The sequence below is a fragment of the Melanostigma gelatinosum genome (assembly GCF_949748355.1).
Source record: "Melanostigma gelatinosum genome assembly, chromosome: 8".
NCBI lineage: Eukaryota > Metazoa > Chordata > Actinopteri > Perciformes > Zoarcidae > Melanostigma > Melanostigma gelatinosum.
In genome coordinates, this window is record NC_136641.1 from 12,683,370 (window position 1) to 12,827,548 (window position 144,179).

The 144,179-nt window shown below is 42.6% G+C and overlaps 6 protein-coding genes across 8 annotated transcripts; 5 read left to right on the top strand and 1 right to left on the bottom strand.

The window, feature by feature from the left end:
- Window positions 1–10,360: 10,360 nt before the first annotated feature.
- On the top strand, window positions 10,361–36,642 carry cntn3a.2 (contactin 3a, tandem duplicate 2; the record flags this gene model as incomplete). The annotated part of the gene is made up of 22 exons (XM_079274471.1): window positions 10,361–10,415; window positions 11,037–11,172; window positions 14,896–15,071; window positions 16,521–16,616; window positions 16,739–16,942; window positions 17,779–17,881; window positions 18,196–18,380; window positions 19,195–19,331; window positions 20,939–21,068; window positions 21,578–21,728; window positions 22,018–22,145; window positions 23,388–23,557; window positions 24,879–24,996; window positions 29,378–29,536; window positions 31,477–31,626; window positions 31,792–31,862; window positions 32,504–32,738; window positions 33,148–33,257; window positions 34,698–34,884; window positions 35,106–35,218; window positions 35,366–35,534; window positions 36,545–36,642. The coding sequence occupies 22 exons, from the start codon at window positions 10,361–10,363 to the stop codon at window positions 36,640–36,642; spliced, it is 3,081 nt and encodes a 1,026-aa protein (XP_079130597.1).
- A 5,223-nt stretch (window positions 36,643–41,865) lies between these two features.
- Window positions 41,866–60,482, top strand: srm (spermidine synthase). The gene is made up of 33 exons (XM_079273107.1): window positions 41,866–42,028; window positions 42,823–42,959; window positions 43,483–43,606; window positions 43,694–43,798; window positions 43,962–44,112; window positions 44,191–44,299; window positions 44,380–44,455; window positions 44,536–44,646; window positions 44,870–45,013; window positions 45,955–46,145; window positions 46,341–46,497; window positions 47,681–47,829; window positions 48,010–48,060; window positions 48,188–48,299; window positions 48,395–48,442; window positions 48,552–48,624; window positions 48,719–48,828; window positions 48,913–49,005; window positions 49,094–49,162; window positions 49,431–49,548; window positions 49,636–49,709; window positions 54,232–54,412; window positions 54,518–54,582; window positions 54,667–54,743; window positions 56,974–57,034; window positions 57,230–57,369; window positions 57,883–58,003; window positions 58,102–58,194; window positions 58,300–58,453; window positions 58,529–58,612; window positions 58,873–59,018; window positions 59,212–59,334; window positions 59,438–60,482. Exons 1-33 carry the CDS (start codon window positions 41,879–41,881, stop codon window positions 59,453–59,455), a joined length of 3,615 nt encoding a protein of 1,204 aa, XP_079129233.1. The 5' UTR covers window positions 41,866–41,878; the 3' UTR covers window positions 59,456–60,482.
- Window positions 60,483–63,508: 3,026 nt separating this feature from the next.
- On the top strand, window positions 63,509–64,342 carry sst6.1 (somatostatin family member 6.1; the record flags this gene model as incomplete). Its single annotated transcript, XM_079272786.1, has 2 exons — window positions 63,509–63,613; window positions 64,115–64,342. 2 exons carry the CDS (start codon window positions 63,509–63,511, stop codon window positions 64,340–64,342), a joined length of 333 nt encoding a protein of 110 aa, XP_079128912.1.
- Window positions 64,343–77,365: 13,023 nt separating this feature from the next.
- On the top strand, window positions 77,366–80,166 carry masp2 (MBL associated serine protease 2; the record flags this gene model as incomplete). Its single annotated transcript, XM_079273108.1, has 6 exons — window positions 77,366–77,373; window positions 77,497–77,671; window positions 77,760–77,937; window positions 78,420–78,551; window positions 79,630–79,826; window positions 80,005–80,166. 6 exons carry the CDS (start codon window positions 77,366–77,368, stop codon window positions 80,164–80,166), a joined length of 852 nt encoding a protein of 283 aa, XP_079129234.1.
- Window positions 80,167–87,219: 7,053 nt separating this feature from the next.
- dffa (DNA fragmentation factor, alpha polypeptide) lies at window positions 87,220–93,468 on the bottom strand. The gene is made up of 6 exons (XM_079272847.1): window positions 93,279–93,468; window positions 91,698–91,856; window positions 91,423–91,607; window positions 89,602–89,794; window positions 88,891–89,015; window positions 87,220–88,554 (listed from the first exon to the last, which is right to left on the bottom strand). The coding sequence occupies exons 1-6, from the start codon at window positions 93,370–93,372 to the stop codon at window positions 88,390–88,392; spliced, it is 921 nt and encodes a 306-aa protein (XP_079128973.1). The 5' UTR covers window positions 93,373–93,468; the 3' UTR covers window positions 87,220–88,389.
- Window positions 93,469–95,107: 1,639 nt separating this feature from the next.
- On the top strand, window positions 95,108–138,896 carry pex14 (peroxisomal biogenesis factor 14). Of its 3 annotated transcripts, XM_079274323.1 has the most exons (10): window positions 95,108–95,174; window positions 96,684–96,734; window positions 114,116–114,200; window positions 120,344–120,469; window positions 122,880–122,965; window positions 124,508–124,610; window positions 128,255–128,352; window positions 133,958–134,049; window positions 136,623–136,989; window positions 138,508–138,896. In XM_079274323.1, the coding sequence occupies exons 1-10, from the start codon at window positions 95,139–95,141 to the stop codon at window positions 138,529–138,531; spliced, it is 1,068 nt and encodes a 355-aa protein (XP_079130449.1). In that variant the 5' UTR covers window positions 95,108–95,138; the 3' UTR covers window positions 138,532–138,896. The 3 variants fall into 3 exon arrangements, with proteins under 3 accessions (XP_079130449.1, XP_079130448.1, XP_079130450.1); XM_079274322.1 differs by lacking the exon at window positions 138,508–138,896 and having other exon boundaries at window positions 136,623–137,256; XM_079274324.1 differs by lacking the exons at window positions 124,508–124,610; window positions 138,508–138,896 and having other exon boundaries at window positions 136,623–137,256.
- The last annotated feature ends 5,283 nt before the right edge of the window (window positions 138,897–144,179 follow it).

The following is a 144,179-nucleotide window of genomic DNA, read 5'->3' on the forward strand; positions in this document are numbered from 1 at the left end:
AATAGTTAGTAATTGAAAAAAAAGTAACATCTCACTTCTATGTCAAAATAAAGCTGAATTTAAAATCCAGCAAATCTTTTTGGCATTTTTGCAACAAAATGAGACGCACAAGTACTGTTTGAATGACCACTGTTTTTTTCAATTGCGAAGATACAAAAACTGGATTTTTTTAGGAATGCTTAACCCTCATTGTCTGTTTGAAGTTTGAAATCTTAAAACACACTTTTGCAAATAACTACACACATCTACATTAGACACATCATTCCGCACGAAACGCCTGAGTGTGTTGTTTGTTTAACGCTGCCATTGAAATACAACACTCAATTATCAAAACATCTGCACCCAGAATGCACCTGAGAAAACACCTGTGACCAATTAGATCACTTAGAAATCAGAGCTTGAAGGGTAAAAATGCAATTCAGTTTTGCTCTGTGATGTGCACAACAATAAAGGGCAATTTTGGAGAGAGAGTACTGTAATTCTAATATACTGCATTTTGTTTACAGTGCAATACAGTGACTAGTACTTTTTGTGATTGCTTGCACACTAAAGCTAAGAGTGAATGGAAGCACTATAAAAAGTCCAATGGAAGCCGACACGTATTAGTAATTGAAAAACATTGTAATTCATGTTTTCTCTGACAATATCTCTGAAAACTCAAACCCAGACGAAATCATTAAAAACGAAGAGCTGTTAAAAGTGTTTTAGATCACACTGAGCACAGCAGTGTCAAACAGGTTCAAAGAGAATCAGATCATATGAACCGTGTGTGGCATTCAGTGACAAGATTGGGTTTTTCATAAATGATTGTAGAGTGAATAAGATCTGAGGTGTTCAGCCACTGGTGTGTGTGTGGTTGTGTGAATTGTGTGTAGTGCTTTGACAAAATCAGCCTTGTTTTCACAATCGTGCTTTAAGGAATTGTAAAAAAAACTATAATGCATTTGTTTTTGTTGCTTTCTTTCAAATAAGCTAAATAAATACAAACAATTGTATCCATCTTTCCTGCCCATATCTGTTCTCCAGCAAGAGAAGAAAATGTGATGCTGCAGCCAACCAAAGACGATTCATGCAGCTTCATATGAGAAAAACAATTGCCAATCTCATGAGAAGTGGGCTGACCTTGTAGGTTCAATAGCTTTATTGATTGCAGATGTCAGACAACCTAATATTGGGCAGCAACATTGTACAAACAACGTACTCACATCTACACACAGGCACACACACACACACACACACACACACATGATGAGTCAATGGAAAGCTGGTGAAATGAGAACTAAAATATTTATAGGTAATGAATATTCAGCTGAGAGTACTTTTGTATCATCCCCCACAACAGTTTTACAGTTAAAACAGTTATGGCTGCTTAAATAAATGGAGCAACCGCACAACCTAAACATTGTGGATGTCTCGGTGAGAGTAAACACGCGATACGTGGCTTGTCGGTATGGATCCAAAGAGTTTTAGTTATCTGAAAGCATGATGTAAATGTGTACGTCTCCTTCATGCTGTCAAATCCCTAAATATGAGAGCGCAGGGAAGACTTCCTGTCTGAGAATTCATAACACACGTTCCATTAAACAATCCCCTCTTCCCACCCTTAACCACACTTAACGCCTCCCCTCCGCCCGTCCTGAGTGAAACGAAAGCATTAAAGCAATTTCGATTCGCTTATGTGTTGCCATTGGCAGAATTTATAACCAAATGAGCTGCGTTGAAAATGTCTGTTCAGATTGACATGAGGACGTGGGCAGTAATGTGTGCCGCCACCTGCTCCGTTCCCAATGTTTTCTGCTCAGCGGTGCAAGGCCACAGGCAGTGAGTCTAATTCTGTCTGCACTGCCAGTTCAAGATTTAGGGATCTCTTACCAGGGCAGTGAAGGCAACAGGAGATGACGGCGTCAGTGCAATTTCATCTTCAAACTTCAAGGTTCACAGCAGTAGAGATACTGACAATCAACAAGCTACTGTGGGAGACTCTGTTGGGTTGATTCCTGGCACTGGATGAGAAGCGCAGGACATTACACTTTTCACACTACTGCCAGGTGGCTGCTGTTACAGACTACAAACACTGCTTACGAGCCCTTGAGTAAGACACTGAAGCCCAAATTACTGTGAGAGTGATACAACTGCTAAGAGTAAGAGACTGTTTGGCCACTTGTGCCTCTTTCAGCTGCTCTCAATGCTGGCTCGAAAACCAACTGTAACAACTGTGATTTTCATATCTCTGGTAAGAAATACGTTGTCTGGCACATACTGCGGGTTGATATTCAACTTCTCAATGACTCACTTGTGTGAAGCTGCCTTTTTGTTTCAACGGTGGTCTCTGCATCACAAACACTGCAGGATTATATAATTCAAAGGGGGCCTTCTCAATAAACATATTCCACACACAGGAAAAGTGCTCTAGCAAAGACAAGCAGCGGTCACAAGTAGACCCTCACTAACGCTGACTAAAAGACACTTAACAGGACATTTGCTTTGTAACACTACAAGCCACAGCCTCTGAATGGCCATTGAGTTGAATCAACACCTTAAGCACAACTGACCATCACGAGTTTCACCAAATTTCGTATTTCGTTATTTTGCCCATTGCATGTACATGGATTCATTCAGTGTCGCGACTGTACAGCTCGTCTGCCATTTCAATCTATTCATCATTGCGTGGCATTTTTAAAGCAATCAAAATAAGTCGTTCTTGCAATAAATTACTTGATATTATTAATGAAAGTGTGCTCGAGATAATTATAGCCTCGGTTGCGCAGCAGAGGTATTGTAAGTGCTGGAAAATGATGATCCAGTTTAGGTTATGACCACATTTACAATAAACCATATTGCTTCCTGTTGCGAAGGAGATGGCCACTGTTGACTCCCCCGGGCATTACCCTGGATTAGTTTGTTAGAGTGAGCTGAAGCTGATAATGGCTGGAGTAGGTCTTTCATCAGTCTTTCACTCACACCACCATCTGTTGTTGCATGAAACCCTCAGATGTATGAATACTGTCCTGTCCATCCTTTCTGCCATAAACCAACCTCTTTGTGTCATAAATGTAACATAGAATCCCTACAATACAATGTGAATCCAGTGAAATGCATGGAGACGTTCCCAATTCCTTTTTTTGTTTTGTTCAGGTATCGCATGTAAGCAATGTTTCAACATATCTTACAGGGTTTTTTTTGTTACGCACTGAGGAGCTACAATGTGTTGTTTTATGCTGAACTCCCGCAGGTTTTTTTTATATTCATCAGGGTTTTTTTTGGCATGGATGCCATTTTGGGACACATTTACTGTTCACTGTCTATGACTTGTCCCAGTAAACATTGACCTACTGTTGAGATCTGAATCTAAACAGCTCTGTGCAAAACACAACAGCATTCAGCTTGACAAAACTGGCATTCTTGTATAAGCAGTCAGTGTCAACAAAAGAGAGATATTTCCAGGGTTGACTGCTATGGTGCGAAAACATGAGCAGAAAGAAGCATGAAACAGTTGTGATAATTGCACTTACAGTTTAGAGAATGTAAAAAACAATCAGATGAAATAATTCAGAAAAACAGAATCTAATACGTGACTTTACCTTTACTCTAAGTTCAACTCATCAACACATCAACCTTTTTAAAATATCACGTATGATAATTCATAGATAGATAGACGGACGGACGGACGGACCTCACCTCAGGTCAGACCTCTCAAGCTGGTTTCTTACTGCAGGTCTCTTCTGTAGCCAACCAAATGTTCCCTTATTGACCTTACAGGAGGATTTATCTCAAAGTGGATCTTTCCCATCATTAGCCTCTAGCAGAGTCTCCCTATCAGCAGTGGTAGAGAGTAAATTCTTGATCCTCCAGTAATGGACCTCCACAGCCATGGAATTGCGGTATGCACTAAAAGGTATTCTTGCCCATTAGTCTTCAATGCAAGCCTGTTGAATACAGCCTGGCTAATGAACCATGCCAGAAACTTACAAATAAACAAGGGAAAGTTACCGAGTCAATATAAGGAAGAGAAGGAGAGGACATTCGTAGAGTGTCTGATATGTTGAAGTGAACTGGAGACAACATTCAAATCGTTTTAGATTTACAACGCGGGTGAGAGATGTTGCTCAGCTGTATTATGGAATAGAGCAAATGGGTACGAAAAAAAGGGAAGAGGAGTTATGATTCTTTTGAATAAATATCACAACAAAAGTGAGATAGATGTAAGTTTACATATGTGAAGCAATAGATGTTAAATTTTTCATGAAATAATAAAGTAGGCCGCATCGTGTTTCTTCCAGTCCTGACAAATTCACAAATTGCTTTCCATTTCTGTGTGTGCCAGAGTGCATGTGTTCGTGTATGTGTGTGTGTGTGTGTGTGTGTGTGTGTGTGTCCTTTTCATAAAAGAGCCTTTTCTTCCCACTTCTTCAAATGCACGCATTTTCCCCACAAAGCCTAAGGAATTTCTGTCAGGTGTGCAGTTGAGCAACGTTCGGTGATGAAGAAACATCATAATTAACATCTTAAATCCCATTTGAAGTGTGTGCATTTGAGATTTCCCCCGCTACTTGGTTGGAAATTGCTGGGTTTCGCTGTCTGTTAACCGACCTGCAGAGTGAGCAAATTAAGCCGTGATGTTTTCCCCTGCAAAACTGGGTTAAACATGGGGGTCGCTGCATTGTGCGATAAGCACAGATCTTGCAACCATTCGCAATTTTCTTTGTGCTCTCCCCAAATTAGACAAGCTAGTAATACAAGAGAATTTACACTGAGACCTCTGAATGGTTGAGAAATAAGACCGAATGACTTTTGCAGCTTAACACAGCCATTTAAGGCACAATGCTCATTGCAATCGTACACACACACACACGCACACACAATGAAGGAAGTAATACCTTCAGGGGGTTGCTATTAAGATGGTTAATCCGTGGGCCTCGAGAGGAGCAGGATAAAATATTCCTGGAGGAAGCTTTTCACAACAAGCTCCTAGGATCAAGTGCATGAATAAATTACAGGCATAATTAAAGGAAATGTCAAATGGCTGGTGTATGGAGCGTTATTAACGATACCCTGGCCATGTTGAAGGAACCTGGTTCTGAAATGAGGATGATGAATGTAGGTTTAATGGGGCTCCTAGTAGACTGAGGGACTGAGGGACCTACAATAATACAGTTAGGCTTCACTGAGGCTCAGCACACATATAGACCTGACTTTGATGTACACAAGGAAAACATAACTGTGGTAGTAAAGAAGAGGGATTGCAGTGTTTGTGACTAAGAGAAAGAGACCTGAAGAAAGAGTGAGACAAAGAAGGCCAGTTGAGAGCGTGTGATTGAGAGAAGGAGGACGCGAGTCGGAAGAGAGAGCGTTTTTTTATTCAGTCTTGTCATGGGAGATACATCCTTTCACCATGAACCAAAGCTGTCAGCGGATGCTTATCAAACACAGGGAAACGTCAGCTTTTGCAACTCAGTAGCAACCCAATTTCTTTCAGTCGGCGAATGCAGTTTTTGAGTTTCTTGTCAAGCCCAGCGAAGTCGATTTTCTTTGCAGAGCCCAGAATCACAAATTTGTCTCTTCGCAATCTGTACAAAATACAACACCCTTTATTTATCCCTAGAAACTCCAATCAGATAAGAAAAAAGAGAAACCTCAGAAAGAACAACAGATGATGAAACCCTCTTCCAGGATCAACAGACATCTAATATCTGAAGAAAAGACAGAGCAGACAGAAGCAGCAGTTTCAGCATTACAATATAAAGAAAGAAATGGCAATTTTAGGCAAATAATACACTGAAGTAAAGTAAATAATTCAGTAAATATTAAGAATTTCTGGCCAAATGTAGAATATTTGGAATACCGTGGATCAATTATGCATAATGGCACAATCTCAGGTGAAACATCACACTCCTGTTGCAGAATAACAGTCAGGTAGTGGCATAAACAGGCTTTTTCCAAAGCAGGCTTGTCATAGCATGAAAAGCACAGGTGTTAGTAATAACATGAACGATAGCTCTGTTCCCTTCAATGGCAGCGTCCTGAAACGGAAGCAGCAAAATTGAATTCATCCGCATTCATTCTATTTTGTGCATCTATGCTTTCCCTGACACGTCAAAACATGTCAGTGAAAAAGGGCCAATTAGAAAGGGAGAAATGTCAACAACAATAACACCAACCATTTGCATTTGTGTGTTTTAACCTGCGCCATTACATTTCCGTAACAACCAGGTCTGTTGATTCTTTTTTTTGGTGCAGTGAGTGGCACAGCGGGAAACTGGTTGAGTTGTACACACAACACTTCAGTCTCCTCCAATCACAAAACTACAGTTTGAGTGATGTCACACAAGCCCACAAGCATGTCCCGCTTGCACCCAAAAGAAGAAGCCACGCTCACACATTTCTGAGTCATTTTAACACACCACTCTGCAGCTCTATGTATTCAGCCACTTGCAGCTCATTATACTGGTTGCCTGGTGCATGTGTGCTTCAGTCTCGATGGCTCTCACTGACCCCACATATTATAACGAGCAGCCACTCCTAGTTTTCTCTACCACTGTAAATTCACATATGACTTCTTTTGTTTTAAAGACATTGTGCCATGTGGTTTCAGATCTCAAAGTTGTCTCTAATAATAATTGAGTATGAGTCACTAAATCAGACTAAAGTTTTGCTGTTGGAAGAAAAAAAAGCATTCTTAGGCATCATTTCTTAAGTGTTTAACACTCGAATCTCAGCTTGTCTGGATCTTTAATGTCCGAGAGTGATTCCTTCCCCGTCTGAGTCCTGCCGATGATTCAACTCATCGAATCCATGGAAACGCTCCAACCACTAAATTAATGGGACATTTACTTCAGGAGCCCTGGATGCCTCAAATAGCTGAAGTTTTCACCTGTACTGCTGTGAGTTTGGTTTGGAGAATAGCCAGTGGTCAAATATGGCTTATTGCAGCTTTAATATTCCAAGTTCCTTTAATGTTCGAAGTTGCACTGCATGATTTGGACTAGACAGTTAAATAAAGTGCTGTTGGCCTTGGCTATAGACGTACTTGTGTTGTCTAAACCTCGGAGACACGCCATGTAAAGAAAATACAAACAAGCCCGTACTCCCCTAATAGTTGGTGAATCACGGAGGCGCACAATTTCGTTGAAATACTGTGGTCTGACGCAGGGGGGCGCAGTTCCCCGCCAGGTTGGTCTTCCTCCTCCTCCTCCTCCTCCCGCACCTTCCCATCCCAGCGCTGCTGGTTCTGGCTGCTCCGTCGCCTCTTCGCCGCCGTGCAGCCCACTTCTCCTTCGCAGGGGGAGCTGACTTGATGCGCATAATAAATCGTCCCTTTCAAGCCCATTTCCAGACCGACGCGTGTTGGATTTGAGAGCGTAAACACAGGCGAGAATCGAGCCTCTTAATTAACTGGGGATGTTTCAAATGTGATTCAACACGGCAAACAACGTGGGTGTTGTGTATGTGTGTGTGTGTTTTGCTTTTTTTTGTGTGGTGGGGAGCGGAGGAGAAGGGGGAGCGCAGCGATATGAAACGCGTGTGTTTATGCCTCCTGCGTTACCCGTTTTCTCTGACTGACCACCGGCTCAATTCTTCACCTGTGTGAACGACCTTGCGATTGTGACCGAATTTTTTCCTAAAAAAAAAAAAAAAGGTTTCCATGGAGGATCAATCTGTCGCTTTTTCTGCGAGGGCTGAATTTGGTTCCTGCTGGTCTCAAGATATTTCAAGATAAGAGGTAAGACACAACAATTATATGAGCCCATGAGCGCGCTTTGCAATTGTGGACGTGCCCAAATAGAGAAAGCTAAATTATTTACACAGTGATATTTATATGCTGAAATATTTATTGACTGTAAAGGGCTCACGCGTCGGCCTGTCTTGCCCCGTTGTCCCGAATTGGCCCATCAATTTCTTTGATAATAATTATTTAGGCTGGAGTAACGTGCCCTCCCAACTGCAGCCGATTCCTCCACACTAGGAGGGTAGTCTGGTTTTGGAAGGGGCATGCGTTCAGCCACAGGCACGTTGAAATGTTGTTTTTAAATAAGGAGCTGTCTTCTGTCTCGGCCGTGCCTTTCCTTGTCAAACTGCTGTGTAGACGCTGTTACATTACTCACATTGTAGCCTCCCACTGCTTCCTGTGGTTCCTACCTGGTGTGGTGCAGCCTGGCTGCACTTTACCTCACCCTCTGAAATGTGTTGCTACAGGCCTAAATCAACACATTGGTGTGCATATGGTGCTAGTATGCACACAAAAAAAAAACACCATACATGTGCAAGTGTTACAATGGACCCTATTCCAAATGTATCAGAGGGAGAAAAAAAAATACGTTCTTTAAGCCTTGAGAAGTGTCACAGCAATGATTGGCTGTATGCCTCCTGAGATACAGTAAGTGTAAAAGGTGCACACACACACACACACCATTTCTTCCCTGCAACATTCACCAGGTAATTGCATACGAGTACGCCACAGTGTCAGCTGGAATATCTGTGATGAATGCAGCTAAGGCCTTCAAAGTAAGTACACTCCCACTCTGCCAGCTGGGCTATTTGTTCAACCAGCGTGTTACTTGGATGCAGGCAGAGTGAGATGGAGGTGGTAGATATCGTGATTATACATTATTTAACCCAGTGGTGTCTTGGTAAAGGAAGGATCCCTCAGTGATTGAGAGTGAATCACCCTGTGAAGCTTTCTCACCTCCTCCTATCAGTGTCATCGTCAGCACCATTATCCATGAGGGCTAGCTGGGAGTGTGTGCGTGTTGGCTATGCGTGCTTGTGTGTATTGTGCATGTGTGTAAACAATCTTACACAGTATGTACATGCAACTCTCTGAGTGATCTGCTCTTTGTTGTATCGCTGGCAGAACTCCACATTTTTTTTGCGTTTGTGAATGATTTATTAAATCTGAATAAAACAAAAGAACTTATTGCATCAGCTGTTACGCGGTGGCATCCCTGACAAAAACCCATGAGAGATGCAAACCATCACATGCATAGTCGACAGTAGTGTAATACCCACTGTACCTTCTTCCACACACCAATCCTCAGTCCTGAGGTGCCAGCAGTATGCAACACTGTGGGCCTATCACTGAGGTTTGGCATGCAGGACTCGTCTTGAGAGGAAGCGTACCAATCCAATTTAGCAGACTTTGGGTGGAAGAAGAAAGGACCGAGCAAACATGAAAGGTAGGGAGGAAAATTCCGGTTGAGACCCCACGTGTCTGATTTGACATCCAGGCAGCTGACAAACAATTAGACCCTCAATAAGTAGCGCTCTGAACCAGGCTCGCCCCAGGATTAGTCCACAAATGAGCCGCACATCACTGCTTATGTCTTCTAAATGGGAAGCGAGTGTGTGTGTGTGTGTGTGTGTGTGTGGAGGCAGAGTGTTCTACGCGTTGTTCACGCGGTGAGAAAGTGAGTTTGGTGTGTAGGGGTATGTGGGCTGTGTGACATTTAGCAGATTGGTGTTATTATCTGTCTCTGCCCTTAATATATCTTGAACACCTCTTTAAGAACTGTGTGTGTGTGTGTGTGTGTGTGTGTGCAGACCGGTTTATTTGTGTGCATGCTTTTATGCAGTACAACACTATTGTACATCGATGTGCATATACTCCGCACACGTATGTGCGTATAGCTGCTCGCTTAACTGCTGTGTTATGGCTGGTTCTCTGTTGTGGGTGTGTTTGGCATTTCATAATTGCATCATTACTCGCTCGGTCTCCTGCAAGAAGTTGGTGCATCGCAATCTGCAGCGCATGTTACAAGCAGACAGACACTTGCCCTTGATTATGGACCTGGATGGAACGGCGTCCTCATCAGGCTGTCTTGATTCACCGCAGCATGTGGGGAGACACATGATGCTGTGGGTGAATCTAATTGATTGGATGGCACCCAATTCCCAGGTCCAAGTCTCCTCAGGCAGCCAGAGTGAATCCGTCCAAGTGAAGGATGAGCTTAGGCGTTGGTCGCCACCCTAATAGATTGGCACGGGCTTCTTCCCATATGCCTCTGGTATCACCCTCAGACATCTCTGACTGCAAGTTGGCCAACGCCCGGCACAAAGTGACACTTCCTGGATCTTCGATGATGGACAGAAGTAATGAGACACATCCTGCACCAAACCCCACATCCAATTTTTTTATCATAGCTCTATTTCCACTTCTAAAACGTGCACTTGCCCTGTCTTCGACTGATGGATGAACACAAGACATAATGCTGAAAGTGGGATGAAAATATTGGGGTTCGCCGAGTTGTTTGTGTTTCACAACAAAGTCCTTGTTCCAACAGGTCAAGCTCCCCTCTCTCGGAGAACACGAGTGCCATTTCAAAGCTTATTGGATGAAAGTCTCATTTGCCCTTGGCTGCCAAAGATGACGTTGCCATGGAAACAGCTTCTACTGTTATCAATCATCGACTGTCTGGCAGGTAAACCACCTTTTTATATGAGTAATGATTCTTTCCCGTTTGGACATTTACAGTTTGCGGAATGATAGCTGAAGAGGCGAAAATCATGTCACTGTCAGAGATGATAGGATGGCCCAGGTTTAAAGGGACGCTCCTCAGTATTGACCTCCAGAAACAACACAGAAACAATACTCTCAATCTTCTTCTTCACTACCCCTGGGATTGTAACCTGTTTTGTTTCTTTGTCTGTTATGTTTTCCTTGATTTAATTAACACAAACCACAGAGCAAAGAACAGGATTAAAACATTAAAAACACATGAAAAGTACAGCAATTTAGCAATGGATGGTTGATCTTTTGTCATATGGAAATGCAATTGTTTTAAATTCAAAGGAATGGCAACCTATCAATATTGTTCATCTGGTTCGCTCGGAAGAATTAGCACTTTGAGACAACTGGCGATAACATGAAACGTACGGTATTTAGTCACTTCCCGTTTTCAGCAATGCATAACCTCATATTTTGAGAGAGCCCTCCTATTAGACCTGAATATCATATTTCCACGAGAAGAAGTTGAAGAAGTTGGATCAAAACGGCACTTTTCTGGATTGTTACGCTCAAGCTGTTACTGATTCTCTGACAGATTGTCTGGACAGCGGATCGTACCATGGTCCAAGATGGAGGATGGAGCCAGGTGACTTGTTCATTCCTATGGACTCCATAGAAGAAGAAGCTACTCTGACCTGTGACGCAAAGGGAACGCCCCCTCCTCAGTACAGGTAAGACCACCATCACCATTTATTGCTTTTCTTTGTTCAAAGGGACTCCAGCACAGAATCAGCAGCACTTGCTTCTCTTTCGCTCTATTCTTCACTTCACCATCATCACTGAAAGCACTCAGTGTCTTAAGAGGGCCGTGTTTAATGTAAAATACTGTGATCAGTGCAGGAAACATAACTTCTGTCTGCGTGGGGACGTAAGACCCCACTCGCATAACCTATGACTAGATATCGTGTTAGATGTTGGATATTGTAATATGGCATCAGAGTTATTTTGCACAATTCAAACAATAAAATCTAAAATAATCAAACATAACAGAAATAAATGAATCACAGTGCAGGAAGAAACAGAAAGCCAACTTGGCTTATTTGAAGCCTCCACCTATATAATATTAACATTTTCCAAATTTCAAAGAAAAAAATAAAATATGCAGAAGACATTACAACAAAACAAAGAAAGAAAGAAAAGAAAAAAAATAATGTAATTGTGTTGAGTGTGAGTGAGCGTGTGTGTGTGCATATGTAATATAACAGCTAAAACAAGAAAGACATGAAAACTAATCCATAAACAAACTGTTACAAAACAGCAATCAGATTTTTCTTTTCGGCATCTTTTAAAACATTTTATAGAGGGACATTCTTTTCTTAGGTGGGAAAAGTCATTCCATAGTTTGGTTCCCCTAAATCTTATTAAAAATTGACCTCTGCTGGTCAGTAACTTAGGAGGATGAAGATGTGAAGATTGACGAGTTGAGTGAGAGTGAACCTGTGAATTGAATTTATAGTAGGTCTTGAAATGATCAGGAATATTCCCTTCACCTGAAAGTATCTTATAAATGAAATCAGAGTTGTCTTCTCCTGGTTCTAAAGGCCGCATTGCAGCAAAAAGATGTAATTTCTGAACTTACAAGACTGATCTAACTGTCTATTATTTGCCTTTATTCACCTAGTCATGACTGATGATTATTTATCAAAACTCTCATTGTGTCAATATTGGTCAACCAATGGTCAACCTTACAATAACGTTGCAATATTGATATTAAGGTATTTGGTCAAAAACATTGTGATATTTTCATTTCATCCGTAACGCTCAGCCCCCAAGATCTGTGAAGAATGTGGCTGAAGAAAAGGAATAGTTATTTTGATCATGCTTTGAGTGGAATGATGAAACATTCTTGAAAAGTGCTGTGAATACAAAGACGTTTCCCATGGAATAGGCAGGTGCTTGCTCTCCATTTCTTTTTCTCCAAATGAGACTGAGCTGCACGCAGACACTCTGAGCAGTGGCGTCGTTGCGGCTTCACTAACTCATATTGACGAACGCGCCGCCAGTCTGCTGATTGTCTCGCCAGATATTATCTGTAGCGACACACGTGTGGCATCTTAATGCATCTTTAAATCTCCTGTCATAAGACACTGTGAGACCAATGCAGGTTGCTAGACACCAGCAGGCATTGATTACAAGTGTCTTTGGACGTTCAACAGTGGAGTTACTGTACGGCACAGCCAGCACAGACTGATGGTGGTGGAGTATGTGCTCTCATTATTTCAGGCTTTTCACGCTCCCCGCCTGAGACCAGGTATTTCCATGTACTGATTAAATGTGACATGAGCATGTTTAACGTGGTGTCTTTTCAAGCTGGCTGTGCTGGGCTCTGCAAGTCCTCAACACCTCTCTGGCTCCTCTCTTGAAGTGTAAATAGCCCCCCCCCCCCCCCCGCCTCCTCTCTTTTCTCCCTTCTCCTTTGCTCTGCCAATCCTGTCACTCACAAAGAGATGAGACTGTCATAGTATGCACACCGCAGCGGCATTATAACTGATGGGAGAAAACCACATCTTATGGAAAAGCATCTTCTCCTCAGCGGGTCGTAAAAAATGATGCATTTTATTTTTATATAAATCTGAACAGAGGGTGACATGCCTTACCTTTACTTGACCTGAGGTTTGAAGCCTGAGGCTCTGAGCGGCAGGATGATCCAGAATACCTGAGTTTCGATGCGGTCAGATGGTCAGACAACATGTGCTCACAAAATGAGTCTCGGGCAGAGTAATTCGGTTATCGGTGTTGCTATTCAATCACCTGCCCAATGCAGGTGACTCTCGGATAAAGATAACGTGGTGACGCTTGGATAAAGGTGACGTGGTGACGCTTGGATAAAGATGATGTGGTGACTCGAGTGGAAGCAGACATGTAAACACACATGTGGATGTACCACTAGCCGAGCCAACCCTTTTAATATTCATCGTATACAGACAAGTCTGAAACTGTATAGCCTTAAGAAATAGGGTTAACCCCCCAATACGTACAGAAAAACAGCTATTAAGTATAAGTGTCTGGAGTACGCAGCAAGCACTCATCGACATTCAATGGTTTGGATATTCTTTAAGAAATTATTTTGGAGGTTAGACTCGAAAGCTTCTGGTAAGTTGGCCATTATGGCCTCCACAGCTTTCATTTCCACTAAAGTGAAGTAGAATAGCAGAAGGTGGCTGAAGGAAAGAAATTTTTATTTTGTATGCTTTGAGAGCAATGATGGAACATTCTTGAAAAGTGCTGTTTCCTTGAACCCATCATTACTCTTGAAGAGCATTTACAAAGAGTGTTGTGGTGGAAGAAAGGGTTTCTCCCTCTGAATAATAGGGCTTGTTGAAATCAATGAATTTGACTCATGTTTTTCAGAGTTCTTTTAGGTGCGTCGTCTACTTTATAACACAATCTTAACCTGCTGTGCAAAGTGTTTTTGTTTTTTTTAAATGATGGATGTGATGGAAGGTGAAAGGGAGCATAAAGGGCATCCTTTGTTACGTGAGCCCAGTGTTACCTCCTGCCAAGTGCTAATGCTTTGCCCTAATGAGAAGTCAAAGGTGGAATAATGTCACATCATGTAAATATAATGTGACAGAGAAGAGGTGATTGTGGTTAGGACTGATGATAATATCTAGGATGGCTTCTAAAACCTTTATGTCCTGCTTCCTTTAAATAGCCAAAGACAACTTTGTGTGTGATACTCTACGATTAAACTTTAATGATCCCTGTGGGGGAAATGGGATCGCTGCAGCAGCAAATAGTGGTAGAGCAAAATGAAGAAAAATGAAAAAGACACAGAAAAATACAATATAAATAAGAAATGTGCATTTTAAGGGTTATATAAACACGTAACCAATAGCACGAGAGTATGTTACAGCATTATGGATTACAGAACAACTAGATTACAGGGACAAAACAATATGCAACGACCGTGGAACATGTGCAAATTAGACAGCATGCAATCATCAAACTACCGGTACTTGCAGTTTATAAAAAATGTGAGTCGGCAACAATTTAGGACTGAAACAAAAAAGACAACAAAGACCATTGAAATGCGTATCCATGTATTTACTTTTTACAGATCTACACACACTTATTCAACTGCCTTTTTACTCTTCATGACTTTATGAATATAGAAATTACTTTTTGTTTGAAACTTTGTTCGGAAAGTTGAAGCACTGCAGGGAAATAATCAAATGTGAAAATTACAACCGCAAAGTTTAACGCTGTTCTCGCTTCAACCTGCGAATTCTTCGACACCAGCACAAATGTACAGTGTATTATTCTTGCTTCGTTCGAGTGAGTTACTTCGGTGAGTTGTGTTCTCCAGTCACCTCCTGTCAGACCACCTTGGTTGGTAGAAAGAAATGGACAGTGTGTTTTGCCAGGGACTGATGGTGTCTTTGCCCTCGCAGATGGTCATTGAATGGGACTCTCATAAATCTGGGCCTGGATCGCCGGCGGCGTCTGTCTGGGGGCAACCTCATTATAAGCAGTCTGGACCGCTACCAGGATGTAGGACTGTACCAGTGTATGGCGTTCAACACTGTAGGAGCTATCCTCAGCAGGAGAGCAAGTCTGCAGTTTGCCTGTAAGTTGAAGTCAGTGTTTGTCACTTTTTATCAAGAAACGGTATGGAAGTGTAACTGCACTGAGCAAAAGATGCAGACCGATGCCGAACTAGGTGGCCGATATTTGCAATATTTATGAGGGCTGCCACATTAAATGCTGAAGTAACATGGGGGCGGCTTAAGTGTGGTGACTGTTCTTTCCTCGTGATCGTACATGCAAACTAAGAATGACTACTCTGTCAAACATCTGTGGTGTTTTATTGGGTATGCTCGAGGGTAAAGTCGGCAACCAAATTCCTAAATGTAGTGCATGAAGAATACCTAAATAAGGGCTGAAACTACAGTTTACATTGACTGAATTATAATATGCTTCTTTCTACCGACATAAGAAAGGAGAGTAATGCAAATCACTACAAGAAATAGTGCAAACATTGCATTTTAAAACAACTGCATTGCCACAAAAATAAGTCAGATTATATAAACTGCGATTTCTCTCACATCTCATATCTCTGGTGGTGAAACCAGCAAAAATCTTCAATTAATTAAGAAATGAATACTTACTATTTATGCTCTGTCCATTAAGGCGCCTTCTATTCATCTAAATAACATTTCACACCTTCTCTTGGCGGGATTCGGCCAATGCAGATATTTTTGGTTGTATTTGACAAGCTTTCAAGATAAGCACTGCTGAGACATAATAACTTTAAAAAAAAACTCAACCACGATGAGTGTTGGCAGAAATAATTTCTCGGTTACACTGTATTATCGACACACCTCTCTGATAGAAGGTTTACCTATTTTCACCTTCAAGCGAACATTGTCCAACTGAAAACTTTGAAAGTGATTAAAGCGAAGTCTGGATGATACAGAGTAGCCGGGAGATATACCTGCATGGCTAAATACCACCAGGGGTAGGTAGGAAAATGTGTGTGCTTTTTGTGATCCTGATCCTTTCACTATAAGCATGCACTGAAAAACTGTGTTTTTTATGATGTGACCTTATATAATAATAATAATAATAAGTAATTGTTACTTTAACATACTAGTATAGCTACACAATACTACATTATACCACATTATGCTAAGCTCAAGTGGTTACTCAGCTTTCTTAGACATGTACACAACTGGAGTTATAACCCGTTCTTACCAGTCTACCTCTCATGTCATAAAAAAGGTATAATATCTAATGTCGCATTCATCCATCATTATCCTGAGCTAAAATTTTCTGCACTGTATTTTTTGTGCTTTACAAAAACCCCCTCATATGAACAGGCACTTGTCCGTCTGTCTCTGTGTCTCTCTGTGTCTCTCCTTCTCTCTCAGGCATTCGCCGAGGTGCAATTCTCATGACAATTTCCTCATGGGCTTGTGCCAGTGTCTTGCTGAAAGCTTTGGCTCAGCTCTGTTTCCACTCTGATATGTGAATATCCGGCAGTGATCTTTCTTTTCATTTTTCTTTCCCCCCTCAGACTTAGATCATTTCAAAGTCCACACCAGAAGCGCAGTGTCGGTCCGCGAGGGACAAGGAGTGGTGCTTCTCTGTGGAACGCCCACTTCCTCAGGAGGTAAACAATCACCGTAATCTCCATCTGTGCAGCTCTTTAAAGTTCCTTTTTACAATCCCATCTAATGTCACGTCGTATTCTATCCACGATCATCTCGTCCGTGTCCCTGTTTTGTCCTCCAGACCTTACGTATGCATGGGTCTTCAATGAGTACCCGTACTTCGTTCAACAAGACAACCGACGTTTCGTCTCCCAGCAGACGGGAAACCTTTACATTGCCAAGGTGGAGCCCACTGATGTGGGTAACTACACTTGCGTCGTGATGAACAGCATCACAAAGGGCAAAGTTCAGAGCTCACCCACGTCTCTGATCCTCAGGACAGATGGTAAGACACGGCCCGCAGCCATGATGTGACAAGTACGCTTCTCAGCCTTGTATCGAGGACCTTTTCCTTTCAAGGTGGCTTTAATCATCGTACTCGCATGAGTGCTCTTTGTCCTGTCGTGCCTCGCTGTGGTTGAGTCACCGAGCGCTAATGCTTGTAAGTAAATAGTTGCTCCTCAATGTAGGCCAGCAAACAAAGCACCCAAATCTCTTCTTTGCTGACTTAGCTTTCTTATGATTCGCATTCCCTTTAAAAGCTTTTCCCCGTGCTTTCACTTCTCCAGCCGGCTCTCTTTGCTCTGTTGTTCCACTCTATGTTACGCCTTCATAGAAAGAGTGAATAAAGATTGCCTCGGAATGAATTAAACATGAGCTGTACGTCACTGGACCATTACAGTGAGTGTTCTGGTGGCTCAACCAGTTAGTTTCCACTCAATGTACTGTACATGTAGCTGAATAGATTTAAATCTCATCGCATCGCTTTCTGATCCCGGCCTTGACTTGTCTTATACAGACTGATGCAAACAATAAAGCACCAGAGGTTGCCCACTCAAGCTCTGAAATAATAGATAAACAGCCAGACTAGCTGGGGGAAAAAAACAAGATTTCAAATTCCACCAAGAAGAGATTTACATTTTTCCTCGCTGGTATTTCACTGCACTCTCGCGACTGCACATTTAAGTGATGTACTACTTTGAGTTCACCCATGAGAGAATGTTTGCTCATGTGTCTTTTATTTCTCCTCTGTTAGTTTGTTTGGTTCGTAATGCAAGCCTTATTGCTTGTAAGTCATGAATAATGGAAGACTGAGCAAGTTCTTGTGCTCGCTCTTCATAGGAGTGATGGGCGAATACGAGCCGAAAATAGAAGTTAATTTCCCAGACAATGTCCCCGCCGCGAAAGGATCAACAGTTACGCTGGAGTGTTTCGCCCTCGGGAAGTAAGCTGAATTCCTTGAAGCATGTTTTCAATCTTCTGCTGTCTTTCATTCTAGGCCTCTGGATCTCTATATAGTAAAGTCACCGTGGCAATTATATCTCTTAGAATATGGCGTCAAGCCACGATTGGTCTGAAAATCATGTGAGACAGCTTTTTTTCTGCTGTCGGATCTGGGCAAAAATACAGTGAAAAGGCTTTTAAGCTCCATCAAATACTTAATTGCTGCCAGATTATTACAGACACCTGCAACCTGAGCGACAGTCTTGAAAAGAACTTGAATCTCTGCTGAGGCTTTTCTTCCTCTGTCTCTTCCAGCCCTGTCCCAGAAATCACCTGGAAGAGGGCTAACGGCGTTCCCTTCCCCAGTAAAGTCAAAATGAAGTACTCAAATGCGGTGATGGAGATCCCCAGCTTCCAGCAGGATGATACAGGAGGATACGAGTGTGTGGCTGAGAACAAGATGGGCAAGAACATAGCAACTGGTCGACTGGCATTCTATGGTGCGGTTGTTTCGGCTTTGCTAAGACAACACAAAACATGTTCCTGATATTAAGAGTTGTGTTTCATCTTTGTTATGGTCCATCCATCCTGCTGTTGCTGTTAGCATGTGACACCAAGAATTGCTTGAAGTGGTTGAGTTATTATTCGGTATTATGATAATACCGTAGTTATCATTTTAACAGCTCATTGTTACACACACACAGCCGGGAAAAAAGTCATTACTTACTTCAGCCATGGCTTACTTCAGCCCCCGTGAATCTGTGAGAGAGGGGAAATGACATCTGTGAAATTGGACTTGACGGTATATAAAGTGGCTGCGAAGTGAGCTGTGCTTATCATGAGCACAACACTCTACCCATGGAAATTCCTTAAAAGCTGTAAATATGTAAGAGGTAAGAAGCCAGGGGGTTGTGTGTGCTGGATGGGAAACAGACCGGGGTGATCTTTATTATCCACAGAATTAAGGTGACAGGTCGGGGTGAGTGGAGACGTCGGGTGCACTTCAGCCGTCATGGGAGCTTTCTGCTTTGTGGCGCAGTGCTTCGTGCTAATCTCGAGTTGCCACAGGCTGCTGACACATTTAAGTGATGAAACTGAGTGATACCCTACATTCACTCCTCTCTCCTCTTTAAAGACAAACCTCTTCTCCACAAGCTTTACGATTTCCACTTATTCGAGCTGTCAATCTACGCATTGCTTTCCTTTGAACTATTTTGGATGAGGACTATTTGGTGATATAATGCAGCTCCTTTAGAACCTGTCCCCCTGGTTTTCTGTCAGATAATTCTCAGCAGTATATTTCTGTTCCCTCAGCCAAGCCTCAGTGGATGCAGGCCATGAAGGACACAGCCCTGGCCATAGAGGAGAGCCTATACTTGGAATGCCGAGCCAACGGCAAGCCCAAACCCTCCTACACATGGCTGAAGAACGGCCAACAGCTACTCTCAGAGGTGAATTACTGCCTGTCTTCCGCCACCTACCAATGTATCATTTTAATGACTTAATCCTCAGCTTCAGCTCATCCTTTCACTCTAGAGAGCCTGGCGTCAAACGCGCTGCTGGTTTTCCAAGTGCAATTCCGAGCGAGATGAGAGGAGAGGGTAAACATCTGAGGTGTGCCAGTGATGAGGCATGGATGTAACTGTCTCTTATTCTGCTCTACCTTGGCAGATTACACAGTCTTAGTGAGTGGATCAGTGTAGTCCCTGGGAGATTGCTCCATTTCATTTGAATGGAGTCGGTGGTTGTTTTTCATTATTCATGGTGCATGTTTTAGCTCTTCCAGATTTAAGGACAATGGGTTTAATCTTCTGTGAAATACACTGTGTACCACTGCATACCTTACAAAAGACCACCAGGGAAATACACAGTGTTAAACTTGACTTGTTGTTGTTTTATTTTCTTCGTAGCATTTCATAATGCTCAGAGCAAGTCTGATTTTGTCGTTAAAATACCTTTTTGTTGGAATGCTGTTAAGCATTCCAACTATTGTTATCCTGTTTCTTTATTCCACTATTTCTTCCGTCCCCCTTTTTTTGAAACTCTTCTTCTTCATTTTTTAAGCTACAGAAACCGTTCAACTATCAAAATGTTCAGCTATTTGAGCTCATCTCTGCTTTGACTTTTTCTATTTCTAACCTTTAAACTTTTTGAATGAAGCTTTTTGCAATTTTCTTTTGAATGGGATCTCTATGGAGAAAATCTTCAAATCCTGTTATACTTCTTCAACTTTCAAAGCCTTCTTCTTCCTCATACTTTCAGCTACAGACACCATCGTTAGACATTTCAACGAGAAGGTTTTTCAGCAGTGCAGTTTAAATGCTTTCGGGCTTCAACATTTTTCAGACAGATAGTCTCCCATTTCTTAATTTTCAGCAATTTTTTCCCAATTAATTTCAGCTTTCAGCATTCCAACGCATTTTCAGCAGGAAATGCATTTTCTAGTTTTAAATGCCATTCTTTAATTTGATTTTAAGAATATAATTACAGGTGCAGGATTCAGAATGTGATAACCTTTTGTTCTCTGTTCAAAGAGCAGTATTAGTTTTACTTTAGTTTTCACTTTCAGATTTACAGTATATGGCTTATGATAAGCATACCGTTGTGTGAACGCATATTCTTTCATTCAAAGAGAGAGCTTAATCCTCACACGCAACACAGAAATAATATGAGATTGGACTGTGATTCGTTGAGCAAAAACCTTACACGTAGCACCTCAAACAGCATCTATTCTATCAATAATGTCTGACGATGCATGCACATGTAAAAATAAATTACTTTTATAACAGGACCCTTCATTTCGCCAGACATACACAAATCTTACATGCTCAGTTGTCACTCCAGGATATTATTACAAGCTGTAAAGACTGGTTTACATGATGGAGAGAACAAGCATGTTTTGGAAAAGACGTTTCAGTTGCTGCAGCAAAATCCTGATTTGATCCACGGCCAATGACAATGCCTCCAACCCATCCGATGCATATTGAGCTTTGCCAGAGCGGAAGCTCCATTTAAGTCTTAAGCAATAATTGCTTTCTTGTATCCTCTTCCTTCACAGGACAGAATCCATGTGGAGGACGGAGTCCTGTCAGTGTCGGTGCTGACACTATCCGACGCCGGCATGTACCAGTGTGTGGCTGAGAATAAACACGGCGCCATATATTTCGCTGCTGAACTAATGGTTTTAGGTGGGATGGCATTCATCTCTCCCTTAAATCCTCCAATCATTGTTGTCAAAGAATCGTAAAGGTCATTTTACTGTCATTCTTAAAGGTTATCTGGATTAGCAGATAATGGGGTCAGCAAAGAGGGTTTTGTGAGGCCAAACACATTTAAAAAATCTTTTCCCCTTCATGGTATCCTGCTTTACTTTGATGTTAAGGTGAGAATGGGGTGATTGATACATAATTCCCAGTCTAACAATAAACAGTAAAACCAATTATAAGATACAATATTTGTTCGGACAGATAGGCTGTCCTCGTGAATCCATTTTCTACATTGAAAATTGACTAATAATCACCAGCAGCGACTCGTTTTTATGTTTATTTTGTTTTCCCATCACACATCTTTCAAACGTCTGTCTCCATTATTTTACAATTTGATGATTATTTTCCAGCTCAAACTGAAGCACGCCTCAAAACCCCTTTTGAGATTTGCTGCAGCATTGTACTAAAGACGGTTTACTGTTTCCACACAGCCTCTCCTCCAGACTTCACAGGGAACGTCCTCAGAGCTTTGCTCAAAGCCAAGGCAGGAACTACAGTGACTTTAGAGTGTAAACCCCAGGCCTACCCCATCGCCAGCATTTTATGGAAGAAAGGGAACCTGCCTATCCACACCAGTGACAGGTAATGACTGAACTGAAAGTTGCTGTATGTGTTCTGAGACCACTTTTATGATGCCATCGCATTAGACCAATGGCTGTTCAAAGTATACCAATATAACCAATTCAGTATTTTTCCCCACCTGAGCCCTTTTTTGTTTTGGTCGAATTGGTGAATATTCACCGCACTTACACAAGCTGCTCAATGTCTATGACGAACCGAGAATCAGAGTTTACCTTACGATAAAAAATATTGTATTTGTTCTTGGAAGTTGTATTGCAAAGTTGCTGTCTCTGTTTGTGCACTCCTATAGGATCACACTTTCCCCGGATGGAACATTGAGGCTTGCCAACGTGAGCAAGTCTGATGCAGGCAGCTACACGTGCTTCGCTAGGAATAGATTTGGCATGTCGAGTACAACTGGAAGGCTCCTTGTTACCGGTGAGCTCGGCTGTGAAATCGCAGAATGAACGCTTGTGCATCCCACTGAGTTAGCGGAATTTGTCGCTCAGTATGGATCAATGCAAGAGAGAGCTACTGTACCATGAGAACTTGAGTCAATAACTGCTGGGTCGAAACACAAGCAAACTTCAAGTTTTGCTCTGAGGAGCTTGTCAAAACTAGGGAATTCTCTGTCCTCGAGGGACTATGCATAATTAAGTAACAGCCTTAAATGTTTTTAGATACATTTTTGAAGTGTTTATTTATTCATTTTAGGGGGGGGGGGGTAATGGTTGCCCAAACTCAAGTGCAACTTGAAAGAAGAGCTCTTGTTTTTCAGTAAAGTTCTTTTGAGCTGCTTTGTGCGGCTGCATTCTGCTGCGACTGCGATAATGCACTTGGAAGGTGTTTGAGAAAATACTCTATCATTGTTTTCCTCAAAGCATTTGAAACAACCAATTTACTGCAACAAATGAAAGTGCCCTGAGTGTAGGCAATGAAAGCGCTAGTGAGGAGGTGTTACAGATGCTGTTATTGTCGAGCGTGTGCTTCCAGTGGAGTGATAGGTGAGTGTTCTCTTGTTGGTTTTATTGATGCGCGGGACGCTATTGTCGGCCGCTGTAACTGCCAAGGCCCGTTGTTTGTTGTTTTTAAATGGCGGGCTTATTTTTCATAATGCAGTCAGCGACACATAGCCATGACCCAGACATTGATTATCACCAGCCTAAGAACTGAGGGGATATCTTTTTCATGTGATTTTCAAATCCCCTCAGCAGATTCATTATCTTGACTTTTGAAGCACGACGGACTTAGCCCAATGATTGCTATTGTAGACTTTGAAGCAGCGCCCTTCATTTTGGTCGTGGATGCACAGAGCAGCCCATTACATGAAGTTGTATCTGATCTGCAGTGTATTGTAATTGCTATCAGGATTTCAGAAGATTATTCTCGCTGTGTCAGCCAGGAGTATTAGGCCATTTTAGTAGTGGCAGGCTGTGTGTTATCACATTATTCGACTAAGGCTTTCATGAGACCTTCCTTTTATACAGATAATACTCTGCCTGTGACTCAGTGTATCACAGAGCACCTTCTCCTAAGTGTTGTCTCACTATTGAGCCTCTATTACAGAAAATCAACAATACACTGCTCATCTCAGTTTCATCTCGCAATGAAATGTCTCATGTTCTGTGTGAGATTGGCAGTCAGAAATGAATTCCTCTCATTTTTTTTATTCTGGAGCAGATCCAACCAGAATCACCCAGGGGCCAGTGGAGATGGAGATCATCGTAGGCGAGAGCATCGTGCTACCCTGTCAGGTCACCAGTGACCCCGTCCTTGACGTTTCTTTCTCCTGGGCCTTCAACGGACAACTCATCGCCAAGGGAGACGGCCACTTTGAGCTAGTGGGCGGGGTGAGTGACCCGCAAGTCATACTTCTTCAGAACGTGTGAATAGGCAGTTGGCACCTCTTCCCATCTTGCTTCACTTCATCCCTGCCATTAGTTAAAAGAGACAGCTTGTGGGTTGACATCATGAAGATTTACTGTGGCTAGTTTTGCTGCAATGGGTGTGATACCATCTTTGTTTTTGCAATTCTAAAGTGTCCATGGAGGCATATTAAGCTGTGGGAATATGGAAATATTTGGACTATTAGATCATTCGGCTGTCCCAAGCTTCCAATTGTACTTTAGTGAATGAAGACATAGCTATGCTATGTCCAAATATACACCATCATGTAGGTAAATGTATTAGTTTCTCAGGCATTGTGACAAGTTGTCATCTTTTTGCTCAAGCTCAGCCTTCTGAAATAATCTTTTTTTTAATTTTTTATCTTGATTCTTGAATTATTCTTAAATCCTACTTTAACATAGCCTGCTGCACAGCTCCTCATAACAGATACACAGATACACATCATCAGCGGTGTCTTGGCAGAGCCTCAAATGACAAAACACTTTCAGAACACCCTCACACCCGAAGAGATTAACCATTCTTCATGTGTGTGTTTTGACTGACAATGTTCCGATCTGAAAAGAGACTTCCCCAGAAATGTCCCCAGTCCAAAAAGATTATCAACTTAACTTTGCTGCTTCGAGGAAATTTCATTTCCATAATTAAACCACGTTGGCTCTTCTGCCACATTTCCCTGCCAATACCAAGAGAATGATTTCACCACTAATTTGCCATTTGCTGCTTACGGGTGTCCTCACAGATGAGAATCCAGAGGGCCTTTTTTTCCCTCTCCAGTCGAGCAAAAAACATCTGAACTCAGTAGTAACAGCTTATTTGTGTAGTTTCTCACAACATGTCTTAAAGGCCATGATGATGACCTCTCCAAAAAGCAAAGGAAATAGCAATGGCCTTGTAAGACACAAAAAGGCCATTTGCTGCATCACATTTTGGCCTTGATCCCTTTCATCCCAGCTTATCTGGGAAAGAAGTATGTGACTAAAATGTTGTGTCATATTCAGGATGTTATCGTTATGTTTGCCTTCATGGCTTTGACTTCAAGAACTGTCAAGACGTGCAAAAATATCTTTGCTGGTTAAAAATCTTTTTCAAAAACAGGCTGGATTCTCCCCTGCAAAGTCCGAGCTAAATAACTGCACGATCTACTCACATTTCTTGGCACCGCTATTTACTGCACCTTATATATGCCTCACTACGTTCTTTAATAAGCTGTCAGAAGCTCTGTTATCTTTTATGCTACATAAAGCTTTCTTTCCTCCCTGGTAGAGAGCAGCAGGAGATCTGATGATCAGGAACATTCAGCTTTACCACGCCGGCAAATATATCTGTGTGGTGGACACGGACGTGGAGAGCCTGTCAGCCGTGGCTGTATTGATTGTCAAAGGTAAGGAAACCTCCTCTCCGCTCCGCGGGCACTAATTAAAACAGGGCGAACAGCCAGGATTGTAAAAAAGAGGAAAATGCAGGTAAAGTGTACTCTAAGTATGTGGATCTCTCTTCTATCAGGTCAAAAAAAAGGGGCAAATTATAAAATCTACACTTAACTATAAACGGCAGACGGTAAATGGACTGCACTTATGTAGCCTTTTTTCTACCCTAACGTACAAAACGGTTTACAATTTGCTTCTCGCTCACGTGCATACTCGCACATCGAGAGGCAGAGCCGCCATGCGAGGCGCTGGCTTGTCCTTTGGGAGCAACTTGGGGTTCAGAGTCTTGCTCAAGGACACTTAGACATGTAATAGTGATAAAGTGGGTGATAGATGTAGCCAACAACCCACCATAAAAAACCATGTCTGCACTCTGTAAGGGTTAACAATAAAGCTTTGTTGATAATATACATTTATGGTGACATTATAGGAATATACATTACTGACAATATAAAGAATGCTCGACTGTCGGGGCATGTAATGGTCACTTATGGTTTTAAAGTCAAATGCGTTTTGTCTCGGCCAGTTATTGCATTGCGACCAAAATGCCCATATCCTCGTAAAAATGATTGCGGATGTCCACAGCTTTTATGTCCTGCTTATTTCTAGTCGCAGTCACTTGATTACATCAAATAGAGGAGGCTCGCTTTTCTTTCAAAATGCATTCGGGGATGTTTGCGGAAGATGACTTGACAAAAATGTTCTGTCTCTTTTTAATGACCAATTTTCAACAATGCGGCAATGTACTTGACAGTAGAATGTTTAGATGCCTGTCTGTGCTCACTCATGCGGCATGTATAACTCCAGAGAGACACACGATTGTCAAGAGCTACATCGGTCAGAACTAAAGAGAACAACATTTGTTCTGTGTTTTGGGTTAGGGGCAGATTGATGTGCGGTGTGCAGAGTGAGAGAAGGAAGGCATCTGGCTTTGATCAATACGTCAAGTAGCCCAGCAAATTGATATTACGCAAATGTGTTAAATGTCAGATGAGGTGAGGGATGATGTTGGTGTCAGGATTTGAAATGGTTGGATCCATATCTTTATCTTGTGAGGATACCCACCAGTGATTTAGCTTGACACGTTAAAGACCTTCAAGGCAAATGCCATTAATAAGCACTGCTCTGCAGTTGGCTGAGGACTAAGTGGAAATAAGGCTGTTTCCCGAGCAGAAGCAATATCAAGGCCATGGAAATGGATTGGCCTGGTATTGACTGGGGAGGAACTTGTCTGTGATTCAGATTGTGCATTATTTACACTTCCTGCTCGCGGCAGCTGTCATGGATGTCTCATTGTTTGGATCGAACGTCTCCAAATGTTGGAGCGACTAAGCGTGAAGCTGGATAGAGAACGAGTCATGGAGGGCAAAGAATGGCGTTGCTTGATCACAACTGCAGCCCTCTAACAAACTGACAGTGGTCACGTGTCGAGTATCCTGTTTGGGAACCCCCACTCCCCATATCCCTGTGACCCATGAAGGACACATGTAACACGCTCAAATAATGTGCAACAACAATTATTGCAGTATATGAACCACCCAAGGTACAAGCTTTGCTCCCCCATCTTAAAAAGATGAAGACATGTTTTCTACCTCACCTCCGGTGTTATCCAGCCATGCAGGTACTTTTTGATTTGCCCAGGTTGTGTCACATCCAATTTTGAGAATGAAAACAGCTCAATACAATGGATAATAACCGGTGGTGGAAGAAGTAGGCCTTGTCAGATCCTTGACTTAAGTAAAAATACAACAATGTATAAATACTCCATTACAAGTAAGAGTCTTGCATAAAATGTCTTACCTAAGTAAAGACGTTTTATGTACTTAAAGTATCAAAAGTAAAAGTGCTCATGCAAAAAAAATGGCTCCTGTGACAGATATATCTTTATATATATGAATATATTATGAGATTAATATTATGTTACTAATCACAAGATAAATCTGAGGGGATATGAAATTATTGATGGGCTGGAAAAGACAAAGACATACTAGATTAAATGTTTTCATTTTTTCTTTATTTTTTCTTTCATTTTCGCTTTTCACAACATATTGGGCTCAAATTTTGGAGGAACAGCAAAACAACTCATGGACATCTGAAAAATGCAGGGATTGCGCAATGTATTGTAATTGATTTTTATATTTTTTACATTATGCCTTTAGTCTGTGAAGGAATAATAACTATCAGATAAATGCAGTCGAGGAAAAAGCACACTATTTGCCTCTTACATGTAATGGATTAGAAGTACAGTACTTAAATGCAGTACTTAAGTAAGCATACTTTTTGCCACTAACACATTTTCAGAAAAAGTATCCCTGTCCCCAATTAGAACTACTTTCTGCCAGAACATGTGCTGTGTGGATTATCCAAAGCAATTTGGACACTGAATCTGGACAGAGATGTTGCTGTCAAAGCTGCTAGCACCATTTTTAAAAATCCATTGACTCTCATTTTTTTGGGGTGGAGACAGACATCTCAGAGACAGACAGCTCAAAACCTTGACAAATTCAACTAAAACTTTCCGCATGGCTATATCCCTCAGTGGCTGCATTTACATGGGCTCCAAAAAAATACAATTTTAATGTTAAGACAACAATGTGAATAATGCAGCACTCGTTTGACTGTGATAATGAGTGTGTCAATGTGTTTGCGCTTTAAGCTAGCGCGAGTGTGATCGCAGAAACAGATATGGACTTTAATGACAATGCTGATTATTGGTGTTATTGGCAATCGATGCATTATTGCAATCGTGTAATATATCAGCCATTGAAAGCGGCTCAGTCATTCTGCAGGGTGCTATTTCCGATCCTGTCTCGCTCCACTCGTCTCGCGGCACTGAAGGTCAATGATAATCGCTCCTGACACAAAGACTCTCGAGTGATCATTTGGATGCCTGTTTTTCACAATGACAATGTGAAATGTTTTAGATACCACTCCACGAGGCCTCGCAAATACTCCACCGGGTGGTGTTGGTTACGGAGAAGGTCATGTTATACAGATACCATCATAGTCATTAGCATTCAAACCACTCGGTGAGCACTCGTGCTTGTTTGACAGTTGCATCATCATCATCGTCGCCCACCTGGAAGACAGTACAGAGGGCAACACACCAACTAAATGACATTTAGTAGTGTTTCATCACTTTTATAACATACTATTATTCAGGTTCCCATCTGGCGATTGTGACGGAGTATATTACAAATATGGGTAATATTCAATCCAGATCGAAATACTACAATACACCGTGTCTGTACGTTTTCACAATACAGCCAGATATTAATTTGCCCCGTGCCAAGTTCACAATAAAAGCCCAGACAGTCTGTCCATATTAATAACAGATTATTTGAACACCCTCAAGACACTGACAGCACCCTCTTGCCTCAGCCAATGAAATATAATTAAGAGGATAAGGAATTGATCCTTGATTGTGTGCCCCATTAATATGTATTACTGAAGCCAGTGTATTAAAGTTTTTTTATTTTTTAATCAGGAGCTGCTAATGAGTTTTACAAAGATCAATATCTCTAAAGCCAGGGCTGTAAGGCAAAATGTTTGTGGGCTGCACGTTCAAGGCTTTGGTAAACAAAAAACAAATGTAGTTCAGCAGTTACTTGTTTAGCATACGTGCATTTATAGATTTGGCAAGTACATGCTGCATAAACCATTGATTGTGTATTAAAATAATCATTTGAGGCTTTAATAATTTGAATATTTTGCTTCAGATTAGAAACCACTCCGGAGTCGGTGAGGAGTGTGAGCGGAGCTAGGGGCGATATTATTCCGCGGTCTGTCTCAAAGCTCTCTAGTGGTCTATTATTTCTGATGAGCCGACACGTTCATTAGAACAGGAAACAGAAGATGAGGCTAAAGTAAAACATCACGTCGCTTAATTGGTAGGATAATGAAAATAAATGATAAAACTCTGGTGCTTCAGGGCTATGAGGCCCTTTTTCATCTTTTACCTTTTAATTTGAGTCCCTACATCTACTCACATCTGCTGTTTCATCGATCAATTACCAGGAGGACCATGAAAGGGAAGGAATACAAGTTGGTTGAATATTGGCGGATAAATCTTGAATTAACTTTTAATTCCTTGCGAAGGGCATAAACTTCCAATCAAACTCGCGCTTGCTAATGTTGATTTCAAGATACAAAGGCATCGTAACCTCTTGAAGCGATATAGTTTCGGTGGAGGTGTTTTTAATGCAAATGTGTTTGCTGTTCATGTTTTCCTCACAGTACATGTGAGTGCACACATTTACATCCACATTCTGCAGTCTGGTCTGTGCCTCTGCGTGTGCAAGTACCTCACAGTGTCTGTTCCTGTGATTGAGCCAGGCCCCCCCAGTCCTCCAGACTCTGTGACGGTGGAGGAGGTGACGGACAGCACAGCCCAGCTGGCCTGGAGTCCCGGCAGAGACAACGGCAGCCCAATCACCAATTACCTCATCCAGACCAGGACTCCCTTCACCGTGGGCTGGCAGAGGGTTAATACAGGTGGGCAACGCTTGAAGATGAATGTTCATCTTATTCCACATGTGATGCTACTCAGATAATTCATGGATCCCCACGGAGAAATACTCTTGCTTCTCTTCCCGCATCAGCGGGGAGGTGAGAGAGTAGGGTCAGCTACAGACCGAAGGCTCAGGTAATGGTTGGGGATTCAGGGTCTTATTCAAGAGAACATAAGGTCATTATTGCTGATTTTACATGATCTCATTTAAACCACTTAAATGACCTTTACATCTGCCAAAACCAAAAGCCTTTTTCATCCGCTCAAGTCAAGTCTGTGCGGATGTCTTCTTGAGCTCTTGTTGCTATGGAAGTTTAATGCCCCCATTGCAAACATGTCTGCCAAATGAATGTAATAAAATAAAATAGATTTTATTCGTTTATTTGACAGGGACAGTGGTCATTGTTTCACGGAAAACTGTAAATGAGCCATAATTAGCCTAAATGGTTCATTTTTATTTGTTGTCCTTTGCTAAATGCTGAAAAGCCCCCCAAGAAATAGCATAAAACATCATATATATCTTTGTTTTTTTAAATGAATATACAAACCATAGACAATAGAGTGCAGTACACATCCACCAATAAGTAATACAGAATATAACACACAGTAGTTAGCTACAACCCCCGCTAAATAAGCAAATAAGAGAAAAGAAAACAAGGAAAAAGTTGAGTTAAAGTTGCTATAATACATTTTTTTTGATTTTAACAAGGGATCAAAGGACTATGGGCATTGTATAAGGGGTCACCTCAGTTTTACAAACGTTTTTACTTCACTCTCACCATCAGGGAACAATGTAGAAACTAGCGAAGTGGAGCATTTAGCACATAAAGAGCCAGAGACTTCTCTCAGGAGTTGGTAGAGACCTTCCAGTAAACATACCTTACCTTCGTCGTCTGCCTTTCACCCTTCGTTAGTATTAAGGTGCAGTTATCTGTTTATGTGTGTCAGACATTATGATTATGTCTCCTCTCCCCCCCCCCACCCAGTCCCACCCTTTCAAAATAAAAGCCCCATGGATTAACTGTATTTAAACAAGCTCAAAATTAGGCTTTTTTGTTAAAAAAATGAATGCTCTTACTAATACTGCGACAACTACTACTGATGCTGCTAATATAGTATTACTACTACTGCTACTACTACTTCTACTATAACTTTTGCTGTTGCTACTATTACTACTACTGCTACTGCTATTACTGCTACATCAATATTATTACTACCACTACTGCTATTACTACCACTACTACTATTACTTATACGACAACTGCTACTACTACTACTGCTATTCATGCTACTAAAAGTAGTAATACTACTACAGCTATTAGTACGACTGCTACTCGTACTACTACTACTGCTACATCTTCTACTGCCATTACTAGTACTACTACTACTACTACTACTGTGATATTAAATACTACGACCAATACTACAGCTATTACTATGACTACTGATACTACGTCTTCTACTACTTCTTCTAATTACTAATACTTCTACTACTAATAATACTTCTACTACAACTACAACTTCTACTACTACTACAAATATCACTACTACCACTACTAGTACTTATTCTAATGCTACTAATACTTCTACTAATAATACTTCTACTACAACTTATACTGCTACAAATATCACCACTGATGAATTTTTTTAAGCCACAGAAACTGTTCAAATATCAAAATGTTCAGCTCTTTCAGGAGAGGTGTGATATGACTTTTCATATTTGTAATCTTTAAACTTTTTGAATTATTAAGCTTTTTGCAATTTGTTTTTGAATTGGATATCTATTTTCAGCAATGTTTTTGCGATTAATTTCAGTTTTCAGCATTCCAACGCATTTTCAGCAGGAAATGCTTTTTCAAGTTCCACATGTTCAGCTATTTTAATGATTATATTTATCGAGTGCATGTTTCCTGTTTTATTCCAGTGCCAGAGCTAATCGATGGGAACACACTGACAGCCACTGTGGTGGACCTCAATGCCTGGGTGGAGTATGAGTTTCGGGTTTTGGCCAAAAACAGTGTTGGGGTTGGAGAACCCAGCCCTGTGTCAGTCAAGACCAGGACAGAGGACGCAGGTACAGTAAATGTGATTCACTTTTTTGCCCTCAAATAATTAGCTCTTATCAAATCGTACGTGATCTTCAAAAAGAAAAAAAAAAGGTTTTTAGGATTGCCGTACTCGTTTTGTTCAATTTTTGCACGCCTGAAGTGTTCCTCACATGGAGGTCTGTGTTGTGCAGTTCCTGATGCAGCACCAGGTGACGTGAGTGGAGGAGGTGGAAGCAGATCGGAACTGGTCATCACATGGGAGGTAAGCCATCAGTCTTATGCTCTAGTCTGTTACACAAAGTGCCTGCAGTTAATCTTTTTTATCCTTGAGTGAGATGCTTAATATTTCTCGCTAAATCAAACTGCTCTATTTTGGCTTGCGGGTGTCATACATTTTGGGGGCAATTGAAGTCTGGCGCTGCAGTCGTTGTAATTTCTTCGTTAAAGAGTCTGCATGTAAGGCAGCAACAATGTATACACAAGCGGAACACTTAATCTGACAGTCATTGTCATTAATGAGTCGGATCTGTGCTGAATTACTGTTCAGCCAAATCTGCAATGCTCAAATCTAGTAAACTAGTACAAAAATAATAGAATAGTGTGGAGACTAAAGAAGTCATTAGTTTGCTAAATCTGTCTCATCATTTGAGTTTTCTCATTTCATTTAATGCAGAAACAACTAGTTTTAAAAGCTGCACGGACATTTCGTAATGAGATTTTTTTTCAAATGGCATTTTGCTGCTCATTTCAATTCGTCAGGTGAGTCACAAAAGCAATTTGTGGGTCAGGCAGTTCTTCTGGCACCATGAGAGTGGGTGGTGATTGTGTCAGCCCAGAGGCGGGATGAACGTGAGTGGCTTGTATATGTTTTAATATCACTATAGTTTTGTGTTTCACTCTCAGCCTGTCCCCGAAGAACTACAGAATGGTGAGAGCTTTGGTTACATCATTGCTTTCCGCGCCTTCGGAGAAGTTAGCTGGACTCACGTGGCCACCTCTGCCCCCGGTGCATCGCGCTACGTGTACCGCAACGACAGCATCGCGCCCTTTTCTCCGTTTCACATCAAGGTTGGCACTTACAACAGCAAAGGACAGGGTCCCTTCAGCCCCGTGGTCACCATCTACTCTGCAGAGACTGGTAAGGGAATGGACGTGACTTGGGCTTTTGAAAGCGCTTGATAAATAAAGAGACTTGCTGGAAAATGAATTTGTTGAAATCTTTTTACACGTTTAAAAAAAAAAAGGACAAAAAAACGTGCAACATGTTTATTTAAGGGTAGGCAAATGGTCTCCAAATATCACCACTCTTTTGAATGGCTGTTCTGAAGTGAAAGCCGGTTGGCATTTAGATCTATGCCACCTCTGAGAGGGGAGGGTCAGGCTGTAGTGTAGTGTTGGACTTTTTACCAGCAGCACCTGTGTGTGATGAATCATTCAAGTAGAGATCAACAAGAACAGTGATGAATGTAAAAATTCAAGCGATTTGTTCTGCTTGTCTCTGTTGGAAGAAGGCGGCAATGCTCAGTCTCTTGTCGTCTGTTTTTCAGAGCCAAGCGGGATGCCAGCAGGAGTTTGGGCCAGAAGTGTCTCTGCCTCTGAGATTGAGGTGAATTGGCAGGCGCTCTCCTTCTCCCCTGAAAGGGTTCTGGGCTATGAGGTATATTTTCCTCTTTCAAATGGAAATAGAAATCACACACACACAAACACAACACAATTACAATGCTTGTCATCACCCCTGTTGTACCTCAATGCCATCACTTCCAAACTCTGCGTCGCCATGGAAATGGCTGTTTCAGTCGAGGCGACTGTTATAGCCGAAATGATACAGTTCGTTGTACCGACACGACGGGAAAAAAACATATCAGAGCATATTTATTTCAGGAGAACAAAAGGAAATTGCCCTATCCCCATGCCTTTTCAAGTGGCTATCAATTATGGGTTATGGATACCGTCATACAGAGCTCATGATAGTCTTTAAGCTGCAATATCAGACCTCGGCGCAGAATACCAAGAAATGCCCTCTCACCAAAAACTGCATCATTATACTAAGAACGGCCTTCTGTTGTTTGTTTTTACAGTTTGGGAGTGGAGTCTTTTCATTGTTCACGAAATAGAATAGGAATATTAAATTACATTTTAAACCCGAAACAGTTGCATTCTATTTCACCTTCAAAAACTGGGACAGCCTGATTGCCTCACCTGCATACTTATGACTGAATCATCAGGCTGATCAAAGGGCTTTATTATAAGATGTTGTTGTTCTTTTTTCCGTTTCACATATGAGCTACCCCAGTGATGTCAAGATCAGCTAACATTGAATAATGATGAGAGAAAGGTAGATGGGCGGGGGGGATGGAGACTATATCTTCAGTCGGATGGTTATAGATGTCACTTGTTTTATGATTGGTAACTTTAGTCGGTATATGATCTGTATTATTTTAATTTAAATGCATGTCATGATTAGTCTGATTTTTATTGTAGTAAATTCTGTAATACACGACACAGATGGATTTATTGTGTAATTGTTTCAGTGCTACAATACATCAGTCAGTCGAGTGACAAAGAAACCTTGACTGTTCATTTTGATAATTGATGAATCGTTTCAGTCACCAAGCAAAAATGCAAAACTGGTCCTACATCTCGAGCATATGATGCTTTTATATGATTGTGAATTAAATACCTTTGTGTTTTTAAGTGCTGGTTGGAGAAAATAGGAATTGTTATGGTATCACCTTGGGCTTTGGGAAATTATAATGGAATCTTTTATCGTATTTTTTGACATTTTTATGATTAAATAATTATTTACAAAAAAAAGAGAATCCGCTCCCTAGTGTCACTCTCTTAGTTGTATCTGAACATAGTGTGAGATTCAACAGTTATGAAAGTCCACGAACAAAGGCTTTCGTAATGTCGGATCAAATATCCTGCTGGAAACGTAAAAGAAAGCTGTGACCTCTCTTAAAAGGATACACCCAGAGGCAATCCTTTAACAACAACACATTTCTCCCAAGACATCAGATACTTGTCACATTTTGCTCTAATCGGAAACAATCTATCACGGTTGAATCCCAGATGACACGCTCTCTGTCTTGAACAGGTGGTATACTGGGAAGATGACACTAAACCAGAGACCATGGGGAAGGTTAGGGTGCCTTGGAACCAAACCTCAGTCACAGTGAGCGGCTTGGCAGGAAACACGCAGTATTTCCTCACAGTCAGCGCCTTCAACACAGCGGGCACCGGCCCCTTCCTCCCTGCAATCAATGTCACCACCAAAAAGCCACGTAAGTTGCAGCACCCAAGATGCCGTGCTGCTCGGGTGTTTGGTTTTCTATTCACACTGGTTATCATCCAAGTAAGATGGTAGAAACAATATATTTCTCTAATGTCATTCTTTGAAGTCGCATAATCCCAGAAGAGAAAAATGATAATTCTTGTCGAACGAAGTGACAACCGTGTGTTTTAGTGCTGCCATATAGAAAATAATTATTTCTAAATCATGCAGCACCAGCCCAACCGCCGCTGAATGTCGAATGGACACTAATTGGCTCTCAGCTGTCTCTTTACTGGGAACCTGTGGTGGCGACTGAATCAGAGTCGGAAGTTACAGGCTACCAAGTGAGTATTACTCTCTCAATATGCTCCACACTAACATGTTTATTCCTACTGTGATTATGAGCATGGACCTTACATAAGCTGTCAGACTGTAAGTACATTGCACTATGTGTCACCCATCTTGTTTCTCCCTCCCCCCCCCCCATTCAGCTGTCATACAGGAGACAGATTCACAAAGAGGTAAACACACTCACAACAGCCAATTGGACAGCAGAGCTTACCCTCCCTGAGGAAGATGACGACTACATCATCCACATTCAGACGCTGAGTGAAGGAGGGCTGGGCCCAGCCTCAGATCCCATACGAATCCACCAACTAAGTAAGCTTGTTGTTCACAGTTGCGGCGGTTAAGCATGCATTTGAAACAAAGATTCACCGGGACGTCAATCGCTCACAACATCTATATTTTATTATTTACCCGCTCTTGGAAATGAATTCACTGAGCACTTTTTAAACCTGACAGGGACATTTTGTTCTCCGTTGACTCACCATTACTCGTGTCCCCAGCCACCCCCTCCATGGGCTCTTCCAGGCTCATATTTTGCAGAAATATGCAGCGCAATCCATCTCTGTCGCAGAGGTTGACTTCCTCTTTTACTAGATGCTATTACTGTCCCGTGGGACTCCAGGGGGGGCTCCTCTTCGGCTCTAAATGCTAATTTGCATTGTTGATATTCTGTGTTGAATCCCTGAAAATAGCAGTTGAGAGAGATTGAATTCCACACTGGCTTTTCTTTTAAATTTCATTTGAAAAATAGGCTACTTTTTTTTTTTCGAGACTCTTTGGATACTGAAAAGAAAAAGATGTGGGCAAAACACATTAGTAAGCAAAACAGAGTGCTGTGTTTATAGAAACTAGTAGTTCTGAAACATCAGAAGTGGTTCAGGAGCTTTCTTATGCATAAATAATATATTTTTTTCCAGGAAAGGGTTTTATATGGATGTCATTACAGGGAAATATTCAGTGATCCACAGGAACTAATTGACTCACTTAAATCATACATGAGCAACTAGTGATTAGAGCAAACTGCATCAGGCTCCTGGACCGTTACACCCAACTCCCTTAATACATTTTTTACTTACAATCGCAGTCATGAGCCAGTACATGAATACGTTTTTACCGCATTTTAAGTTCCCCTGTGAAACATCATCATGTGTGATTCATGATTTGGAAATTTAAGTATCTTATTTTCAGTGAGAAGGCAAATCTGTTTTCAGCTGTGTCTGCAGGTAACATAGCTGAGAGCTCAAACTTAAGATAAGGAACACCGTCCGCGTCCTCCAGCAGGTTTCACATCAGTTTATCGTGTGTGTTTCTTTGTGTTCCAGGTATGAGTGCCCGCGGCTCCAGAGCCTGGAGTGCGTACATCTCCCCTCTCTCCCTGCTCGTCGCCATCGCAATATCAACATTCAGGTCAACGTCGTGACACCATGACAAACTCTGCTCGGTTTTTCAACCTTCTTGTTGGTATTTTCTTTTTTTTTTAATGAAATTTGTGAAAGTTGCTGAGTTTTTTTCTCTAATTTTCGGAGGTGACCACATACTATTTTGCAGTGATAGATTGCGGGTATGAGGCAGCACAAGAGTGGAGCGTGCTGTCAGGCACTTGATTTAACAGTAAATGCTTGCGCTTTTTCTTCACGTAGGTCTGACATTTTTGCAGGTTGGAACAATGCTCCATTTCAACTCTTTTCGTTGTTGTTTCGACTCTAGTTTGATACAGATGCCTTACTTCCATCCATGTGCCAAAGTAGTTCAGCCTTCTTGTTGTTGCTAAGACAGCTGGTTTCCTCAACATTTTATTCCTCACAGTTTCTTATTATTGAAGGTCTCAGTGTACCTTGCAGAGGGCCGTGAAGAGAAGTTGTATTTTGTATTTTTGAATATTTTCAGTTTTCCTCTCCACACCTGAATTGGCGAGTAGGAACGTGTTTATTCACCCGTGCCCGTGCCTTTGGAGATTCTTGTGACGCCGCCACTCATCGACACTAGTCAGTCAGTGTTCCAGAACGTTCCACCTTCATCTTAACCTGCTCCATTAAAGTTGTCCCAGATGAAACTCATAAAAACAGCTCACAGTGCCAGTGTTAGCCATTTACCTTTCATCATTTGATTGTGGAGAGCTGAATGTGTGCCATGAGGTTTTAATGGCTCAGACCAGCTATTGTGATGGCCCGCTGATTGATGCATAACTCTGCATTCACAAAGATTACATCTGCCTGTATACTGCAGTCGTGGGAGAGGTATGCGACTGCCAGTGTATTTCCTTCAACGCTAATGCTGAAACAATCATTCACCAGTCACAATCAAACAGTCATTCACCAGGAAATAATCAACAACAAGTCATTCTGGTCATTTATCAAGGAAAAAATGCCAAACACACCCAATAAGTGTGCGTTCGATTGCAATCCATTTGCCTTCACAGAATCCAAGTCGGCGGGTACTATCCCACTTTATACCATGGCCACATGCCAACAAACTGTTATATGTCATCAAAATAGGACTGCCATTCAGGCATTCTGTTGATTATATAACAGTTTTATATCACTATTCTGATTTTACTGTTGCAACAATATTCCCATATTGAAACAATTATTGCATTTTACCCCCTGGCTATATAACAGCTGGCTTTCTGACACTTTCGCCTTACGACTGAAACATATTTCCCAAAATTTTGAACCATTCCTTTAAAGAATACTTTCACTGATTGCACTCAAATCATAAATTATCAGAGTCAACCGTGTAATACTTTCTGAGCATTTTTGACCTCTGGAACTATAGTTTCACAAAATAATCTCAGCTCAAGGTGTACTTACTAGCTTTCTAGCTCATATCAGCATCACGTGACGGTAGTTTCTAACTTGTCAGGTGACTCTCGTTGTCAACTGAACCACCTCCAACACAACTGAGTAAACTCCATGTGCTGATGAAAACTGAGACCTGGTTGAAAGATGACTTGAGAATGCCAAATGTACCTTTAGTAAGGAGTATTTTGTCAAATAAATGTAATACTGGTGCATTCATTTATAGTAGCAAACAAACACCTGTGTCAGAAGTGTCTGGTTATACTGTCCCATTACCAGACATAAAGGGACGCCTGACAGCCAATCAGGAATCCAGAAACCTCAGCGGCCATGGTATGGTGTCTTGGGGTTTCGGACTTGGTCAGACAAAACAAGACGTACATTTGGAAACAGCACCTCGGGTTCTGGGAAATTGTGATGTGCAGTTTTCTTAATTTTCTTACATTTTGTAGACTGACTGATTGATAAATAATCATGAGTTGGAGCCCTAGTCTACATCCATCTGTACAACACACAGTAGTCGTGCCAGTGCATAACGTGCATAATCAGCCATTGCAGTCGAGACGAGGAGTTTAAAGTGCTGCCAATTGTGCCAGTCTGATAATTGAAATCTAGCCACCAAGCTTAGACATTATTTGGCAAAATGTATGGTCAGCTGTGCTTTAATACTTTGTGAATCTGTCCTTTCTTGTCAGTTGTATTGGCTTCTTTAATGTGGTATGTGTTGTCATTGTTTCGTTATATATTTCAGCCAAACCCCACTGCTCAGGTATTCAGACCTGCTTCACCCTACCTTTCAATAGCCCTGAAGTGGCAGGAGCAGATATACCAGTCATCTGTCAGCACACAACACAAGGGTCTATTTAACAGTCTGACTTGAAGAATGGAAAGCCTGATATGTGCCATGATCGAGCAGACATCAAAGCATCTTAATGAATTAGAGCAGGCCTGAGGGGCTTCTGTGGGAAAGGGCATAGGAGTAATGGTACTAATGACACCCACACAAGACTAATGTATCAGGATTTAGGGAGAACTAAATCAGGACAATCCCATCAAGATGACACTAGGAAGATTTAAGGTCTGTCTGTGTGTGTGTGTGTGTGTGTGTGTGTGTGTGTGTGTGTGTGTGTGTGTGTGTGTGTGTGTGTGTGTGTGTGTGTGTGTGTGTGTGTGTGTGTGTGTGTGTGTGTGTGTGTGCGTGTGAGTGGGGTTATTACCTTACCCTATGGTGTGTTTTCCAGAGGACCTTTCTGCTGTTTAGGGGAAGGTTTAAACTCATTTCTTGTATTTAACCGTGGTTCGGGGCTTTGGGGTAACTGAAGCATTGCAGACATTCAAATAGAGTAATACAAGGTGAATATGGAAGGTTAAAATAAAAAGATACAGTTTCACCCAGGGAGGATTTGAAATGCCTGTTTTTCTGTCAAATTACTGTGGATTGCAGGTGCAAAGAAACAAGTAGAAACAAAGCTCCAGAATCCAAGGCCATGTCAGGTACAAGTTTGTGTCACATGTGAAGAAGGCTTCCTGCCCAGGATGAGTGTTTCTGGAAGCGGTCTTTGAATCCTGTTTTGTTGTTTTGGTGGCTTTATGTGGGGTTAATCTGTATTTATTCATCACAGAATGTCATTGTTAAGAAAACAAATGTTTACACAGGAAATGCATCTTTCTGGCTGATTTATTGATTATATGAACTGAAAAAAAGGTCAACATTACGTTTTTGAACTTGTGAAGCATTGCCAACCTCTTTGTTTTTGTGGCGTATCAGTACTGTGGAGATGTTTTGAGTTTGACTTTGATTTCCTTTCTTTTTTTAATGGTTCCCTGATTGTTCATTTTCTTTTGTTTCTCACAAAAATTCTGCACAAAGGTCAAGTGTTGCTTTAAAATAAGGATTAAGAGCCGGTGCGACGAGATCTCTCTTGACTTCCGACAGTAAACTGTACTGTATGTATGTTGTTGTGATTTGAAGCAATGCTCCCAACTGGGAGACCAAACTGTGGTGTCCTACTTCCAATTGTAATTCTCTGTCAAACCCAGAATCTGAAAAATACATGAGCAGAGCGAGACATTTCTTAGCAGTTGCTGTCACACACAGCCTTTTGGTGCAGTGACACAAACACGACCTGTTACAAGGTAGTCCACCGGTGCACAGTAGATAATACCAGTAGTATTATCTACTCGTACTTTTTACACCAATACAACTTCACAATTTCCTTGCCACTCTCAAGATCGGAAAAAGGAAATCAATTATTGACCCAAAAATGTGTAATTCCATAAAGATTGATGAAGAAATACAATTAGAGCTCTGGGTGACAACGCTTGGCCTTTCTGTTGTGACTCCTCAGTATTTTGATGTCTGGGTGATCTCCGTGAGATCGTGGCCGTAACGTTTTCACATTGAAAAGACATCAGCTGATCTTGGTATGCTGAAGCTGTGCATGTACGATATTGTTTGGTGCATTTGTGTTTTCTAAATGAGGGAGTTAATAAAAACAATTCACTGAGGATTTTCTCTTGGATTTCTTTGAGTTATGTGTGGCACGGTGTCATTTTCAGCATCAGCAGTTTTAGTGTCTTTTACTGCAGGAAGAATTTGAGTGGTGCCTTGGGGCACCATCAAAGCTGTTAAAATGCATAATATTATGAAAAGGCATTTAAATGAGAGTAAATGGCAGCAGTAATGTCATATTCAGTGGATAAAGAACACATTTGAAAAGGTTTTTGCTGCATATAGTAATTGCTTTAATATATAATAAGAACTATCATCACAGAGAATCTAAGGTTTTGAATCTATCTAAAAAACAAATACACTATCTGAAAATAGTTCAGAGTAGGCTTTCTGCAGTAGCTTTTCGCAAAGAATACCGATTCATGTTTTTTTTTTTATTGGAGCATATATCTGCTAAAGTTAAGATACCTTCCACAAAAACAAGGGAATGATGTGGAAAGCTACTGTGAAATATTGATTGAGCCAGTGTTGCAGAGATGCTTTTAAGATAATAAGAGGGAGAAGACCCTGCGAAGAGATCAATAAGAAGAGGAAGTGAAGAAAAGAGAGGTTTCTCCCTACACACCACAGATCATCCATAATGAGCTGGTGTGTCAATACTTCGGCAATGGCTCTTCATATTCTATTGACCGCTGAATCCCAACACTAGGCTACTGAAAAGACACTGGAGAGAGGCCATTCATGGATGATTAGTATACCCACAGCATCACCTCTATTGCTGAAAACTGCAAAGTGCAGATATTCAGATAGGCATTAGATAGCCCTCACAGGGATATTGGCTAAGACATGATTAGTGTATGTGACTTCACCCCTGTAGCACACAAATTCAGTGCAGATGCCATAGATTGGTAGCTACATATTGTAAATGTCAATACTGCCCCCGCATGGTGCCAGCATCCTGGTGCAACACTGTGGTCAGATTGGATGGGTGAGCCAACACAAGGGAGGCAGTGAGTCTGCAGTGAAACTGCATTGAACTGGACGGGTACATGGAGGACTGGAGCCTGGCCATGCAGTGGAGTAATGACAAGATTCATGACCGATCTAGATTTGGATCTCAATCTGAATGGCAGTAATCAACAACATTAAAACAAATACAACCTAAAATGTTGCCGGTATGTGAAATAAGCTTTATAAATGTCATGATACAAACGCAAACATTTAGCATGTGATCATGCAGCAATATTTCTGTTGAATTCTCAATAAATTGTAGAAAACATAGTGCGTCGTTTCGCTGCACGTCCACTCCACGCTGCTAGGGGGCGCTGTCTCCATTTCAACTTCCTTCCTGGCAGCTCCGGAAAAAAAGAAAACATTAATGGCAGGAGCTTCTTCCTGTGGCTCACATGTACACAGCCCCAAACAACATGATGGACTCATTTAAGCCTCGTGATTCCACAAACAGTGGCCTTCAAGACTCAAACTCAAAACCCGACGACGACGAGGAAGAAGACGAGCTGTGTCCCGGTTTTAGAAACGCGGATGCTTTTGTTAAAGTAAGTGAACGAAGCAAAAGCTGGACGCGGTCTTTGAGTTTAAGCCTCGCACTCAGGTGGGCAACGTGGATGTGCTTGTTGGCTACGAGCTGCATTCACATTATAAGTTAGGTGTTGGTGGAAGACACGCACTGTTGACAAAAGATGTGATTTGATGTTTATCTTTATGTTAAAAGTAATTGGTAGTGGTCGACGACACGAGGGTGGAGCTGGTGTGTTAATTAACGTTAGCGTAAAAGATATATGCCTGTTTCAAGGTAACGATACATGTTTTCATGTGTCTTTAACGCTAAAGCTGCAATGTCATTAGCATATTCGACTAATCTCTTTATTGTGTCGATTAATGGGTTCATAAAGAAAATGTTGACTCTTGTCAGAGTGATTGTGTAAGATTACTGAGTAAGGACCAGTGAGTTCAGGGCTCTAGCCAAAGCTATTCCACTTAGCTAACGTTAGCTAAAGTGATAAGTAAGCTATTAAAAAGCAAACAAATATTCACATTTGAAAAGGTTATAATAAATGGCTGAAACAAGTCATTAACAAAAGAGTTATTAACACATTTCCAGTCATTCTAGTAAAATATAAACACTGCATTTATGTACATTTTAAATATGTAACGTTAACTGCCACGTTTCAGTGTTTAGGAATACCCTTGTTGTGAAAACCGTTATATTAGACGTTTCACAAAAGAAGCAATACTTTACAGACATTGCAGTGTTTCCCTGCCCTATATTTTTATACATACTTTATTCTATTAGTGTTGTCTAACAGCTCAGCCTGTCTCTCCTCTGCAGTATGGATTGGGTGCCGTGTTATCCGCTACCAAAGCATCCGCCGGCTTGCCTCAACCTGGAGATGAGTATGACTTCTATCGCAGCTTCCCGGGATTCCGGGAGTTCTGTGAAAGCCAAGGGGACAAGCTCTTGCACTGGTGAGTGTGAATATATGTTTTGCTTCATTCTCAGTCAGACTTGCACCCGCTCCTCTCATTCACGTCTTAAGTTAAAGCTCATGCAACTGACACAATTCAGGAATATGTGGTTTTGATGCGTCTTGCCTTCTGAAAGTGGGGGTCGTAATTGATTCGTGTGGCGTCATGTCACCCCAGTGTGTTGCACACTACCGGGCTACGTACTGGAACATCACTGTCTAGGGTTGTCCTCGACTAAAGAAAGTCTTAGCACGAACACGCGAGCGATTATGTCAACTAATCAATTAGTTGCTTTGATTGACAGATCAAGATCACACAAAGCATCACTTTAAATCTTAAGAGCTGTATCACTCTCTTAGTCAATTAACAGTGTGATTGCTCCTCTCAACATTTCCTTAATACCTTTGTCAAACCAATGACATCCCATCCTGTTTCTATGCTAACTGCGATACTGAAAGCAAGCCTGACTGAGCCTCAGACATGCAAACACAATAACTTCTCTCAACCCGTTTCCCTGTGTCAGTATGAGTCAGACAATGCAGCACCACGGCTGCAGATCTCTCCTGAGCAAGCGGAACAAGCTGACGGGGCTGGAGGAGAGGTTTGACTTGGTTGTGGACTCGAACGACGTCATCCTCGAACGAGTGGTATGGCCTCCGACTTTGGTGTTTTTGCAAATTTCTTCACGGAACAAGTCTTTTCAAACCAACTCAGCTCTCGTATCTGATTTCCAGGGGATTCTTCTAGATGAAGCGGATGGGGTGAACAGGACCCAGCAGCCTGTCCTGCCTGCCGGGTTTCAGCCTCCCAAGATTGTGGTTTCCAGCTGGAATCGCACGGTTGGCTAATTAACCTCTCAGCTCTTATACTGCAGATGCATTAATGTTTAAACGTTATGGACCAGTCCTGACATTAAATTGCTGAAACGGTTATTTGGAACACTTGATGAATATTCATACCGGCTCGATACACCTTTTGGTAATCAGTGCTTTTATTGATCAGGGTTCAAGTCGTTCCGAGACGTTCCGACTGCTCCACGCCAAGAATGTTGCGAGGCCTCAGCTGAAATTCAAGGAAAAAGTGGACAACAGCAACACGCCATTTATTCCCAAGATCTTCATCAAGCCCAATGCAATAAAGCCTCTTCCTTCTTGTGAGTTAAGGCCTCTTCCTCACATCTGTTTTATATAAACATTGGTAACATATCTGTTCTCTCGCTCTCCAATCGTAGATTTCACCAACAAACAAATCCGTAAACAGAGACCCGAGGACCTTGATGTCCCAGCTGCACTGGCCGACTTCATCCACCAACAGAGAACTCAGGAACATGTTGAAGACATGTCAGTCTTGTGTAACAATAACATTCAGTCTTTTCCTGTTCATCTTTGTCCATCTTAACTTGTGATTCTGATCCATGTAGGTTTGCACACCCATACCAATATGAACTGGATCGTTTTACAATCCCAGAAGGCCTTCTGTCTAAGGCAGAACCGCAGGTTAGTTGTAGTGCTCCTACGATCCTCTCATTCTTGGTTAGGGCTTCTACTAAATCTGTCGTTTGTGGATTCTTTTTTAGATGTTCAAGCCAATGGCTGAGACCAAGTGCTCCTTCGTTGACACACTGGAGGATCTGGTGGATCTGAATGAGAAGCTTTGCAAAGTGTCTGAATTTGCAGTGGACCTTGAGGTACGGGATTAGAAATCGTTTATAGATGTGCAGGGAGTGGGCATGTATGCTTATAAAATGTAATGTCGATCCAAGCAACAGATTGAGCCTTTGTGCGGGTTATAATGCTCGTATTTTGCGTCAGGAAGGCATCGTTTACATTCTGTGGTTTATATTGATTCCAAAGCCTGTCGGTTGTTTTGTTTAATTAAGTGTGTTATTAACACTCTGTTCCCTGTCGCAGCACCACTCCTACAGGAGTTTCCTCGGCCTCACCTGTCTGATGCAGATCTCCACCAGAGAGGAGGACTTCATCATCGACACCATTGAGCTCCGCAGCGAGTTGTACGTCCTCAACGAGGCGTTTACTGACCCGGCAATCGTCAAGGTAATGGAACCGCTCCACAAATGATATGTTCCTGCATCCTGTTCCGTGACTTGAATCGTCTAAAGGGAAGATGAGATTACATGTCTGATTCGATTTTCAAAATGGGAAACTGCACAGTGTGTGGGGCTGTTTATCGTGACCAACTGGTATTGTGTTGCACTATAATCTCGGCGTACAAGCCTAGTGCACACAGCGTTTTGACAATGTAGTGGACAGCTATAGATATATTAGATATTTCTTCTTTATACGATATTTGAGTTTTATTTCCAAAATGAGTGGTTTAGATGCTTAAACTGAGGGTACTGAAAGAACAACTGTCTGGTTGTCTGACCACTTGTAGTATTGGTCTGCGTTGTAAAGCTGTGTCCAGCTTTGCCATCGAATGCTCAAATCTCACCAATTAAGACAGCCTTTAAAATGGCCTCAAGGGAACTGGAATAGACTATGCGTCAGACTACCGTATGAACTGGTTGCATCTTCTACCCGGAGAAAAAACTCTCCAACAGTGTTGGAAAATTAAGTTTGTAAAGATTTAATCTTGAAAGTGTGTGTGTGTGTGTGTGTGTGTGTGTGTGTGTGTGTGTGTGTGTGTGTGTGTGTGTGTGTGTGTGTGTGTGTGTGTGTGTGTGTGTGTGTGTGTGTGTGTGTGTGTGTGTGTGTGTGTGTGTGTGTGTGTGTGTGTGTGTGTGTGTGTGTGTGTGTGTGTGTGTGTGTGTGTGGCCACGGACACACACTGTAGGATACCTGTGAACAAGTGTGTTGCGTGGGCTTGAACTGCAGAGAGATCTGTGAAAATAGTTCCAATGGAAAAATGTCACATGGTGTCATCGTCCCCACACACACACACACACAGTTTGTGGTTCAAATATTATCTGTATCCAAGCAGTGAATTCTTTTTTTTTTTTCTCAAAATAAGTAATGCGTTCTCTCCTGTTTCTCAGGTATTCCACGGCGCCGACTCTGACATGGAGTGGCTCCAGAGGGACTTGGGCTTGTATGTCGTCAACCTTTTCGACACGCATCAGGCCAGCCGAGCTCTGAACCTGGCCAGACATTCCCTCGACCATCTGCTCAAACACTTCTGCAACGCGAAATCGGACAAACGCTACCAGCTGGCTGACTGGAGGATTCGGTATGAAGAAGACGGGGCCACTTGATGCTTCATTTTATAATTATTGTTTAGGTTTAACTGAGGGATAGACTTCCTTTTGATCTCGTAACAGGAAAATCCATCATTTATTACTCCTTAAATAAATATATATATATATTTTTTTTATTATTTATTATTACTGACTTCTAAAACATGTCCCATCACTTGGCCTTGAAGCCCCTTGCCAGAGGAGATGATGCAGTATGCCCGGACAGACACCCACTACCTCCCTTACATCTACGACCGCGTGAGGGCGCAGCTGTTGGACTTCAACTTCGGGCAGCCGGGCCTGCTGCAGAGCGTCTGGAACAAGAGCAGAGACATTTCTCTGAAGGTGAGCACAGATCTCACTTCATACAGCATTAGGATTAAAGCACCTTCTATATATGGATGTCCTATCAGTGCTAGTGGTTAATATAGTCCATTGAAGCAATAAATCAATCAGTGCCCGCTCTATTGACAGAGAAAGCTGATTTCCGCTGTGACAGGATGCATTGCGGGCAAGCTACTGATGCCCAGCTAAAACATGGCTTACCCAAGTTGCACCTGAACTTATTCACATATTTAAACATGGATGGTCCGTAGTCGGAACCAACGTTGTCCAAGACAGCAACAACTCTTTGTCAACGTCAGTGCATTACAGCGGTACACGTCTGCTGCTGTCCACAGAACAAGGAAAGTATGTCCGAGGCTCAACGTTGAACGACTTTCATCATTACATTATTAGAACCCTGCATTCAAATTGGCATGTAAACATGTCGCAGCACTGCTTATACAACCTTCTTAAAAGTGGAGAAAATCAGGAGTACTCTACGACTGCCGAACGTAAACGCATGAACATGAAATCTCGCAAAAGGGTTCAAATCTTCAATGAGTTTCACACACGGCGGATCCTTTCTTTCCCCACACTGGCTACCCAGAGTAATCCAAGCTGAAATAGCCTGTAGTTCTTCTTTGCCCTGCCTCACTGTTGCGTCGTATGACGCTGCTGGGAGCAGCAGGATAATTCATCTTTACTCAGTTATTATAGCACACTGTGGAACTTATTGCTTCAATCAGCTCCATTTACCATCAACACTGATTTAAACATCCGTATAAAAAGTGGCAACGTTCTCTTTTAAACCTCATCTTCTATACTCTTATTCCACTATACTCTATGCAAGGGCGCTGTTGATTTGAACGGCTGCTAAAATTTGGCACCAGAGTGTTCATGATGATCTCAATTGGCATCCCTTGTCGGCTAGAGCACAGCCAACTGTTTTGTTTAATGTTCACTCATCAGGGCATAATGATTAGAGATTTCATTCCAATTTTTGTTTTCAACGTTTTTTTTTCATTTACGTTGTCGTTACAATTTAGTCGTGAAGTAAAAAAAAAAAAAAAAACATTGAGCTCTGTCTAAAAGTGGCATGGTTTCTCTATTGCTGTGATATCTTATTTATTTATTTTTCTACGCCATAATCGCCTGCACTTTCTGACATTTGTCATGATTCACGGTGTGCCTTCCCTCCGTGCAGAAATATATAAAGCCTATATACACAGAGGAGTCCTATTTGGAGCTGCAGAGGAAGCAGAAGCAGTCCTTCAACACCCAGCAGCTCACTGCCCTCAGACTGCTGTTTGCCTGGAGGGACAAGCTGGCCAGGCAGGAAGATGAAAGCACCGGGTAGGCTGTTTGGAAATGGATGAACTCGCTGATTTTGGAAATCCTCTCGAGCAGTTTTCCTATTTATAAGTTGGTGTCCATACAGATGTTGCCACCCACATGTTTGTGACAATCTCCCTGCTTTTAGAGCCACTCAGTCCTTAACATCTGTCTTAACACGGAGTTGTTTGTGTGTTGTAGATTCACCCTGCCCAATCATATGATGATCAAGATCTCTGAGGAGCTGCCCAGGTGAGTTCAATAGATTTCCCACTTACATTGAGATGCATGTGTAGTGCTGTTCCCTCACTTTAGAACAGGTGAGTTTAGTGTCATTACTCATAACCTCCAACACAGTATTTTGTCTTTGTCCACTCAGGGAGCCTCAGGGCATCATTGCCTGCTGTAACCCTGTACCCCCGCTGGTGAGGCAGCATGTCAATGAGCTCCATTCGTTAGTGCAGCAAGCCAGAGACATGCCTCTCCTTAAGGTAAGAAACGATGGGTGGCAGCAGTGTTTGTTGTGGGGGAAGTTCAGTGTACCCAAATCAATCACACGTTGCCATGTTTTCTGAACTTCACACAGGCTGAGCTTGGAGCTCAAAAGACCAAAGGACTCGCACCCTTGAAAAAGGTTGGTTGAAAACTGATAAATCCAGGTGGAATATTTCGTTTTTGCATTCGGTATTTTGAAGGAACCATGACTGGCATAAAATTCATGTGATTTTTGTATAATTTTCCAGCCAGAGGTCACGTTGTTTGGGCCTCATGATACATCCAAGGTCTCTGAGAGCGACCTCCACCACTGTTCTGATGGTACGCTCGATGCTCACACATGTTCTGCATTATATTTGTGATTTTTAATATTTTAGCCCATTCGGCCTGAAAAAACAAATGCATCTAATTTCAGAAATGCCCGTGAAACAAGGGATGCTCTTCTCAGAGGATGAGGACAGAATGGATGTTGGTGAAGAGGAAACAAGTGGTCTCGTGGCGACTGCGACAATCACACAGTTTGAGGTAGAGATCAACTTCTAGTTTGATTTATTCAGGTCAATTTACAGCTGCTATACTTAATGGGAGAGCTCTGCGTTCTTTTTGAAGGAGCTGGAAACACAGAATGACCAAGAGTCTCCTTCCGTGGCTCAAATGAAAGCCAGACGCATCGTTGAGTCTTTTGAAAACCCTTTCAGAATGGTACGATATGATTAACCCTCAGTATTGTTTGCATTGCATCTTATTTAACCAGACACACAGCATTCAACTATCTTCCTTCTAATTTCAGTACTTGCCCTCCACTGATGTGCACATCAGCAAGAATGCCAAGTTTGACCCATCTTCGAAAATATTTGAGGTACTTTTCAGCTGTGGTGGTCGCAGTGACTCAAATTGCTGACTGTCACATTTTAGAGTAGCCTTCAGACACTAATCTGAATGCTGTATTAGTGCTGGGCAAACTTGAAGGTTGTAAAACATGCTGTTATACAGGCAAACGGAGCCAAGTAAGCCCAGGCGGCCACTTTTAGGCTTGCTTTTTAAATGGTTTTATGTTGATAAAGTATTAATAACTTCGGAGGAGGCCGTACATTAAAATACAATAACCAACCATCTCACGTTTACAGATTAGTAAAAGATGGAAACTGCAGAGTATTGAACGTCAACAGAAGGATTTGGAGGCCAAGAGAGATGCCAAGACGAAAGCTAAGGAAGAAGCAAAGGAACGTATAAAGAAAGTGAAAGGTAATGAAGTCAAACTTACTCAAAATTTACCATTTTCCTGAGTAACGTCCCTCATTGTATTTCATTTTTTATTGTTGATTTCCGCAGAAAAAAGAAACGAGACTAAGCAGAGCTACCAGGAGTCTCTCCAGAACGTCGCCACTGTTCGCCAGCAAGCAGCGGTGAGTCATCGGCTCGTCCATTCCCACTATGCTACTTCAGATCGGCTTTTGCCAACTTCACCGTTGATGTCCCTGTTGGGAGGCTACATATCCATGAACAACACCGAGTGTTATATTCACCCAGGGGCCTGGCATGGCATATTAAAGAGAGTGCTGTGATCGGCAGTTTAACCCTCTGCAATGCCCCCCCCCCCCATTTTCTGAAGACGTGGCTGGTATTTCTTCGCAGCAATATGGTGACTCACAAGCACTGCTGCCAGTCTGCAGCTCAGGCATGTCAGTGGCCTTCTCTATATCTGTCACATAATGACACGACGTGCCCGGGGAAAAAGAATGCACAGCGTGGGATTGCAGCTTTAGCGACATGCCCCCCACTTATAAAACACTTTTTATTCTCTCCTTGGGGAACAGCAGCAGTTTATTTCTGTCCAAAAGCCCGCTTCCTGTTAGCTCCGTCTGTCTGGGCTATTGCTATGCCCCCTCCTGCTCGGTTACATGCTCTTGCCACCATATGGTGTTTCCTCTCCGTTTTTGAACAAAAACTTCATCTTCAGTTGTCGGTGCTGGAGAACAGAAAGAAGTGTCTCCACTCTGACCCTGGTGGTGGAACCGCTTCCCCTCTGCCTTTCACTGTGTGTGCGCTTTGAGCCATCAGTCACTAAGTGCACACGGTAATGTCATGCACCACAGCAATCCATTGTGTGACGATGGATTGAGTGAAGTGTGTTTTAGGCTGAAATGGAGGCTTCAAATAAACATGGTGGCATGCATTATACCGTACTTTCCGGACTATAGAGCGCACCGGCACATAGGCCGCGCCAGCTGATAAAAAACAATAATAAAAAAAAAGAATTTGTACATAGATAAGCCGCACTGGTCGATAAGCCGCAGGTGTCCCCGTTGAACAGCAAGATGCTTTTAACAGTAAAAGTAAAACGAAGCAGCGTGTCTTCTCATTCGAATCTAAAAGCCTTGAGAGACCTTAGTCTGTCTTAGCGAGTCGGACATCTACCTACCGGTTCATGATGTGGTGTGTTCAAGGACCCAAATGCAGACGCAGGACAGCAGTTATATTGCAAACCAAGATGATTTATTTCTCACTCAAAAACACGCACACAAGAAAACTGTTGAACAAGTTTTGTAGAACAAGTTTTGTAGAACTGGAAAAAACAGTAATAAGTCACTAGGAGGTCCAAGCCGGGAAGTGGCTTACGGTACCGGTAATCCCTCTGATCCGAGCCGGAAAGTGGCTGGATAGACACAGGATCGCTATTGATCGCTGTCACCTTCATCCTCCTGTGCACTAAAACCATTAAAGTCCTCTTCTTCAGTGTCGGAATTGAACTGCCTCAGAATTGCATCGGTCGTGCTTTCAGTCAATATTTCGTCAGTGTCACTTTGCTCCCGAGGCAAATCCGTTTTTGTGAAGGATTTCTCTCCGTCCGTCATCAAAGCCTCCCACTGAACTCGGACTGCCACCTTAAATGAACGGTTCACACTAATGTCAAGGGGCTGCAAATACTTTGATGTGCCCCCAGGAATCACAGCTAGAATAGAGTTTGTCGTCTTGATGGCTGCTTTAACAGAATCCGTTATGTGGGCTCTCATGCTGTCCAAAACTAGCAATGCCGTTTTTCTGTGAAAAAATCCCCCTGTTCGCTTCGCGTAGCATTCAGTCAGCCATTCCTTCATTACGCTTTCTATCATCCACTCTTTCTTGTTCACTTTCACGGCGATTCCTTCCGGGAATTTTTCTTTCGGCATTGTCCTCCGCTTAAAAATCACCATGGGTGGAAGCTTTTGTCCGGATGCTGTGCAGCCCAGAACACACGTGAATATATCATGTCTATATTACACTGTGGGACTGCGAGAAACGGCATTTCGAATTTTCTGTATGCATAACACATGTGGAAACTTTGACAATAAAGTGAACTTTGAACTTTGAACTTGAACTTGAAATGCGTTCTCTCATGGCCAGTTGTTTTGAGCGTGATGGAAGACTCACCCTTTCTGTTAACAGTCCTAGTGAGAGGGAGGTCAAAGGTACTTCGTCCATATTTCTGATGTCGTCTGGTCCAATGGAATTTTCGGTTATATGTCTTTGCGTGTATTCGCTGAAGTTTGTCATTTTTTCAAGATCAGGCCACCTGCTTTTCCTGCCTCTGAAGGCTTATGTCGTCTTTTTGCAGCAGCTCAGTTCTTCGGCCTGGCGTCTCCAGCGTCTCACCATCGATTCATTAACGCCGAGCAACTGTGCAGAAGCTCTATTTCCTTCTTCGACAGCCAGGCGGATCGCTTTTAACTTAAAAGCAGCATCATACGCATTTCTTCGTGTACCGGTTTTCTCCATGGCGAGCGAGGCGAGATGCGTGGACTGAATGAACCTCACAGTGGCTGGACACGCTTTTATCCGTCCGGGGTCGAATCACGAGCATGCATTCATCCGCCGTGTGCGATCGGCTCCGCCCAGTGCGACTACAGGTGTGTTATGTATTCATCCGCCATATGCTCCGTGGTGAGACGGCGGAGAGAGCGCCATACAGCGATCATAGTTTGTCTATAAATCTTCTAGATATCTTCCAGATATGATCTTAGTTCATGTATAATTGTGTTTACAATGGCTGGTATGATGATGTTGCCCGGACCTAACCGAAGGTACATGATGTGGTGTGTTCAAGGACCCAAATGCAGATGCAGGACAGCAGAGTTATATTGCAAACCAAGATGATTTATTTCTCTCACTCAAAAACACGCACACAAAAACATGCATTGCGCTGTCCTCCGCATCTCATAGTACTCCAGCCTTTCAGAACCCGTTGGTGATGGTGGATTCTTTCACACTGTTCCACGCCGTTAGGATCCACTGGCAGACTTGAGAAAAAGCTGATCTTCTCATGCAGCGCGTCTACGCTGCTCATAGCTCTGAATAGCATTTACGGCTAACTGGCTTGGCCAGTTGCTGCTAGCACAACAGCTATTCAGAGCTATGAGCAACAACAGTTATTGCCTCATTGCTTTTCATTTGGTAGCCGTGAGAGACCTTAGTCTGTAATGCAAGTATGTCTGCATGAAAAGATGTACAAAGATATATTATATATTCGCTAATGCTAATCGCCGTTAGCATTTCCCCATTGGCCGTAATGTTAAAATTAGCTTAGAAGCCAGCGAGTCGGACATGTACTGTTAAAAGCATCTTGCCGTTCAACCTTTTTTGTTAACAGTCCTAGTGAGAGGTAGGCCAAAGGTACTTCATCCATATTGTAGCGACCCTGTCAGTAACAGCTGGTAGCAGAGGGGTTGCTGGTAGCAACTGTTCTGTGTCGGGAGCTAGTAAATGTTGTGTTCGACCGGAACCGGAAGTTGCAGTTGTTGTTGTGGCGGAGAAAAGCTACGGAAAAATCCGTATATAAATCGCACCAGACTATAAGCCGAGGCCTCAGAGCGTGGGGTAAAAAGTAGCGGCTTGTAGTCCGAAAAGTACGGTAGTCAAGTGTTTGCAGCAGAACTTGAAAGTAACGCTCCTCAACCTGCCAACTGCGGGCAAATATTGGCTCAGTCGGCTATCTCCGTTTCCGCCGATACTTTGGCAGTGAAGTTTTCTTATCTAGTTTCAGTTTGAAAGAAAAGTTTCCAAACGCTTCTACTGCACTGATGTTGGGTTCTAACATCACTGGTTTTCTATTTTCCCTGAGTCATGTTCATGAACAGTTGCATCAAATTAAAATAAAATAAGGCATGTTTGACAAATGGATCAGAAATCATTCCAAGGAGAACACATGATTTGTGAAGACTCACAAGTTTGATGTCCAACTATAAAAATAAAAAAAAGACTAAACTAAACAATGGTAGATTCTAAGATGTTGGCATGAAGCTGCAACCTTATTCTAGCGAGTTGGTGCATTGCAGAGATTAGTTGCACATCTTCTATGGCTGGAGTGTTGTTGCACTGGTTAATATGTTAAATGGTTTCTGTGCCTGCATGTCCACACGGTGTCTGTTATCAGTGTGATGCTGCAGCGCATGAGGCAAAGTGAGAATGTCAACCTTTAGATGGCAACAAAAGCTGGATTTTCAACTACAGACTGTTTCATCACTGAGTCAATATAATGTTGACTTTAGTAGGTCACTGCAATACCAGTCTTTCAAGCAGAGGCCTATACAGTGATGTTTTTGTGTAAGGTACAAAAACACATGTGTGCCAAGTATGCAGCAAAAGAAAACACTTTTTGGGAAAAGGTGTCAGTTAATATCAATCTCTTTATTATTCCCTTTAAGATTCCTGTTATGTATGATATACAATTTAATGGTGCACCATAAATACCAGTAGATAAACCACAGGATATTAAAACATCAAAAATAATCAAAAAGGGAAAGTTCGTCCCGCATACTACTTGTCCTATAGCTAGGAACAGTGGTCATTATCTTGTTAGTTTAACTAAATCCATCCATTTAAGATTACATTTGTTTGAATGCATATTCTAAGTGTTGCACAGAATATAATGCTGCCGACCAATTTCGCCAGGATTCTGCAAAAGACGGCGGAAAGAAAAGAGAGCGGGTTGCCAGTGAGATTGGAGAGTCCACTCCCAAACCGAGTAAGAAGCTGATGAAATCTGAAGAGAAGCCCAAGAAGAAGGACCCGCCTCCCCAAGACGACTTCAATCCCTTTGACTACAGTCAGTCAAAACTCAAAGTCTTTGCTGGTATGCATCATGTCACTACTCTCTTTACAGTCAGTTCGGTGGTGTACACTATTGTATTGTAAAAAAAAACGAGTTCAACTCGATGCACGTGCTTTGTTATTACAGGTAACAAACCAACGGACAACACGCAGTTCGATCCGAATCGGCAAGCCCACGATTTCAAGAAAAGGGTATTTAGTTTAATAATACATTTTGTTCATTAAACAATATGTATTTTAATAGTGCGTGACCAATCTAAATCTTTTATCCAATAGAAAAATCCCAAAGGACAAAAATCCAGTTGTGGAGCTGGAAACCGAAGTATGTCATACATGGCTGGAAAGTCCGATAGGTAATTATGTACAATGTACAGTAGCTTCTTTGCCTCTGCAAATTCAAACATCTCAGTTTGTTATTGTTCACCTTTCTGTCTTTTTCTTCTCTGCAGAGGATTCCGGCAAAACTGGCCCAAAAGATAAATTCACATTCAGGCTATTTTTTGTCCCATTTTAAAGTGTTTTTTCCATCCTCCAGAAACACAAAGTTCCCATTTTTGTTCAATGAGTTAAATTCAGTGTTTCAATATTTAATGGATTTCAAAGTCTATTTTCTTTCATCTGTGGAACAGTTTACCCTGTAAATATGTGGAAGCACAGACCTCTTTATAAAGATGATTTTAGACAAAAACTTTCTTGTCTACATTTTTTTTCATTCAAACAAAAAAAACCTTTTGTTTTGGTCGGGCAGTACCACGAGGTATCATATAAAGTTTTTTTCCTTATCTTTAATCAAGAGCGTGGTCTTTCAATTTGAGAGCATGAGCTATTGATTTCACTATTCAATGCATGCGCTTTGATTTGCTCTGCTTCTCCCCAAACTATATGTTTGCACACATATTGAGCCTCATGCCAGAACCACTCCTTCAACCACGCTCACTCTTAAGTGGCTTGTACGAGTGATTTAGGAGAACTTGTATCATTCACCAATTTTCTCATAAAATTCACTAATATACTGTATAGTTCATAACAATTTTGCATCAGAAAATTCTTTATAAATTACACTTCATAGTTATGTTGACATTATCCTGTTTGACTGCAATTGGAATTATAATATTCAAAATTGTCTATTGATGCTATTGTACAAAACCTCATCAAAATGAACCTCTGAAGCTGCAAAACTACAAATTCTGCTCTAATTGAAGGTTAATTTGTCTCTGTATATGGGAAGTGTAAGCAGGCACTTCATGGCTACATAGAGCAGAGATGGATGGATGGTTCTCTACGTGCAGGTTTATGGAAATTGCTGTACAGGAGAGCGTCCTCTTTTGTAATGCCTGAGTGCAACATACCGTACATACTGCAGATATCACATACAAAGGCATTGGAACAGAATCATTTGGACACGTTTCTTTGATAATTTGTTCTGTCAAGAGTCAATTTGTCCTAATCTCGGAAGATGTCATGGTTGCAAATCAGCCTACGTATATACTGCCGTGAACACAGCAGATTTACTATCTTCCCTTGTCATAAGTAAGCAAACGGATGAGAAAGCTTGTGTGGAGATTGCGTCACACAAGGACACAGACTTTGTGGAATCAGCTGCCTAGATTACAGCGGCTAAACAAAAAAACATTAAGGTTTTTCCAACACTTATCAAATTGAAAGCACACGCTCTTGAATAAAGTTAGAAAAGAAGCTCTATATAATACCTTTCTTCAGGACTGTCATACATTTTAGTTTACTTTATCCTCTGACTGAAACTGTCCCCTGTTATATACACCTCAGCCTTTTGTAAACAAAGAAACCTAAAAATGTTCAAACTTACATCAGCTGTGGTGGTTGCAGTGACTCAAATGGCTCACCAAATAGCAAGGGGAGCCGTTTGCATATGATTTATTCCACAGTAGATCATTTGCACACAATACATGACACTGCAAAATATACACTCCATAGGTATACAGTGTTTGGGAAGTGCATATGAAAATACATAATGATATAAAAGAAAGTTGTTGTTGTGCAACTGGGAAATGTAAGTTCTTTGGTGATCTGACAGCCGTAGCTCTCACAGAGACTAGAACATTAATGACAACGTATGATGTGATATCAGACGTTCAAAATTCCAAGGAATAACATGTTAAAGTTAAACACTTATTTACAACATGGTCCTTAGGTGTGTCAAGACGAAACAATATTTAAAACAAAACTAAACAATGCATTCATGAAATACAAAATGACCCTCATCAAACAGTAGTAGTAGTGAATTCATATTTTTTGGATTTACATATTTACATGTTTTTTTTCACACATTCACGAATATTTTTTCATTTTTGCACACGATTTCATATCACATTTTACAGTAGCCTTTAAAAACTAATCTGAAAGCTGTATTTGTGCTGGGCAACAAAAGGGGAAGCTTGATGGTTGTACAATATGCTGTTATACAGTCAAACCAAGTAAGCCATGCCCCGGACGGACACTTTTAGGCTCGAAGAGTGTTTTTTTGTTCATAAAGTATTAATAACTTTGGAGGAGGCCGTACGTGAAAATACAACAAACGAATGTTCATCCTCCCTTGTTTTCTAGTACGCGCAGGCGCAGTGGCTCCGCTTCACGTGGGCTGCAGCCTATGGGCGTTGCTGGTGGTGTGAAGTCAAACTAACTTTACACGAACCGGTTCATCCCGGCACCCCATTGGCTCACACTACGGCACGTCACCGACGTCAGCAGCGCCCCATTCGCTACATTACGGAGACGTCAATTTCATTCGGGCGACGATCAAGTGTCACTTTGGTCATATTGTCACACTTTCAAACACGTTCGTGTTATTTTGTAGCCGTAGAAAACTGTCATGGAACACATAAAGGATGGATGGTTTACAGAGTCGTGCGCGCTATGGCCGGGCCAAGCGATGAGCCTCCAGGTGGAAGAGGTCCTCTACCAGAAGAAGTCCGATTTTCAAGACATTATGGTTTTCAAGAGGTGAGTACTTTCAGCTACAAAACTTGGCTAACGGTGCTAGCTGTTAGCGCCCTGAATGAGCGACCTAAAGCTCGTGGGTTTTGAGAAGTTTCTTCCGCTTAGCTTGCCTGTGAGTTGTTTCCTTTTGTCCACGAACCGGGTTTTATCTCGCAAACAAACTAGCTAGGTAGCGAGGTGGTGGGATGACTCTTCAAGTCGATGGAGAGAAACGATATACAAGAATACTGATAGGCTAGTCACGGCAGCAATCTCTGTATTTGTTTTTAAGAACTTCAGCAATCACGCGCAAGACATCTGTCATTTAATTTGGCTTTATTGGCATGAAGGTTAAAAAAAAAAAGAAATCTTCCCAAGCATCAAAATGAAAAAGTACACCATAATATGAATATCAACACATTAACATAACTATTGCTGCATCTTGCTCAAGTTATGTAAACGTTTATGAGTTGATCAGTTTCTCTTAACCTTTCTAAACGTGACTCTCATGCTTTGCTGTAATATCTCCTTTTTCAGTAAAACCTACGGGAATGTCTTGGTGCTGGATGGAGTGATCCAGTGCACAGAGAGAGACGAGTTTGCCTACCAAGAGATGATCGCAAACCTTCCACTGTGCAGCCACCCGTCCCCCAAGAAGGTATTCCTCAGATAACTTGTTGGGGAATTTAAAGTCGTTGCAGTAGGGAGTTGTCCCGTTCCTTGTTTTGAGACGTCAGCCGGTTTCCACTTTCACAGGTGCTGATTATTGGCGGCGGAGATGGTGGAGTGCTGAGGGAAGTGGTGAAGAGTCCACTGGTGGAGTCGGTGGTTCTGTGTGAGATAGATGAGGTAGGAGCAACAACACCGATTCAGGCTTCTCTCTCGAGGGCCATACATTATATTCCACCTGAGCTTCGCCTGATCACATCAGTATTGACGTCGTCTTCTGTGTAGGAAGTCATTAACGCATCCAAGAAGTTCCTCCCGGGGATGGCCAAAGGGTTTTACAGTCCCAAGCTCATCCTCCATATTGGAGACGGCTTTGAATTCATGAAGAAGAACCAGGATGCCTTCGACATCATTATAACCGATTCCTCCGACCCCGTTGGTGAGTGCCGCCACGCCTCTCTTTGACAACTGTTATAGGAGGCGGTCAATTTCTGAGTTCTGAATTTTGTTGCAGGACCCGCTGAGAGTTTGTTCAAGGAGTCTTACTATCAACTGATGAAGACGGCGTTGAGAAACAGTGGAATTCTATGTTCCCAGGGTAACTTTCATACCTGTACTTTATATTTCAGTTTTGTGTTAAAAGCTGGAGAAAGGCTGGTGAGTGATTTTAGAAAAATGCAGACTTCAGTAGAAGTCATAACTATGCTACAGCCAATGTTTTGGCTTTCATTGACTCACTGTTATGTTCCCCATTCATATAGTCTGACCTCCAACTACCTCTGGATAGAACAATGCTTAAAGAAAAGGCAGATAGGAAATGAACATGCCCTTTCTTCTGCTCTTGTGTCAATCTCACAGGAGAGTGTCAATGGCTCCATTTGGAGCTGATAAAGGAGATGCGAACCTTCTGCAAGACCCTATTCCCTGTGGTGGACTACGCCTACAGCACCATCCCAACTTATCCCAGCGGTCAAATTGGATTCATGCTCTGTAGTAAAAATCCCGTAAGTGTGTGTTGGTCATTCTCCATCTGCCATCTGCCGCTTGCTTGATTGTTGTCTGATTGCTCATGAATGCCACTGCCTTATTTATACAACCTTTCTGAAGCAAGATCAACCTGTCTGCTGTTTCTTGGTGATGGGGGGGGGGGGGTGTCCATCGAATGACCATCGAATGACCCTTCACTTTTTGAATTAGGAAACAAATTTCGTGGAGCCAATGAGAAAGCTGTCAAAAGAAGAAATGGAGAATATGAACCTTAAATATTACAACCCTGAAATTCACAAAGCATCGTTCGTCCTGCCTGAGTTTGCAAAGAAGGTAAACGTCGTTAAAATCATTTTCATATATCTGTGCAGTTTTTAAAAACTGTTCACGCGTATTTGCTTCCTTTTTCACTCGGTGTCTTCTTGACCGTTGACAGGTACTCAATGACGCATGACCAGCAACAGCAGACCGTGTTCACCCGCTACCTGACCCTCTGACCACAGATAAACAACCTTGTTCTGAGGCTTCTTCACCTCCTTGGCACAGTTCAGCACCACTGAAGAGAGTAGCCTCCTTCACATGTTATGGATGGGAGCACCTATTAATCATCAGTGGGTGGGAACTTGCTGAGTTATACAGTGAGAAGTGTTAGTTCGCTCTAATGCTTCCTTCCTTCCAGTCGTACACACTCTTGTTTTTATTTATTTTACTGATGTATTTTTATTTTTTTTTCATTTTTACTCTGTAATCGTCTTATCAGCATTTTGTGACGAGCGGTTTAATGGACTGGGCTGAGTCGGGAGAGCATTGCCGTCAAACCTGACCTCAATCTGAAACTGTGTACCGTCTGTCGGCTTCACTGAATCTACACCTTATGTAATGCATTACCTTACCACGTAGTACATTGATGTACTTTTCTTTGTAATGTTTGATATCGGTTTGTGCTCATAGGAAAACACACAGTCGCCATCTGTCGTGACTGCATATTCACAGTACTAATGTGTCCTCTACACAAAAAAACCCTATAGTGCCTGAAATTGGTCGTTTTGTTGTTGGTAGGAGAAAAAAAAGAAGACTTGCTTTGAATCTAAGTGTACCAGGCACATAGTGGCCTAGAAGAAACCTCATGTGTCAATAATTGACAAAAGTGTCCCTTTATCGCAAACATTCTACAAGATTAACATCAATTTTCTCCGCTTTGACCATCAATTATAACGGTGTTAAGAAAGCAAACTGGGTCTGGTATTGGAGTTCTGCAAAGCAAGAAATGTGACTGAGCTGTGAATTCATTCTGCCACTACAAACCTTCAGTATTGTAGAAGGCTTGTATTGTAGTAAGCCTGTATGCCGAGTCATTACATGGTCAGACACCTTCAGTTCCAGGTACAAGCATCAGTCCACATGAAATCTGCTGAGAAATATCTGAGCAATGAATCTGTGATTTATTTTTTTTAAGTACTGTAATAAATTGGTAACATAGACTGGTTGTTCTGTGTTCATTCATCCGCTGACTGGTTCACTCAGGCATTCTGCTTTATTTGCATTCCCACTAAATTCTGGTTTTCTACTTGCGATATCTTTAGAATGTGTTGCGCTTAAAAAGCAATATTTGAAAAAGGATTCTGTGCTTGTTTCACTCTGGCTTCAGGGCCGCAGAAAAATAGTTTGGAAGTAACGATCTGTTCAAGGTTTCTATCCGCTAAACCTGTGTTTGAGCTCATCTTTACCAATTGCAGCATCACTTTCCAACCAAGTCCGGGTTAATATGTGATGTGTTTGGGCTGGGCTTCACTGCTAATGGGTAACACTTTAAGTATCCTTGTAGCGCCTGTGAGGTCCAAGTGCAGTTTCAGTATTCAGGCACTAGATGGCAACCTTTAATCTTATGTATGAACTGGTTCACATTCTAGAGGCACAAAGGAATGCATTGAAATGATACTGTTCAAATGCATATTGAGAGAATACAACCTTGTATTTTGAGTCTCACTCTGAATATTAAAGGAAAGCTCCCCCTTGGCCCCATTCAATTGTTCAGATTAGTCAGTGTTTTGGGATGTGAGGCGCCACTGTTGCCTTCAGTTGCATCAACTGTAGTGATTGTGTAATACCTCAGCCCTCACTGGTTTTCTATTAAAAACTGACCAACCTGCAGCTCATTATGATCATACCTTTGTAGTGCCTTACGGTGGCTGTAGTGAAGGTGGTTCGTGTTCTCCAACTGTAATAGAAATGAAACATACAGTATATCCACTGCCTTCCATTAAGTCAATTGAGGGACTACCCATACATATTTCATTTGTTTGTTTTGATGATAATATCTGCACTGCAGTAACAGAACTTTGAAGACTGTGTCGCTTGTCTTGAAACAAACTGTACATGTTTCCAGTGCAGTAACACAGATTTTCCCACGTATCCAGATGCACCCGTTCAATAGAAAACACTCAACACATAAGCCTCAACTCTTCTTTGAGTCTGTGTTCCTTTGTGATCCCTTTCAGAGAGCCGTTGAGGTGTTGCTTGAGGCCATAAATGAAGTAGATGTAGTGAAAATGGAGGCTTCCACGCACATGAATAAGATCCGGGAGCACCCAGACCTGTCGTCATGCTGTCGTTTTTCCCAGTGTGAAGTCTCTTTCAGGTCAGACTGCAGATATTTGTATGGGGCCAATTTGTTGTCGATTCTTCAAACACACTGGATTGCCAATATAGACGTTCCAACAGTCGGCTAATATGAAGAAAATACCTCAAACACTGTGATGAAAGCACGACAAATCCATTTGAACATATCAACCAAGGCGTACTGTAATGTATATTGTGTGTTTCCTGCCGGTAGCAACATCTAAAGACGTCACAACAGTAAACCCTGTTAATTGTGCTATTTCAGCGATATATCCCGGAGAGCAGCTCCTCAAACACATGAAACAATTTTTTTTTCTCCGACAACAGAGTATGTTTTATGCTGTAATCAACTCCCCATAATCCGTTTTGGTGAGGAGTTAAGCTGGTATAGACCAGTATAATTGGGTTTTGCAGTAGTTTAGGAGTAGCTCACACAAATTGTTTCCTTGAACTACATTTAATGGTTCTATTTAGCTGCATGCAATATTTCAACATAAATGAGTCTTTATGTAAGCAGCAACTTATGTGTCAGACAAAATGCATATTCAACGTAGTTATTTGCTGCCACACTTGTATAAAGAGTAAAGACGAGCAAAAGAAGTTTTTGTGCTTCATTAACAGTTCAGCTAATTGTATATCAATCATAGTGTCCAGAGCAAAACTCTGAAGAATATTAACTTGGCTTGAATAAAAAAGGTAATTTACTCATTTTGATTATGTGCTGGTTGCTGGAAGCCGTTTCTCACTTGTTTAATCCACAGCTTAGTCTGAATTAAATTGAACTGCTGCTGCAGCCTATCATACATTCAACATGGGACATATTGTACCCTCACCGTCATACATGCAGAACAAGAGTTTTTCTATTACTAGCTGGGATATAGTTTGTATTTGGTGGTACATTGAACTCACTCATCCGTCTTTTACCAAAAACCTGCCTATCCTGACCCAAAGGCCATTGTTTTGTGTTTATTTCAGACAACAAATAAAAATCAATCACATTGTATCACCTTAACTGCTCATGTGCATGTAGACCAAGGTTAATCAACTCCATTGTACACCTACAGCACTAAATTGCAGAAGAAGAATTGCTTTTTTCTTTTAACAGCTACGTTTCCTCCACGAGATGGGCGATGAGCATTTCCTGAAGGCACCGCCTGCAGTAATCGTCAGTGTCAGAACGCTCAATTGTAATCTGCAGGTGTCAGAGAGGCACACGGGGGCACTGTGACAGCAATCAGCGAAACACTGGCATAACAACGATAAGTCAGCATTGTGGTCAGTATGTATTTCTTTCAGATCTTTTGTTTGCCGCTACAGGAAAATGTGACCACTGTGTTCTTGGCTGTTCAAGACATTTAGAGTACATGATGAGTTGTGGGATTGTCCGCCTATACCTGCCAAAGAGGTCTGGCCTGAGATTGTCTTTCACAATTGTCAATACATTAGTTACATGTTGATGTCAAAACCTGGCTTTGGCTCGGTGACGTCGTCGCCCTCTGCAGATGTTCCCAATTTATCAAAAAGGTTAAGTGTTCAACGGTTCCATTTGTTCTGTCCTGAACCCTTCATCTCCCCTCCTCCTCCACACTCACATATACACATCACCCTGTGCGTGGGTGGCGGGTGTATGACGGGGTAGAGGCGTATAAAAGAGTGAGGGACTTTGGAGGTAGAGCAGAAGGAACATCAGTGGATTCCAAATCTTGTGACCAGCTGCCACCAACTGCACTGCACTTTCTCCACCACTCTCCTCTGGATCTCTGAGCTGCTCAGACTCTTCATCTCTCTCTTTCTCAAACACACACTCACTCACACACACGCTTATCTCCGTGAGCCTGCTGCTCCTGTGGCTGTAACTCTGGTCCGTCACCTGCACTCCTGTCACAGCATGCAGCTCCTGGTGGTGTTAGCAGCTCTCATGGGGGTTCTGTTCAGCGTGAGAGCAGCCGCCTTGCTTCCCCTGGAGGATAGGAGCTCCATCCATGTGGGCAGGGTAAGGAGATTTTCATTGTTCATTTGTAGTTCATGGGGAATTTCCCCTGTAATTGCAACTGCTATTGATAGATTGGGGTACATTTTTCTTTAATAATAGCAATTATTATTATTATTATGTTATAGTAATAATTAGAACTTTAAAGAAAATGATCTTAAAATAAAGATTGCTTGCGAAATCAACAAAACTAAATCCAATTCAACTCAATTTACTTTGTTTAGCCCAAAATCACAAATCACAAATTTGCCTCAGAGGGCTTTACAATCTGTACACATACGACATATCTTGTGATATTTCTATTTTGCCGTTAAAATAATCGAATCTTTAATTCAGCCTGTTTATTTGTGCCGTCTTAAATGTGAAAAGTAAATCATGATACTTCACAACTGAGCGGTCCAGTCAGATAGACATAAGAAGTAACATTTCCCATCGTCTTTTTCACGATATGTTTAATAATAATAATAATATATATACATATATCTGTATCTGATTTGTGGTCAGGAGCTGAGCAAAGAGCGCAAGGAGCTGATCCTGAAGCTGGTGTCAGGCTTGTTGGATGGAGCTCTGGACACCAACATGCTGCTGGGGGAAGCAGCACCTGTGGAGCTTGAGGAGCCTCTGGAGTCTCGTCTGGAGGAGAGGGCGGTCTACAACAGGCTATCATTGCCTCAGCGCGACCGCAAAGCCCCCTGTAAAAACTTCTTCTGGAAAACGTTCACCTCCTGCTAACAGTGCTCTGCCCGCCTACTGTGCTCCTTCTCCCTGCCAGCTCCTCATGAACTGTAGTAGACCTCAGCTGTACATATCATATACACCTGTCAGACATCGATGGACTTCACTGACAAAATGTGTCTGTTTAAATATTAATTATATACGTATCTTTTTATGTGTACTATATGTATTTATGTATGTAGCCGTTTCTTTAAGGGTCAACAATAAAGCATGGATATATATATGATGTTTGAGATGGTGATCACAGTAAAGTTGCTTTTGTAAATTGTTCAAAAAAAGAAAAGGTCATATTTTCCACCTGCTTCAACAATATAAATGCAATGTCCAAATTCATGCAAAGTGGTGGCTGTATTTTTTATTGTGGATGAGAACCTTTACTACACTGAAATTGTGGAAATATATGAGGGATTATATTTCTATATCTGCTTAAAAAAAAAAAAAGGTTGCAGTCGTAAATGGTGTTCAGACTTCAGAGACAATTTTCCCCTTCTTCAATCTAAAACCTTGTTTTAGTGCTGCTCGTAAGAGATAACAGAGTGTGGTTCATAATATTGATACCTTACTTATTCTGCTTTGCTACTTCTTGCCGTAAAACTGTCTTCCTAGTTCATAGGCAAAGAAAATGTTATATAAACTATATAACTATAATGAAGGGGGGGGGGGGGAACGTTTAAAAAAAACATTTAAAAGATAGATCCTTAAATTAAAAGCACAGAATAGATTTCAAAATACAAATCATACAATTACTGGGGCAGGTAGAGTAGGCGACATGGTGCTACATGTTGTTCCCTCTCTCTCCCTTTTCTGTCTCTCCTCAGCAGTGTTATCTTATTAAAAAGCCAAAAACAAAAGTAATAAACATCGAAGAAGAAAATTACCGAATTAAGTAAAAATACTTTTTTATTGTTTTATAAATGCAGCTGTGTAAAAAAAACAACAACTTGGTGTTGAGGGTCTGCAATGTGAAAAGGATTGCACATGTTTTATAAGAAGCAAGACAGTGGTCAATATTAATTCCTAGTCACAACTTGAGGGAGACGCTGCCGCGACTCATCACTGGTCGTTAAATATGTTAGTAAGATGGGAAAGTAGATAAATCAGAAGCATCCCTCGCATTCACTCAATGCTGTCGGTAGCAGCAGCATTTAAGGCACACGTAGTCCAGAAGGTGGAGACCTGTTGTACAATAAAACAGTGAACAAAAATCGAACAGCAAAAGATGTGCGTCGTGTTAATAGGAATCTGACGTCACAGTTCGACAGTGAAAGCACAGACAAGGCTGCTGCTGCATGTTGAGATAATCAAGTGTTCCCCGTGTGACCCCCATCAACCCCGGTATTGGATTCTTGCTGCAAACAAGACCCTGCGTTGGCTACGGGCAGTTCGGCCCTCAATCAGTCACACTGCAATTACCACAGGCTCTCTTTGCCCTTCTGGCAAATTACGACCACCGTGATGTGTATGTCTTCTTACCTTACTAAGGTGCGGAGTGGAGTAGGTGCTGGTCGCAATCAAATATTGACTTTCAAGCCGGGCCCACAGTCGCTATTAGTGAAGTGATGGATTTAATGTGGGAAAGAACATGCAGGTGAAATATCCTGCTGTTTGAGCCAAATCAAATGAGTGCTTTCTTTTTTCTTGTTGTATAGTTGTGAATAAATGGGCAATCACAACACGCTGAGCAAAATCCAACAAACCAAACCAAAAAAACAACTCTTTGCATCAAATAGAGGACAGCTGAATAATGGCTGACAATTACAAGAGCACTTTCAGTACACGATTGAACAATAAACATATCAAAAGGAACTTATTTCTTGTACACTGACGCCTTTGTGTGCCTCTGAGAATTCAATGAAATGTGTAATTTTTGCCTCGGTGCTCCGGGTTTCGGCAAACACCGTGACAGCCGGCCCTGCCGTGTTGATCAGGACAACCTGTGTGTTGTATCAATGCAATATTCACCTCAGCTCAAAGATAATAATTTGTATTCTTTTTATTGAGCTCTATGTCCTTGAGATGTAACTGGTGTTTTTGTAAATGTCAATGAGCAGCTGCCGTTTACTTCCAGCTGTAATTGATGTCCATTGCTGTGCAGATGTTTGGCACTGAGCAACAGTCAAATGAAATACCAAATGTGAAATGTCTGAATTCGTAAATAACTTACAACAGTGTATCAGAGTCGCGACACATCCTTTACTGCAAAGCTCAGAGTAGTTTTCAGACACTTTCCTCAACTGGGTTCAGTTGAGGAGAGTCCAATTTTCCTTCTGAACAGCATGAATAAGAGATAATAGCTCATAAGTGTGCTTGTTTCACAGGTGCAAAGACATGAGTTAACCTGAGTTCACAGTACTGATTCAATTACAGGTGGAACATTAAAGGCCACCGTGATGACATTTATTTTCCTTTTTATTGACTGTTCGGGGAAAAAAGCTCTTGAATGATCCATCTGAGTTCTCGTTGAAAAAGAGCTGCATGATCCCCTGAAAGCACCATTTGATGGGGAGTTACAGTTCAACAAATTTCAAAGCGATGTAATTACATGGTTTTGGCAAACGCTGCCTTGAACGATGCTGAATAGACAAAGGCTCCTGTGGGCTCGCTTGATGACAGTTCATCGCACAGCATCCTTCATTCTTAAGTGCAGTGAAAAGCACCGTACCAAGTGAGCCATATTCAGGTTTTGCAGCTTGTGGGAGAGACACTGGACTGTGTTAGAACAAAACACACAATCATTTTAGGAATAGAGAGATGTCAAACACAAGAAAAAGATTTCCTCTCCCTAAAAAGGCAGCTTCTGATGCCAATCAGTATTTTTTTGGGGTTTGCGATGATAAACTCAAAACAATTTGATGTCAGTGGAGGTGCTGTCCACTTCTGACTTCATGGCCCTGGGCTCAAATGAGTGCGCAGAGGAGCAAGATCAAAGCCGATGCCTGCAAGCAAAGCATTTCATTGGCTTTCCTTTTGATCTGAAGGAGGAGGGAAAGGAGTGCTCAGGCCTAACTGTGTAATTCAAATATAAATGTGACTTCATGTGCCGGTGTTTAAAAATAACAAAGCCTTTGGTTTTGTTGGTACTCATACGGGGGAAAAAACAACATGAAAGGGAACCCACCGTGGTTGCATAAATGCAGAGATCAGTTTTAAACTTTATGGGATGTGATTATATATGGTGTAATATGGTGTGATTTCAGACATATATACAACCCCATATATATATATATTGTGTAATAAAAGGACTGCTGGACATCAAGTAGTAAAAAAAAAAATTACATGAATCAAAATGTTCATATCAACATTTTGTCAAATCACGAGGCGTAGCATAAAAGGGATCGGTTGTAGAGACAAAAACATATCATACCTGATGATTTTACCTGGAAGCTGCCTCACTGAATGCTACATGATCACTGTGTTTCTCTCTGCGTTTCACGGATGTGTCAGAACTCATTTTCCTCCCCCACTAGTGAGAATTTAGCAACGGTCAACATTTACCTTACCTGGCCTCGATCGGTCAAGACAGGCCAAATTAACACCCGGCGCTCGGCTAATGCTTCTGAGGAAAGGTGCTAACAGGCAGGCTGTGTGGCGGCTGTCTCCCTTTTACAACCCTAGCAACAAAGAGTTATGCTGAAAGAAATTGATTTACATAAAAGGGACTGTAATGATCTTTTCAAATGACATTGTAAACACATTCAGGTTGCTGCAGCTGACGTATTGTTAATAGCACGTGTTCTGTGCACTCAAAGCATATTGAGTCAATGTGTAGCAGAGTGAATAGGAAAAATGAAACAACATAACCGCGTTCATTTGACATCTTAGCAAAGAAAAAGAAAACCCATTCCTGAATTCCTGAAATCCATGTGTTGCATACATTATATACAGTGAGTGTACATGCTTTGTTTCAGAAACGGAGACGTAAGTTGCGTGCAGTCTGCAGACATGTACTTGTTCTTTATTAACCCAGTGACTCTGGACACAGCGCCTGCAGCAGCCTTATTCATCTCTGTCAGCCGGGCTCGATTTGTTTAGTTGTGACATTTGAGATGTTGTATCCAGAGCACAGTATGGTTGACTAACTGAGGAAAATGTGAAGTAAAATAAAGAAGTTACCAATTTAAAAAATGTTCTCGGGAAAGGACATGCTGCAGGAATAATGGACCTGTTTTGCTCTCTATGCAGCAGGTTTGCATCACTCATTAGTACCTTTTCAGGGAGTCTGTACTCGAATCAGTTGATAGTATTATAACGTCTTCCTGTTGTCGTCGCCTCCTGTTTTATTTTTGTATCAAGTTTATCGCAAGTAAGTGTTAACAGATACCTTAACAACAAGACGTCTCGGATTAAATTACGCTTTTTCAAAAGCATCATAAAGAGCTACATCATCAGGAGTAGGGAGTCTATATGGCCGCTGAATGATGCCCCACTGTGCCTGAGCACACACAACACACACGGCAAAGTATCCTCTGATGTATTCCTCCCAAAGAGTTCCCCTGTTCGGGAGCACGAGATGGGAATGGAGAGATTGTTTTCCCCAGCAGGGTCTAATGATGCCTGATGGCTTACTCAGCCGCCCAGTGCCAGTGCTAAAAGCTCATCATTATAGGGCCCTCTGCTCTTTCAGTGCTAAAGCCGTGGCTCCGAAAATGAGCTGTCACAAAGCGTGAGGAAGGCATGCAGCACGCCGGTCACTGAAGTGACCCCGTTCATTCTGAATGCCACTACTTTGGGAAGCAGGGCAGGTCTGTGGCGAGAAAGAAAAAAAAAAGACATGGTTTCAAAGATTTTGTTCACGAAGACCTTTAAGTGCTGTATGGATGCAAACCGCAGGCAAAAAGTATCAATCTTATCAGTTTAATATGAGATTTCTTAAACTAGAGCTCATTAGTGTGCCGACGATGACAACTACAGTGTAATTACTACCAGTAGACAGAATACATAAGACTAAAAACTGACAACGTTTTGACTCGATAATCCCCAATGACTATGTTGAAACAAGAGTCTACAGCGGCTTTGTGAGGCTGTACTTCTCGGCACAGCCGTGTTTTGAGCTAAATGCTAGCATCAGCATGCTATACTCCTGGAAACATGCCAATGTTTAGAAGCAGGTATAATGTGTCCCATCTTTTTTTTTAAGTACGGCTGTCATTAGTTTTGCAGGTTCTAAAAGGTATTGCAAGTGCCGTACAATATAGGCTACCAAAATAAAACAGCAACACACAAGCAGGTGGACAAGTATTCATTTATGAGACCGAATGTTTTATGTCTGTGGTACGCTATGTGCAGTTCATGACATCCTTCACTTTTGAACCTTTCCAGCCTAATGTTACACCAGTGGACTATAACCATGTTGATGGCAAATCACCTAAAATTGCTCAGTGGGTTATGTTTAGATTTCGCATGCAAGGCCAATTTTACACTTACCAGACCTACCAAAATAAAAGGGTCAGTTTATAGAACACGATATCTCTGTGGTTTTTACAATGCCAGACATAAAACGTTGTATAGAAACAGTTATTTGCATGTTTTAATAACCATTACATTTGAGTCAAGTTACGCAGCAAGACAGAAGACTATTGCATGAGTGGTGGAGCAGAGGCATTTGGTACAATGGTGCGGGGGTGGGCTTGTACTTTTGGTGGCAGCGCAAAACATGTAAAGATGAATTGTTTTGTGCTCCGTTGATCTGCTGAATGACTCTCTACACTGACAACTAATCTCATCACTTTATTTGTTCTGACTCCTGCTGTGAGAATGTGTCATCCCAGCAAATAACTGGTGTTTCAAGGTTGTGAAGACCAAACTTCAGATCCTTAACCGGGCTGTGAGCCTCGAGAAACAATATATACTGGGGTTGTTATGGCAAAAAAAAGTAACTGCCAAGGTCACTCTCTATCATTAGTTATGTCATGTCCTATAGCCTCTGTGTATCATTTTACATCACTGAGGGCTGCTGTATTGTCAGTAAAACTTCAATCAGAGTGTCCATTGGGATCTAGCGGCGGGAGTGAACTACCGTCGCAGTTCATTAGTTTGGCTTTTACCCGAAGCATTAGACTCATGACCAGGAGCCACTCATGTTGATCGTGTCATCAGAAAAATAGGACTGCAGAGAGGGAGGAGAGCGCCACAAGATGATATTGCCTGTCTTGTTTAAGCACTCCAGTGTCCTGTATGATGTGTACACCGTAGGGCTCTAATCACAAGGGTGACAATCCTGTGATTAGCCAGCAGAACAGTCCTTGTTTCGCTCAGCCTTTGCACCTGTTATAGAGCGGTTGCCACAGCAGCAGATGAGGATCTCAAGTAATGTTATTTTCCCCCAGTATGTAGCGCTGCTTAAGACAATTTTCAGGACAATTGGGCCCTTGTGGGATGGCAATACACCTGATTGCCGTCGCTCGAACAACACGACAGCCCCTGTACGTCAAATGGTCTGGCACAGAGACACACACGCGCACAGAAACACCCACAGCCTAAATGTTACCGCAGTACAACGGGTGACAGTGATGGTTTGCTTTTATTAATAGCATGTGAAGTCCTTCGCTGCTGCCGACGAGAGTCGTGCCATTACTCATGTCGGAAATCCATGTTTAATGTTCAGGCTGACCATCATTTTTCTCAAGTCTAACAGACCTGAAAGTGTTTAATCAATTATACAAGAAATAACCCACCATTAATATCCCTGCTGGAGTTATTGAATCATGGCCTGTCAGCACTATTATATAGTTTCATATCAGTAGCACGCGTGTGTTCACAATGACTCGATGTGTTATGTTATAAAAGAGATATTCACTGCTGATCACTTGCAGGCTTACCAAGAACTTAATAGAGGTGAGTCATTTCTTTTCTTGGAGGCATTTTCTAACTTGTGAAAGTTATGTTGGGTGAGCAAGTTACAAATTCTCTCCTAGCTTTAAATTGTAATTCAGTAGTTTGGTGAAAGAGAGCTGTTTGAAACGTGATTAAGGAAAAAGCACGGTGGCGCCAGGCACCCTAATGAAGGAAAGGATTCAGGGGCGAGAGCAGCACCTGTGTGCCATTTCTCATCATTGCTTGCTCCCACTAATGTCACTGAATGATATACTGCCTTATGGCAGTCCACTGAATTGCTAAAGCTGGGGCCTGTTTGAATTAGCAAGGAAATGACCGTATTTGTTATCTGTGAAAAAGAGCCGTGCAGGCCAAATCTAAAGAGTAATGGGCTTGACGTCAGGAATGGAATCCAGCACAAAAAGGCTCAACATGAATTCATCAGGAGCCATTCTTTGCCATTAGCATCTGGGGATGCTGGTTCCCGGGATGAGCAATGAATTATACACTGAACATGTGGCTCTAGCGTTTGGGACACTTTGTCGTAAATGTCACAGCGATATGCTATCATTGCATTTGTCCTTAAGTGAGACAATACAACCCTGGTTAACACATTTCAGTGGATTTTGAGGATAATTGATTTTTAAAAGCTCTCTTTTAACCTTGATGTATTTTGCATCCAATATGTAGTCATGAATCCAGGTGTATTGGGACAGTATGTCTGTAAAATAGGGGCAAACACTTCATACAATAACTTGCATAACAACAAAAGTAACCACATTCACTGAAAGGTTCACCTGTTGTTTTAACCAGAGCACGTTATTAAGATGTGCAGCATTCACCTGCCATCAGGAAACAGAACAATTCGTGTGTTCTTAGAAACCCTGAAAATAAGAATATATACTGACAGCATTGACAGGATTCGTTAAGATTTAATATTTGTTAAAGTTGACAATTTGTATTCATCTAAAACCATCCTTTTAGGCAAACTGTAAGATCATTTGGTCCATTTTCCCGCTGTGTATTCTCTTTGAACCAAGATGAGAGCACAGCACCAACAGCATTCTTTCTTTGCATTCATTTGCGAGTCCTATTTGTACTTCAATCATTTTCTCTGAAACCATGCCTAAAGAAAACTAAAGTGAGTGTTAAACAAAAATAACGTTACGATACATTTCCAGGTGTTTTTTTTTTTTTTTTTGCCATTTAATGTATTCTCTGTGCCCACGCACAATAAGCAATAACAACGGCAATGTTAATGGCAGCATGAGACTGAACATGCTGCTCCCCACAGAACAAAGAGAAATGTTAATATGTATTGAAGGCATTCAATCAATTCTGTTTCTTTGGCTCGTGAACATCTGGCCCGGAGGCAGCAACGACGCGGTGAGTCCCCGGAACGGCAAGAAGCCACAACATTCAAAACCCTTTTTCATTTGTTCTGCGAATTAAATGTGTATGTTCCTGCCAGAAACATTTTACATTTCGCCATTGAAAGTTGAGGCACTGACAATCAGTGAATAAGTATCTGATTCGAAGAGGCATCTTGGCCCGTGTTGCTTCTAAACTGCCTTTTATTTGTAGTTTATTTGTGCTGCGGAAGCCTAAATCCTACCGTGTCTACTACAGCGGAAGAGCAAATTACATACATTGTTTCTCGGCATTCAGCTAAAGTGACACATCCTCACTTATTCGAGTCCTTAATTACAGTCTACAGCATGCGGGGGGGGGGGGGGGGGGGTTGAGACTACTGTGATTGCAGCCAATAGAAAGGACGAAGAGGATGAGGATGGTAGAAGAATGTTGTAACACTCATAAAGTGTGCTACCGTGTACATATTTTTTTTCCAACTCAAAATGTTTAGAGGGATGTGGAAACTGTGCAAGATAAGAAAACAATATTTGCCTCCTTCCAGCATCTTATTCACATTGATTTGAAGCGCTCTCTCTCTTCCTGCATGACTATCGCTGCCTTTTGTTGACTCTCCAGATACTCAAACAACCAAACTGTCCTTTCTTCTTTTCAATTGATCTCAGGTGGCCTATTCTTCATGCAATGACTGACTGACTTCCTATAAGGAAGCACTTCATTAAGGTACAGCGAGCAGGTGAAAGAGCTCTGTGCGGACAGCGACTGTCTTGCGCACATGGACAGTCAAGATTCGATGATGCTGAAATCAAAACAGCCTGTGCCTTGTGTCCCTGCACATTTTGTGCGCATGCTCCGTGTGTGTGAGAAGATTAACTATGGTACATGCACAAACACACCACTGAGTTTAGTCTTGCAGATGTGTTTTGTTCATGACGCACATGTATAATACTTGCCCCAATATTCATATGCACCCTGAAGCCTTTGAGGATGGGATTCAGAGTTGCTCGAGTGAGTCACATAAAAGCGCTTCAGGTACCACAGGAGACAGCTACATGAAGCTTTTCACATTCAGATAATAAAAATATATATAAAACAAAACAAAAAAACTGCAGTCAATGCAATTCCCTGGGTGAAATCTTCTCTGGGTAACAAACTTCTTTGAAGGGAAAATCCACCACATATTATTCTACAGACTTTGGATATAAAAGCAGATATGATAAAAAAAACTTTTCCTCATCCGCCATAGCTGTGAAGCGGAGCACTGAGGGTTGAATTGATGGTGCCGTCAGGTGATGATTTCTGGAGACAGTTCTTTGAAAGTGAATTAGGGAAGGTTGTCTTCCGATGTTAAAACTGAACTGCACAATATTATTCTGAAAAATATTTTTTTATTCTTGTGTTTGATTCCTTGTATTTCGTTTTTTTCACGTTAGTCTTTTATTACTTTTTTATTTTTCCATTTTGGTATACTATCATAGCTTTAATATGCTGATTGTGGTGTTATTCCCTTCATTATCACCTGTATTGTTGAATGCCACACCTAGCGACAATAAAATGAACCTTAAGGTATGACCTAAGGGTGTGAATGGTATGACCTAAGGGTGTGAATGGTATGACCTAAGGGTGTGAATGGTATGACCTAAGGGTGTGAATGGTATGACCTAAGGGTGTGAATGGTATGACCTCAGGCTGTGAAAAGGTTGTAAAGCTGGGCAGCTAAGCATGCAATGTAAAAGTTGCTGGTTGTCAGTTGCTGTGGGCATTTGGAGGGAAAGGTTAGGTTTTCCATTTTAGAACAGACTGCAGGGCAGATAACACTCCCTTAACCCACCGAGAAATCTTTTTTTCCAGTCAATAAAGCAAACAAGTAGTACATTATGAAGGATCAGCTGCTTTGCAACTACTAATAACAACCGATTTGACATTTCAATGCAATTACTGCAATGGCATTTAGAGAGTAGACTTACACTCAGCAAAGGCAAACCTTGAAACACTGATTTCAGCAAGGGACATTCTTCTTAACAACACTTGCAGTGAGTCATTTTGTGACAAACCACATTTCATATGTCAAAAACGCTATATATACCCCCAGATTATCTTAAAGAGAGCATTTTGTCTTTACAAAGTCGGATTTTTGGCCCATTTATGATCGATGACACCTCAACAAAAAGATGCTTTTTATAACAACAAATGTTTTACATTCAAACATCTCATGTGGAAAAGGCTCCTGAATTCCCTGATATGAACATTCACTGAGCCCGTCTTAATCCCCTATCAATGACGAGCAGCTATTTGTAATTTAAAAGCCTTTCTAGAGTATTATTAGTTTTATTATCTGTTTTTTGACAGCTCACAATTCTTAGGAGGCTGCTCCTCCAAGATGAGTCATTTAATTGAAAACAGAGTCATCTGTTCGAGCATATGTAAAAATCTGCATTTATTCCATTACATTTAGTCTTTTTTTCAAATGCTGCTAGTGCTGTAGTAGGAGTTAGCGATAGATTTATAGATATATATATTTGAAAATAGTTTGAATTGTCAATTGATTTGCACTAATTGCGTTAATGTATTGTGTAGATAAGGAAATGGACTTATTATTCGGGTTTATTTACTTTAAACTGAATACGCTTGGTTTATAGCTTATCTCTTCTTCTGTATATAACCATACACCAACCAACAAGTGGAGTGTGTTGAAAGTATTACATAAATATACTCGAAAACAATTTAGTGCACAGCAGATCATCACTAGGACCCACTCTAGGCCCTTTCTGGTTGCAGTGCTTCTAAGGTAGCCATCTCCAGCAACATGAGAGGAGTGGCTATATATACGAAGAGCGAGATCAAACCTCTCAAATCAACCATCAACATCACGGTAGGTGCCCAAGTGGTGGCAGAGGAAGTACTCCTGACTGTTAGAAGATGTCAATCAAGTCGAAGAGAGATGGCCAGAAGGTTCCAACAGCATGTCATTCGATTTATAAAACACAACACATTCTTTCGTGAGGGAGAAAGAGAAGATCTCTCTTTACCAAGTAGTAAAACTGGAAGAGATATGTTGAAAGTAATTGTGCAAAATGCACTAGATGCCAAAAGGAAGGAGTTTATCAGGAGGTTTATAGTGTAATGAGGGGGGGATGCAGCTCCTTGAAGGGTAAGCTGAAAAAGCCCAGGATCATTCTCTATTCTCATTTGCAAGATCCCACTGAGTTCCATGGAAATAAAGCCTAAAAGCTCCCACTCCCAGAGGCAACGGAAATGAGATTCTGGGTCTGAATGACGCATAGAACATAAATGCCGCAATCATTATCAACTGTTTTGTTTTTGTTTTTTTTTATGATGAAGTAAGCGTTTCCAGGAATGCTTTGTTTTGTGTAAGAGGGTGTCATTTCTGCTGGAGCGTCAACACCTGAGTGGTAGCTGGATGATATCCAAGAGGAGAACATCTGCCACCAGACTCCACAGTGGCTCCACCTCCCACCAGCTCACAATCAGGCAAAAAGGAAAAGGTTACGGCACCATTTAAAAAGAGTTCCATCAGAGAGGTCATTCGCAAAGAGAGAAAAAAAACACGTTGACGCTTACGTGGATAATTATTGTAATTCACTTCAAACACTGGCCATTAGTGCTTTATCGTTGGGGAAATGGGTGTTGGTCAGTACAAGCTTATTTATTATGTTGCTGGTTGAAATGGCACCCTCACTATTGAATAACATCAATATTCATATTCCATCAAAACAGAAAGCATAATTACTCTGCAATTCCCTCGTTGTAAAGGCCTGTACAATGAAGTCCAACCATAAATTTGGCATGTAAAAAATATATATATATATTTTTTAATGCTGCAATCTGGTTTCCATCACTCTGAAACTGTTGTTGATGTACCATCGGCTGTCCCTGTTGCAGTATGGTTAATAGTGCCTTTACTTTAACAGACAAAGTAGTAGTTTTAAAGAGTTGCCCTTCAAGGTGCTGGCCTACCCATTGGGAGCAACTTAGTGCCCAAGGACACGTCCACGAGGCCTGAGGCTCTCTGCCCCCAGACCCTGTCCCGTCTCTCTCCCCAGACCTGCCATCATCCTCGTAACATCCACTGGATGCCCTCAGACTTTCTTGCCAGTCCTGGTCACCTGACACCCCCGCCTATCTACACACCTGTTCCCACTTTCCTCATCAGCCTGCCTTGTGACCATTAAATCACTCAACTCATCATGTCCATCTGCGTTTGGGTCCTTTTCTTGCTGCCTGAATTCAACCTCATGCTAAATGTTGTGGGTACAGTCAGTGCATTCATTTTCTGAAGCTTCTACCAGCAATCATGACAGCGGGTCTGTAATAATAGTAGCATGAGTCTGATCTGACCAGCATCCCTTTTTAAAAAGCTTTACAGCACACTAAAGTGTGTTACAGGTCAATCTGCGTTTTTTTGGTAACATTTCAATATGTTAAAATTTCCAATTCAAGAAAGGAGTCTTACATTGTTTGTGTGTTTTTTTTAGATTTAGTTTGCTTTAGACATCCATATCAGTGCTGTCGGTCACCTTCCTGTGTTTGGTGAACACAATTAGTTCCAAGGGAATGTGTAGTTGTGTCGTATTTATCTAAATGATCATTTGCCACGTGTAAAAACTGATAGGAGGTGATGTAAGGGTTAAACAGAATCAAATGAATATAAATTATCCTGGCATTCACCAGTTTGACAGATTTCTGCGCCAGAGGGAGGTGGGGAATGATGACAAACTGATCATGTGCTCGTCTCACTTTGTTTACCTAAATGTCGGCAGCTGGGTTCATTTACCCTCGGCTCACTGGGGGTGAACTATTCCAAAACACGCGAACATGACCAGGTGAGTGTCAGTTAGCATTTTATTTGTGCAAAAATAATCCTTGAAACTACTGCCATCACACCTAATTTTGCCCAGTGGGTGCCGTGTACTTGCCCTATTTTCCCTCCTCCATGTCTCACTGAGTGTGGAAATGACAGGGTTATATGGCAGCTTCACTTCCCCCAACTTCCCCCAGCCATACCCCGACAACCAGCTCGAAGTGTGGAACATCACTGTCCCAGATGGCCACAGGGTCAAACTCTACTTCAGCCACTTCAGCATGGAACCCTCACCCCAGTGTGAATATGACTACATCCAGGTAACATGCTGGAGAAACTCCAACTCCCATTCTCTGCACTGGAGTCCGTGGCTTACTGACTAAAATGCCTCTGACCTTGTCAAACTAGGTTTTGGCAGAGGGGAATGAAACCGTGCGGTTCTGCGGTGAGGAAGAGAAGAACTATGAAAGGAGCCCGAGGAACACCATCATCCTATCAGCCGGGAATCTCATGTCAGTGGTCTTTAGGAGTGACTACTCTAACGAGGGACGATTCACGGGCTTCCAAGCATTTTACACCGCAGAAGGTGAAGCAGAATAGTGACACGTGTTGCCAGAAGGCAGACACCGTTTTTGGTGGCTGTAATTGCACGAAGCGGTGTGTAAGGGAGTTTATAACAAAAATAGGAGCAGGATTATATCATCACAGCTAAATACAGTAATGTTTTCAAATTCATATTCAGAAAGAAATCGGTTTGTCCAAAAAACATAATTCATTTAAACATAGATTGACAGTTTATTTTTCATTTTTATGTAATTTATATCATCCAGTTACTTTTTAGATTGAAGATTTGATGCATGTTTTCATGCAATTAATACTTCAAACTTTTCTTTCAACGTCTAGCGGTTGTTTACGTAGATTGCCAATCAACATTTTTGTGTGTTAAGATAAACCAGACTCATTCGGTGTCTGCCTAATTCTGCGAATAAAGTCTGTGATTTAAAGTATGTTGGAAAATACATATCTACTGTAAAGTGCTTCATTCTCAAACCTCTCTGTCTCTAACAGACATCAACGAGTGTCTGTCCAAGATAGATGGGGAAAGAGTGTGTGATCATTTTTGCCACAATTACATCGGCAGATATTACTGCACGTGCAAACAAGGATACCTTCTCCATGACAACAAAAGATCCTGCACAGGTAAGAGCCACGCAGACTAAAGCTCAAGAGGCATGTCCATCTCAGCTCAATCAAAGTCAATCAAAAGTTGTATAGTGAGGTTCAGAGGTAAGAGCCTGCTACAAAGCCTTATTAATACGGTTTATGGTGTTTATGGTGACTTTAGTTTGATGTATTTGGCTTCAACATACTTTAATTCCACAGCTTTTGTTGACTATAATCAAAAATAGCCATTTGGCGATTAGGTGTTTGGGTGTTGAAAATACAAAATGCTGCTAATTTCAGAAGTTTTTATGAAAAGTGATACGATCAAATGGCAGATCAAATGGCAGTGTTGTAAACATGTAATTACACTTATTGGAAAGCGAGGCCATTTGCTTTTGTACTGCAGAACAAATCTTCAAATAACAATTCTAATATTTCACAGAGGGCACACAGTTGATATTGTATTAGATTGGACTTCCGTCGATCATAGCCGGCCTCTGCTAAATAATTTCAGACTGAAAAGGCGCACTGATGCATCAAGTAGTTGATCTTTTCCAGCTGGTGTGTGGCAAGGTTAATTACTGTCGATTCCTGAGGGAAAATCAACTTCAAAGTGGCATTAAAAATCGATACCTGTGAAGCATAAATAGTGTACTGACACCAGGTAATTAATCACAATTACCAGTTGATGCGCCTTCAATTATTATTCTTTGCTAGAGGAAAAAGGGGGTGACAAAACAAATCATGCAATGAATTGGCAAAAATGATTACCTGCCTAGAGATTGTACTCAGTATATGAATTACAGGAACTCGGCCTCTTTGCGATACTCATTTGTTTTTGTCCGTAACAACATCTGCACACTTGCCGGGGCAATAATGCAAACCCAAATGAATCCCATCATTTACGATGCCAGCAAATGTGTCAATTGGCAGGAAAAAATGTATTCTTCGAAACCAAAAACTTTTTTACGGCCAGTAGCTTATTGGTGCACGTAGATCATTAAACATAATCATTTAAATGAACATGCAAACCCTGAGGACTGGACAAGATATCTAAAACATGCCTCAACATGTTGATGTGGGATTCTAATGAGTGTGTGAGTCTTCCCCACAGTGCCATGCCACAGCCAGGTGTTGACCCTGCCATCGGGGGTCCTGACCAGTCCGGGCTACCCGAGCCCCTACCCGCCCATGAGTCTGTGTGACCACACCATCCGTCTGCAGGAGGGCTACAGAATAATTCTGCACTTCCTGGACCCCTTTGACATAGAGAGACACTCCGATGTCCCTTGTCCGTATGATATGTTGAAGGTTAGTCATGTGACAAGCAATGTATTCCTCCTCATGCCCGTAGAGGCAGTTTGTTACAGACCCGTCCTCCTCGGGTGATATACTATACGGCCATGCCGTTTCCTGCATCATTTTTGGCAGACGTAAATCAGTCAGGCCTTTAATGAATCGTCTCATTTGGTCTTCCCCTTTTTACAAGATTTCAACAACTGGACAAGAGTATGGACCTTTCTGTGGATCCGTGCCACCAGGTCGCATTGACACAGGAAGTTACCAAGTGCGTGTTGCGTTTAGATCCGACTCCAGTGGGAACAACAAGGGATGGAAGATCAAGTACACCAGTATCAAGGCGGAATCCTGATGGCTTGTTGACATGAGCAATGTTTGTGTACTCATACGCTGTCTGTCAATTTTACACAGTGAGTTTTACAACCTGGGAATTTAACACAACCGTGATGAAGCTTGGATATTGTGTTTGAGCATGAGGCTTGCAGAATCAATATTGTAATGATACTTTGGTATGACATTATCAAACTGGTGCTACAAAAATACTCTCATTGATTGCATCTAATTTCTAATCTAGTTGAATCCTCTTTTAACTACTTTTGTATTCGGTGTTTCACTGTTGCATAACTCAAAAGACACTTTGACTTAATAATGTACACATAAAAATAAAAAGTCCATTAAAATACTGTAAATGTTTTGTGACCACCACATAGAACCTGAAGTCGCATATTATCAGACAAGCATTTGAATGAAACAAAGAGTAGGTCTTCCTCAAAGCAGTGGAGCTCGATGCAAACCGTTCTGCTCTTTAATGCTCTGGCAGAAATAAGAAATGAATTCTCTGCCTGTCTGTCAGTCTGGTCTGAGAAGTGGTGAATGTTAGTCGTTTAACCTTCATACATTATGCAGCTTGTTCTCAGCTCTACTCCTTTCATCAAAACAGTCATTATAGGGTTCTTCGGCATGAAATTGCCTCTCATTTCACACCTTTGCATTCACTCGCTAACATTTCGTCCGCCTGTGCCCCACAAGTAGGGCAAGAGAGCACGCCTGAACGAGTGGATGTGAGAAAGAAACACACTAGTGTTGATTTCTATCCAGTGTCATATCCAGGGATCCTTTTTCTCTTCTTTTTTTCTTGGAATTAGTCCAACACTTTTTTTTAACCCTCATTGTGTCGACTATGCTGCTCCATGCTTTGCACTGTGAAGGCCAACACAACTTAGCAAGGCAAGGGGTGTGTACTGACACATGCATCACCTTGGCATTTGCAACCCCACAAAACCACAAGGCCTTAGGTGGACATGTGTTCTCTGAAAGTCATCTGAGCGTATGGAATAAGGTTTGTTTCCAGCATGAAATTCCCAGACAGTCCTCGGGGGCAACTGGGTGCTTACAGAGCAAACCGGCAGTTGTTGCCCGAGCACTGTTAACTCATAATCGAATCCACCAAAACAGTGTGACAAATGCTCAATACCCCGCTCACTTCTAACTGTTCAGCTAGTTGGAGCCAATTCCACAGGAATTACGCACAGCATGAAACCCATTAACCAACTGTTGGAAAATATGTAGCAGCAGCAGCTAGGCTTATCGCTAAAAAGCCTTCATCTTGAGCATGAATGTGTTATACTGTATGCGAGGAGAGAGCTATAAAAGGAGGCTCACTTATTTCTGACCATGGGAAGAATTCATTAATCAGTATTTTAGTGACTCCAAATGTTATTCTCACAAAGAACAGCTCCTATAGCTTTAAGCCCAACGCCATAATAATAATAAAGGTTGAGAGAACTGTCGAAAGAGAGCTGGTTGACTGAGATCTTGATGAATAACAAATACTAAAGTACAAGACAGTGGTGTCGTCTCAATCTCACGGCGACACAAACGGACGATCCCTCCGCAAATTCACCCGTCATTCATGATCACTGTTCAAGAGACCAGTGATGAGACGACAGGCATGACAAAGGCTATCTTCTACATGACCTGAGTCACACAGACCTGCACACATTGTACCCACACCATCTTACATCACACAGCCCCGACACTGATACATAACGTCTATAATAGATGGTCTTAGGCGAGCTCTCATCCAGAAATATTAGTTCTGTGCAACTCAAAGATGAAGCTGTCATTCTCACCCACAATGTGGTCAGTGAAGCGTCCCCGTATGACCTGAAATACTTCTTATCCTGTCATACCCTTTATTGTTGGAGTGATGAATCAGTCGGCGTACCCTTTTCAAATGAAGCTTTTATACAAATACATTTGGTTGACGTCCGCATTTGCATACATCTCTCAGTAATACATTTCTCTCAGTATGATCCTGTCTGCACTCCACGTCAGTCTATCGCGGTGCTGTAGAAGTTATTTTAGTAGTGTGCCTTATGTAGCGAGTTCCTGTGCTCATCATATTTGGTATTCCTACCATTCTTTGTATTCCACGTAGAGATTCTCGTAATAGTCACACGTCAGCTAATGATGACATTTCACACCACATGCATGAAGACTGGTGGTACAACATGGGAAGGATAATGCCACATTCAGGTATTGTCAGGACTGCGCCGTAGGACCCCAGGACATCCAGCAGATGGTGGCAGAGTGCGCCTTAACACCCCCAGTGGACTGATTGGACTTGGCTCACCTTAAGTGGGTTCACCTGTGTAATTGCCTCAAGTGTATTTAAGGCGTGTCTGTACCTTGCCCTTCGTTCGAGCCTCATGTTTTCTTGACACGTCTGTTCCTGTGTTTTCCCTCTGTGGGATATCTTATTAAAGTCTACCTCTTTTTGGCTCCTGAACTCGGCGTTTTGTATCTACACTCAGTACCTTCAAGTTGCACGTGACAGTAGGCTCGAACCACCAACATGAGTGTAACAGGCGCCGAAGGAGGAGACGTCAGCCTAGCCCAGGTGCTCGGCGCTGTGGAATCCCAGGGAACCTCGATCCAGCAGATCCAAGCCTGGATAACCCAGCAAATGCACCAGCCGAACCCCCCGGCTGCCAAGACGTTCCTACAGAAACCAGAGCGGTATGCCGGCACTCCAGAGACCTGTCAGGGATTTTTGACACAGTGTGACCTGTGTTTTGTCATGCAGCCTGATCAGTTCCCCTCAGAAAAAGCTAAGGTCGCTTTTATGATTTCGCTGCTAACCAGTAGAGCTCTAGTATGGGCTACTGCCCTATGGGAGGCAAATTCCCCACTTTGTGCTAATGCAGTAGAGTTCTCCAAGACACTACGCCAGGTTTTTAACCACCCAGTGAGTGGCAGAGAAGCAGCACGCCGCATCAGCTCGCTCCGCCAAGGAGCTAGACCTGTGTCTGAATATGCCATAGAATTCCGCACCTTGGCAGCTGAGTGCAAATGGAACAATGAAGCACTTTTGACCACTTTTTACAATGGCCTGTCGGAGGCGGTCAAAGATGATTTGGCTAGTCGGGAGTGGGGGGTCACTGTAGATGAGCTCATAACCACCTCTATCTGCCTCGATCAGCGCATACGCGAAAGGAGGCGTGAGCGCAGGCTTCCCAATTCGGCACCTCCCCAAGCGCATTCACCACTGGGCGCGTCGGGCCCCACTGCTCAGCCCGCTCAAGCGGAGGCAATGGAGGTAGGCAGGTACCGCATTACACCTGCAGAACGAGAGCGACGCCGCAGAGAGAGATGCTGCCTTTACTGTGGAGGAGCTGGACATTACCGGGACCAATGTCCCCAGCGGCAGGGAAACGAGGATGCTCATTAGGAGGAGGGGACAGCGTAGTGAGCAATTTTGTCCAATCTCAGTACCCCAACCCAGTTAAGCGCCTCTGCCTGAGGGCTCGACTCACCTGGACCCCAGAGAACCCGGAGAACATCCCTATCACGGTGCTGATCGATTCAGGCTCAGAGGAAAACCTGATGGACTCTGCTCTGGCCACACGCCTCGGTCTACCTACCAAGGCCCTTCCCAATCCGGTGAGAATCCAGGCGCTCGACGGACGACCCCTAGGCTCCGGTAAAATTGACTTCATGACACACCCCTTACTACTGCAGATTGGGTCACATACAGAGACTGTTTCTTTGGCTTTAGTCCAATCCCAACATGATAGAGTAGTACTAGGGTTTCCCTGGCTTCAGAAACACAATCCCCAGTTCAACTGGTCCACTGGCGAATTGTTATCATGGAGCCCAGAGTGTATCTCAGCCAAACATGTTACACCTGTGATGAAGTGTTCTGTTGCCTGTTCATCCTCTGAGCTCTCTTCAGTCCCTGCAGAGTATCATGACCTAGCTGAAGTATTTAGTAAGACTAGAGCTACAGCACTTCCTCCTCACAGACCTTTTGACTGTGCCATTGACCTGTTGCCTAACACTATTCCCCCCCGGGGACGACTATACCCTCTCTCCAGGCCCGAGACTCAGGCCATGGAGGACTACATTAGCGAGTCTCTTAAGAACGGGCTTATTACACCTTCAACTTCACCAGTGTCAGCAGGATTCTTTTTTGTACCCAAGAAAGATGGTGGTCTACGACCATGCATAGATTACCGAGCACTGAACAACATCACAGTAAAGAACAAATATCCGTTGCCACTCATGTCTTCCGCTTTTGATCTTCTTGGAGGAGCTACAGTGTTCACTAAACTAGACCTGCGGAATGCTTACCATCTGGTCCGCATCAGAGAGAATGATGAGTGGAAGACTGCTTTTAGCACCCCCAGTGGACATTATGAATACCGGGTAATGCCATTTGGTCTGACCAATGCTCCTGCTGTGTTCCAAGCCTTTGTAAATGAAGTGCTCAGGGAGTTCCTCAACCGCAGTGTGTTCGTTTACCTCGATGATGTGCTAATTTTTTCCAAGTCCCTCACAGAACATCGCCAGCACGTCCGGCAGGTCCTCCAGCGGTTGCTGGACAACCAGCTCTTCGTCAAACTGGAGAAGTGTGAGTTCCACGTTACCCGCACCTCCTTTTTGGGGTATGTCATCTCCCCCGATGGAGTAATCATGGACGAATCCAGGGTGCAGGCTGTACTGGACTGGCCGGTTCCCGCCACTCTCAAGCAGGTACAGCGTTTTGTGGGGTTTGCTAACTTTTATCGCCGTTTCATTCGAGGCTTCAGCTCCATAGTAGCACCTATCACAGCAGTGGCCCGGGGAGCCCCAACCAAACTCAGATGGACCCCGGAGGCGCAAGCGGCGTTCGAGCATCTCAAGGCTCAGTTCACGTCAGCCCCACTGCTGAGGCACCCGGACCCTGCCCTTCCGTTTGTGTTGGAGGTGGATGCGTCCAGGTCTGGTGTTGGGGCTGTGCTGTCCCAGAAATCAGGTATGGACAACAAGACGCACCCATGTGCCTTTTTCTCTCGCAAGCTTAGTGACGCTGAGAGGAACTATGACGCCGGTGACAGGGAGCTGTTGGCCATCCTAAGGGCACTTGAAGAATGGAGACACTGGCTGGAAGGAGCGCGCCACCCATTCACAGTCATCACGGATCATAAGAACCTCCAGTACATCCGTGAGGCCAAGCGCCTGAACCCCCGACAAGCCAGGTGGGCCCTGTTTTTCACCAGATTCAGGTTTATCATCACGTTTCGCCCCGGCACCAAGAATGCCAAGGCTGATGCCTTATCGCGCCAGTATGACGCCAACGTTACTGACCCTGTCCCTGAGTGCATCATTCCCCCCAGCTGCGTGGTGGGACAGGTGACGCTTGCCCTGGAGGACGCCGTCCTGCGTGCGCAAGAGGAGGATCCAGGTCCTAGTGGAGTACCCCCGGGCCGTCTGTATGTCCCGCTCAACGCCCGCTCTGAAGTTCTACAATGGGGGCATGACTCACCAGTGACGGGCCATCCTGGGGCTGCCCGCACGAGGGAGCTAGTCAGCCGCCGCTTTTGGTGGCCACGCATGAGAACTGACATTGAGGAGTATGTTCACGCATGTTCTGTTTGTGCTACACAGAAGTCAGGAAACCAAGCCCCGGCGGGCCTGCTCCACCCCCTGCCGGTTCCTTATCGGCCATGGTCCCACATCTCAATGGACTTCATCACTGGCCTACCATCTTCTGACGGTAACACAGTGATTTTTGTAATTGTGGACCGTTTTTCCAAAGCAAGCCACTTTGTCCCACTACCTAAGCTGCCGTCTGCGAAGGAAACCGCTGATTTGGTGGTCCGAGAGGTGGTGCGTCACCATGGTATCCCTAGTGACATTGTCTCCGATAGAGGGCCCCAATTCATGTCCAAGTACTGGAGTGCATTTTGGTCCTTGTTTGAAACGTCTGTCAGTCTTTCATCAGGCTACCATCCGGAGAGTAATGGACAGACGGAACGCGTGAACCAGGAGCTGGAGAAATACCTACGCTGCATGGTATCATCCAATCCGGGTGCCTGGAGTCGAAAGCTGGTGTGGGCTGAGATCGCCCACAACCAACTGAGTGGGTCCTCCACCGGTATGTCGCCTTTTGAGGTTCAGTACGGATATGTCCCGCCATTTTTTCCCTCTCAGCAGTCCGAGTCAGCGGTCCCCTCTGCGGATGCTGCGGTGGCCAGATGCCGCCAGGCCTGGAAGAAGGCCCGTGCTGCGCTTACACGCGCCACCGAAACCCATCGGATCCAGGCCAATCGCAGGAGACGGCGCGCCCCGACGTTCCGCCCTGGACAGAGAGTATGGCTCTCCACCAAGAACCTGCCTCTGCGCACGGACTCCAAATTCACTCCCCGGTTCATCGGCCCGTTTCCTGTGGAGAGGAGGATCAACCCGGTGGCTTACAAACTCAGACTTCCTAGGACTCTCCGGGTGAGACCAGTGTTTCATGTCTCTTTGCTGAAACCTCTCTTCTCCTCGCCCTTGTCCAGGCCTGCCCCACTGCCGCCGCCTCCGCGGGTCGTCGCTGGTGGCCCTGTCTACACCGTCCGGAGGCTGCTGGATTCCCGGCGGAGGGGGCGAGGCCTTCAGTACCTGATTGACTGGGAGGGCTACGGCCCAGAGGAACGCTCATGGGTGCCCTCACGGCACGTCCTGGATCCTGCCCTCATCCGTGCCTTTCACCGTGCACACCCTCTCCAGCCTGGCCCACCTGGAGGTGGCCGTCGGGTGGGGGGTACTGTCAGGACTGCGCCGTAGGACCCCAGGACATCCAGCAGATGGTGGCAGAGTGCGCCTTAACACCCCCAGTGGACTGATTGGACTTGGCTCACCTTAAGTGGGTTCACCTGTGTAATTGCCTCAAGTGTATTTAAGGCGTGTCTGTACCTTGCCCTTCGTTCGAGCCTCATGTTTTCTTGACACGTCTGTTCCTGTGTTTTCCCTCTGTGGGATATCTTATTAAAGTCTACCTCTTTTTGGCTCCTGAACTCGGCGTTTTGTATCTACACTCAGTACCTTCAAGTTGCACGTGACAGGTATACTTATTTACAAAAATAAAATGTTCATGTTCCCTGTAGGGGGGCCTGTTTATTTTCATCACAAGTTAGAAATTATTTGGGTCCAACAGTGGCCCTTAAAACTGACAAAAAAGTCAAATCAAAGGAACCAGCGGACTGAAATAACAACACCCATCCCAAAAGATCCCATATACTCAAGATATAAATGTAATTTCAGTGAAAGCACCTGCATTCTTTCAAAGGTACAAAACAATATATTCTGTCACTCACCAAATGCTGGAGACCCAGAGGGTTTCTCTCGCTAGTTCAAAGCATATTTCTTACCTATAGTGCACGGGGGGGGGGGGGGGCAGTATGTAAACAATAACACCAGGAAGTTAATTTAACAGTTTATATAAAACCTTAAAGCAATGACTCCACATATTGGGACGAACGCTTTGCTACCACTCTCATTCCTATCAGCTAAATATGAAGCTGCCGCAAGCATAGCTTAGCATACGGACACTGGGAAACAAGGGGAAACAGCTAGCCTGGACACAGCTAGCCTGGACACAGCTAGCCTGGACACAGCTAGCCTGGCTCTGAAGGTAACAAAAGCTAGCGCCCCTTAAATCGCACCAATGAAGTGCAAAAGCCACAAGTTGGGGTTTTACAGGGATAATGTGTGGGACTACTGCTTAGGTGTTAATTGCTGAGCTTACCAGGGGCTGGTGCGAGCTGGCTGTTTCCCAGTTTCCAGTCGTTATGCTAAGCTAAGCTATCGGGCTGCTGGCTGCAGCTTCATACTGAACGAGTGTTCAGAGAGCGATGGTATCGATCTTCCAAGCTAACTCGCGACAAGAAAAGCGAATTGGCATATTTCCCAAAATGTTTTGCTTTTCACATGGATATGTTTATCTGTGATTATTTTCACACAGCATGGCACTCACCAAAATAAGGAGCCAATAGAAAAGTGGATGCCAGCGGTTAACGCCAGCATGTCTTTGATAAACATGACCTGTGCAAATGACTCTGCTTCCTCTTGAGGCAAAAAGCATTCAAGTGGTTTGCACGTTCAACAGGATTATGCAAACATCAAGATCATTAACATTCATGGATTCCAGCGTTATGGACCCTATTATTAACACAAGGTAAATCCTATTCTTCTGACCCTGAGGCAGGTTGTGTGAGTTCTTATCAGTCTCTTCTGCGGTGAAGCCTCGGCCCGGGCGTTTTTTCTGCTAACTGGACTCCAGCTGTGTGTTCCTCCTGATGGACTGCAGGGCCTGAACCTGCTGGAGACGTCCGCTCAGCTCGGCTTCGCAGGCCTGCAGCAGCGCAGAAGTCCTCATTCGGTCCCAGCCCAGCACCTGCTCCATCGCTCCCACCCCTCTGCTCACAACCATCTGAGGAGACATGCAAGAGGCTTCATTTCAAACAGTGCAAATGTGAACATGTGAGCCCGTATATTACTGACTCATCATTTTAGATTGTTGTGTTTTAGACAGATGTGTGCAATCCAATCAGACAGCCTTGTAATAAGTGTTATATACGTAAGTAAATGGCCTTTGGGTTACACAACAGAGTCACTAATAAACTATGCATGTGCTGCGTTAGGACTTGCAGTTTTCTATAATTGCTTCATCATTTTCTCAGCTGCTTATTAGACTCGATGGGTTTTTGTTACAGCGCGAGCTGCAGAAGTTCTGAGGCATACTGGATCAGCGGTGTGAGGGGATTACCTGCAGATCCTCAGTGGAGAGTCTGGTCTCTGGGCTTGTTTTGCCTTTCAGGACCATCAGTGTCCTGGACATGAATCCGGATGCCGAGTCCACCTCCATTGCATCCACCTCCACGTCTCCGGCCCCTGACACATTAAAATGGATTCTCTTTCAGGATCATTTGTTGTACACGGGTGTAGTTACAATGAAATGCAACGAGAGGGGGGATTATTCAGCAGCAACAATGTTTCCACCTAGTGGCCAAAAGGCACAATCACCGCTCCTCTCTCATGAGCCATAAGTGTTGGCACTGAGAAAAATAGTTTTTAATTTCTAATTGATTAATTATCTTGTCATGACGACATGCTTTGCCACAATGCAAATACAAAAAGTGAAGGATGTGAACATGGGTGTATAAAGATATTGCTGTTGAATACTAATAGCGTGCTTAGCTCTTAAAAATACATCAAGAATTATTGTGATTGTTTCAGCCTTTCGTGTTGATTACGGGTTTGGTCAGCTTTGTCTCTTTGACTCTTGTCCACAGAACAAGCAGAGCAGCCATTACCTTCCTGCAGGCCTACACAATCAAAGGTTAATATTGATTATTTTTGCTGGACGTTGAACTCGTGATTATTGATCAGAGCTATTCATTCCAATTTTCATAGGATAGACTCAGTGTTATATACTATTTATAAGCATGAAAACCACCACACTATGACACAGCCATACCTTGGCTTTGGTCTTCCTGCTGTCCGTCCTCTTTCTCCGCCGCTTTGAGGTAGAGCTGGAGCAACTCCTTGGACTGCCTCTCCTCCTCTCGTCTGTCCAGAACCCTCTGCACTGTCTCCTGCAGGTCCTCGGCCTTCTTCTCTTGGAAGCCCAGAGCAGAGGCGAGCTCGAGGCACGGGGCATCCACTAATGTCTGGAACAGCAGGTGGCACAAAAATATCCTTTCTTTGAGAACACTACAGTATGTCTATGAGGTGCTTCGACAGCAACAACAAATACAAGGAGGGAATGAACATCAAACATCAATATAGCAGATTACACTGCGGACCTGCCTCCTGCCAAAAGGTAAACATTGCCTATTTTAGCTTTAAAGGTGAAACCAGAATAGTGAGTATATACGGGCACTGTATGCAAAATCAACTACAAATACACAACAGTGTCTATTTTACTGATGGAACATGTCACCAAGTGCCACACTGTGGCCGATGCATTTGTAACAATTCCTGAATAACAATGGAGGTCTACTGTGTGACGCCTCTCCCACTGTCTTGGAGGCTGTGCTAGCCAACCTGGGCAGTGGATTGGCTGACATGGGAGGCTTTTCAGCTGATTAGGCTCACCTGGGCCACTGCGCTATGAATGCTGGCCTCCGTGCTCACCGTCTCGCCCTTTCTGCAGGAGTTTGTTTTTGGTTGATTTTGTAAGGGAGCAGCATTTGTCCCCAGTTTGTTTGGTTTGCAAACCCATAGAGGGGATGCTAGCTTCTTGCCTTTTTGTTCTGGTGGAATCATTGCATCACAGCCACCACCAGTCGAGACTACCAGAGACCACTGTCCGAAGACTATGGTTGAGACTACTTGGCTAGTAAGTGGTATTAGTTAGACAGGGCTCTGTGGTGGCTCTTTGACTTCACCATTACACGTGTTTCAGTCCATGTATTTGTGTCTTGCGGGCTTGTGACCTTAAATACACTGTAACATGGCCAGGAGAGTAAAATGAATCTGTGCTTTGTCTGGTCTTTAACTTGCTTTGAGCCCTGCATATCTGAAGATGCTTTGGTTCATGGTATAATTTGGGTCTGTAGGGGAGGAACTAGAATATGAGCTGTGGGGAGGTTGCTGCCTTAAATGCCGGCAACTTGGCAGCTTTGGTAAGGGCTGTAGCCCACGCTGTGTTTTGGTTTTCATTTGAACTTTGTTGATTCTATATGCGTCTTGGGAGGATTTGGTTGGCTTGTTAGCCTCTGTTTTATAGGGACCTTTGGGTATGCTACTTTGGTTAGCCCGTGGTAATTCCAGGTTGCTAACCAAAGCACTGTTGTTATTGCTGGCCTCTGTGCTCACACTCTCTTCACACAGCTGGCATTCATCCAGCATAAATGTCTTTGTGGTTTTGCACCTTGAACACCTCCACAGCACACATGACAACACATCCATGCACAGCTTTCATTGCTGATCTAAATATCACTTATTTTGTGTTGACCTTTTAGTTTAATACATTTTATTAGAAATAGATATATTGCATGGACTCCCTCCTAGTCCCAGCCCCTGGGTTTGTTTGATGATGGCATACATGAATTTGCTATATGAGCCTTTAGTCACACAGATAATGAAGCTTAGTCAGAGCAATCTGTAGAGTCTGTCCATGGCGTTTGTTAACGATAAGGACACAGAATATTGCCAGCCTTATCCTTTAACAGGACAAAGCTGATGGTGACTACTGAGGAAAGTGGTTTTCAAGTACTATTACCTCGTTTTCTTCCCAGTGCATGCTGGGATAAACATGACTGCAAACACAGTCGGTGAAATGAAGGAAAGGTACCTGTAACTCTGCCTCCGACATGAGAATGATGCTGGCAAGGTCCTGCTTCAGCTGCTGAGCCAGGTCCAGCCAGGGTGCTGCAGCACTGGAGGCGTCCACACTATCAGCCTCCACAGTATCGGCCTCCACAAGATCAGCCTCCAGCAACAAAGAATCTCTGGCCATCCAGGCCGTGCCACCATCAACTACGACGAAAAGCAAATTACTACCTGAACATGCACTTCATTTTAAAATAAGAAACGGAAATGTAGACAAGTCACAGAACACCGTCTTACCCCTGCGAACGGGTGACCATGTCTCTTTTTCATGCAACAACATGAACTTTGTGTTTAAAGGTAGACACAGGAAGTAGGCTTGATCCTCTACTATTGTCCCATCATTCTCCAGGACCACTGTGACAGGATCACCTGGACTGAACCCAAGAAACTCACTTCCTGTGGGAGCAATGGAGAAATAACAGATTGTACAGATCTTTGGTGGATATCCTTTATCATGAGTGGCACACAGGACTTTGATACGCTTTAGCTATTTGTGTAAAGGCAGTAACAACTCACACACCACACGATCATTCCTGCAACGCAATCCATCAAAGCTATCGCCTCTTCTTTCATCACAGCTGTTTCTATTTGTCAACCTTACCTCAGACTTGCCTTGTTAAAGTATCTACATTCTGTGTTAATGACAAATTCATATTGTGTCTGGTGGATTTGTCCCTGGTAGTTTCAGTGGCGGTCCCCACTGAACCTTTACTGTGATATTTGAATTCACATGTAAAGCATCTTGGTGATACAAATAAAACATTTTTATGGTTTCAACTTGGTTGTTTTGATAACCGCCAACTTTAAATGAATAGCACTATGTTTAAGACTATGTTTTCACTTGTGTATCACCAACTAAGAACTGTTGTGTTTCCTTAGCTTGCAATGCGCCTTATATCTACATAGGGAGCGGATCCTCTTCACAGAGTCTACAGTAGCCCGGAGCGGACAAACCGAACACTGGCTCTAGAGAGCATTTCATATTTCTACGCTACCTGAAGACCACCGAAGTCTTCCAACACCCTTGGAAAGGGAGGGGTCTTCAGTTTTATGCAACTGTAGGACTAGATGCCACTAATCCTACACACTGCTCCTTTAATAGAGTAATACTGAGCTGCGTATTAGCTTTTTGTTTGTTTGTTACATAACTCAGTACTGCCTATAACAACACATGTGGTTTTAATGTATAACATTATATAAAAGGTCAACATTTTGAATTTGAAAATGGAAGTTTTCCAAATAACACTGGAGGTTTTGTGTCATCTGCAGTTACAGGACTTTATCGAGATCCCAATTAAATCTATTCATCCGAGATGTAGACGGTTTCAACAAACTTGATCAGAAACGTGTCCCTGTCCAGTAGCGCTTGTATGTAAATAGTGTGCATTGATACGGCCAACGCCTGCTGACTAGCATTCCTGGTATGAGCAGCACAGGCGGGAGATCTGTCCTGACTCTTCCTGTTGAGCTCCTGCGAGTTTGAACACGAAGTGTTGCATTACTCAGCTCGTGCATGACAGATAAGCAAGTTTAAACTGTGCGGTAAAAAAACCATCAATGGCGGAAATGATGGTAGCTGACAACAGTGATGAAGATCATTGCTCATCATGACATTTGTGTTTCACTTTAGACAACACCCTTAATGCCGTATTAATAACACAGACCAAAGCAGACTGGTGCTAAATGCACGAGCACAGTGTCAGATTTATCTTACATTTTACATCTCGTGTAATACAGTTTTTATTCAAATGGAAGCAATACAATGAGACTCACTCTTCAGACACGTTTACGAGTTAAAGTCGTTATAACACAACTTACCTTTCATCTTCAGGTCATCCAAGGAGGGAACTACCACCCCGTAGGACTTCTGTCGGGTGAAGTTGCACACCTTACACGGTTTCCTGTCTGTCATTCTTGGCTTGTTGTGGAGAAACGTACTTATTCTTCTTTCTCTTAACTTGACACTGTCAAACACCGAAACTGTAGTTCTCGTCGATGAGCTGACTGGAACACGGAACCGCGGCGGCGGTCTTCTTCTTCTTCGTCTCCTTCTTCTTCTTCTTTGAGTTTTTTACTGTTGCATTACTGCCATCTCCTGGAGTTACTTGACTCATACAGTCTCCAGCTTGTCCGCTTTTTTTTTTTACTCCAGTCTACTCTTTCAATTTCTTTCATCATGCCCATCCTCTCTGAACATTTCCCGCAACTAACAAACAATATCTACTTGTGTTCACAGAGACTGGGAAGTACACTGTTCACACTAGGCCACTATGTCCTACCTTACCTCCTCGTTTCTATTTCCTTGTCCATTTCTCACAATACACACCTTAGTTTGTATTGAATGTAAACGTCCGTAGATGTATGTAAATGTACAGTTCACTGCTAGTTCACATCGAGGACACAAAGTTCAAATGCATATTTTACCATTCCAAACCCAAAATGAATGTGACCTCACTGCCTTGTTTTATTACTTGGCTGTATTGTTATTATCTCAAATAGTAGGCCCAGATCCTGAAAATTACTGGACGCACCTGATTGAACACTGGACTGACGAGACTGAGTCACGACAGACTAGAATTTAGTTTGGTTAGATTTGTTCAACCCATACCACAGCCATCAAAACAACTCAACAGTGCACACACTTAAAATGTTCAAGTTTGTTTGTATATTTCAGCTGCAGAACCTGTATTATCTGTTGTTGGATCTTTTGATCAAAGCTGTACATGTATATTTACAATCCTGATCACTAAAACTAACTCGCTAAATATTAACTTTTTAAGGGATTATAGGCATTATCAAAAACTCGGACAGTGAATGTAGTGCACTATTTAATGAATAGGGAGTCATTTTTTGACACAGCCTCTGTCTTCAATGGAGTCTTGAAATGTGTCTGTCAACTTCTCTCGGGAAATATAAAGACAGCATTGTCTTTCCACAAGACATAGTGGTCACAGTAGCTAAATTCATTTATTTTAATGTGTCACTTGGTGGAGATTATGAAGATTAATGTTCCAGTATTATTACAGCGTTTATAATGATATATCAGTCATACTGGCCTTGATTGACAGGATTGTCTCGGAGCAGCCAGACTCCGAGGCTGTAGACCAGATTTGGAAACGGACATTGGGGACAACTGCTTCAAGACCTCAGAATCTCAGGGCCCCCAGACTTTCAGGAGCATAAATGGCCCTATTTTCATTTTTTTCATTCTTTTAGATTAATTTAAGTAACAAAATGCACCACGAAAGCACAATATCTTCTCAAACAATCAGAATTTTAGGGCTGTTCCTGCATTATTAATCTGAAGACCATCTTGTAAAGGGGCCCTGTGTCACAATGTTTGACTAATTATGTCTTTAATTTGTGCATTATTATGGTATTGCACAACTTGGCCAATAAAGCTGAGTTTGGTTCTGATTACGTTCTTATAATAAATAATTATTAATAAAAATTATATCAATTCATGAGATACTGTACTTGCTTGTAAACACAAGGGGCTCCTGACAAATTCTAACTGAGCTTTAAAGTGAATTCTGCTGTGTTTGCTGAATGTAATCATTAACATTGTGTTGTGGTGAATATGGACCACAGACTTTATGGACCGAGATCTTCAAGGAAAAGCAGTCGAACGTGGCTCACTCGAGCAGCCTGTGCTGAAAGCGAACCAGGGATTGGAAGATGGCATCCACCGACCGACCTGATCCTCCAACACAGGTCTACATTTATGCAACTAGAACATTTACCTCTTGATGTCCGGACCCGACAGTGGAATCGTATAATGTGTTTAGATGTCGTGCACCTTGAATGCCTTACTGTTTTTGTTGTTACGTTTATAACCGCTCTGTTAGCTAAAGTTAGCATGCTTGCTAGTTAGCACGCTCGCTAGCTCCTTCAACGCTGTAAAAGTTGCCTCTCAGACATGCTTGCGTTGACAAGTTGTCCGAAAGGCCGAGCTGTCGTTCTCGTGCTGCAACCACATGTTGCCAAAAACTTGTGTGGCTCGCTAACCTAGTCGGTTAGCTAGTTACCGTGACCAAATGCACGTCCTTTCACCTAACCATGAAGTCTCCCCTCAGTCTCACTGTCTGCAGTTAGTGACATGATGTGGAAAGGTCACTGTAAGTCAAACACGTCTGGTGGATTGTACTCTGCTCTCTGCTTCCACTGTTTTGGGTTTAAATTGACAAGCATTGAACATCACGACAAACGCATGTTTTAGTAAGTTGTGTCTCACACATGTGGCCAGGGACAGCTTCTTCTACACGTTGCCTCTACATTTACAACCTCTTTAATTTCAGCAAGAACATCTGGATGTACAATACGTTAACCAGAAAAAAATGTGTTCAAAACCACCATTCAAAGGTAGATTTTATGTTGATTTAACCCAGAGACTGATGAAGCAGGAACGAAAATTAAGTAAGGAACTGAATTCATGATTGTCATGCATGCCTACATTTACAAAACAATGACTCAATTACTGAATAATGAATTAACTGGTGCATGAGCACAGATATCCATCCAAAATGATCAAGAACCAATTATGCAGCATTACTGTGATAGATTGATTGACGGATTTTGCTCACTGCAAATGTCACTATCCAGTGGTGGAGGAAGTACTTTGATCTTTTACTTAAGTAAAAGTGTCAATACCGTGGTGATGAAATATTCTGTACCCAAGCTTTCACAATTGTAATAGTAACAGTACAAAAGTAGTAGTAGCATCAAAATATACTTAAAGTACCGAAAGTAAAAGTACTCTCATCATTCAGAATGGCCCATTTTAGAATTGTATAAATTGTTGTTATAATTATTAACACAGTAATGTGTAAATTACTTTACTGTTATGCATCTGGTAAAGTTTGGGACTAACTTTAAATACTCTAACTGTTTGGTAGCTTATGACTTCCCCACCAGGATAAATAAGACCGTATCTTAACCGATGACAGTGCATCATCATTTATTTGTTGGTTATGTTTTGTGTTATTAGTCTGAATGTACAAAGTAAATGTAACTGAATATATTAAACTAATTTGCTGGAGTAAAATGTACAATGTTTATTTCAGTATTTAAGCAGCAGAAAATGAAAATACTCAAATTACTTGAGTAAATGTCCTTAGTTACTTAACACCACTGATGCTAACTAAACATTGCTGCATTCAACCATCACAGCCCGTGTCCTCCAATAGATGGCAGTCTTATACAAGTGTTTGTTTATCTCCTCAGCCGGGCCTTCCACCTGGAGATGATGCGGCCGCTCCCCCCAGAGAAGCCCTGGTAAGGACTCAGTATTTATACATTACTTGACTGAAAAAGCATTTTGGACTAATTTAACAATTGATTTAAATATGCATATTTGATGTAAGTGCTTATTAGATCGATAAAGCAGGTTAGTTCATTTCATTTAATCATGAATCTTGTTTTTAATCACAACAGATTTCACTGGTCGGTCCCTTTGCACTGATTAACCAGTGAAATCCGCTGCTGTAGCGTTGCGTGAGAATGAAACTCGCATCATATTTGAGAAATGGAGAGTTGTTGTTTTTGATCGAGTGACTTAAAGAAGTTGGGTTTTCATCTTTTCATTGACAAACTACTTTTCCTTAGCTAATCAGGTGATGTCACACATTCCCCAGTGAGATGAAGGGTTTAAGGCTTCCAATTAGCAGCCAGTCGCTTTAGCACCACACTGATGTCCCCAAGCCCATAATGAGAGGGTACTTTATGTTGCTTGACTTTAGAAAGTTAAAACGCATGTGAACAGCTCTGTTTTAGCAGCGGGTTCTCAGTTGCTTTAATCGTGTTTTGCCACATACCTTTGTGGTTTTTAGTTCATCCTGTTGTTTTTCAGTTTGGGTCATGTCCCGCAAATGGGTGCAGGGTGTTTTTGAATTAATTTGCCAATAGTCATAGTCACCAATAAAGAAAATACATTAAAAAAAGTAGACTGTGTCTAAGTCACACAGCCTTGTTTAGTCCTCCCCTGCATCTGCAAAAAACAGAGAAGACTTGAAGATGTAGGAGAAAAGTAAAATATAAATGTAATGGCATTGCACCTCAAGTATTTTTGCATTAAAGTAACATAGTCATAAATATTCCTCAAAAAGCTATAGAAACAATATGTAATATATATATGTGTGTATATATATATATATATATATATATATATATATATATATATATATATATATATATAGGGTTTTTGTTCCTCCTTTAATCCTTGTCTCTAAAGTCCTCCCTCCAAGTTGTGAATACGTGCAAAGCCGGGAACATTTAATGACAATAAACATCAGTTGTTTTCCAATAATGTGTGAAGGAAAGTGTTCATTAGACATCGCTCGGCTCAAGCGATGACAACGATTATAGCCACAAGTTCTTGCCAAGTGGGACAGAATATATCACAGGTACATTCACTGGGCTCGTATGGGCACAGCATCCCGGTTATAGGAGTGCTGTATTGTTCAGCCTACATGTCTCAATGTCATTCACCGCCATTCACTCTTCATCCTCCCCCCCCCCATCATCCCTTCATGCCAAGGCTAATTTAATCCTGGGGTTATTGATTGTGGGAGCATTCTCCCAGGCTTTCTTTCAATTTACTTCAATTTCATCATCCCAGTGCGCTTCAAGACTGCCTCCTCCAAAAAGGGAAGAAATTCTTGTTATGAGGGTCCTGATTCGAGACTGGTTGACAAGTCTCCCCGCACCGCCACCGCCCTCACTTCCAACCCCTTTTCTCCTTTCTCTTTTTGATGAGCTGCTCTTTCCCAGTTAAGTGGATTATTACAGTAGGGATAATTCTTGTCACATGGCATTATTTGGATGAGGTGAATAATTGAAATTTATGTCTGAAAGGATTTTATCTGGATGAGAGGAAAGGGAGTGCTGGCAGGGTTGGGAGGGCAAAGAGAGAGAGAGAGACACACACAGAGAGAGAGAGGGGGGCGCGGTGCGGCGCACACACACGTTTGTGTAACATTTATGTGCACATGTGCATGTCAGACCAGCCAGTGTGTCAGGCTGGGGACACCAGTCATGTTAACAGGTTCTGACTCACCTCGCCCAGATCAGCAGGCTCTGGCACACGGCACGGCGTGGGCTCTCTCCTCTGTGGGCAAGAGGGCCCGGCTCAGGGGCCGGTGCCACAGCCTTTGCCACAGCCTTTGCCACCGTCCCGGCCCGAGGGGAGAGGTCTGGACCTGCAGTTACAGAGAGAAAAAAGAGAAAGGGTTTGAGTGTGTGTTCCACGGTTGACTGGTATACCAGTCGCTGCCAGCCGCTGCTGTTGCTTCTGGCGCTGCTCTTTGCTCGCTCTCACCCCGGCTTGCTTGGTCTCCGTCTACAACCCCCCCCCCCCCTCCCTCCCTCCCACCTTCCACTCATCACAACCCCGGCCTGTCTCTCGCCGGTGTCTCCCTAGTCTTTGTGCTCTCTCTCTCTCTCTCTCTCTCTCTCTCTCTCTCTCTCTCTCTCTCTCTCTCTCTCTCTCTCTCTCTCTCTCTCTCTCTCTCCGCAGTGACACCCTGCGCCTCACCCCTCGTCTCCTCCTATCACTCTGTCCTCATTGCTTTCACGGTCCTCCCAAACACATCGCAACAATCATTACGTGTGTACAAATCCCTTTGATCACATCATTTAGAAAACAGGGTCAGTTCTGAAACAGTTCAGGAAATACAGAGACGCGATATCCAGAAGCGTAGGAGCACGTTTTGATACGAGACTAAATATTGTATGGGATTGAATTTAAATGTTTTTACCTCATCACAATAACAGTTGCATTAAGTAAATGTTTTTAGTTATTTGACTTCTCCACATTACTAACAGATTTTTTTTTTTTTAAGAAACTGCAGTTTTATGTATAAAAAAATAAAATAAAAACATTAATAGCCAAAGTATCTTGTCAATATGGAGATTACCGCTGCAACTTACAAATTATTTTCATTATCGATTACGGAAGTTTGCCGATAATTTTCGTGATTCATTTTTTGTCTATAATATGAGGCGACATCTTCAAAACCCTTATTATATCTGACCATGAATCCAAAAGCCAGAGATTTTAGTTTTACTCTAATTTGTGACAAAGAAAAGCAGCAACTCATCACACCCCAGTCCGCTTGTCCCTGACTGATTGTGAATTCTAATGTGTTTGGGTGTCTCTGGTAGAATGAGGTCTGCTCTTTTCTCTCCACACACAATGAGAAAGGTATGCATGTGTGTGTGAGAGGACGCAAGCGTGTGGCTTACTTATGCAGGAGGTGCGTCTGTATACCATTCGCACACCTCTGCGTGCACTTGGGCATATATAGTGTTAACCGAGTGTGCGTTTGTGTGTCTGTGTGTATATAGGTTTGGGGGGGGGGGGGGAGGGTAAGAAGAACATCCCCGGTCTCACTGCAACTTCAAAAGCTCCCCTTCCCTGGATATTAAGCGACTGTGATGAAAAATTTAGCAAGCGTTAAATAAGCCGCTTTGAAGTGATCTGTTTTGGCTCAGCAGTCTCCAAATTTCCGTAGCCCCTCTGCAATAGCCATCACACTATGGGGGGGGGGGGGGGGGGGCAGGGCAGTGTTAAGTGCAGGAGTTGTGGGGGACCTGGCAGGATGGCAGAGGACGTGCCAACCGTAATTGGTCCAGCCAGCAACATGAAGGCACTGCCGTCCCCTGTTGTCTTTTTCTGGCTCTTTTTCACCTCATTTCTCCTCCCTCCTCTGCTGAACCCCATGAGTCGCAGGCAGACAGATGTTCCTCATATGTTCGCGCTAGAAAGAGATTTTCTTTTTTCTTCACTAAAGCGTGGGAGTAACACAAACGTAACGCAGTGGTGATACCAGGAAGTCAGAGGTTACTCTCGGGTCTCGACTCTGTGTTTGTAAAACAATACATCCTTTTAACACCGAGCTATCCTCTGCGTGTGTGTTTACTTTACTGCTTTATATGACTTGAACAATTATTTTTAAAAGAAGAAAAGAAAATACGGCACATTTCAAGTGATTTGGACCTTTTTTACACTTCTACCACCATGAAACAAAACTAACACGAAGTTAACCTCCTATTTGATAATTCATATTTCAATTCATTTCACATTCAACACTTTCAAAACCATTGTTTTAATTTTTGAGGACTGCAGGTTTCAACACGCCCCAAATTAATTATTGGGGCAGAATAAGAAATGGGAGCCGGTAATGAGGCGGGTATGGTAACTCCATTCTGTCAAGAAACTAGGCTACCATTTAGTTAGTCAGGGGAACCTTCTCTGAGATTTTCCTTTTTTTCCTCTTTGCTCATTACTTTAATTGTAATTGTAATCCTTTATTGGAGCTGTCTGCAGTAAAGGAGAGTTATGGTCCGAGTGGGGGCGCGAGCCATAGAGATATTTCATGATTATTGGAGAAGACGGTCACTAGGTGGCAGCCACTAGTTCGGCCTCGCTGTAATTACTGGGTGGGAAGTGATGGCGAGAAATGGTGTGTGTGTGTGTGTGTGTACATGCAAGGGTGTGTGAAGAGAGATTTTTCAGATTGTAACACACTCCTTGAAAGAGAAAAGTCAAATAAATCTGATCACCTGCCATCTCGCAGTCAATAGATTCAGTATCCTGTCACATTGACTGTAAACATGCTGAACACTTGCAAAGGCACAGAACAAAGGCGTGTGCGGAAAGCATCAATCTTCATATTTTTATGTTTAATTTCACATACGTAAACTTACTATGAATGTGATCTGAAGGCTGTATTTCACGGTGCGGCCTATAATGTGGAGTGATGTGGGATACGGGGATGACATGACAGCAATTGTGTGTGTGTGTGTGTGTGTGTGTGTGTGTGTGTTTCCCCCCCATGCCCGTAGGTTTACTGAAACATCTGCACACCACCGCTCGTTTCAGTGGTCGGGCTGAAGTTTTTCTCTTTTGAAAAACGCTCAATTCTCTGTTTCTCAGCGCAGCACTCATTGTGCATCATGCGCTGTTTGTTTCCGTGGTTAATGATACAGGAAGGGCCCTCCGTTTTATTGTTGCTGTGTTGCACTTTTCCCCCCTCCTCGCCCAACCTGGCAGCCAACCTCCTTAGAGGACTCCGTATGAATTCTCACTGTCATGTCCAAGGACGAGTGGCGCAGGGTCAGCTAATTGCTTTTATGATTATGATTTCACGTCAGATTTATCGTGCATGCTCGGAGCACATCTTCCAGGTCCTGCCGACGTTGCTGGCTCGGATGGGGAAAATGAGTTTACAGCTTCTGGCTGTGACTTCTTGTTTAAGTGCAGGTCACATGTTTTGACTCATTAGAGTTGAACGCAGAGGGTGAATCACACGGGCTTTTCCTGTAAAAGCCCGTGTTTTTCTACGTCGGTAGATGTGCTTGCTTTCTCATCTTCTCATCGGAGCATTCGTTGACTCCGTCCTCAACATGTGCTAAAGTTTGGAGGTCACGAGCGGGGAATGACACAGACAAGGATTTTTGGTTTTTCTGTTCGTTTGAACTTTTCACGAGCCATTAATTTCTCGTCTTCATTTCTGTTCACAGATGAAATTGTGACGCCTCTTCCCCTCATAGTGTGACAGAGTTATCAGGCGACTTCTATTTGATGTCGTTGGACTTTTTCTTTTTCTTCTGATGGTTCCTCCCACCTCTTTGAAAATGATGAGCGCAGATGAGTCCAACCCATTTTATACATTTTATTAATTTTTTTGCGTTTTTTCTGCCTCATGTGCTGAGCCGGACTACACCCCCCCCCCCCCCCCCCCCCCCCCCCCCCCCCCCCCCCGACAATAGCGTCCTGATCTTTTGGATGACAGCATTGGAAATCCTTTAATTCACTGTAAAGTTCACGGTAAATGAAGAAGAAGCTGTTGTCACCGTGTGTCATTAGTACGCATATTTTATGTAGATACCAGAGTCTCACGTCGTGGCCCGTGGCTCTTTGATTTGTTGCAGTGATTTGACCTCGCTCTGACCTGCCTGGCTGGGCCGCAGTGTGACTCGTGACAGATGCACCCTGGGAATATGGTTTGGATAGTTCTAGAGGAATGTTAAAGCTAGTTTTACCCAAAGTTCATTCTGGAGACGCATGTAAAGTCTGTGATTAAGCCCAATTCAATGAACTATAATGAATACTTAGGGCTTTATTTGTGGGGTTTTTCGTCTCTTCGAGTACATTAATGTAAACAGGATGGTAACAGAGCTGTAATTTCCTATTCTCCCACAATTTAGTGAACTGTCATATGTTTACTTAAGAAATGATAGAAATACGACACCGCTTTAATTACAGAGCAGTCATTTTGCCTCGATATCCTTGGGAAAGTGGCCTTATTGAGCCCGAGCTTCCTTTTATACTCTCTATTCTGCTTTGTAATTACTTCAGCTTGATTTATCGTCTTTTCTTTGTGTTTACGGTTGTAAACTGCTCGAGTGAGTAACTTGGTCTGAGAGTGGCTTGTCTCCTCGCAGCGAGGCTGGAAATCTCCCGATGAATCTGAGATGTCTCCGCTGTCAAGACTGCTCACATCGCTCTCAGCCGCCAATGTCACTTTCAAGGCATAATTACACAAGTTGTGTTGATTAGTAAGAGAAGCAATTACGCCGGCTTTCCGCCGCAAATGGAGAATGTGATGGCCCTTGATTGACAGGAAGCATCCTGGCTTTAATAAGTAAATGACTATGGTAATTCAGGTACTGAGACCCCTTTTGATTTGTCAGCATCTTTCTAATTTTTGGGATGTCCTCTGATTTTAATGAACATGAATTTGATTGAATCCCCGTTCCCTGCACCCATCCGTCTGTCTCGCTCCTCTCTGACCAGCAAGTGCTCTCGCGAGGGAGCCATACGCTCACGCTTTCAGAGCCGTCCCGGAATCATCCCGCTGCCGCTGCTGAATTGTTTCTCTGTGAATGAATCCGGTGTTTAAAAAAATAAATAAGAGGAGATTAAATGAACAGCATGCGGGTTTTTTTGGCACAAATGTTTTTTTAGCACATCAGGCTTTTCACAAGTGTGGGAAATCAGAGGAAAAATTATTTGTAATTGACACTTTGGGGAACATTTCTTTCTCTTTTTATCTGGATTCCCAGTAAGTTATTAGCTGTTAATTTGTCGGCAAGCTCCCCTACAGCGCCAGATATTTGTTCAAATGCTGGGATCCCCTCAGTGCATTTGTAACTACACTCCTGAAAACGCTGCCCTGTCTAATTATGTAATATAATACTGCCTTTTAGGCAAGTTTCTTTTAATTGAATAATATTAGTTCTAGCTCAGCGTAAGCTGTTGGAACAGCAATACTTGAAAGAGCTCTTTATACTGTATGAAATACACAGTGGTGTGCTGTAAAATGTAGCTAAAACCGAGTGTGCCGTTTGCTAATTTCATAGATCCATCAAGTCGTATAGATTCTAAGCTTTTGCACCGTGATCTGTGTATTTTTAGATATTTGAATTGAGGCCAAACATTTAAATAATGCTGAAATGTGATTGGCTCACCCCTCAGTCTCATATTTCTTTCTTTTGTTAACCACAGTTGGCCTAATCAAGTAATTCCCTGTTTGTCTTGGTAACCCCCTATAGAGTCATACATGCATAAATATAATACAATAATTTGCTCTTGCACTCCCTAGCCCCAGCTGTAATTTATATGGATTGAATGAGTGCTGCATTGTGGAAAAGCACGAGTGGACCAAATGCTCGTTTGTCACCTCTAATAAATGTTGGAATGTAAATTATGAAGTTATGCTTCAGATGTAAATGCACTTTATTCCAGTCCTTTAATGTAAACAGCCCACTCCAATACATTAAGGGGGGTAGGCAGGCGGGGGGGATTTGACTTGGAATTTTGACTGTTTTCATAATCAATAATAAACACAAAAGAGCCTAGATGGGGAACATGATAACATATCTGAAGTCTGGTTCATAAATTATTGCATGAAAGCAGGCTTGTACACCAAAAATGTAAATACATTAATGGTATTAATAATGTAGTGACTAATAGTTCTATCAAGACTGTAATAGCAGTTTAATGGAATATGACAGCAAGAATGTATTACACTTCTTACATTCAGACGGGACCTTACATGACATTTATCAGGGATTTCTGAAACAATTTTTTTGATTATTTTGTTAAGTTAATTGCTTCTTCCCCCCCCCCCGATGTCTTCTCTGGAAGAGAAGAGGGGCAAAAACTGGTAATGGATATTAATTAATATGTGTCACTTTTCTAGGTTTGATTAAAAATAATGAAAGCAAAATGCTAATGGAATTTAGGAGTTTCTCTGTGTGTGGCACCCTGAGATTGTGGCTCTATCTGGGGAATCTGATAGCGGGCTCTGCTCTCTCCAGGCTAAAATGAAAGTGACGGAATACTGGAACTGAGATCAAATATCTTAAAAAACCTGCAAAAATAGAGCACATAAGTAAAAACGTTGCACTCTAATTAGCCCGGCTTCAGAAGTGTGATACAGACATGCATCGTCTGGAAAGTTTTCAGTGTGTTTATAATAAAATAAGTTAAGACTGGCGGGCAAATCATCTGCTCTTCTCAGAATGATGTTATCAGACGAGGGAGTTTAGTTTCTGAATGAAAGACGCGCGTGAATCATTTCTGACAAGCTGCTGTCTTGGCAAGTTGTTTGTCTCTAATACACGGTTGTTTGCCAGAAAAAGGAATCCGCGGATCTGTATGCGTTTCTTTCCAAGTATCTTTTGGCCTTTCATTTCAATGCGACGCTTGAGCTACACTACACTTGGCACTGATTATAGCGGGACGTCTAAGCCTTCCTCCGTAGTCCACCACTGTCAGCATGGGGAACCCTTGCCAAGACTTCTTTGTGTCTGTGTGCTGTCTTCAGCAGAAAGAGGCTATCATTAAGGTGGGGCACAAGTGTAGACCAGCAGTGAAACAGAGGCTGGCACAGTAAAAACAAAAAAGCAACCATAGCCACTTGCACAACTGACAATTATCCAACACCTGGACCGGCTCCCCTCCCTGGCATGTGCGTCCAGACTGTCGACTTCTTGTTAATGCAGTGATTAACAGGAAGATTGCATTTGTTTTCCCGTGCAGCTCTCCTGGCAGCGCTGCTTTGCTTTCTCTTTGATTAAAATAGTGGATGAATGAATGCATTGTGGCTCATGTCATGAACTTCAAAAGAAAGGGATGATAGAAACGTGAAAAGAAAATGGCAGAGGCCTCTTTGTCACTTCCATATTGTGGGACGTTAAGGGAGGCATTGGCCTGAAATCATTTGGAAAAGAGCAAAAACGCTCGTTCATTATCCCCAAATATTACTCTGCATCAGACTCTTAAAGTTATTTACTGTCACCATGTGACTTGCCCTGATCTATTAGACTTCCATACGGCGTGGAAAGTAGTTTTAGGTATCATGGGGACGAGAATAGGGGAAACGGCCCGTACTTTTTGAAACGCAGAGAGGCATTGTCATGTGTTTTCTGAGTCACGGTCGACAGAAAATGTCAGAACAGGTGCGCGTCTGCTGCTGAGCTGCTTGCCAACTCAGCCCCTTTGCTGTAACACGCCACCCCCGCCTGACATTGTGGCGGTTCACTGTGGGTCGTCTCTTCTCCTCTTTCTTTTGGAGGAGCCTGGTAAAACACGTCACCACGTGAGTTGCTGTGGAGAGTTCAGACGGGTGTCGACGGCGAAACGTTGACCACTGCCTCTGATTGTCACGTAGTCACAAAAAGTATGGGTGCTGTGCAGGAGTGACGTGCAACATTCCTTTGTGATTACTCGCATTCTCTCCTGCTGCTGTGATCTGATTCAATCTTCCCATTTTAGGAGACTTTCTTTTAAAGGAGAGGGAACCCTGTGTTTTTTTATTAAGGTAAATTAATGTCCTTGGCCTTATGAGGAAGAAGACGGTACAATAAGTACCTCTTCAGTCTGTGTGTGTGAGAGAAAGCTTTAAAAATTGAAAAATCAGGGATCTAAAAACAAACAAAAAAAGCAAGAATGTGCGAGCGTTGCATGACAGCCCGTGATTTAAGGCAGAATGGATGGAGTAGTTTCGTTGTTGTGCTGATTTATAGCGTTGTTGTGTCACACATAGTTTTTACAATCTGCATCAGCCAACTATGTCGCAAAACCTGAAAATTCTGTCTGAACTTCTCAGAAGAGGTGGGTTATGTTTTAGGTGTGGCATAAATCGAAATGTCACGCATGCCTTTGTCACTTTATGACATTTTAGAACCACTGAGATCTCCAGCGTGTTGCCTCGCCGGCTCAGAAAGGTTGAAATGAAGCATTATTATTATTCGATCTGACGAGCTGTCGTGTTTGTGTCCTCTCTGGCGTCGGGTTAAACGAGAAGAAAACTTCCACGACCCCGATGAGTGTTGTTTTCTGACACCGTCAGCGGCGCACTCCTTTTTTTATTTTTTATGCTTGTCCTGTTTCTCGAGGTTAGATTCTTACTGGCAGCTGGAAGCCTCCAGAAAAGGGGAATTAGCCAACATTTTTCTTTGTCACTCTGTGTGATCAGGAACAGACTCTTGCCTGCTCTCTCTTTCTCCAAAAGCAAAACCAAGACCCAGCGGCCCAAGTTTCCTCCCTCAGTCGATGGTGACTTATCTGCTGCTGTAGACATGTGGCTCAATGGTTTGGCGAGTGTGTCTAAATGTTTCTGACAGGTCTCAGTGAAAGACAGGCCACAAGGGTGAAGTGGCATGCTTTCCTGCCCCCCCCCCCCCCCCCCCCCCCCTTTTGACTCCACCAGTACCGCCCCTGACCAGTAGATGGCGGTGTTAATCTTCTCTGGCTGCGCTCCTGCCTCGATGCGTCTCCCCCCCCCCCTTTTTTTTTTAACGCCATCCCTCTCCTCTCCGTCTCTCTGAGGAAAGAGAGGTCTCACCCCGTGTGGAGGGTCATGCCACCAATTCCTGGCCTCCTTTGAAGACCATGAAATCGCTGATCCAAGACGCACGATTAGTGCATTCAGCCCACTGACTGGAGACGGGTTGACGCGCGATTATAATGTCACTGGAATGTCACAATCTGCCTTGTTGTCTTTGTGAGCGCGCTCTCATCCGGTGGCACAGTGTACCCAAGAAGGAATAATTTGATCAATAAAAAGGATGCCGCTCTCTCTGTTGTCACTGGCCTCTCTATTCTCCTTTTATTAGTCAATTTGGCCGAAAGGAACGCGCACACAACTGATGCCAGCCACGCTGCATCTTCACCCGGGCTCCCTGCTTCATTTACAGTGCTTCACTACAAGTAGCTGTGTGTGTGTGTGTGTGTGTGTGTGTGTGTGTGTGTGTGTGTGTGTGTGTGTGTGTGTGTGTGTGTGTGTGTGTGTGTGTGTGTGTGTGTGTGTGTCTGGGTGGGTGCTGCCTCAGTGAGAGGAGAGGTTTGGATCAACAGAGGAGGGATAGGCTTGTCACTGTAAGTTGCTCGTGACGGAGGCGGCTCTTCTTCTGACACCACAACACAACTTCTGTGGTGTGTCGCTTGGACACAAGCTTCACGTTGTTTGCCGCTGCTGCCGCTTGCGTTTTGCCTCAATCATCTAATTGAATGTGAGAGGCCTTGATGATATGAAGGACAACGCAAACTGCGGTGGCAGTTTTAAGAAAAAGCCTTTGTGTCCGTTAATGTGTCTACCACCGGTTGTTTTCCCCATTTTCAACTCACTTTATTTGATGCGAAAAACTTGTCTTTCAAAATGTCAGTCTTTGAATATTTTTATTGACCGCAGAGCAGTTTTTGTTACTTTTTAAAGATTTCTATGTAATATGATTTCAAGTGTTATTTGTCATGTTTTTATGCCATTTAAACGAGCAACCAGTGATGACGTTTCTTCTTGTATTTTATGTTAGAATTTTGGTAACGTATGATCCCCTCTACAAGCACATTGTTTGTTGTTCCGCTGTGTTTGGTCATGGTTGTGATGAAATACATAAAGGCACACGTCGCTGTTCGCCACAGAATGCTATCATTGACACAAATGGACGTTTGTGTGTAGCACCAAAATGTCATTTTTATCAGGAGAAAATGAAAGTCAGCGAGCAAAGATCAGTGACCAACATTCATATGCAGCCATATATTTTTATTGCATTTAAAACATTTTTTCATGAACTTAATTTGGATTTTTCAGCAAAACTTTTCATACGCAACACATTTCGAAACCCCCAAAAATGTAACCAGCTTATTTAGCACATTGCTGGTCTCGCGTTGCGCTCTCTTGTGTTAAGTAACGCTCACTCCCCATACCGAAGAGCACTGCTTGTCACAGAATGTCATCATTGGCTGTAAAAAAGAAAAAAGAAAAGCTTTGAATTACAGGAAAGAGGCACTGCATTAAAGAACAAAGGAGATCGATGGCAGTACATTAAATTTTATGCGAATGAAAAAAAAAATCAACTAATTAAAATTGATTACTCCTGCTTTGTAAATGTGTTTCTGAATTAAATTATTGTATGAAAACATTTTGACCAATCGAGGAGCTGAGGAAGTATCCATTACTGGATTGCAGCTGAGAAGGGGCTTGAATGTTTTGTGGTGGCTAAGTAGTTTGTTGTGCTGCGCTGCGACTCCCCCACTGCTAAAGTGCCACGGGTTAATCTCTGATGACCCTCATCTCTCAGAGCAGCTCCAGACTCCTGCTTTGGGCCTTTTACCTGAATTAAAAGGAATTTGTGGGCTGTACAAGTATTTTTTTTTTGTTCAAAGTGGGCGAAAGTGAGGTGTCACCGACGGAGTCGCTGGTCTTTAGTCATTGGGGGGGCTCTCGGGGCCCCGCTAGGGACGTCCTTATCTAAACAGTCATCTGTATCGCTAGTTTAGCAAGGGCAACCCCGGGCAGCACGGCCGACGGCTACGCATTAAGAAATGTCAGACTCTGCTTTGTACCGTATTTCTCAAGCTAGAATTGGAATTGGCTGGATGCCACATGTTTCCCTTCAGTTTAGATCTCACAGGAATAAAAAGAAATGCTTCACTTTGTTGTTGCATCATCTTGGTTTTTTTTAGAACACTTTGCTGTTTGCGTGAACTCTGGTTTCTTCGTCCTGAACTAAAATGTCTTTTTAATCTTGTTTATCGAGATCTTGAACGAGGCTGACTTGTTATTTCTAAACCGCAACCTTTTTTAGTTTTTGTCATAACTTTAAGTTTACAATGTGAAGGAGGGGAAGGAATCACATGACATCTTCATGCATACCCGACGCATTGAATCATAAATATATGTGGCTACAGTTCTGAAATATTATTTAAAAATTGCTTTCTTTCTCTCAAGAAGAGAGCCGGGGAATGAACCGTTTTTACAGCTCGGTGGTGCCCTCGCTGGATCAAGCGAGCTGTAGCCCCCCCCCCCCCCCCCCCCAGTGTTTCTCACCGCTGAACCGACTCAACTTTTCCATGTTTGTGATGACAGAGCTGTGATAGGGAAATGCTGCTGAATGGAAAGTTTAGTCTGTACATGCAGTGGACTTGAAAAAAAAAGAAAGCTTGATTTCCGTCCACCAACCACCCCCCCCTTTACAAAAATTGCATAATGCGCTTTTGATGTCATGATTGTAGCCTTGCCCATGGCTCTAACACTGACACAGATACAACGCTGTCTGTTATTTTTAAACCTTTGCAAAGCAGATGTCAATGGAGTTTTCCATGACCCTTTTTTCATCTATGTCGACTCTGAGCTTTACATTTTCAAAAGTTACACGCGTTCGATAAAGATTGACCGCGTTCACAGAAGAGAATAAGACACACACAACCAAACCACCGTGTTTACCTTTCTACCTGTTTTACTGTTCCAACAGATGTAAAAGTCGGTTTAAACTGCCTCATAGTTTGTCAGGAGAAGAAGAAAAAAGCCCACGTTTCACCCGTACTCCTTTTGTCAGATTATACTAAAGTTGAGTTTCAGTGGTGGTTGTTCATTTAGTTTTCTCACATTCTAGCTTCTCTGAAAAGCGCTGCCCCAAAGAGAAGAAGACACAAAGACTCAAAAAGCTCCTTTTGTACAGTCATTGTCAGAATGGTTCGGCTCCAGCGGAGCCGTCGAAGCTCCTGCAGTGTCTGATGTGGAAGTTAGCTAAATGGTCGGGTCTGCACCTCACTTCCTGATGTCTCGCAGGGTCAATAATCCCCTATTGCTGCTCCCATGAGGCCTTACTTCCTCCGCTAAAGGTCACATCAAGGCGGGAAAGATGTCACAATTAGAAGGGCATTTAAAGCTGCTCTTTTAAAAAGATTAAAAAAGCACTGCTGTCCACATCAAGCAGTCAGGCGACTAACGGAAACACAATAATTGCATTAAAACTTCATTCCTTTCTGGTCGGGCTCTGGTATCAGAAAGGTATTGGGTTAAGTCATTTAAGACAGCTTGCCCCTGATAGCAGATCATCCATGAAAGCAGACAAATTAATATAGAGCTTCATTTTTCGCCGTCTCTCACTTTCTCTCGCTTTTGGTCCTCCAAACGTGTGTTTGGGGGGGAAACTTGAGACCAGCCTAACTCAATCTTTGTTCATGTCTATCAGTCTGTTATTATATCAGGGGCACTTCTCCACAAATGTACAGGCCGGGGCAATTTGGAATGAATTGATTCACACTGAGACTGAATCCTATACTTGCTAATGATTTCCTTTTAGCCCCCCCACCCCCCACCCAACTTCTAGTTCCATCATGCCCTTTGCATGTCTTCATTGTTGCAGACAAAATGTGTTTGTAGACGACATGGATTAAAGCGTTGCTTAGTGCATGGGAATTTATTTTTCCTTAAAAAAATGAAAAAAGTTATGTGACTTTTTACTGTTGAATCGTTGTAAGATGAGTGTAATATTTTCATCAAAAGTTTAAAAAGATGCTGAGAGATTAACACTTTCAGCTCAGAGTCATTGTTGGTTAAAGGGTTTTTTTTGGCCCAAGTAATGAGACTAAAAACAAGAGTCTTGAACCATTTCAAGGTATCTTTTACATCTGTTGTGGTTCAAATGTTTATTTCAAATACTGAAACTTACTGGAACTTCAACCACTGAAACCAGCCAGAATAATCATAAGGCTTACAGTGTGTTGCAGTTTCTCTATAGCAAAGTCTGAAGATCCTGAAACCTCCCTGATGCACACCTGCACAATATCCAGGCCTTACTCTATGTTATAGTTAAGTGCTATTACTAGTTAGAGCAAAAATATACAACTGGTTACATAGATTTCCTCGGGCGTCGAACCATGTGGTTCGAACATAATTGGATTTTATCCTCATTTCTCACAATTTAAGTTATCACAATTGTAATTTTCACACAAGTGCAGAGCAAAGTCTTGTCCAATTCAAACTCAATAACGCTGCTTTAATCTTGTCCGTTCATCAACTTCACTCTCTTTAAGTGTGTTGGTTAATGTTATCTCTCCCTGTGATTGAGTTTCCTCCTCTTTTTCGGCTTTACCTGACACTCTATTGGTTATCTGGTTTGTGAAGATTATTGCTCTTAACATGGAGCACTTTTGGTGCATTAGCAGTCAAAGCTTTAAAACAAGCTTTACAAAAGAGTCGTTGATTGAAACCAAAATGATTCACCAGTTTTCCAAAAGGAAGGAAATTCTCCATTTTTCAATTGTTTTGTTTTAGTTATTTACATTGCCGGCTCAAATGTGCCTTCTACTGTTATGCATAGCACCCCCCCCCCCCCCCCCCGCCTTAAAAGCCCAGTTGTGTGCTACCCAACACTATAACTGGGATGATCCATAAGTCAATAACAAGACAAGACTGAAATCTCTGCAATGTGGTTATAATTGATTGAGATGTCTGGGTGGAACTTGTGCAAAGCGTCTATGTCATCTGCTAAGAAGTGCACTTTTCCTCTCCCTGAAGATCTACCACTACAGTTTTAACCAAATGGACAGTTGCCTCATTAGCTTGCCGCTGAGCTAGCCGCGGCCCTTACTAAGATGTCATACTTACGCCTATTAACATTGACACAATTTTCCTGTCAATGTTGTGCTCTTGAAATTTGAAGAGAATGCAAACAAGGTTTGCTCATTCAGCATTTTCAATCCTCTATTAGGCCATTACCACTCACGGGGCCGACATCACTCCCGTTATTTACTGGAATAAATATTGGAATATTAGATTTCAGTGTGTTTGTTATCTCTGGTTTCTACCTTTTTACCACAAGTAGTCTCATTGGCGCACTTACTTGAGCAGTAAGAGCTTTTGCCAAGAGCACAATGATTTTGTCTTGTTATCAAAGTGGACATTTTCTCCGTGTTTTGACGGCATCTTTTGGCCCAGAAGGTCCACCATGCAAATGGTTTAATCTGCTTGTCACAATGAAGGTTCCGGGTGACTTTCTTTAATAAGCCTTCAGCATATAGAGAAACAGGAAACTCCATACCCCTTGCGTAACCCATATGTACATCAAGGTCACGGTAGTGTCACAGTGGAATGGTAGATTAGTGTCTGAATAGATTGGGCCGCCATCTCTTGGGATGAATCGGGCACATTTTGGTAAAATTCCCTGTTGAAAGTTTCATTATTGCATTTACCTTAAACCGTCATAATAGTCTCATTCTGCAGCAAGTCTCCGGATGCTGCAGTATATTTTATGATATACTTTTGAGCTGATTCACAGTCGTCTGAAGACGGGTCAAATATATCTTCAGAAGTTCCATCAAGTTGCCGGTGCCGTGATCCTCTACTGTAACTGTTTGCTTGTCACAGACATCTAGCCCTTAATGCAGCCTCCCTTGCCACACCTACCCCCTCGGACAAGTTTAAACTGCAATTCTTTTGGATTGAAACCGGTTCATAGCATATGCAATGCATTACCCAAAACGAATTACCACTGGCAGGGCGCTCAATCACTTTGTATCTTTCAACACTAAGAGAAAAGAAGAGTAATCAAAACCTTTCAACCTATTAGAGGGATGACTTTTACAATTGAATCACAGGGACCACAGGTGCGATAATAAGTCATCTAAACCTCCCCTCCAGTGTCTTTCCCCTTTCTCTGTGTTCTTACATATTTATCTATTTTAGGAGGCGCCACTTCATGGCGCCCACTCCAAATTTATGTTTTAATGCCATTTGAGGATGATTCTTGGAAATGCATACTGGGGTGGAAAATTAAGGTGCATCTCGAAGGAAAACATAATAGAATCGATGAACGCAGTGCACTTAAATCTACTGATGTTCTGATGCTATTTAACGTTCTAGTGCATTAACGTTTCAAGTCATTACAACATTCAGGCTGGGTGATTTGATCATGGTAGGTTTTTAACTGGAAGAATTACAGAAGTTTTCAGCCTCGGATTCTCAAGTTATTAGATACAAATGATCACCTCTGCATTAAGTATAGATTTTCTTCTGCTGCGCACTTAAGAATGGAAGTTTGTCTTTAAGAGGGTAATAGCAAATTAAGCTCCATACTCCATTTGTCCAGCACTCTTGATGGGCTAATTTTATAACTGCTGATTTGGTCATTCCCCACATTTAGCTGGAAAGTGGTCAGGTGGTCTTTCTCCTCGCTGCTGGGTGTGGGGTCTTGGAAGCAAATTGAATCCATTTATAGTTTTGTCTGGATTCATAATGAACCTTTTCCTTAAAGAAGGTCTAGAGTGTTGTTTGTACTGTTAAAAGCATCACTTTCCTGCAGACCATATCCTCTCACATTATCTCATTATGAGGAATTAAATTGCATTTGTCTCTTCCCAGATTACCACAGCTGTACAATTTCTACAAAACCCAAAAGTATGTCAGAGTCCCTTGGCCACCAGGAGAGCCTTCTTGAAGAAGAAAGGTGAGAGACATTTGATTCGCTTTCGGTCGGAGGCAATGCAGGAAGCCTTGAAATCCGAATTGTATTAACATTATAATCCATATGTGTTTGTTTACAAAATGTGGTTGGCCCGGGATGCACAGTTTTTTTTTTTTTTTTTTTTGCAAGATTAGTCTATAAGGGTCAAAGGTTGTGGCTGTAGCTCTTTGCCCTGGGGGTCTAACAGGGGTCGATTCAGCTTCAGAGTGCATGATTCAGGCCCCGTGAATAAATGACACACCAGTTGGGATGCTCCTTTGGGTTCAGGAAAATTAATATTGACAAACTCCCTCTGAATTTTCAATGGAATTATCAATATTGCCTTCCAGCATTTTAACCCTTTTACTTAATTTAACTGTTATCATAAATTTGAGGCCTGACACGGAGGAGGTTTTCTAAGCAGGGATGGCGGAATTGTTTGCTGGCTCTTCAGTTTCTTTGCAATTCATTGAGATTATTTCTGACACATTGTTTGTGCAATAAAACTTGCAAAAAAGCTTTATTATTCCGAACTCATTTAAAGTCAGGTTCAATATATAGCGGCGGTGGAAATGTGCAGCTTTACGCCATGTATTTCTCACATGGGCCTGTGGCTGAGCAGAGCAGAGAGAGAGTGTGGCTTTCTCTCGGAGAAGCTCTTTGTGGTGAGTATTTTTTATTTCAGTTCTTTGCAGTTCACAGTTGTGTACTTGGGGGACTGTACCTCTGCAGTGCTGGGGGACTTTGCCTCCAGCATTAGAGTAGCCAAACAGTGAAAAGTGAGCCTAAAAGCTCCATGACAGGGGAAGGTAACCCGAAACCAAATCCATGGTTGCCGGCTGCTACTACACGCATCTCATGTGGCTCTAATGACTCTCGATATCTTTTGAAATTTCTTTGTCTTTGTGTCTCATTATCGGCAACTAAGGCATGTTCATAATCTACTGTCGGACATCTCAAATGTAATAAGGCCTCATCAATACCAAATGATGTCATACTACGCCACGTTTTCTTCTTTACTTTCTTCTTTGTTGTAAACTCCGCGGAGCGCCGCTTTCCAAAATGGTTTGCTCTTACTGCACTTTAAGTCCATGAAATATGTATGACTCTTTAATGCAGATTTATTTCGGAAAGTCCGTTTCCACTGTACATCTAAACAAGAACCCTCGATTTGCATAAAGGCATTGATCTCAGGGAGAGGGTAAATAATGAGAGACAGCAGAGCAATGAAACACTAAGCACAAACTACATTTGAGTAGCACTCTGCAGTATTCATGGGATAACTCTGGACTTGCATGGTACAGTCACACAGCGAACCTGGAAATGTTGTGCGTTTAATATTGAGCTTTCCTTGAGTCGTCTCAGGAAAGTGTTTCGACACACTAATTTCAATGTGAGAGCAGAATTTATAAATGCTTTATGTTACAGGAAATGATGTCCGTAAAAGGCTATGGTAAGGTCCACCTTGATGATTTCTATTGTAATTATATGACTGAGTTTCATTGAGTCAACAAATCGTCTAAAAGGGTATAAATCAAGAGTCAAATTTAAGTTTGTTGTTCAAATGACCAGTTTTCCTCCATAAGAATGTTCACACGGTGATATAAGATAGTAATAGAACATGATCTGTCATGGTTGCCGATTAGTTGCTTCCTTTTCTGTCTCACTTGAGCCATATTAGGCTTTTGCGTAGACATAGCAGCAGGCCAGAACTCTCAGTTCCCTTGTTTGTGCACCTAGCATGTATTGTCCTCTCAACCCTTTGACCTAGAAACTCAATCATCCTCCTCCTCCCACAGTCACCACAGCAGATACGTCAGTCTTAATTTCTAATACAGTTTAATGTCATATTTATGTAAATACTTCTGGATTTTACTCTATATTAACAGCCAGAAATGTCAAAGCACACATAAAATGAAACAATACCATCTCCCGGTAGAGTGGATTTTAAATTGGATTCCTCTTGCTGCCAGTACTTACGCTGGACAGCTGATGAAGGGGAAAATAGGGCCCACTTTGATTGCATGTTGCAGAATCTTTACACAATAATCCTGCTCCTGCATATTATTTCCCGGCACATTTGAGCCCTAATCTGCACTGAAGGATGCCTCTCTAGTTACATCTTGTTTTTTTCCCAAAGAGATCCTAATAGTGTGGTTTATTTCAATATTCATTGGAAAAATATAATTTTCTGTTTTCCTTCAACTGTCAATTTGAGGGTATGAATTGGCAATTATGCAGTCCAATATTTCTTGCTGCCCTTCTTGAGTCCTTGTTGAATAAACTGGCTGAAATAATGAAACTTTGTCACTTAGATCTACAATAAATCAAGATTCAAACCCAGATGTTCTTTTTTGTTTTTTCTTTCTTTCTTTTGTAGAGGAGACGGGAAATGAGTTGCATTTAAATTGTCTTGCAGCCATCTTGAAACAATTTAGCTTTACTTGTTCCGTGCCAAGATCTAGTAAATTTGATTGTGTTTGAGTGAAATATAATGTGCTCCAGTCTCATCTCGTGAATTGTGCCGTCTATGTCCTCTACAATTAACAGATGTAACAACTAAAGAGCGTTGGGGCCCCATTTTGGCACCATCATTAAGCCCAAACAATTAGCAGTTGCACACATAATTACCAAAAAAAAGAATGAAATTCGCAGGACAAAGTCAACAACATTTTCCACCTTTCAACATGTCACTTTGACCGTGGCCCCTAAACTGACATCACTCAGCCGCTCCCACATTACCAAACTGAGTGCAGTTTGTTTGGGGAAGTAAAGCACAGAGAGTACACATACCGTACATTGCCGCATTACAGTTTAATACAATATTAAATGCATTACGGGCACAGCACATTCTCTGTCAGTGTGACATAAATGATGGCTTGACTTATTTCTTTTTCATGCCATCCCAATTGTTATTGAGTTGAATAAATAATGCGAATAGATTTCACCCTGAGTAGAGGGCCAGTGATCGAGGGTCACAGGGAACATAGGTAGGCTGTTGGTCTATTACCATACCTGGTTTGAAGGTAAGGGTAAGGTTCATCATCCCAGATATTAATAGGATGCTGTTTGTAAGTGGGGTTATGCGACTCACCTCTCGGACAAAAATGACAATGACCAAGGCCTGCATAGAAGGTAAAGGGATTGATGTGGTTATAAATTACTCCACGGCGCCACCTAGCCTTGCCTACTTTGTCATCAGTACAAGGCGATAAAGTAGGGAAATGAGAGCAGAGTCCCCCTTTTTAATACATAAATGAATACTCTATGAGAGTGGTCATTATTTAGGGCATGCCTATTTTCAAGCAGTTGTACCGAACCAAACGACATGTAGAATCTCTCTCGGCCGGCGCGGCACGAGACGTTGAACTCGACCTGTTAATAAGCCATTGACCTCCATCTATTTATGACCCCTGCCATGCCTTTCTTTCTACATACGATATTCAAAATGTAAGTAATTTTCACTCAAGGACAACTTCATAATTCAGGCCTGGGGGGGGGGGGGGGGGGGGGGGTTGTGACAGTGAAAAAGGCGTTCACCTTTTACCACCCAAAATATTTTAGTAAGCAATTTTTATAATTGTCTGTCCGGCCTGGGTGTTGACCCATAAAGTCCAGAAGTGCCAGAATTGGAGAAATGGATTTAATGTAAGAGCCTTGCTGCCTCTTTGCCCTTTAAAAATACCCAGAGAATATGAGCCACTGGAAATAGAGCTGTAAATAACCCGACGAGCAATGGGTTTTCCTTTAAATAAATACCGATCAGGTTTATGTTGAAAGACAATAGAAAACGTAGCCCAGATATGCAGTTTACAGTATTTATAGCTGTAATATCGAGGTGCCAGCACCGTAATTTCATGCCCCAATGAGAATGCCAAGGTCAAAGCAAATGCTTTGGCTGAGCATCTGCTAATACGGTGACTCATAAACAGGCACTGCGTGTATCAGGTGCACCAAATAATACAGTATAATGAAATACAGAATAGCTTTCCATTATTGTTCTTTTTTTTTATGGTGTCGTCATTAGGTGTAATTTATGTCTTAAAAAATTCATCTCCCCACACGACGATCTGAAATGGGGGTCCAGGGGTCATTCCACAGGTTTTGGAACTCATAATAAATCTCACAATCCCTTTTTTGTCTTTTCCTTTTAATATGTAAAACTCACTTTCTTCTTGTTCCCTTTTCTTTTGGATCTGAGGGCTCTTTCATTCCTTGTTGTCCTTCAGATCAGAGCATGCAACACAACTTAGCAAGCTGTAATTTGACTAGTAAACAGCTCTAGGAATTTCCATGTATTTTATTCTGAAGCAAGGGACAAAAACCTTTCATTTGCTGCATAAACAACATCAAAGATGTGAACAGACATTAAGGTGTACATACATTAATGCTCTATAGCAGCATAAATGTGGATAACATTTAAAAAAAAAAAAGACTTTCTCATTTCAAGGTGAAAGGAGAAAACCTGAAGCTGATGTTTTTATTTCTTCTCATTCGGTGAAACTGAGATCTTTGCATGTCTCACTCAATAGTCTGCCACCGTGGAGTCTGCTGTGGTCAGATGAATCAGGAGTCCGGGGACACATTATTGCTTATTTGACAGTGCAGTCTGACTGCACAAACTCAGCACATGGCGCTCACCACTTCCTGGCACTCAGGACCTGCTGTAGACTACAGGCCGGCCAATATTTGCCTTCAATTATTCAACAATTTTCATGGCCATTTGAAGTCCTCGGAGCATTTAAATAGGTGACAGGAGGGACCTCCTCTTGGCATAAACTGTGTGGTAGATTATCAAAGGATTTCTTTATGCTTTTGGGCTTCGGGGGATAGGTTAGAGTGGTGTTTCTGATCAAGGTTCAACCAGCTACTCGGATTATTCAAATGGCAGGAATCATTTCATTTGGTTATATCTTATCCACCTTGCAAAATGGAAAGTTCTGCTCGACATGCTTACGCAGTTTATATTATTAGTACTCCACAAGGGTGTTTCTGTGTGCTTTTCTCTGGACCACTCTGGAGGTCCGTAGCAGAGGTACGAGGTTCTGGCTCTGTGCACTCACTGTTAATGAAACCGTTGAGTCATCTCTTGAAACACTGCAACGGAACGTTTTCCAATTGCTCGATTTCTCTCAAAGGACGGAGGAAGCTTATTCTGAGCTTGTGTAAACTCTCTAAATCCATCGGGAATAGTTCAAGTAAAAGGCTCTCTTACAAATCTCAATAAGCAAGGGAAATGGCAAAAGGAAGTAATGGCGAGATGTTAGGGAGAAGACGCATTGTTGGTCCACAATGACAACATGATGATAAAGATGTTTCTGGTTTTTCATTATAAGGTAAATCCTGCTCATCGGTGTCTAAGAACTGCTCTATTTAACAGTTTTGGTTCTTTGTCTTCATATTTCTTTTAATTGTTTTTCTGCAAATTGGTTCATGTTGTTTTTGAATGTAGTTCATCAAAAGTTGTAATTATTTCTCCTTTGTTTAGACCGAGTCGCTCATTAAAAGATGAGACCCACAGCAATGGCAGCATATGGCGCCTGAAATAAAATCCTTTCTTGCCACAAAAGGAGATGTTCATATTAGATTTTTTTTCCCTCCTCCCATCAGATTCTCCATCAGGGAGCCCTTTGCAATTTAATCATCACTAAAATCATTAAAAAGATCTGAAGATTAAATTATATTGGCATTTGCAAAATTATGTAATACATTTACATTACAATGAAGAAATTAAAATAATGCATTTTCGCTGTCTGGGGTGTATGAAATCTCCACATGGGAAATATAACTGGAGAAGTGGACAGACTCTTATTTTCTTTGCCTTTGGTGGCAGTTAATAGGCTCGCAGAGTTTCAGATTTCATTGTGTGAACCTTTCCACACCATCTTCCTTCTGATGGATGTCCCTGAAACGGAAGCTCTCTGTGGAATTTCTGAATTATGAAATGAAAATGTATTTTTTTGAGAAGAGGGAAGGTAAAATTGAATGAAGATTTGTCATACTTTCTCTAAATTGTACTTAAAAGATTTGTGGGCAGCTTGGGAAGTATTTAAGCGTACATTATGATAGCCAAGGAGCCATTTAGTCACTTCGCCGCCTCTGAACGTCTTAAAATGTGTGTGTGTGTGTGTGTGTCTTGATTCCAGGGCTGAGGGATGTGGAGGTGGAGTTGGCCATCCAGCGCTCTGGCAGCACAGAAGAAATCCTGCCTGTGAGCCCTGTGGGGCCCCCACATCCACTCCATGCAACTCAGCTGGCGCTTGCACCACATGGTGAGTGCACACGCCCCTTTTTCTCCCTGTTGATACCTGGTGCATATAAATAGTATTAATATTTTATGTGCGCTGTCTCACCTGGAAAAAAAGAACTTTAATTTAAAAATGTAAAGCCTTAGTTCAGGTTTACCTGGAGAGAGAGAGAGAGAGAGATCTTCCCTTTTTGTTTCTATTTATTTAAACGGGATTATCGGTAGCTCGCCAAATAGCAGGCTCTTTACAAGTGTTATAGACATGCATGCCGTACAACATTTGCCTTGATTGTGAATTCAGATACAGGGATATGACATTGCACCGCACAAGCTCGTGAAGTCTCTTGTCATTCTGTTCCGAGGGGTTCCACGCTGGCAAGACCCCACGCCGCAACCTGTATCTTTATTACCTCAGGAGGTTATGAGTGCTGTCTACTGATTTACCAATGCAGAATGAAGTCCGCGTAATGCTTAACCCATATGACAATGATTCCAGATGTATTCCACCCTCATTTATTACCACCCTGTCCTTGACTCCCCTGGCATCTCATGTTTTGTAATGAAAGTGATGTTGATGGGATGGCCATGTAGTTAGGGAGACTCGCGGCTCTCCGTCCATAGTGGGGGTTTTATATCAAAACGGCTATAAGGGAGCTGCATAATGAGGAGAGAGCAGGGCGTCTTGTATGGGGGGGGGGGGTCACGCTGAAAAGAGGGGGCTACCTCTCTTTGATGTCCTTGTTATGGGGACGGTGCACAGAGACCCGCATCCATCTCTGTCGAAGTAATGGATACTCTGATCTCTATTTCCACGCGGTAGAAGGACAGGAAGGCCTCCACTGAACCCAATAAATTTGAGAGGAGATTGGAAAAACGGGGGATGGATACCACAGTTCCAACAGCTTAAGTGACCAAATAAAAAAAGGAAGATGGCAGAGGTAAAAAAGGAAGTGGTAGAGGAAAAAAGAGAGATGGAGGAAGAATGAAGGGTCCTAACAGGGGGGAAAAGAGCAAGTGAAGACCCCTGCATGCCAGTGATGCAGTGAGGCTCGTTCAGGGTCAACCGCCTATCCCAAGGACTCCCAGGCCTCTCAGAAGCACGGCATTCTGGGATAGGTGACAGTCTGTCGCAGCTATAATGTTGATGAAGACCCAAATTTATGTGGTTACCATATGGATGCTGGAGAATGACTCAAAAATCTTCGATGGTAAAGGTCACGGGTTCACCCCTGAATGCTGCAGCAGCAATGGAACCTGGCCTTGAGCTAGCAGAATAGAATAGCACTCACCTTGAATACCATGTAGTCTAATATGACAGCGGGTCTCTCATGTTATTTGCATGTCAAATCACACAAGTGGTAAGGCACGAGATCAATCTGGTTTACTTACTTCAAGCAAGTAAACATGTACCACATAACCCATTAGGTGAAATCAGACCTGTAATAGAATATCAGTGGCGTACTTCAGTGGCCTGGCGGCCAATCATTTCATATTCATTTGGGCCCCGCCAACAGCAAACAGGAGAAAAACCTCACACAGTAGATTTCCTCCAGACCGGTTTGTTGTTTAGTGACATTTTCAGTTGAATGCCTCTCTTATGTGGGGGATTTCCACTTTGACAGACAGTTGGCCTACCCAGATGACAGCTTGCACAATGACACACTTTCACATTATCTGTCACTCAGCAAGGCAGTCAACTTCTAAACACACACACACACCTACACACACACACACACACACCTTTCAGCCTGCGTTTAGTTGTTTGAAGGTTTATATGCAAACACTGTATTAGGCTCAACCCCCAAAAAGTGGAAGACTACGGTGTTCTTTATGGAGGAGCAGAATAAAGTGCTTGTTTACCCTTTATAGTTCAGACGTTTTGTGGAAACAAATGCATAAATAGATGGAATTTGAAACAACACAAATAGATAAATTGTATTGTATGGTGCTCATTAAGTGTACAAGTAAATTGCTAAAAGACTTTACATTTTCTTTATCTAAGAGGACCACATCAGGGATTTTGCATTCACTACAAATTGTGTATATTTAGCATCAAATGTAATCATTCTGGAAACCACGTTTCTGGGTTTTTGACTAGATGGTGAATGTTTCAGGCAGACTCGCTTCTTATTCATTAGGGGACTCTTAAAACTTGCTTGTGTTGTCTAATCCACGACAAAGAACCTTTACACAATTAGAACAACTATAAGTTACATTATCACAGTCAGGTAATGTATTGCAGACCTGTTATATTAATCTGCATCGAAAGTATGCAACCATGCATTGAGAAAAATCCAAGAGTGACAAAAAAGTACATCAAAACAATCTTACATGCATTCAAATATGGTCAGCAGAAATGTATGTAGTGTACGTGATTTATACTGTACCTTGGAGCTAAAACTTCACATTCAGTTCAGGTGATTTATCCTCTCCAGGTCCAGCAGGCTACAGATGGAGAGACTATGGTGCCCTCACCATCATCATGGTGGGCATCGCCTTTGGCTTCCATCAGCTTTACAATGTAAGTTACACCCTGCTGCTCCTGCTCTATGTTTCTTCACTCACTTTGTTTTCACAGTTAATCTTTCTTAAATTTGTTGTACAAATTATCCTCTGCATTCTAAGATCTGTCAGTACTGTCTCCCTGATATTACATTAAAATTGGTGGGCTTAGCAAGTCCATCATTTATGATGAATGAGGGTGCTAGAATAGAAGGCGCCTCTGCAGTATGTAACATCACTCTGGTCTTGTTATTAAGGCTGCCCTGCTCTACGTCAAAGCATGATCTCATTTGAACCCCTTCTTTTTAACTCAACCTTCCCTCCTCGCAAATAGATTTTTTTTTCCTTTAAAAAAAATATAGTTGCTAACACAGCACACAGCCATTTTTTTTTTGACGTCCTACCGTCTAAAAAATAATCACCCTGGTTTTTATCGGGCTTAGCAGCCCTTGAACATGAGCTCATGAGGCCCCTTGTCCCCCGTGACATTAATCCCATAGTGGTTGTTAGTAGTAGTCTGAGTGGCATGTGGAAGCCATTACTCTCGTTTTAGAGGAGGACAGGAGCTTTAGCAGTAGCTCTCGGCCCGGATGACAGGCCGTTCTCCTCTGTGTGTGTGTGTGTGTGCAAGAGAGAGAACGGAAGCGCGTATCATGTACTTGCATATGCCTACCTGACCCTGTCGGACATATTGGCTTCTCTATAGATGCTGTTATGTCCTATTATTTCATCCTTCTTCACACATTCCCGGTCTCCTGTCCTTTATTCTCATGTCCCTGCGGTATTTCCACTGATGAGAACACACACTGTACCAGTCCACTGTTTCCTACGTGCAGCAGGGTTTGCCAGCCACCGGTCGCCTGGGAGGTGGGATTCCCTGGCGGGACGGCACAGGTTGCTGTCATGTCACTGGAGCGCAGCGCCAGTCGCACCATATGTCCAGGCTTCTGCCCGTACTTTATTTATGTTATGGCGCACCTTGTAAACACCACACTCCCAGCAACCCACTTATTAATTACTACGTGTTGACACTCATTTAATCTTTTTCTCTGAAAAGTGTTTATTACTTGCACTGGTGTGGCTGCTTGCCACCGGAGCTGGAGCGAAAACCTGGCTCAGGCAGCAGAGGGCTGCAAACCGGCCGTGAGGGTTTAAGCGATCCTCTTCCAGCCTTAAAACAAGACAAACAAAAACCATGTATGCCGTTCAATGGGCCCCACAGGGTCACTCGCCTCCACACACATTATTTAAGGATTCATTGAGACACTAACAAGCTGTTCATCTGGTTAACACTCACACTGGATAACATGCATATAACATTATATATATGCTAACATATAACAAACTTTCATTATAGGTTAGTCTGATCATTTAGAATAACAAACCGTTGCTTGGATACTCTTCATCTACCTAATCAGGCAGTTTAGACAATGAGGCACTAGTCCAATAAAACAATGCCTTTGACCCTCTGCTGCCGAGTTGAGGTGGCCCTGTCTTTTCCTCATCGTCTGCCCATTCCCTCCAGAGAGAAGTGTGATGTTGTGCCATGCTTTTATTGCAGAAATACATCCTTCCCCTCATTATGGGCAGCCGAGAGGACAAGAAGCATCTGCAGAGGATGGAGAGCAACATTGCAGCAATGAGTGGCACGCTGACACAGACAGGTGAAGATTAATATCTTCATCACTTTCTCCCTCCTTAACATTTTCCCTCATTTATCTGTCGCCAAAATCGGGGGCCCCCGCACGTTTTTACAAATGACGCCGCTGTCATTTCGCTTTAATTTGAAATTGCTTGTTTACTGTCAGGCTCGGGCTCAATTAATTACGTTTCGCTGAAAAGCTCTTAACCTCGGAATATTAATGAGCAGTTGGGAAATGACAACTTTTCTCCCCCCCCTACCCCCGCCCATCCTCTCCTCCCCCCCCCCCCCCTCTTCCATCCGTCTCCCCCTGCACCAACCTCACTCCCATCCGAAGCTCCACCGCCATCATCAACATCCACCGTCTTAGGTTGCGAGAAGTTCATTTAATTTTCTGTGTGTGTGTGTGTGTGTGTGCGCAGGATGTGCGTGCGGCATGGCACTGTGTGGCGTCTGGGCTCAGCACTGGCCCTGGTGTGATTAAGTGCACAGTGACAGGTGCGGCTCCCATGTTGGACAGGTGAGGAATCTCAACCTGGCTGTCAGACATGGAGAGCGAGAGAGAGAGAGGAGAATGAGAGAAGCTTTCCGAGCTCTTCGTCAGTATAATTAAAAATCCAGGGAGGCGTAAATGTGAGAGGCACTCTCACATTTACAAATAAAAAAGTTTGGTCTCGTTAGCGGTGCTGTTGAACTGAGTGTTTTTTTTTCCCTGAAAGGGACCGATTCCCATTGAGATAGGTAGACGGGTGAATCAAAATGTGTTATTTTATCAAATGGTGAATCAAAATGTGTTATTTCATTCAAACGTATTCATTTTTTAAATAGAATGAAGTCACATTCAAGTGTGCATGAGCTGTGGTGCACCTGTCTGCCTGAGATATCAAACAAAATAAAAAGGAGGTAAAGGAGGTTTGTCTGCGCAGAGATCATTCCAGGTCTGGTAGAAAAAAACGGTGTGAATTCCCATCATGCACGTGTTTGCAGGTTTCTCAACTGCAGAGAAACAAAGAGGAGCCGAACGAATGTTTCCACCACAGGCGGTGTTCTTAACTTGAATCATAAATACGACCTTGTCAGTTTTCATACAAGCATCCTTTGTTTGATTTTCCCTTCATCTCCAAATTAAAACAAATTAAGTGTGTTTGAGTTAAGAGCTCCTGTCACGGACCAACATAGTGTAGATGGAAATATGGCTGTTATCGTTGTATCCAGTCACACCCATGCTATTGTTTTCTGGCTGGCTTCGGGAGGCGGAGAGCAGCAGTTTGTGTGAGATGGCGTGCGAGGTGTGTCGCCCTGAATCTGATTAACAAATATGTGCTCTTTTATGGTCATTTTCTCCCAACTATGCAAACACATTTCCTCTGTCTGTTTCTCTTGATCTATCTATCACTCTCTGGAGACGTTCCAAGTTACAAAACCCTGTTTGCTTGTCGGTATAGACCGGATTTCACAGTAGAGTCCTCCTGTGCTCTGCAGCGAGTAGGTGAGACTCCAGTGGGGGAAAAAAGAGAAGAAAACATGGGTCCTTTCTTCAGCCAGTGTGGGGAACTAATTTGCTATGACTGCAGTAGCCAAGCTGCTATTGTAGTTAATGACTGTTGTAGTTAACAGTTGGGGAGAGGGGTTGTAATTACACTGAGAGTTTTCTCCCTCTGCTTTCCCTTTGTCTTCCTCTCCGTCTCGCTCCCTCTCTCCTCGCTGCGCTGAGTAATTAGCGACCCGACTGCCTCGCTGCTGCCAATTGCTTGAACCCCCCTTTTGTTAAAGTTCATGTATTTCTCGATTGCCGGGCGCAATGAGGTGATGTATCCTTTTGAATGGGGACCACATTAGTCTCTCTCGCCAGCCCCAGCTCCAGAGTAGGGGCCTTGACTCCCATTATGATTTGCCTACAACTTCACACAGACAATTAATGAATGGATCTTGGAACTACTTCCAGCGCAGCCAGGCTGTAATGGAATTGTGCGGCTGTTTGGCCACTCTTTGTCGGTGGGAGCCATATTGGTGACCAGCTGGCCATTAAAACAGAGACAGGCCCGGACATATGTAGTGTACATTATATCGCGGTATTTACTGAATAATTTACTGATACACAATGTGCACCCTCCTCACAGCAGCTGCAAGCCTCACACATCATCTTGTCTCCTATTCTGTCTCACACACACATTGCAGGCTACAGCCTCCTTTCCGATTCATGCCTGGCCAAAGTCATTGACTTCATTATTCTTGGCTTCATATCTGTGATAACTGGGGATGGAAGTTATGCATTTTTGTCAAGTGTCTGAACAGTACAAAGGAGTCGACTTTGTGGAGGCACATGAAAAGAGTCTGACTGTTTGGCTGAAGTGGCTGAAAAAAGCGGTGCCAGTGGTAATTCAGGAGGCGCAGCGTTACAGGCTGGCAGACCGACGCACACATCTGGATAAGCTGTTTTGCGGGCGAGGTGGAATCGGAGACTAATAGGGCAGCTCTTGGTTTAGCGTGCACACCCTGTCACAGTAACACCTTTTTTAAACGGGGATGGCCGCGGTATTTTAGTTTTATTACCGTTTTCAGAAGGCTGGTCACACTCGGGAGCTCAGGCTGAGTAACGAACTCAAGTTGTTTGCACAATGGGTTTTTTTTGGCCCCGACCAGCGATCCTGCTCAAACTCGTATTCCATAGGATTCTAGCAAGCACGGAAAGATCAAACGTTTCTCTGCACCCCACCTATATTGATACAACCCCCACCCATTAAACACAGGTGTCACTGCGAGATATTAGCTTCTTTGAAAAGATCAATATTTTGTCTGTGTTGGTTTTTCAAAGAAACACAGACTCCAAGCCGGGCTCTGTGTTGTGTCCCGGCCTGGGTTAATGTGAGAGGAGGGTTCTTTACCCTCCCGTCCAGCCGGCTGCAGCGCAGGCTTTTAAACCATCGGCCTGACAACCTCAGCAGTGGACCGCCACAATATCTGTTGATGTTAATCCTATTAGGCTTGATTTAACACTTTACACGCCCATGATTTATATGAATGTTTATTGGTTTTCTGTAATATAATCAGCTCGGGGAAACTTAATGCATTGTTTGGTAATACACGCGTGACTGGAAGCAGGGGGCAACAAACTGTGCCCGGTGTTATTTGAATCATACACCCTCGTCCAACACCAACACTTGAACTAATTCAATCTTCAAAGTCAATGGAAAAGAACAATATTTATTAGGATTAGGGGGACTTTTGTCTGGCAGCCTCCTCCCAAATGAGAGCCTTGTTTTTTCCTTTGTTGATCGTTTGAGGATTTAAGATGCATTAGAAGGCAGTGTCTGGGTGGATAATGGAAGGTTAGAGACTGTTATTGATTTAAGTTCAGCATAGAGATTAATATCTCCATCCTATATGCCCCCCCCCCCCCCCCCCCCCCCCCTCCCCTCCCTCCCTCCCACCCGCTACCCCCAGCACCTCGGACCCAAAAGCTGCGACTTAAGTTACCGGGTATTAGCTTTGATTACAATTCTTAGAGGGCGCCTTTGATCAGTGACACAAGTGAGTCTCATCAGTTCTGTCATCGACGCTGAAAGAAAATGTTCAGTTCTGTGGCAACCGAACGGCATTCTCACACAATCTGACTTCCTTTTTTATTTAATAGAACTTTGCTGATTTGTCATCTTGTTTCCACAGTCAGCCAGCTGCAACAGACCCTGGTCTCCATCCAGGAGCTCCTGATCCAGCAGCAGCAGAGAATCCAGGAGGTCTCACAGGAACTGGCTGCATCAGAGGTAGCTACCAGCTCTTATTTTATTTTTTTTTGCATCACTGTATCCTACTCCAGATTTGAGTTGTTTTAACGTCATTTAGTTACAGCAGATACTGGCACATTTGTTGCTGTTGGCGATGACCCTAAATGTTAATCTGGTGCCTCGCCTCTTGGTTTTGAAAACACCGGTAACATCGACTTAATCATTTCAATAAATTACATATTTGTGATATTATATATTTTCGGCAAAGTAACAACAATGAGTTGAAACGACTGGCAGACGATCGTCGTGTAGTTTGAACATGAAAGGAACGGACTGCACCTTCCAGGTCCGTTATGTGTGATTTAACGTTTTTGAGAAAAGCTAGACGGGCACTAACTCGTGAAATTGCAGAAGAGCTCAGTGAAAGTAAAGTTGCCAGTTGAAATCTCCAGATTGATGAGGAGAGAGAAAGGGTTTCTCGAGGCCTCCGCGTACTAAAATCCCTTGCACTGCCCCGAGTCATAACTAGCTCAGACGGACAGCCTTATTATACTGTATATCATCAGAACACAAGCTGCGAAAAAGTATGGTGCATCTCATCATGGGACCATCATCTTTAACCATATTGTCGCTTCTCCTCGGCTTGATGTTTATAGACCGTTTTCATAATCTACTCAGAATTGTAAGTGTTTAGGTGAATCGGTTTGAGTGATTGGTCTAAAAACTTATGTGCAGGGATGAAATGTTGCTTGCTTTTTTACAACACCGCTCGTAAATCGCTTTATGATCTCTGGGCTCTAAAAAAAGTGCCTTGGAAGAGACTATCTTCGACAATGTTTTATGTCCACAGCTTGTTAAGCACATGGGTGTTTCGCTGCAGCATCTGGATATCGCAGGAAAACATATGCGGACACATCTGCTTCGGCACAAACGAGGAAGAAAAATATGAATCTCTTCCCTGGACGAGGTTCATCAAAAACTGACGACTCATAGCTGATTTTGTGCTGTTTCAACTTCTAAGTCTCTCTGAGCGGTGCATACGAAAGCTCAGATCAGCATGTGTGAGGTACGATCCGGTTCGACCCCATGCTCATCGGAAATCTGAAAATTATGAAAGGTTTTCTGTCAGCCAGACTGTAGGCTCCCCTTCAAACAATGAGTTCCCTCCAGCTTCTAAAGGACAAGGGATGTTTTCTCTTTCCATTTGTCAAAACCAGATCACAGATTGGATTAAAAAGTATCTACTTCATTTGCTACGAGTGCCTTGTTGGACAGCGGCAGTGTATAAAAAGTATAATTCACATCAAAACACCCATTAAACAAATCATAAACTCTGCTTTATAGCTATAGCGTTGATCTTAAATTTTCCCTGCGAGTCGGCACAAGGCCCTCTGTTGTCGCAGGCCACGGGGGAAATTGGGAAATTGTTTTCAGGTCCGTGATGTTTGATGAGAAACACATGTTGGAGCTGGCGAGCTACTTATCATTCACCGTTTGCGGCTTTCGGGGAGTTTGCCTCACCACGCTGCTCAAAGTGCGCCACGCTTACTAATTATACCTCTCAACGCGGAAATGTGCCTTTAACCCGAAACACATGGAGCCTTCTCGTTCCTCAGCTGCTAAGAAAACAGTTCTCGTAGGTTTGAAACCGCTCAATTGCGGTGTGCATTTACTGTCCCTAAACTGGGGACCTCATCATGGAAGTGAGTTTAAACAGACTGACTCATGTCCACACACACACACACACACACACACACACACACACACACACACACACACACACACACACACACACACACTGAGAGCACGCGCTGATGCTGCACATTTCCAGACGTCAGAGCCTGAGACAGTTCCTCTCTTTTTCACAATTTTCCCGGTTATCACAACTCTTTGAAGACATGCTGCTGCATTTTACCACCACTGGTGTTCAGGATAAGATTTGCCACGAGGATGATCCAGCCCTGATGTTAAGCAGCCAAGTCTATTTCTGCTCCATTATTATTACAAATCTGCCTGTTAGCTGTGTTTTCCCTGCTGTCTCAACTCACTGATCGTTCTCTTTATTAGTGGATACTACATAGAAGATTAGAAACCGCCTCCTTGCTTGCGCGAGACAAACTGCCAGTGGGAAAGTGCATAAATAGAGAGAAATCAATTGCACTGTACCAGTGTTTCCACTCAAAAACACTCCTCTGGGGACTTCCTTTTGAAACTAATTCCATCATAAATATACATGCGTTACACGAAAACACACTGTCTGCCGGCGGAGTAGTTGTGAATTAATTTGCCTTCAGACACTCTTAAACAAGCCTTGTTAAAGATCTTATCTTGTTGCTAATGGTCCACAGGCATTTATCTTCATTTAACCAGATGCGTTGCCGTCCTTGGGTGCTGCTAGAGTTGATAGTCTTCTTGTTCTTTTTTTTTTTTTCTGCTTGTGAAATCTTTTCCTTTTTTTTCTTCTTCTTCTTGAAGCACTTTGTTAACCGGCGGAAAGAGGCCGACCCCGATCACACCCAGGCACCCGCCCTAGACATATTAGTGACAAGACTTTGAAACCGGTTAGAGTGAATCTTTACCACGTACAGTATTTACACACTAAGAAAAACAGAAGAAGAAAACGCATCCAGCCGGCACAGTGGTGCTTGATAATGTAATAGGTGGCACCTCTCTTTCAGGTTGAGTTGTTCTGTTGGTTTTGGTTGGTTGGTTCGTTTGTTTGTTTATTTTGTTCATGCATGATGCTTTCTGCGATGTGCAGTGCCAGGTGGGGAGTTATGTTCTCCACCGTTAAGGCCACACAGAGCCCTCAGAGCCCTGCACCTGTACACCGGGAAGTATGAAGGAAGTCAAACACCAGAGCCAAGTGCACTCAGAACTTGGGATCTTTTTACTTTTAAATCTAAATTCAGTTTTGCAGATGTTTCCTTCTTCAGGGTGAACTTGTCACATGTAGTCTCTAGAACCAGTTGGGTCAAGTGAATGATTCAACAGGGCATGAACATGGAGTAATAAATAGGCAATAAAGAGGTCGTACATGTTCGCAGCCAAAGGCCTCTAGACATCTACACGTCCACATCCTAGGAAGCAGCAGGAGAATCTCTGTCAACATTTAGATGTATGCATTTAACTCACGTCTCCAAGGAAATACAAAATGCATTCCAGTTATACATGCAATATTTAAGGTTAATTACAAATTGTAATGTTCGTTTGAAATATCTTTTAATTAAATTGATAGGTAAAGATACAACTTAAACAATAGAAGGATTTTGGAATGCGAGAACGTATGTACAAAGAATAAATTGCATTCTGCAATACATTGCAAAATAGCATACATATGCAAAACAATAAAGTCACGCATAAAGAGAAATAAATTGACAGTAAGAATAATACCATAGGGGTCTTATTCTGCACCGCACAGTCAAACATTGACTGGTGTACATCCACAGACCTGGAAGTGTCTTCTTGATGACGGTGCTTTTGTAGCCAAAGCCACTAAATCATTGCAGAAGTTAAATATTTTGATCAGCAGTTTGTTAAAACATCACGTCGTACACACGCGTCCCGAGGTCTATTTGATATGTGTCAACACTTCAGGTGGGGCTTTTAAAGTCGGCGGCGTTTCTTTCAATCTTTCCCGTCATTGATACCCCTCCACTCAGCCTCCGCCCAAGCAGCTAGTGCACTTAACACAAGATCCTTACACACTGTGTGTGTGTGTGTGTGTGTGTGTGTGCGTACACACATTCACATAATGTATTTTAAAGCTGAAATCCAGTCCTGGTCCACCATTTAATTAGGTTTCTTCAGACTTAATAAGACGTATGTCAGTGGTAGTGTTGTTGTCTTGATGTGAGATATTATAGGGTGCTGCTCGGTGGATAATGCACATTATGTAGCTGGCGGTTTAACAATTCTACTCTAAAGCCCATTTTTTTTCCCTCTTATGTTAAGTGATATAATAATTTTCAGTTATTTGGAGCAATTTGCATATATCTTAAGTTGATTCTGTGACTTGGAAGTCTTTCAGCTCAGCCCATACAGCAATTAATTCTTTTTTTTTTTAATGTAAAATGAGATAGAAGCAGAATCCAGCCTTATTATACGGGGGCCTTGGGGAGGCGAGGGATTAAGATGGTTCTAATGAGGTGACGGCTGTAATAAGAGTGTCTTCAGCAGGCCTCCAATGCACCGCCTCTAAAGCTCCTTATCAGTGAGGTTTAGGAGTTGATAAGAGCCCAAAAAAGTCTCCTTTTCTGTCTCCCTTCACTTCTCCTCCTCTGCGTCCCTCCTTCCACTGTAAATGAGTCTGATCCCTTTCAGAAGTGATTCAATTAATTTCTCTTAGATTTAATTACAAGCGAAAGAGTCCAAGTTATCCCTCTCCCCTCGATAGGGGGTCCACGCTGCCTAACAAGCTTCCTCTGGTGAGTCAGGAGAGTCTTAATTAGAGTTTTTACTTTTCTTTTATCCCACTTTCTCCCTCGTCTTCTCCCTCTCTTCCCTCTGGTCTCATCAGTCATCAGTTCTTGCACATGTTTGTGCTTTTTATCCAGGAATGGATTGTGTGTGGGGAACAATTATCTACATCACTGGATCCCAGTCTTTTGTGTTGAGACTCTTTACAAGCAACGCCTTCTCATGATGCCTCGTCACAAGTTGCATTTGTCTATGAGCGGTTCAACCAATGACCGTTTGATTTGGATTGCTTTGAGCGTCCTGGGGAGGTACAACTTGCAATGGTTTGATGTAGTAGAAATGTGTTTTTCTTCTTCTCTCTTATATTTGTAAATATCTCACAAACTCAGTTATCTTGACCTCCATGTTGGGCCTTTACGGTCTTCCCTGTTTGAGTTGCTAGACGATTTTCATTCATTTTGCAGTAACCCAAAAGTCTACAAGGCTTTGCAACAGCTGTCGTCCAGTTTTAGCACGATTGCATTTTTTCTCCTCAAGGCTTTTCTCAAAACTCATCATTTCATAGCTCGCTCTGCCAAAGTCATGCCTATCCCTAAAATGAGTGCTGCGGAGATAGATTTGCCATTCAAATACTTGCCATTATGCCCCTGTAACGTGTGTGTGTGTGTGTGTGCGTGCGTGTGCGTGCGTGAGTGTGTGATAACACACGCCTTTTGATAAAAGACAAAAAGAACAAAACAAACTGCTCAGCTTTGGTCTACCTTCATGAATGTGGCCATTGTTCCAGATAAAGTAATTATCCAAAACACTGGACACTGGCCCAATCTTTTCTAGGTAGCATGGAAACTTATGTAAAAACAGCATGATTCACACTCACTGGACTTTCTGAGCAGCCGAGGCCATAAAGGTGACTGCAGTGGGATTGTACGTTATCACCAGCAGTAGGCCGTTGGCCCAGGTTGTTATGGTGACGAATGACCCGACTACACAAAAACATGCGGCTTTCAGCATTTGCATTTACCATATTTGTTTACCTTGAACCCAATGTCCTTTTTTCCAAACAAAGCTTTTTTTATTATTTCATGTTGATGAGACTGAGCACAGAGGAGTTGTTGAAGGATGTGTATTGACTTTGTCCTCCAACCCTGCATGTGAACTGAACAGTGCTCGTGTGTGTGTGTGTGTGACATTTGTTGTGTGTGTCTCACTTGTGTGTTTCCAATAGACATCGTCTTCAACCTACCGCATTCTGGACAACCAAACAGTTGGAGAGCTGAAGGCTGAGATCGTCTCTTTGAAGGGCTTACTGCTCGGCAGGTAACAAAGTTATCCAGGTCACCGTCACAGAATGAAACGCATGAAACAGTGCAGGTGTGTGTGTGTGTGTGTTCAAGGGCCAACCACTCACTGTTTTGATGCACTTTTGAGATCCTGCATGCAGTCCATTTGAACCATTTGACGGTGTTAAAGAGGAACAAAGCTCACATTACATTTATATCTGACATTAAAATACGTTTGAACTATTCACATAACACCATGTTGCTCTTTTGTTATCCCTACTTTATTTCAGGGGGTTTGCACATGTAATAACTGGGTATTGACAGATTCAAGGTTCAGTATGTTTACTTTAATTAAAATAATATGTTTTGGCGTATTTGCTCAAACTGTCACTGTATCCTGACAGAAGTACACAAGACAGATGATCTGTGAATAAATCAGGTTCCTCTGGCTCTTCTTAGTGCTCCTAATGGCATTTGCAAGAATCCACTGCGCCCGAAGGAAAGGAGTCTCTAACGCAGCTGTCAATCACTGCTCCTTAAGCTCGTGAACTCCGATCACACTGTTGAACTAGGCAGCGCTGATCAAATATGAATGAAGATTTATTTACTGCATTGCCTATTTTTGTCCTCAAATGTTTTCAGAAACATATTTTATCCCGCTGTTAGGCTGTAAAATGAAAGAATGTGTGGTTTAGGGATCAACTGACTGCTCTAAATGCTGCAAAATGACAGACACATTCCCAATCAAAGGTCATGGTTAGTGTTTGAAGAAACCGTCCTCAATGTTTTTAAAATGTTTTGTTTTTTCGAACCAGGCAGTAAACATGTTTATTCCTGCTGTAAAGTTTGGCATTTTAATTGAGATTGAACCAGCCTCAAGATAGTTTTAAGAGAACTGCAGGTTTTTGGCTTCATTTCTCAGCGGAGGTTTGTGAGGAATGCGTAAGGACCCCAGGAATAATAGCCTATGCTAGTGCTAGAGCGAGTATAGGTCCTAAAAAACACCGGTGAGGCTGCATCTGATTTTCACCAGCTTAATGTTCTGCATCTTCTCTTTGATGATACTATTACAGCCATAACTATTGGAAATTGTATCTAATTAGGATGACCAGAAAAGGACAAGAGCAGAACGTATGGTAGATGGTCGCTGGGGTCTGTTTGGCTTTGGGGAAATGTAACACTTTGACTGTGTTACGGTGTGTAAGAAGACTGTGAGATGTGGTTGAAAGCTCTAGGGAGAAGTTCACCTTTAGATTCATCATTTAAATACATTTATGGTTTCTGGAGTTCTGAGTTTACAACTCAGAAACAATGATCACATAGTTACTACGAAACAATCATCACGCAACCATCATTATATAACCGCTTCTACGGAACAGAACACTGTTGTTGATGGCCTGAAAGTTTGTGCTTGTGTCTAAATAAATAAAATAAAAGAACACGGATTGTCACATTGCTCTTCCAAATTGCTCGCACACTGAAAACATAATCATTAATCTCAAATATGTTTAATCTCACAGGCACTGGAGGTTATAATACTGATTGCACCATTTCTTTTACTTCACAACTTGCCTCGGTCGATTAGCATACTGCAGGCATCAGCTGGTCTTCTGTGTTTTATTGCTTTTATTGGTAAGCAAAATAACCACACGTGCATCATTGCTCCGATACAACTTCAGTCCTTTTATGGGCACATACAGAAATGACCTATATGAACTAAAAACTTAGCTGTGTCCTGATGAAACGGATACTTTTCCAATCGATCATTTTATTTGTTTACGGTGTAAAGTCTTATCCGACCCACCTGCCACTTGTTTATGCACGCTGTAAAGTATTCTGTGTTGTTAAAGGTCTCATCGTCTATTGCCAGACATCCCCTCGTTCTTCCCATCGTTGTATCCCCAATCTAGTCGGGCTCCGTCAGGCCCCCATTAGCATGCATGATTATGTATCAGTGTCCATACTGAAGCCTGAAGTAGGTGGTGTACATCAGAAAACCGGCGAGGATGAAAATTGCCTCAGAACTGTCTAGTTGAGCACGTTTTGTTCGCCTCGTACATTCTAATCAGCAATAATATGCCCTTTGTCATTTGCTTTCCTGACTTCATCCCAACTCTCACAATGAGTTTTCTGGCAAAGGCTTGAATCACAAACGAAAGGCTCTGAATCACCATCTGTTTCCAAGTGTGTTCCCTTCCTGTTCAAATGATCGAAATCATCTGCAAACTGTTGTTGTTGTGTTTTTTTTTTAAACACTAAGAAGCGCTTATCCCATTACGATTCAACGTTGTCTTTTTGATCTTAAAAGCTGCCGTGGATGTGATTAAACAAAAATCTCAGAGCATCTTTACCAGGTGTGAGAAACATCTGGTGGTTTGGGGGGGGGGGGCATTTTCTGAGCTGTAATTATGAGATTTTCATACGGTGCTTTGTGTGTGTGACTGCATGCTAAAATGTAAACTCGTGTTGAAGATATGCTCTCATTCAACGCCTGACTAAGGAGGCTATGTGTAGTTTTGTGGCTGATCGTGGGAAAGCTCTTTTCACACATTTTGATCACAGTGAGGTTTTTGATGAGGTCGTGATCTTCCTCTTTCTCGTTTTCTACAGGAGACAGTTCCCGTCCACTCCCGCGATTCCTAAAATCCCCTTATGGCAGATTCCCCTGAAGCCACCCTCGGCACCCGGCTCGTCGCCAGTCAACCACACCAACAGCAGCAGCGACATCTCCCCCGTCAGCAACGAGTCCGCCAGCTCCTCCCCCATCAGAGATGGACACCACAGCCCCCAGGATGCACTGGGAGGGCCCGATGGAGTGCATGGTATCGACAAAGACGACAGCGCTGTGGGCGAGGGCGCAACCCAGGCCCTGGATCTGAAGGACCACATGGAGGTACAGGGGGAGGAGGAGGAGGAGAAGAAGAAGGAGAAGGAGGAGGAGGAGGAAGAAGAAGAAGAGGAGGATGATCTCAGCCAGGTAGAGGAGGAGGAGGACGATGTACGCATGCAGACCGTGGATCGGCGTGGTGGGGATGGACAGATTAACGAACAGGTGGACAAACTGAGGCAGCCCGAGGGTGCCAGCAATGAGAGCGAGGTGGATTAGATAGCAGTAGAAAGAGCAAAGACACTCTCCAAACACCGCTTCTCATCTCTGCCGACGGCTTTGTTTCATTCTGCTCCTCTCCGCTCACACTTGTTTTTTTTTTTTGTGTTTTTTTTTTTGTTTAGTTTTGTTTTTAATCCATCTTCACTGTCTGTTTCCTCTTGTTTCTCTACATCTTAATCTTAAGCAAAATGAGGCGTGGGCGTGAGAAGACGCAAAACTGACAAATACTGGAGTGTCTAGTTGACACACGGCTTACCTCAATTTACTTTTCATCACGCAGACTAAATGACTGCATGCCGAGCCAAATACCACGGTGTGACGTTTCTTGGAAAGGGGGAAACGACGAGCAACAGTCAAATCCGAATGACTTTAAAAGGCTGTGTGCACTGCTAACCGTGTGTGACTGACTGCTTTTAATTTCATCATTTTGATCAGATAATTCACAGCTTTGCCTTGGTGTCCTTGTAATTATACTCCAGTTCTTTATAAAGACCAAAGAGAGCAGCGCTGCACACAATCTCTCTCTCCTGTATAGTGCAGCTGTAGGTCAGGAGTCATATGTTGGCACTTCAGTCTCAAAGTTACCGTGAGCTCCCAGAGAAGCATTAGCAGAGTTTCTCTCCCTGTTGACGGCAATAGGAGAGGACAAGCTCTTCCAGGGCCGGAGCTTTTAGCCTCTTTTATGTGTCCTCTCGCATTGGTGTCAGTCTGTCAATAATTCACAAGGCCGGCGGGGTGGCATTTGGGTGAAATAAAAGCCCTGAAATTCGAGATTAGCATGTGATGACGGGCTTTGTTCCATGCCGGTGTCAGAGTGCTCATACGCTCAAAGGAGGAAGAAGAGAAATGTTTTTTTTTTCCCTCCCGCTTTCCTTTTTTCACTGAGAGGCTGAATTGTGCATCTTTTGTGAGCGCGTGTTTGCGTGGCAGGGCGAGAAAACCCAGACCGTCTGCTGAGCTGTTTCTGCGTCTCCAGCAGGGCAGCTGATTTGGTTTGTGAAGTATGTTAATAATCAAATGATCAACAAATAACAGATGTATTAGTTCATGCAGCTTGAAATGTCAAGGAGGCTAAAAGCGGAAATCTAATACAGAAAGCCCAGTTGCATTGTATTATTTTCCGTGACAAACCCTGCGGTCCAAATTACGTAGGGCCTCCTACAGTGAGTAATCTTTACAGAAAACGGCGCCAATATTTTATAATTAAGCTGCAGTAAGACAACGAGGGCTGCCACAGATGGAAGTTGCAGAACTTGTATCACTTTTCTCAAGTGTGGAGGTGGATGGGGGAAGTTAGAAGAAGCACATTGCCTCATGATTGAAAAGGAAAGTAATAAATGAATACTTGACTTATTGAATTACTCACTCTGTACTCACTGTCTCCAGCTAACAAGAAGAGTCCGTGAGTGAGAAGAAAGGGATATCAGCTCTGGTGCCATTTCCACCTCCGTCACATGGCCTTCATAGGAAGACAGAAAAGGTAGAGGGGCACTGCTCTTTTTCACCCGTCTTAACCGACAAATTCAGTCGGTGATGTTGATCGAGGTTCTGTTGAAATGAGGAGTCAACAACAATACAGTATGCTGTAAACTATATATTTTTTGATTTATGTAGAGATGAATTTGTATGGATGACGAAGGTTGGTTTAAAGAAGTACATAATCGAGAGGTGTAACTTTTGTTTCGTAGCCACTGTAGAACCAGTGATTGGTCCTCTCTGTAACCTGCTGATTACTGTCTGATTGTCGGCCCATAATTGTACAAAAGTGTATTAAATCTTTATCTCAAGTAGAATCTCTCTTATATTTTCATTTTAAACCCACTAAATACATGCTGCTGTATGTTACTCTTAAAGGCTCAACCTTGTATTACAGGGATTTTCCATGTTTATATTTTTGCATCAGTATATATTTTGAAACACACAGCAAAATATTTGACTTGCAGTAAAGAACAATGTTCCAGTTCTGAATCATAATTCAGTGAAATATACCGTATGTGTATGTCCATCCGTCCAATTAAATTAAATTAAATGAAAGAAAAAAAGAATGCACGATAACAAACAAACTCAAATCACACAAAAGTTGACCTTTAAGTGCGTTGTGCAGTCGTCATTTTAAATCTCTCAGAGATGTTTGATGGAATATGGTTGTGTATGTTCAGGTGCAGGACGGTTTTCTGTAACATTCATATCAAGTAACAATTTGTAGTATTTTTTTCTGTGTGGCTGAAAATTGAGTTCGGTAATAATATAAAAAAATGAACTTCTGCTAACCAAGTTTGAGCCTTGTACGTCCACGGAATACAAATCCAACCTGCATGAATATCCAAATTCTAAAATCATTTTAGGTCAAAGGTTCTGATATATTTGTGGTTCCTGAGCTTTCTGTCTCTTTGAACCGGCTGTAATTTGTGTCTCAGATACAGATGAGAACCCTACCGTACTTTTCAGAAAGCCATGAAACCTTTTTGAGCTTTCTCTCTGGAATTGATGAGTGACATAGTTTCACATTATATGTGTCAAGTGTTGTTTTCATTGCGTAGGTGGATCGTCAGAGAGTCCATTGGTTGTTGGTGTGGGAGTAGGGCTTTCTAAAAAAAAAAAAAAAAAAAATGCATTGAATATGATGAGGAAAGCCATTATAGACTTAAATGTAATTTTTATAAAGGGCTTTATTTTGAAATAAATACTTTTTGCTCATTCCAACCGGGTGAGACAGGCAGAGAGAAGGAAAATAAAGGAGAGGTAGTATAATGATTGCAGAGACAAAAGGTATGCTGGGATTTTTCCCAGGAAACTGATTTCACCAGGGTGAAAAGATGGACCATGTGCCATTTACTGTATAAACTGAACTAATAACACGATAAGTCTTTCGCCATGCTAGCAGTTCAGTGAGGTTGTAATGCAAAAACACAATTGCTAATGTAGAGATTGTTTGGGTGAGCTTTAATTCTTGCCACCAGTGGGGTGAAAATGTTGATTGTTAAATGGTAACCTAAATCCGATGGCTTCATCCTCATTAGTGTCCGTTTTAGGACATCTCAGAGTCCGCTTGTCAGGTTCAGCTCTACATTGTCTAAGCTGTTCCTTCTCAATCCCAGCTACACTGCTAAGCATACTTAAAGAAATGAGCTTAAGTATAAGTGATCGATACCAATGCTACAAATGGTTCAGCATAGTCGCATGCATTAATGTTGCTAACTTGTATAAGATACTAACTACAACGTGTACCTTAGCTATTAACATGCTAGTACATGTGACATGTATGAATATCTGTATCTAATTTGATCGAGTTCTCCCACGGTTAAGCATTGCACACTATTGTCTTTTTTATTTTCACACGTTCTTGTCTCTTGTCAAAACCCGGCACCTACATTACCCACAATGCAACTCAGGGAATCCAGTGTGTAATGCCAGTAGCAGTATAGCCTCTAGCTAGCAGCTAGCCTATTATCAGATTTGGTGCAGCTCCCTGTTTAGCCACAAAAGGCTTTTTACAACACAGTAGTTATCCATACCTCTACAATTGTTGGAGTTCCCCTTAAATTGGGAGTTCATCCAACAGTTTAAAAAAATACTCAGAAAATTTTCTCTGGATCTAAAATGTTGGACTGACTCATTGCTTTATCCTTAGAGCTCCACCTGAAACTAGATGGACGACTTGTCATGTTGACTTTCATTCAACTGCATCTCAATGTTTGGTGGAATCGGTCTCCCCTTACACACGCTATGGCCTGATAGGATGCTGCTTTAGATGTACCCAACATGCTAATATGTAGGGAGTGTACTGTATGAGCGACTTAGGATCCATAGCATTAATTCATACCAGATATTTCCAAATTCCTCAACTTCAGTTATTCCTTTTGATGTACTTTTTAGCAAAAGAGGGTGGATGCTGGTTTCTGGGAGCATTGACGATACAGCTCAAATCGCACTGCCACTGATACAATATCCCACCATAGATTCTCATCCCCCCCCAAAAAGCTGGACTGAAAAGCCAATTTTTCCACAGCCAGGGAATTCTGAATATTGCCATGCATTATCAAGTGTATGAATTTAATTTATCCGGGCCTAAATGATCAATAGCGTTTCACATATTGATGAGGTGTATAAACTTCTCTGAGGTTCGATACCACATCCCTTTGTAATCCATTAACCTCTCCCTGGAGTTCAGGCCAACCTTAGATTTATAGGGCCCGACTGTAATAAATCCACTTGTTCATCATTTAGTGTCTTGGGGGATTTGCAGTGCATTCCTTTCCAGAAAGCACCATCTATTCTACCCTCATATTCTCATTTGCATTTCAAAAATCATCCACCAGAGTCTGCGTACCCTTTCAGAAACCTTGTGCCTGTTTAAATACACTTCCTGGGTCGAGCTGGCGTATCAGGGTAACCAGCGCCTCTCAGCTTGGTAGTGCAGTGAAGGATTGTTAGTCCAAAGCAACACCTTGGTTTTGACACCGTTTGGCTCCCCGGTTGGGAGCCTTAACCTCATCAATCTTGCTGCTAAACGGAGAGCACTCAATAGGGTAGTGTATCGACGCGCTCTGAACTCCATTGTTCACTGGAACTGAGCACTCAGCAGGTTAGAGGGCTGGGTGTCTTCTTGGATCAATGCAAGGGTTGTTAGCCCATAGCAGCCAGTCAGAGGGCTACCGTGATCCCTCTTCACCACGCGTGCATCGTCTCTACTCGTTTAAAACTGCTTCTTGAGTCCTTGAGCGTTGATCCCGGTCCAGCTTTTGTTTTCCCATCACACTGACTCAGGACATTTCATATCCTAGCAGCATAGGTCCGGTTCTTGAAGCTTCATGCTCCACCAAACATGGCTTCATGACATCTCCCTCCAAGGGGAATTGCCCTGTAAAGATTTGCATCGAAAAAGGTCACGTACAATGCAGGAAGAGGAGGCCTGAGGAAGAAATGCTCCTATTTCCTCTTCCCTGTGAGATAAAAAGCACGTGGCGTGCAGCTGGGAGCAATCTAATGTAATACTTGATTTGTGACACGGCCTTTGGAACTCCACCGGTCGCTTTACCCCTCTGGAATTATCCTTTTACTCCTCGGGAATCCTCGTTTGGACTGATGTTATCAACATCTGTTAACCGCCTTTCAAGACAAAGGTCAAATGGTGACCATTATACTTGTTACATCAGAATGCCACTGTGAGCACGTTAGCATGCTGCCGTTAGCATTAGGCTCAAGTACAGCCTCACAGAGCCGCAGCAGTCTCCTGGCTTAATATGTTAACATATGCTAATGATTCTGTGCGTTAGCTGGCCCAAACTGTTCTCTGACTGATGCGTTTCCTCAATGGTGTTATCAGCTGTGAAAGTAAGGAAGCGCCTCCAAAAGCTCTCCGCGGCTGTCTCTCTAAAAGCAGCTTACCGGCTCTGAGCAGCCGCTGAACACTCGCTGCTTCCTGGTGAAAAGGAGAACATTTGACAAGCCAAGGTCAGCGGGGGGGGGCTTTGCCTGTATAAGGCTTCAATCGCAGGCCCCAGCGAACACTGCAAAGTCATAAAGCACTTTGTCATCACTCGCTATATAAACTCTCAACAATCAAGTGGGATTACATTCCCTCCCTCCCCTCTCTGTGTGGCCTGTGTCACTTGATTTTCTCCTGGCGCCGTTTCAAATCCAAATGGAGTGAGTGTGTGGATACTGGAAGGCTGTCATGTGGAAAGCTGTAGGGCCTCTTTTGAACCTGAAGGAAAGCTTCACTCAACTTATTGGCAGGTAGAGGAGAGCACTGGTGAGGAGCAGTTAGGGGGGGGGAGAAACAGTGGCAAGCCGTAAAAAACTGTACTGGGTGGCAGTATTTATGAATGGTCCAATAATGAGCCATCAGGAACATAGTGGGCCACGAGAACACGGGGGGGGGGACTAGGTAAAAAAACAAAAGAATGCCCTTGTCCTGTGCTGGTGGAGAGCAGCAGCGCCGTCACGAGGAGATTGGATTATCCAAGGGAAGGCCTGTCAGCCTGCTGAGGGACCACTGCTGCAGGCAACGCACGGGCAACAGGTGCGGCGCTCGCCAGCGTTTGTGCAAATTAGACTAATCACAGGGCCTGACTGTGGAACACCTGAATCATGCTAGCGGGCAGGAGAGGGGGGGGGGAAATAAAGGGGGATAGAGAGTTCAAACACTGACATCTTCATGGCTCTCTGCGTTCACAATGGGGCTCATATTCTGTTAGCACAGCTATTCAACTCTTGTACAGCTTGTACATAAAAGACGAGGTTGAAGGCTAACGTCAGCAAGCTAACACCCTCGCAGTGATAATGCTAATATGCTCATGATTAGCAGGTATACAGTTCACCATGCTCACCATCCTAATGTTAGCATGTTAGCAAGCTGACATCTGTAGTACAACAGCAGCTGAGTTCTTCAGACATTCGGTCATAAGGGCAAATACTAAAATTGAGCTGATGATGGCGCTAGTAGAAAAGTCAGAGGAAGTTTTTTTACAATCCATCCTGAGCGGGGGCATGCATGTTTGTGACCATTTATACTTTTGTAAACCCTGAAATTAGCTTAAGATTGACCAGACCTATAGGACCAGCCCCACAGCGTTCTAATCGTATACGTTGAATCAGCGGCTGCTCAGAGGCCAGCCACCATGAGCCTCGTGTGAGGATTGATGGGTACAGTCGGGTGGTCTGTGAAAAAGGGGGAAGGCTGCACATTCACCGACCTTGTCCTCCAAAATTGGCAAGGATTGTCGCAGCGAAATACAATCCACATTTTCATGCCCTTACTGGAGGGGGAGAGCGAGTGAAAAAAATAATCCCAAAATCCCTCAGTGGACACCCAATGTCTTGTTTTGGAGGCTCTGCGGTACTCACAGAATTCTTCTGGTAACAGAAACCCACAGTGAATGATGGACGTTTTCTATTATTAGCATCAGCAGAATCTTCCCAACCTTTGCTTCTTCCATGCTACAAATATCACATTGCTGATGACGTATTCCATATTAAATTACTGAGTTTTAACTGAGCGGGGGCTGTGCAGTGTCTGTTATCAACAACCATAATGTGGAAGATTAGCACACACA

Coding starts and splice junctions, on each gene's coding strand:
- srm (XM_079273107.1), top strand. CDS start 41,879: ATGTACACAGCCCCAAACAACATGATGGACTCATTTAAGCCTCGTGAT. Junction 49,710..54,231: donor CTGTTCGCCAGCAAGCAGCG/GTGAGTCATCGG, acceptor CAATTTCGCCAG/GATTCTGCAAAAGACGGCGG. Junction 58,613..58,872: donor TGGAATTCTATGTTCCCAGG/GTAACTTTCATA, acceptor TCAATCTCACAG/GAGAGTGTCAATGGCTCCAT.
- dffa (XM_079272847.1), bottom strand. CDS start 93,372: ATGACAGACAGGAAACCGTGTAAGGTGTGCAACTTCACCCGACAGAAG. Junction 89,016..89,601: donor GCAGGAAGACCAAAGCCAAG/GTATGGCTGTGT, acceptor TTAATGTGTCAG/GGGCCGGAGACGTGGAGGTG. Junction 88,555..88,890: donor TCTCCACTGAGGATCTGCAG/GTAATCCCCTCA, acceptor ATGTCTCCTCAG/ATGGTTGTGAGCAGAGGGGT.
- pex14 (XM_079274322.1), top strand. CDS start 95,139: ATGGCATCCACCGACCGACCTGATCCTCCAACACAG. Junction 95,175..96,683: donor GACCTGATCCTCCAACACAG/GTCTACATTTAT, acceptor TTATCTCCTCAG/CCGGGCCTTCCACCTGGAGA. Junction 120,470..122,879: donor GCTGGCGCTTGCACCACATG/GTGAGTGCACAC, acceptor TATCCTCTCCAG/GTCCAGCAGGCTACAGATGG.